The sequence below is a fragment of the Lissotriton vulgaris genome, chromosome 11 (genome assembly GCF_964263255.1).
Source record: "Lissotriton vulgaris chromosome 11, aLisVul1.2, whole genome shotgun sequence".
NCBI lineage: Eukaryota > Metazoa > Chordata > Amphibia > Caudata > Salamandridae > Lissotriton > Lissotriton vulgaris.
This window is the reverse complement of record NC_141699.1, coordinates 571,472,798-571,616,976: the sequence shown is the minus strand read 5'-3', so window position 1 is coordinate 571,616,976 and position 144,179 is coordinate 571,472,798.

Sequence of the window (144,179 nt, the reverse complement as noted above, 5' to 3'; positions counted from 1 at the left end):
TTCCAACAAGTCGTTAACTAGCTGACCATGTTGAATCTTAGTCCCATGGGACGTAATAAAACCCCTTTCTCTCCACAACCGGCCAAAACTATGGGCCACGCCAAATGCGTACTGACTATCTGTAAACACATTCACTCTCTTTCCCTCAGCTAAAACACACGCTCTCGTAAGAGCTATTAACTCTGCAGCTTGGGCAGAATTCTGACTCACTCTTGCAGTTTCCACAATCGTCTTCAAAGTCGTTACCGCGTAGGCAGCAGTCACATCACCATTCTCCAATTTAAAACATGACCCGTCCACATATAGCGTACCATCCGGGTCGGACAGGGGAGTATCTTTTAAATCGATACGTCCTTTTGTCTCTTCCTCCGTTTTGAAATAACAGTCATGTGGCTCAGAATCACTCGACTCTTGATCAGTCGGCAACAATGTTGCTGGATTCAATACATTGCATCTTTTGATCTGAATATGACTCGCTAATAATGTCAGCTCGTAACCAGATAATCTCGCACTAGTAAGGTGTTGTGTCTTCGTTCGGTTCATGAGTGTATCCACTGCATGAGGAACCATGACCACTAGCATATTGTTCATCACCAAACCAGCAGATTGTCGAATGGAAGCTGCAGCTGCCGCTGTAGCCCTCAAACAACTAGGTAACGCTCTGGCTACCGGATCTAATGTTGATGAAAAATACGCACAAGGGCGTTGTTTATCACCAAATTTCTGTGTCAGAACACTCAACGCGCAACCTTCTCTTTCGTGAGCGTAGAGCGTGAATGGCTTACTGTAATCAGGTGTGCCCAATACAGGAGCTGAACACAATGCTTTTCGTAATTCAGTAAAACTCTCTTGGCATTCATCAGACCATGGCACCGGACTTGGAACATTTTTCCCAGTCAAAGCTACCAACGGTTTTGCTAAAAGTGAAAAATTTGGGATCCACTGCCTACAGTAAGAGGTAATACCTAGGAAGGCACGTACTTCTCTCTGTGTGCGTGGAACACTCATCTGCGTAATTGCTTTTATTCTTTCTGGGGTCAACTTCCTTCCCTCCTTTGATAAGAGGTGACCTAGGTAGGTTACTTCTTGGCAGCAGTATTGCATTTTGGAAGGTGACACCTTATGATTCAAATTAGACAAATGATGCAATAGTGAAATTGTAGCTGCTTTGCAAGTTTCCTTGTCATCGGCAGCCACTAAAAGATCGTCTACGTATTGTACTAGGGCAGAACCTGGAGGAAGGACAAAAGAATCTAGCTGACTTTTTAAAGCTTGACTATAAATGGATGGACTTTCACAATAGCCTTGTGGAGCGCGTTTAAATCTGAAACTGCGACCTCCTAGACAGAAGCCGAAAATATCCCTACTTTCTTCAGCTATCGGAATGCTGAAAAATGCATTCTTGAGGTCTATAACTGAAAACCACGTAGCTGTGGCAGGAATCAATGTTAACAAGGCAGTAATGTCTGGCACTACAGGAAACTGTGGAATTACAATCTTATTAACTTCTCTAAGGTCTATGACAAACCTATAAACTGGAGACTTTGTAGGATCAGTTCGTTTCAAAATCGGTAATACAGGACTGTTACAGACATTTCCTCTAGTTTCTTCAACTACACCCTTCTTAATCAAGTCTTGCACAATCAATAAAAGTGCACGCTCACCTTCACTCGATATTTTATACTGGGGAATTCTTGGAAATTTCACATTCGCTTTCAAAGTCACTACATACGGTGGAATTTCTAGGAGACCTACATCATTAGGACCAATCGCCCAAAGAGAATCAGGGAGTGAACGGAGCTCCGGCGGGAGTGCGTCCATTGACAAGTACATCGGAGAGGTGATGTTTTTTCCCAGTGTAAGCTGTACTCCTTCCGGAGAGCAGTACAATGTCGCATATAGTCGCTTTAACAAATCTAAACCAAGCAGATTTTCATTACAACCTGTCGTCAAAATCAGGGGTGCTTTCAATTGGCACGGTCCAACAGAAATAGACAAAGGACCAGATATCGGATTGTACACAGGGGCGCCTGAAAAACCTACGGAAACATTTGTTGAGCCAGACAAAGGTGCGCCAGGGAGTTTCGCATGAATTATAGAACTTTTTGCGGCACCAGTATCCAACAGAAACGGTTCGACTACACCTGATGTTGCTACTGCGACATAAGGCCCACTCTGATCCACTGGAACTGATACTACTCCCTCTCTCTGTCCATGGCTGTCCTAGTACCCATTTTGTTGAAAACCCTCTTCTACTTCACAATAATCTTCAACAAGATATTGCTGAGATCTATTTTGCTGAACAGATTGTCCATTTCGTTGATCAAAGTGATTGGATGGACGATCATTAGTTTGTGGAGGCATAGCACCTCGTCCTCGTCCTCTAGAATTCTGCACAAAACCACCACGACCTCTCTGAGCTGCTGCTGCATTATTTTGCGCCAAGATCGGACATTCATTTTTATAGTGACCCTCTTTCTTGCAGTACGCACATTGATTCCATTGATATTGAGGTCTTGATGTACTATAATCTGTCCTTTGGTATGAGTTCTGCTGCGTATTAGTCTGGTTCGCGCGAGGCGGATACGCCTGCTGCAAAAGAACTTTAGTTTTTAAATCTTTCGTTTTCTTTTCTGATTTTTCCTTTTCCTCTTTATCTCTATTTTCGTAGTACTGCGCAGTCGCAAGTATTTGCGCTGTCGTAGATACAGCCCACGCACTTTCTGAGTCTTTTAATTTATTGCATAATTCAGGTAACAAATTATGCACAAATTTATCGACAAACAATCTTTGCCCTCCTTCTGTACTCATGTCCTGGCCACTATGATCCACAAAAGTCTCTTCGAACCTCGTGAAGAAGTCCGAGACACTTTCGTCTTTCTTTTGCCTACATGCTGACAACTTGTCCCAATTAACACGCAATGCTGGCATCAGAGTCTTCATTAGATCAATTATTCTGCCAGGAAGATTAGCGATCAAAGGTTCGGGTTTCGCACCACCTATTTGTTGACCATCTGCTGCAGTGATAGCTGCCCAATCACCACCTAAAGCAGCCTGATGATCCTCTCTACGAATTTTAGCCCACACTGGTTGCGGAACTACGTTACCAAATAACATATCAATGTCGGCTAAGTTCATTATACAAGCCTCAACTGTCTGTGTTAATTCCTTGTAATATCCGGCTGGATTCTTACGCGGATCTGGCAAGGCCTGCTTCACTGCTAACACTTCTGCTCGCTTCCATGGAATATGTATCCATACTCTTTGGAACTGTGCTGGAGCACCTGCAATACCAGCATTATCATCACGTGGCACTGCTTCGCGCCAAATTGGAGGAACCTCCCTCATAGGATATTGGCGACTTAGCTTCATTTTACCTTTCTCTAAATGTCTCGGTGAACGAAGAGATGGATCATTCCTAAAACTCAAAATGAGTTCCATCGCTTCTTTTATATTATCACCCACTATCATTCCTGCAGCAAACTCTTTCTGCACTTTAATTAAATCTTCCAAATCTGATTCAACATCGTCTTCTTCTATCTCTTCACGTAACAACGAGCACATCTCATCAAAAACGTATCGTTGCGTTGGTTCTTTCCACTGCATAAATGTCTCTAACACATCTCTCGTACTATATCTTCTACCCTTCGAAATCCATCTGAGAGCCGTGGAGTCTAAAACTCCCCGTTCTTCAGTACTTGGAAGCTGACTCCGTCTCTGAACAGAGTCAGGAGTAGGAGTCTTAATCAAGGTTTTATATATAGGAGACAGCATATTAGTAACAGAATCAGTGATTCTTCGACGAACAGAAAGTGGAGTTAGTACACTCGCAGACATAGAGAATGCAGTCGAGGTAGGAATAGATGACGAAACAGTAGGAGTATCGGAAAAAATAGTTTGAGGATCAGTAGGTACAGTGGTAGGTATAGGAGCGGGCAGTGCGGGAAGAGGAGGAGCTGTAGGAACATTTACATTCACCACAGGAGGTACAGGAACTTGATTCTGAGGAACAAGAACACCAGGTTGTCCAGCAACCGGCAATTGAACATTCGGTACAAGTTGAGTCGCAGCACCTTGTGCGTACGGTGGAGGTGAACGTAACAGATAGGACAACAGAGGATCGTTTTCGGGATCCTCCAGTATCTTAGCTGTTTTCGATGGCAAGGCAGGGTAGCACTTGTCAATCGCTAAGTTATGCTCTCTAATTGCTACATCTATAGCCTTTTCGCACTCATTATTTTGCAGTTGTTTAGTTGCTTGCTCTAGAGTTAACTCCTCTTGCTCTTTTTGTTCTTTCTTCAACCTTTTTATTTCTCTCTGTTTGGATTCTTTTCGCCAATAACGGAAAGAATCAAACATTGCCGGCCGGGCTTTCTTCCTAAACAATTTCGCTTCTAAATTATCAAGGATCTCGGGTTCAAAACTACCATGTAGTGGCCAACTAAGGACACCATCCTTCTTACAATAACGGACCCATATTTCATTATAAGTTATAGGACCCACACCATACTTACAGTATAAATCATAAAGGGGAGTCCCAATCGGAGGAACCAGACAAGAATCCTCTAATTGTGAGTCACTGTTGCAACTAAAACAAGACAACATTTTCCGACTTACCATTTTCAGTCTGGAACACAAAACAAACAAAACACGAAAACAGATATGTGCACTTGAACCAAGAACTTAGGCCTACCAAAACCAAACTAATGTATCGATACCCAAACTGAACCAAATAGATTATCGTAACCAGAACAACTAGTGATAATCTTACAAAACTAAACCAAACCAAGAACCGATCAAGGATTTAACAATCCTCACAAAGTAACCAGCTAGCTATCACTAAATACTTAACTGAGGCACTGAAGACGTCACCAAGGAGAAACCCGTCACGTTTCGCTGTACTAAGACTGCACCTCGGGTCCAAGACAGGGCGACGGTCAAGGCAACGGCCCACTGCAGCCGTCCTGAACGGGAACCCTCGTGGAAGAGAACTTCAGGGCCACTTTTGCGATATGCCGGGATCGATGAAGTGGGGCGCCTCCCTCAGGAATCTTCACACGAAGCTTCTCGAACTCTTCGGGCTTTTGGACCGGTACCGAATGACGTCGCCCCACGTTGGGCGCCAATTGGAGTTCTGGACTTTTTGGTTCCGTCCAGAGGTGTCAGGGAACAACACCCAAAGACCCCGGAGTTCCACCTGCCTTGGTGCGCAAATGAACAGAAACACGGGCTTCTCGATGGTGGCGTCAAAGACCAAAGGTTTATTACTGCAGGGACACAGAAGTCATAGATACTACACACGGTCAGTACCCAGGAGCCTGTTCCATTTGTACAAAGTGGGTTGCTCCTTATATACTAAAAATTGTGCTCTAGGCAAATATTTCACATGTCGGTACATTCCCAAACCTTTGTGTCTCTAAACAATAAATATTTGACGTTACACAGGAACCGCCGATAAAATCTGATACCAAACATCTACGAAGAGGGGTTCCCACTAGTTCATCACAATCCCCTGTCAATATTGCATTCAGGACCCGGACCGCCTCATCGTAAAGTTCGTTACCTCCCCCTAATAAAGATTCAGAAAGAAAGAAACAGAGCCAGGTGTGGAAGATAGAAAAGTGGGATAAGGGATGTTTGTAGGTCGTAAATGGGCAAGGCTACCGGCTTCGGCCGCCTAATCATGATCAGGTACAATGGACACGAAGACCAGTTTGGCAAGACTGGCCTTGGGCAGAGGAGGCAGCCTTTGTCGAGTCATGCAGCTACAGCGTGATCTGGTTTAAGGTGCACGTGTCATGTAAGAGGTGAATCTCCGGCTAAGGCTACGTGTCCTTAATCAAAGTGGAGTAAATGAAATGATCAGAGGCTATTGCATATGTGAGGGCAAGGAAACACAAAATGGCGGCCATAATCTAAGATGGATGCCGTGTGTATATCAGAAATGTGTCAGTGGAAGGAGTGCTCTTGCTCGTAGCGTAGCGAAAACACTAGGATATACTAGATGGATCATTTGCGGTACGCTGATACTAATTTTATGTATTTCCGACAAACTTGAAAACACGGGTTCAAGTCGTCACGGAACCTCACAACCATTGATGACTCTGAGGGACATAGCTTCTTCATCATTGTAGTCACCGAGCTTATAGTGTTCGATCCACATATAGCGCCAGCGCTATCAGCAGAGGGTTCTCACTAACGTGAATTGGGGTGTGGCCACATACAAATGATGAAATCCCTTTGCCTCTGCTCCCACCCCTTATTATAAATGCGGGCACGGGGGCAAAGAAGGTGTCAGGAGACTCACTGACAGTGAACCGTCTAAAAGGTGGTGCACAGTCAGTGCTCCCCCTGATGGCAGACCTCTGGAGGGTGAAATGGGGTCTTATGGACTTCCAGACATCCCCTTGCAGGTAGGTGCAAGCACTCACTGCACCTGCCTGCAGAGGATCTCTCTCTCTCTCCTCATGAAATTGCAGGCGGGTTACTGCATGCAAAGTGAAACACAGACCTGCAGCTTCAAAGAAGTTCAATTTTTCACTTGAATGCACTGGTCCCAGCGGCGTGCTAGTTTGAGGCTGCACTGGGGGAGCGCATTCCATGTAAGAGGGCGCACGTTCCCTGTTTGTGCCTGGTGCACCGGTTTTTAGGTGCACCGTGGCGCAAACAGGAAAGTGTGCCCTATTAATAGTACAGCCCCTGGTCGTCACTGCCCTCAATTTTTGCTTCATATGGAGGATAGTTTTGTGTTATGGCAAGGCACAGTCTCTCTTCTTTCAGCCTTACCAGTGGGTTCTGGTGGTCTTTTCGAATGTACTCCTCTACAGGGCCTTTAACTTCTTTGATGGCTGTAAATGGGAGTTAGTAGGGCTTTCACTCCACATATGCCACCCGCAAGCTGCTTTGCATTGATTCAGGGTGCACATGGCACGCACAAGCAGTTTTCAGTCTTGTTGCAAACTCTCAGGAAGAGCAGCCTTGTTTCTTCAGGGCACATATCCCTTACTCTTCGCCAGTTGTAGCGTCTACCCCAGCCCAGGAGCATGCAAAAGAATACACCACATATGGAGCTCTGTAACAGACATCTTTATTCTTCAACATATGATCACACTCTGCAAGCATTGCGTCATAACTTTTATAAACACACCTTAACACCTCCGAGCAGATTACATAATTTCAGTTCACAGTCCACCCAGAACTGCACGGGTTCTAGCACTCATAGTATCAAGACCAATATCCTTCACCTCAACTATCACTCTCTACTTCTTCCTTTTTGATCTTTCTATCTCATTATCTCTGCTTCTTTCCCCATCGCACAACTCTGTCTTCCGCTGCATCAACCTCACCTCTCTCTCTATTTCACATCTCTTTACTTCCTCTTTCTTTAAGGCACCACATTTCTCTCTCTACACTTTAACCCTCTATCTATCTTTTTCTTGTCCCCGTGCTCTCTTTCCATGACCCTGTTTGTGATGCCTCTTCTAATTTTGCTCTATCTACCTTGCTTCTCTTTATTTCCCCTAGTCTCTATCTGTATGCCCCTACTTCTCACTGCCTTTATTTCGCTCACATTTGCCTCTTTTTCTAGATTCACTCTGTCAACCTCACCCCTTTTCTCTGCTCTTTTTACATTTCCTTCTTTCTATCACTATTTCTCTCTTATTGACATTAAACTCTTACCTATTTCTCTACTTCTCTTCCTCTACTTCTATCATCCTCTCTCTTTATCTTTTCTTCTTTCTACCTCACCTTTCGCTATATATTTTATGTCTCTCCCTACCTCATATATCGTTCTATATCATGCATATTTCTCTCCCCATTCAGCATCTACTTCATGTCACTCATTATACTCTTCTATTTATGTCTCTGTCCTTCCCTTGTATCTTTCCCTGCCCAATGTCTCTTTATTAGACCTGGCACCATTGGCGTGTGTCTCCATTCCATTATTTGCTTTTGCCTCATGTGTTTTTGCTGTGTGTTGGACTTCTTTTTGCTGGTCTAGATGATTTGGGCACTTTGCCCCGGCTGTCCAGTGCCAAAGTGCAAGCGCTCCCTTTGTAAATTGTTTTTATGGATTAGTAGTTCCATGATTGACATATTTGATTTACTTGTCAGACCCTAGTACAGTGCACTATGTGTGTCCAGGGCATGTAAATCAAATGCTGCTAGTGGGATTCAGCACTGATTGTACCACTCACAGAAGCAGCCTGTAAAATGTACCTCTGGCCTCCTGCCATTGCAGAGCCTGTGTGCAGCCTGGGCCCCCACTCTCTACTTGGCAAGTACACACACTTGCCAGTCCCTAAAACTTCCCTTTTGTACATATTAGTCACATCTAAAGCAGGGCCAAGGTACCCCTGTGGGAAGGGTGCATTGTTTGTGAAAGGTAGGACATACCTTGGTGCGTGTGGCATGCCCTCATAGTGAATTACTGCCAATTTCGTATTTGACTATTGCAAGGCTACCTGTTCCCATAGGACAGAATGGGGAGTTTGTTTATAACATCTTGCAAACATAATTGGCCCAAGGAACAAGGTCGAAAAATAAAGTTTAGCATGAATGTTAAAATGCATCTTTTGGTGAGGGTAATTTTTACATTCTGTGTTTGAAAATACCACTTTTAGAAAGAAGGTATTTTCTTGCCTAACCATCCAATATGCCTCTGCTAGGTTTGTGTATTGGATATCTGGCTTTTGGATGACAGGGGCTGGAGGGGGGCTGTGGCTCCAGACGTCTGATGAGCCAGGACTGGGCTGAATGGACCTGGGTTGCATTTAGAGTAGGGGGAGGAGATTTCCTTTTCACCTGAATGAGCCTGGTCTGCCTTCAACAATGCTGTCTCCACCATCTGCCAGGAAGCTGCACCAGTGAGGACAGAACTGGTTTTGGCCAGGTACAGACACTCTCTGCCATTAGAGAACAAAGGATTTTGGTGGACAAAAAGAGGGTCCCGGACCCCAGACTTTTAGATCACTTCTGGGAAATCAAGAGAAACATTTGCCAAGGAGAAGAGCGGGAGAAGCTAAGGAGGAATATTGCCCCTGTGCTGTTTGCTGTCTGGGGTTGGCGGCAGTAGCTGCTTGCTGCCACGGAAAGGAGAAAAGGACTTTGCTGTTTGCTTTGTCATCTTGAGGAAGTTCTCCAAGCTCTTGAACCTGAACGTGCCTCTTGTTCTGAAGTCTCAGGGACACAAAGACTTCACCCCTTGTGTCTTTCTGCATCTGGAACTGTTGTTTCAGCTGCCACAGAAGGAAATTGTAACACCTATGCAGGCGAGCAGCGTCGTAAGCTGCACAGAAGCAATGGGCACCACTCGTGAAGAGCGCGATGCACCGCCCGACTTGCACCGTAGGCATAATGTGTGCTGATGCTGTGTCGCATCGACTCCGAAGCTGACATCGAGGCTACACCGGAACCGATGAAGACTCTCATGACGTCCCAACCCACACCGATGCACGACCTCACAGACACCGGTGCTTCATCAATGCAGAGCCGATCCTCGACGTGGTTGACTTCCGGAACCATCAACATTGCACCGTCGTAAGGAACAGACACCTCGCCGCCTTCGTAATGACACAGTAAGGAACAGACACCCCACCTCCCTTGTGACGCAGTAAGGAACAGAGGCTTCACCTCCCCTCTGGTCATAAGGAACCGATGCCGCTTGGGGCAAACAAAACATCACCTCCCCGACGCCGTGCTCCGTCTTTGCTTTCATCGTTTCCAAGGTACTGTTCTTTGTGATCCCGAAGCCGCCCACTTCGGGGTCTGCACCGTATTTTGGGATTTTCATCTGTCACGACAACGTTAGAACTCCAGGTGCAGTTATTTGTTGCTACAAGCTTTATTTGAGTGAATTACCTATTTTTAAGGATATCTTGATAACTGTATTGTGGATTTTTGTCATTTGGTCTTGTTTTGATTTAAATAAAGGTTACTTATTTTTCTAAGCGAAACAAAAGAGGATGATGGACGGAGCGTTTGAGGAAATCAAACACTCACCCCCAGTCAACTGATCTGGGTTTAATCCATCACCATTCTTTAGCTCACTCAGCCACCCCAGTTCAGACATGGCCATATGCAAATCAGTCTGACCCTGTGCCTCATGGGAACAGTCCAGCCCGAACTGGCCATGTCTGAACTGGGGTGCCTGAGTGAGCTAAAGAATGGTGATGGATCAAACCCATATCAGTTGACTGGGGGTGAGTATTTGATTTGCTCAAACTCTCCGTCCATCATCCCCTTTTGTTTCGCTTTGTTCGCCCTAAGTTGGCAGGGTATTCTCAGACGTGAGTCCCTTGCTCACTTGGCCACTGGATTCAAGATAGCCTGGCTGATGAGGATTATGAATCCGAAACCGGTCCCAGGATGCTTGTGTCCGGTCCAGGGAAGACATGGCTTGGCAGTTCGGGCTGGACTGTTCCCATGAGGCACAGGGTCAGACTGATTTGCATATGGCCATGTCTGAACTGGGGTGGCTGAGTGAGCTAAAGAATGGTGATGGATTAAACCCAGATCAGTTGACTGGGGGTGAGGGATTGATTTGCTCAACCACTCTGTCCATCATCCCCTTTTGTTTCGCTTTGTTCGCCCTAAGTTGGCAGGGTATGCTCAGACCTGAGTCCCTTGCTCACTTGGCCACTAGATTCAAGATAGCCTGGCTGATGAGTATTATGAATCCGAAACCGGTCCCAGGCAGCTTGTTTCCGGTCCAGGGAAGACATGGCTTGGCAGTTCGGGCTGGACTGTTCCCATGAGGCACAGGATCAGACTGATTTGCATATGGCCATGTCTGAACTGGGGTGGCTGAGTGAGCTAAAGAATGGTGATGGATTAAAACCAGATCAGTTGACTGGTGTTGAGTGTTTGATTTGCTCAAACACTCCGTCCATCATCCCCTTTTGTTTCGCTTTGTTCGCCGTAAGTTGGCAGGGTATGCTCAGACGTGATTCCCTTGCTTACTTGGCCACTGGACTTAAGATAGCCTGGCTGATGAGGATTATGAATCCGAAACCGGTCCCAGGATGCTTGTTTCCGGTCCAGGGAAGACATGGCTTGGCAGTTCGGGCTGGACTGTTCCCATGAGGCACAGGGTCAGACTGATTTGCATATGGCCATGTCTGAACTGGGGTGGCTGAGTGAGCTAAAATATGGTGATGGATTAAACCTAGATCAGTTGACTGGGGGTGAGTGTTTGATTTGCTCAAACACTCCGTCCATCATCCCCTTTTGTTTCGCTTTGTTCGCCCTAAGTTGGCAGGGTATGCTCAGACGTGAGTCCCTTGCTCACTTGGCCACTGGATTCAAGATAGCCTGGCTGATGAGGATTATGAATCCAAAACCGGTCCCAGGATGCTTGTTTGCGGTCCAGGGAAGACATGGCTTGGCAGTTCGGGCTGGACTGTTCCCATGAGGCACAGGGTCAGACTGATTTGCATATGGCCATGTCTGAACTGGGGTGGCTGAGTGAGCTAAAGAATGGTGATGGATTAAACCCAGATCAGTTGACTGGGGGTGAGTGTTTGATTTGCTCAAACACTCCGTCCATCATCCCCTTTTGTTTCGCTTTGTTCGTCCTAAATTGGCAGGGTATGCTCAGATGTGAGTCCCTTGCTCACTTGGCCACTGGATTCAAGATAGCCTGGCTGATGAGGATTATGAATCCGAAACCGGTCCTCTCCCAGGATGCTTGTTTGCGGTCCAGGGAAGACATGGCTTGGCAGTTCGGGCTGGACTGTTCCCATGAGGCACAGGGTCAGACTGATTTGCATATGGCCATGTCTGAACTGGGGTGGCTGAGTGAGCTAAAGAATGGTGATGGATTAAACCCAGATCAGTTGACTGGGGATGAGTGTTTGATTTGCTCAAACACTCCGTCCATCATCCCCTTTTGTTTCTTTGTTCGCCCTAAGTTGGCAGGGTATGCTCAAACGTAAGTCCCTTGCTCACTTAGCCACTGGATTCAAGATAGCTTGGCTGATGAGGATTATGAATCCGAAACCGGTCCCAGGATGCTTGTTTGCGGTCCAGGGAAGACATGGCTTGGCAGTTCGGGCTGGACTGTTCCCATGAGGCACAGGATCAGACTGATTTGCATATGGCCATGTCTGAACTGGGGTGGCTGAGTGAGCTAAAGAATGGTGATGGATTAAACCCAGATCAGTTGACTGGGGGTGAGTGTTTGATTTGCTCAAACACTCCGTCCATCATCCCCTTTTGTTTCGCTTTGTTCGCCCTAAGTTGGCAGGGTATGCTCAGAGGTGAGTCCCTTGCTCACTTGGCCACTGGATTTAAGATAGCCTGGCTGATGAGGATTATGAATCCGAAACCGGTCCCAGGATGCTTGTTTCCGGTCCAGGGAAGACATGGCTTGGCAGTTCGGGCTGGACTGTTCCCATGAGGCACAGGATCAGACTGATTTGCATATGGCCATGTCTGAACTGGGGTGGCTGAGTGAGCTAAAGAATGGTGATGGATTAAACCCAGATCAGTTGACTGGGGGTGAGTGTTTGATTTGCTCAAACACTCCGTCCATCATCCCCTTTTGTTTCGCTTTGTTCGCCCTAAGTTGGCAGGGTATGCTCAGACGTGAGTCCCTTGCTCACTTGGCCACTGGATTTAAGATAGCCTGGCTGATGAGGATTATGAATCTGAAACCGGTCCCAGGATGCTTGTTTCCGGTCCAGGGAAGACATGGCTTGGCAGTTCGGGCTGGACTGTTCCCATGAGGCACAGGGTCAGGCTGATTTGCATATGGCCATTTCTGAACTGAGGTGGCTGAGTGAGCTAAAGAATGGTGATGGATTAAACCCAGATCAGTTGACTGGGGGTGAGTGTTTGATTTGCTCAAACACTCCGTCCATCATCCCCTTTTGTTTCGCTTTGTTCGCCCTAAGTTGGCAGGGTATGCTCAGACGTGAGTCCCTTGCTCACTTGGCCACTGGATTTAAGATAGCCTGGCTGATGAGGATTATGAATCCGAAACCGGTCCCAGGATGCTTGTTTGCGGTCCAGGGAAGACATGGCTTGGCAGTTCGGGCTGGACTGTTCCCATGAGGCACAGGGTCAGACTGATTTGCATATGGCCATGTCTGAACTGGGGTGGCTGAGTTAGCTAAAGAATGGTGATGGGTTAAACCCAGATCAGTTGACTGGGGGTGAGTGTTTGATTTGCTCAACCACTCCATCCATCATCCCCTTTTGTTTCGCTTTGTTCGCCCTAAGTTGGCAGGGTATGCTCAGACGTGAGTCCCTTGCTCACTTGGCCACTAGATCAAGATAGCGTGGCTGATGAGTATTATGAATCCGAAACCGGTCCCAGGATGCTTGTTTCCGGTCCAGGGAAGACATGGCTTGGCAGTTCGGGCTGGACTGTTCCCATGAGGCACAGGATCAGACTGATTTGCATATGGCCATGTCTGAACTGGGGTGTCTGAGTGAGCTAAAGAATGGTGATGGATTAAACCCAGATCAGTTGACTGGGGGTGAGTGTTTGATTTGCTCAAACACTCCGTCCATCATCCCCTTTTGTTTCGCTTTGTTCGCCCTAAGTTGGCAGGGTATGCTCAGACGTGAGTCCCTTGCTCACTTGGCCACTGGATTCAAGATAGCCTGGCTGATGAGGATTATGAATCCAAAACCGGTCCCAGGATGCTTGTTTGCGGTCCAGGGAAGACATGGCTTGGCAGTTCGGGCTGGACTGTTCCCATGAGGCACAGGGTCAGACTGATTTGCATATGGCCATGTCTGAACTGGGGTGGCTGAGTGAGCTAAAGAATGGTGATGGATTAAACCCAGATCAGTTGACTGGGGGTGAGTGTTTGATTTGCTCAACCACTCCGTCCATCATCCCCTTTTGTTTCGCTTTGTTCGCCCTAAGTTGGCAGGGTATGCTCAGACGTGAGTCCCTTGCTCACTTGGCCACTAGATTCAAGATAGCCTGGCTGATGAGTATTATGAATCCGAAACCGGTCCGATGATGCTTGTTTCCGGTCCAGGGAAGACATGGCTTGGCAGGTCGGGCTGGACTGTTCCCATGAGGCACAGGATCAGACTGATTTGCATATGGCCATGTCTGAACTGGGGTGGCTGAGTGAGCTAACGAATGGTGATGGATTAAACCCAAATCAGTTGACTGGGGGTGAGTGTTTGATTTGCTCAAACACTCAGTCCATCATCCCCTTTGGTTTTGCTTTGTTAGCCCTAAGTTGGCAGGGTATGCTCAGACGTGAGTCCCTTGCTCACTTGGCCACTGGACTTAAGATAGCCTGGCTGATGAGGATTATGAATCCGAAACTGGTCCCAGGATGCTTGTTTCCGGTCCAGGGAAGACATGGCTTGGCAGTTCGGGCTGGACTGTTCCCATGAGGCACAGGGTCAGACTGATTTGCATATGGCCATGTCTGAACTGGGGTGGCTGAGTGAGCTAAAGAATGGTGATGGATTAAACCCAGATCAGTTGACTGGGGGTGAGTGTTTGATTTGCTCAAACACTCCGTCCATCATCCCCTTTTGTTTCGCTTTGTTCGTCCTAAGTTGGCAGGGTATGCTCAGACGTGAGTCCCTTGCTCACTTGGCCACTGGATTCAAGATAGCCTGGCTGATGAGGATTATGAATCCGAAACCGGTCCTCTCCCAGGATGCTTGTTTGCGGTCCAGGGAAGACATGACTTGGCAGTTCGGGCTGGACTGTTCCCATGAGGCACAGGGTCAGACTGATTTGCATATGGCCATGTCTGAACTGGGGTGGCTGAGTGAGCTAAAGAATGGTGATGGATTAAACCCAGATCAGTTGACTGGGGATGAGTGTTTGATTTGCTCAAACACTCCGTCCATCATCCCCTTTTGTTTCGCTTTGTTCGCCCTAAGTTGGCAGGGTATGCTCAAACGTAAGTCCCTTGCTCACTTAGCCACTGGATTCAAGATAGCTTGGCTGATGAGGATTATGAATCCGAAACCGGTCCCAGGATGCTTGTTTGCGGTCCAGGGAAGACATGGCTTGGCAGTTCGGGCTGGACTGTTCCCATGAGGCACAGGATCAGACTGATTTGCATATGGCCATGTCTGAACTGGGGTGGCTGAGTGAGCTAAAGAATGGTGATGGATTAAACCCAGATCAGTTGACTGGGGGTGAGTGTTTGATTTGCTCAAACACTCCGTCCATCATCCCCTTTTGTTTCGCTTTGTTCGTCCTAAATTGGCAGGGTATGCTCAGATGTGAGTCCCTTGCTCACTTGGCCACTGGATTCAAGATAGCCTGGCTGATGAGGATTATGAATCCAAAACCGGTCCCAGGATGCTTGTTTGCGGTCCAGGGAAGACATGGCTTGGCAGTTCGGGCTGGACTGTTCCCATGAGGCACAGGGTCAGACTGATTTGCATATGGCCATGTCTGAACTGGGGTGGCTGAGTGAGCTAAAGAATGGTGATGGATTAAACCCAGATCAGTTGACTGGGGGTGAGTGTTTGATTTGCTCAAACACTCCGTCCATCATCCCCTTTTGTTTCGCTTTGTTCGTCCTAAATTGGCAGGGTATGCTCAGATGTGAGTCCCTTGCTCACTTGGCCACTGGATTCAAGATAGCCTGGCTGATGAGGATTATGAATCCAAAACCGGTCCCAGGATGCTTGTTTGCGGTCCAGGGAAGACATGGCTTGGCAGTTCGGGCTGGACTGTTCCCATGAGGCACAGGGTCAGACTGATTTGCATATGGCCATGTCTGAACTGGGGTGGCTGAGTGAGCTAAAGAATGGTGATGGATTAAACCCAGATCAGTTGACTGGGGGTGAGTGTTTGATTTGCTCAAACACTCCGTCCATCATCCCCTTTTGTTTCGCTTTGTTCGTCCTAAATTGGCAGGGTATGCTCAGATGTGAGTCCCTTGCTCACTTGGCCACTGGATTCAAGATAGCCTGGCTGATGAGGATTATGAATCCGAAACCGGTCCTCTCCCAGGATGCTTGTTTGCGGTCCAGGGAAGACATGGCTTGGCAGTTCGGGCTGGACTGTTCCCATGAGGCACAGGGTCAGACTGATTTGCATATGGCCATGTCTGAACTGGGGTGGCTGAGTGAGCTAAAGAATGGTGATGGATTAAACCCAGATCAGTTGACTGGGGATGAGTGTTTGATTTGCTCAAACACTCCGTCCATCATCCCCTTTTGTTTCTTTGTTCGCCCTAAGTTGGCAGGGTATGCTCAAACGTAAGTCCCTTGCTCACTTAGCCACTGGATTCAAGATAGCTTGGCTGATGAGGATTATGAATCCGAAACCGGTCCCAGGATGCTTGTTTGCGGTCCAGGGAAGACATGGCTTGGCAGTTCGGGCTGGACTGTTCCCATGAGGCACAGGATCAGACTGATTTGCATATGGCCATGTCTGAACTGGGGTGGCTGAGTGAGCTAAAGAATGGTGATGGATTAAACCCAGATCAGTTGACTGGGGGTGAGTGTTTGATTTGCTCAAACACTCCGTCCATCATCCCCTTTTGTTTCGCTTTGTTCGCCCTAAGTTGGCAGGGTATGCTCAGAGGTGAGTCCCTTGCTCACTTGGCCACTGGATTTAAGATAGCCTGGCTGATGAGGATTATGAATCCGAAACCGGTCCCAGGATGCTTGTTTCCGGTCCAGGGAAGACATGGCTTGGCAGTTCGGGCTGGACTGTTCCCATGAGGCACAGGATCAGACTGATTTGCATATGGCCATGTCTGAACTGGGGTGGCTGAGTGAGCTAAAGAATGGTGATGGATTAAACCCAGATCAGTTGACTGGGGGTGAGTGTTTGATTTGCTCAAACACTCCGTCCATCATCCCCTTTTGTTTCGCTTTGTTCGCCCTAAGTTGGCAGGGTATGCTCAGACGTGAGTCCCTTGCTCACTTGGCCACTGGATTTAAGATAGCCTGGCTGATGAGGATTATGAATCTGAAACCGGTCCCAGGATGCTTGTTTCCGGTCCAGGGAAGACATGGCTTGGCAGTTCGGGCTGGACTGTTCCCATGAGGCACAGGGTCAGGCTGATTTGCATATGGCCATTTCTGAACTGAGGTGGCTGAGTGAGCTAAAGAATGGTGATGGATTAAACCCAGATCAGTTGACTGGGGGTGAGTGTTTGATTTGCTCAAACACTCCGTCCATCATCCCCTTTTGTTTCGCTTTGTTCGCCCTAAGTTGGCAGGGTATGCTCAGACGTGAGTCCCTTGCTCACTTGGCCACTGGATTTAAGATAGCCTGGCTGATGAGGATTATGAATCCGAAACCGGTCCCAGGATGCTTGTTTGCGGTCCAGGGAAGACATGGCTTGGCAGTTCGGGCTGGACTGTTCCCATGAGGCACAGGGTCAGACTGATTTGCATATGGCCATGTCTGAACTGGGGTGGCTGAGTTAGCTAAAGAATGGTGATGGGTTAAACCCAGATCAGTTGACTGGGGGTGAGTGTTTGATTTGCTCAACCACTCCATCCATCATCCCCTTTTGTTTCGCTTTGTTCGGCCTAAGTTGGCAGGGTATGCTCAGACGTGAGTCCCTTGCTCACTTGGCCACTAGATCAAGATAGCGTGGCTGATGAGTATTATGAATCCGAAACCGGTCCCAGGATGCTTGTTTCCGGTCCAGGGAAGACATGGCTTGGCAGTTCGGGCTGGACTGTTCCCATGAGGCACAGGATCAGACTGATTTGCATATGGCCATGTCTGAACTGGGGTGTCTGAGTGAGCTAAAGAATGGTGATGGATTAAACCCAGATCAGTTGACTGGGGGTGAGTGTTTGATTTGCTCAAACACTCCGTCCATCATCCCCTTTTGTTTCGCTTTGTTCGCCCTAAGTTGGCAGGGTATGCTCAGACGTGAGTCCCTTGCTCACTTGGCCACTGGATTCAAGATAGCCTGGCTGATGAGGATTATGAATCCAAAACCGGTCCCAGGATGCTTGTTTGCGGTCCAGGGAAGACATGGCTTGGCAGTTCGGGCTGGACTGTTCCCATGAGGCACAGGGTCAGACTGATTTGCATATGGCCATGTCTGAACTGGGGTGGCTGAGTGAGCTAAAGAATGGTGATGGATTAAACCCAGATCAGTTGACTGGGGGTGAGTGTTTGATTTGCTCAACCACTCCGTCCATCATCCCCTTTTGTTTCGCTTTGTTCGCCCTAAGTTGGCAGGGTATGCTCAGACGTGAGTCCCTTGCTCACTTGGCCACTAGATTCAAGATAGCCTGGCTGATGAGTATTATGAATCCGAAACCGGTCCGATGATGCTTGTTTCCGGTCCAGGGAAGACATGGCTTGGCAGGTCGGGCTGGACTGTTCCCATGAGGCACAGGATCAGACTGATTTGCATATGGCCATGTCTGAACTGGGGTGGCTGAGTGAGCTAACGAATGGTGATGGATTAAACCCAAATCAGTTGACTGGGGGTGAGTGTTTGATTTGCTCAAACACTCAGTCCATCATCCCCTTTGGTTTTGCTTTGTTAGCCCTAAGTTGGCAGGGTATGCTCAGACGTGAGTCCCTTGCTCACTTGGCCACTGGACTTAAGATAGCCTGGCTGATGAGGATTATGAATCCGAAACTGGTCCCAGGATGCTTGTTTCCGGTCCAGGGAAGACATGGCTTGGCAGTTCGGGCTGGACTGTTCCCATGAGGCACAGGGTCAGACTGATTTGCATATGGCCATGTCTGAACTGGGGTGGCTGAGTGAGCTAAAGAATGGTGATGGATTAAACCCAGATCAGTTGACTGGGGGTGAGTGTTTGATTTGCTCAAACACTCCGTCCATCATCCCCTTTTGTTTCGCTTTGTTCGTCCTAAGTTGGCAGGGTATGCTCAGACGTGAGTCCCTTGCTCACTTGGCCACTGGATTCAAGATAGCCTGGCTGATGAGGATTATGAATCCGAAACCGGTCCTCTCCCAGGATGCTTGTTTGCGGTCCAGGGAAGACATGACTTGGCAGTTCGGGCTGGACTGTTCCCATGAGGCACAGGGTCAGACTGATTTGCATATGGCCATGTCTGAACTGGGGTGGCTGAGTGAGCTAAAGAATGGTGATGGATTAAACCCAGATCAGTTGACTGGGGATGAGTGTTTGATTTGCTCAAACACTCCGTCCATCATCCCCTTTTGTTTCGCTTTGTTCGCCCTAAGTTGGCAGGGTATGCTCAAACGTAAGTCCCTTGCTCACTTAGCCACTGGATTCAAGATAGCTTGGCTGATGAGGATTATGAATCCGAAACCGGTCCCAGGATGCTTGTTTGCGGTCCAGGGAAGACATGGCTTGGCAGTTCGGGCTGGACTGTTCCCATGAGGCACAGGATCAGACTGATTTGCATATGGCCATGTCTGAACTGGGGTGGCTGAGTGAGCTAAAGAATGGTGATGGATTAAACCCAGATCAGTTGGCTGGGGGTGAGTGTTTGATTTGCTCAAACACTCCGTCCATCATCCCCTTTTGTTTCGCCTTGTTCGTCCTAAGTTGGCAGGGTATGCTCAGACGTGAGTCCCTTGCTCACTTGGCCACTGGATTCAAGATAGCCTGGCTGATGAGGATTATGAATTCGAAACCGGTCCTCTCCCAGGATGCTTGTTTGCGGTCCAGGGAAGACATGGCTTGGCAGTTCAGGCTGGACTGTTCCCATGAGGCACAGGGTAGGGCTGATTTGCATATGGCCATTTCTGAACTGAGGTGGCTGAGTGAGCTAAAGAATGGTGATGGATTAAACCCAGATCAGTTGACTGGGGGTGAGTGTTTGATTTGCTCAAACACTCCGTCCATCATCCCCTTTTGTTTCGCTTTGTTCGCCCTAAGTTGGCAGGGTATGCTCAGACGTGAGTCCCTTGCTCACTTGGCCACTGGATTTAAGATAGCCTGGCTGATGAGGATTATGAATCCGAAACCGGTCCCAGGATGCTTGTTTGCGGTCCAGGGAAGACATGGCTTGGCAGTTCGGGCTGGACTGTTCCCATGAGGCACAGGGTCAGACTGATTTGCATATGGCCATGTCTGAACTGGGGTGGCTGAGTTAGCTAAAGAATGGTGATGGGTTAAACCCAGATCAGTTGACTGGGGGTGAGTGTTTGATTTGCTCAACCACTCCATCCATCATCCCCTTTTGTTTCGCTTTGTTCGCCCTAAGTTGGCAGGGTATGCTCAGACGTGAGTCCCTTGCTCACTTGGCCACTAGATCAAGATAGCGTGGCTGATGAGTATTATGAATCCGAAACCGGTCCCAGGATGCTTGTTTCCGGTCCAGGGAAGACATGGCTTGGCAGTTCGGGCTGGACTGTTCCCATGAGGCACAGGATCAGACTGATTTGCATATGGCCATGTCTGAACTGGGGTGGCTGAGTGAGCTAAAGAATGGTGATGGAATAAACCCAGATCAGTTGACTGGGGGTGAGTGTTTGATTTGCTCAAACACTCCCTCCATCATCCCCTTTTGTTTCGCTTTGTTCGCCCTAAGTTGGCAGGGTATGCTCAGACGTGAATCCCTTGCTCACTTGGCCACTGGATTTAAAATAGCCTGGCTGATGAGGATTATGAATCCGAAACCGGTCCCAGGATGCTTGTTTCCGGTCCAGGGAAGACATGGCTTGGCAGTTCGGCTGGACTGTTCCCATGAGGCACAGGATCAGACTGATTTGCATATGGCCATGTCTGAACTGGGGTGTCTGAGTGAGCTAAAGAATGGTGATGGATTAAACCCAGATCAGTTGACTGGGGGTGAGTGTTTGATTTGCTCAAACACTCCGTCCATCATCCCCTTTTGTTTCGCTTTGTTCGCCCTAAGTTGGCAGGGTATGCTCAGACGTGAGTCCCTTGCTCACTTGGCCACTGGATTTAAGATAGCCTGGCTGATGAGGATTATGAATCCGAAACCGGTCCCAGGATGCTTGTTTGCGGTCCAGGGAAGACATGGCTTGGCAGTTCGGGCTGGACTGTTCCCATGAGGCACAGGGTCAGACTGATTTGCATATGGCCATGTCTGAACTGGGGTGGCTGAGTGAGCTAAAGAATGGTGATGGATTAAACCCAGATCAGTTGACTGGGGGTGAGTGTTTGATTTGCTCAACCACTCCATCCATCATCCCCTTTTGTTTCGCTTTGTTCGCCCTAAGTTGGCAGGGTATGCTCAGACGTGAGTCCCTTGCTCACTTGGCCACTAGATTCAAGATAGCGTGGCTGTTGAGTATTATGAATCCGAAACCGGTCCCAGGATGCTTGTTTCCGGGCCAGGGAAGACATGGCTTGGCAGTTCAGGCTGGACTGTTCCCATGAGGCACAGGATCAGACTGATTTGCATATGGCCATGTCTGAACTGGGGTGGCTGAGTGAGCTAAAGAATGGTGATGGAATAAACCCAGATCAGTTGACTGGGGGTGAGTGTTTGATTTGCTCAAACACTCCGTCCATCATCCCCTTTTGTTTCGCTTTGTTCGCCCTAAGTTGGCAGGGTATGCTCAGACGTGAGTCCCTTGCTCACTTGGCCACTGGATTTAAGATAGCCTGGCTGATGAGGATTATGAATCAGAATCCGGTCCCAGGATGCTTGTTTGCGGTCCAGGGAAGACATGGCTTGGCAGTTCGGGCTGGACTGTTCCCATGAGGCACAGGGTCAGACTGATTTGCATATGGCCATGTCTGAACTGGGGTGGCTGAGTTAGCTAAAGAATGGTGATGGGTTAAACCCAGATCAGTTGACTGGGGTGAGTGTTTGATTTGCTCAACCACTCCAATCATCATCCCCTTTTGTTTCGCTTTGTTCGCCCTAAGTTGGCAGGGTATGCTCAGACGTGAGTCTCTTGCTCACTTGGCCACTAGATCAAGATAGCGTGGCTGATGAGTATTATGAATCCGAAACCGGTCCCAGGATGCTTGTTTCCGGTCCAGGGAAGACATGGCTTGGCAGTTCGGGCTGGACTGTTCCCATGAGGCACAGGATCAGACTGATTTGCATATGGCCATGTCTGAACTGGGGTGGCTGAGTGAGCTAAAGAATGGTGATGGAATAAACCCAGATCAGTTGACTGGGGGTGAGTGTTTGATTTGCTCAAACACTCCGTCCATCATCCCCTTTTGTTTCGCTTTGTTCGCCCTAAGTTGGCAGGGTATGCTCAGACGTGAGTCCCTTGCTCACTTGGCCACTGGATTCAAGATAGCCTGGCTGATGAGGATTATGAATCCAAAACCGGTCCCAGGATGCTTGTTTGCGGTCCAGGGAAGACATGGCTTGGCAGTTCGGGCTGGACTGTTCCCATGAGGCACAGGGTCAGACTGATTTGCATATGGCCATGTCTGAACTGGGGTGGCTGAGTGAGCTAAAGAATGGTGATGGATTAAACCCAGATCAGTTGACTGGGGGTGAGTGTTTGATTTGCTCAACCACTCCGTCCATCATCCCCTTTTGTTTCGCTTTGTTCGCCCTAAGTTGGCAGGGTATGCTCAGACGTGAGTCCCTTGCTCACTTGGCCACTAGATTCAAGATAGCCTGGCTGATGAGTATTATGAATCCGAAACCGGTCCGATGATGCTTGTTTCCGGTCCAGGGAAGACATGGCTTGGCAGGTCGGGCTGGACTGTTCCCATGAGGCACAGGATCAGACTGATTTGCATATGGCCATGTCTGAACTGGGGTGGCTGAGTGAGCTAACGAATGGTGATGGATTAAACCCAAATCAGTTGACTGGGGGTGAGTGTTTGATTTGCTCAAACACTCAGTCCATCATCCCCTTTGGTTTTGCTTTGTTAGCCCTAAGTTGGCAGGGTATGCTCAGACGTGAGTCCCTTGCTCACTTGGCCACTGGACTTAAGATAGCCTGGCTGATGAGGATTATGAATCCGAAACTGGTCCCAGGATGCTTGTTTCCGGTCCAGGGAAGACATGGCTTGGCAGTTCGGGCTGGACTGTTCCCATGAGGCACAGGGTCAGACTGATTTGCATATGGCCATGTCTGAACTGGGGTGGCTGAGTGAGCTAAAGAATGGTGATGGATTAAACCCAGATCAGTTGACTGGGGGTGAGTGTTTGATTTGCTCAAACACTCCGTCCATCATCCCCTTTTGTTTCGCTTTGTTCGTCCTAAGTTGGCAGGGTATGCTCAGACGTGAGTCCCTTGCTCACTTGGCCACTGGATTCAAGATAGCCTGGCTGATGAGGATTATGAATCCGAAACCGGTCCTCTCCCAGGATGCTTGTTTGCGGTCCAGGGAAGACATGACTTGGCAGTTCGGGCTGGACTGTTCCCATGAGGCACAGGGTCAGACTGATTTGCATATGGCCATGTCTGAACTGGGGTGGCTGAGTGAGCTAAAGAATGGTGATGGATTAAACCCAGATCAGTTGACTGGGGATGAGTGTTTGATTTGCTCAAACACTCCGTCCATCATCCCCTTTTGTTTCGCTTTGTTCGCCCTAAGTTGGCAGGGTATGCTCAAACGTAAGTCCCTTGCTCACTTAGCCACTGGATTCAAGATAGCTTGGCTGATGAGGATTATGAATCCGAAACCGGTCCCAGGATGCTTGTTTGCGGTCCAGGGAAGACATGGCTTGGCAGTTCGGGCTGGACTGTTCCCATGAGGCACAGGATCAGACTGATTTGCATATGGCCATGTCTGAACTGGGGTGGCTGAGTGAGCTAAAGAATGGTGATGGATTAAACCCAGATCAGTTGGCTGGGGGTGAGTGTTTGATTTGCTCAAACACTCCGTCCATCATCCCCTTTTGTTTCGCTTTGTTCGTCCTAAGTTGGCAGGGTATGCTCAGACGTGAGTCCCTTGCTCACTTGGCCACTGGATTCAAGATAGCCTGGCTGATGAGGATTATGAATTCGAAACCGGTCCTCTCCCAGGATGCTTGTTTGCGGTCCAGGGAAGACATGGCTTGGCAGTTCAGGCTGGACTGTTCCCATGAGGCACAGGGTAGGGCTGATTTGCATATGGCCATTTCTGAACTGAGGTGGCTGAGTGAGCTAAAGAATGGTGATGGATTAAACCCAGATCAGTTGACTGGGGGTGAGTGTTTGATTTGCTCAAACACTCCGTCCATCATCCCCTTTTGTTTCGCTTTGTTCGCCCTAAGTTGGCAGGGTATGCTCAGACGTGAGTCCCTTGCTCACTTGGCCACTGGATTTAAGATAGCCTGGCTGATGAGGATTATGAATCCGAAACCGGTCCCAGGATGCTTGTTTGCGGTCCAGGGAAGACATGGCTTGGCAGTTCGGGCTGGACTGTTCCCATGAGGCACAGGGTCAGACTGATTTGCATATGGCCATGTCTGAACTGGGGTGGCTGAGTTAGCTAAAGAATGGTGATGGGTTAAACCCAGATCAGTTGACTGGGGGTGAGTGTTTGATTTGCTCAACCACTCCATCCATCATCCCCTTTTGTTTCGCTTTGTTCGCCCTAAGTTGGCAGGGTATGCTCAGACGTGAGTCCCTTGCTCACTTGGCCACTAGATCAAGATAGCGTGGCTGATGAGTATTATGAATCCGAAACCGGTCCCAGGATGCTTGTTTCCGGTCCAGGGAAGACATGGCTTGGCAGTTCGGGCTGGACTGTTCCCATGAGGCACAGGATCAGACTGATTTGCATATGGCCATGTCTGAACTGGGGTGGCTGAGTGAGCTAAAGAATGGTGATGGAATAAACCCAGATCAGTTGACTGGGGGTGAGTGTTTGATTTGCTCAAACACTCCCTCCATCATCCCCTTTTGTTTCGCTTTGTTCGCCCTAAGTTGGCAGGGTATGCTCAGACGTGAATCCCTTGCTCACTTGGCCACTGGATTTAAAATAGCCTGGCTGATGAGGATTATGAATCCGAAACCGGTCCCAGGATGCTTGTTTCCGGTCCAGGGAAGACATGGCTTGGCAGTTCGGCTGGACTGTTCCCATGAGGCACAGGATCAGACTGATTTGCATATGGCCATGTCTGAACTGGGGTGTCTGAGTGAGCTAAAGAATGGTGATGGATTAAACCCAGATCAGTTGACTGGGGGTGAGTGTTTGATTTGCTCAAACACTCCGTCCATCATCCCCTTTTGTTTCGCTTTGTTCGCCCTAAGTTGGCAGGGTATGCTCAGACGTGAGTCCCTTGCTCACTTGGCCACTGGATTTAAGATAGCCTGGCTGATGAGGATTATGAATCCGAAACCGGTCCCAGGATGCTTGTTTGCGGTCCAGGGAAGACATGGCTTGGCAGTTCGGGCTGGACTGTTCCCATGAGGCACAGGGTCAGACTGATTTGCATATGGCCATGTCTGAACTGGGGTGGCTGAGTGAGCTAAAGAATGGTGATGGATTAAACCCAGATCAGTTGACTGGGGGTGAGTGTTTGATTTGCTCAACCACTCCATCCATCATCCCCTTTTGTTTCGCTTTGTTCGCCCTAAGTTGGCAGGGTATGCTCAGACGTGAGTCCCTTGCTCACTTGGCCACTAGATTCAAGATAGCGTGGCTGTTGAGTATTATGAATCCGAAACCGGTCCCAGGATGCTTGTTTCCGGGCCAGGGAAGACATGGCTTGGCAGTTCAGGCTGGACTGTTCCCATGAGGCACAGGATCAGACTGATTTGCATATGGCCATGTCTGAACTGGGGTGGCTGAGTGAGCTAAAGAATGGTGATGGAATAAACCCAGATCAGTTGACTGGGGGTGAGTGTTTGATTTGCTCAAACACTCCGTCCATCATCCCCTTTTGTTTCGCTTTGTTCGCCCTAAGTTGGCAGGGTATGCTCAGACGTGAGTCCCTTGCTCACTTGGCCACTGGATTTAAGATAGCCTGGCTGATGAGGATTATGAATCAGAATCCGGTCCCAGGATGCTTGTTTGCGGTCCAGGGAAGACATGGCTTGGCAGTTCGGGCTGGACTGTTCCCATGAGGCACAGGGTCAGACTGATTTGCATATGGCCATGTCTGAACTGGGGTGGCTGAGTTAGCTAAAGAATGGTGATGGGTTAAACCCAGATCAGTTGACTGGGGTGAGTGTTTGATTTGCTCAACCACTCCAATCATCATCCCCTTTTGTTTCGCTTTGTTCGCCCTAAGTTGGCAGGGTATGCTCAGACGTGAGTCTCTTGCTCACTTGGCCACTAGATCAAGATAGCGTGGCTGATGAGTATTATGAATCCGAAACCGGTCCCAGGATGCTTGTTTCCGGTCCAGGGAAGACATGGCTTGGCAGTTCGGGCTGGACTGTTCCCATGAGGCACAGGATCAGACTGATTTGCATATGGCCATGTCTGAACTGGGGTGGCTGAGTGAGCTAAAGAATGGTGATGGAATAAACCCAGATCAGTTGACTGGGGGTGAGTGTTTGATTTGCTCAAACACTCCGTCCATCATCCCCTTTTGTTTCGCTTTGTTCGCCCTAAGTTGGCAGGGTATGCTCAGACGTGAATCCCTTGCTCACTTGGCCACTGGATTTAAAATAGCCTGGCTGATGAGGATTATGAATCCGAAACCGGTCCCAGGATGCTTGTTTCCGGTCCAGGGAAGACATGGCTTGGCAGTTCGGCTGGACTGTTCCCATGAGGCACAGGATCAGACTGATTTGCATATGGCCATGTCTGAACTGGGGTGTCTGAGTGAGCTAAAGAATGGTGATGGATTAAACCCACATCAGTTGACTGGGGGTGAGTGTTTGATTTGCTCAAACACTCCGTCCATCATCCCCTTTTGTTTCGCTTTGTTCGCCCTAAGTTGGCAGGGTATGCTCAGACGTGAGTCCCTTGCTCACTTGGCCACTGGATTTAAGATAGCCTGGCTGATGAGGATTATGAATCCGAAACCGGTCCCAGGATGCTTGTTTGCGGTCCAGGGAAGACATGGCTTGGCAGTTCGGGCTGGACTGTTCCCATGAGGCACAGGGTCAGACTGATTTGCATATGGCCATGTCTGAACTGGGGTGGCTGAGTGAGCTAAAGAATGGTGATGGATTAAACCCAGATCAGTTGACTGGGGGTGAGTGTTTGATTTGCTCAACCACTCCATCCATCATCCCCTTTTGTTTCGCTTTGTTCGCCCTAAGTTGGCAGGGTATGCTCAGACGTGAGTCCCTTGCTCACTTGGCCACTAGATTCAAGATAGCGTGGCTGGTGAGTATTATGAATCCGAAACCGGTCCCAGGATGCTTGTTTCCGGGCCAGGGAAGACATGGCTTGGCAGTTCAGGCTGGACTGTTCCCATGAGGCACAGGATCAGACTGATTTGCATATGGCCATGTCTGAACTGGGGTGGCTGAGTGAGCTAAAGAATGGTGATGGAATAAACCCAGATCAGTTGACTGGGGGTGAGTGTTTGATTTGCTCAAACACTCCGTCCATCATCCTGTTTTGTTTCGCTTTGTTCGCCCTAAGTTGGCAGGGTATGCTCAGACGTGAGTCCCTTGCTCACTTGGCCACTGGATTCAAGATAGCCTGGCTGATGAGGATTATGAATCCAAAACCGGTCCCAGGATGCTTGTTTGCGGTCCAGGGAAGACATGGCTTGGCAGTTCGGGCTGGACTGTTCCCATGAGGCACAGGGTCAGACTGATTTGCATATGGCCATGTCTGAACTGGGGTGGCTGAGTGAGCTAAAGAATGGTGATGGATTAAACCCAGATTAGTTGTCATGGGGTGAGTGTTTGATTTGCTCAAACACTCCGTCCATCATCCCCTTTTGTTTCACTTTGTTTGCCCTAAGTTGGCAGGGTATGCTCAGATGTGAGTCCCTTGCTCACTTGGCCACTGGATTCAAGATAGCCTGGCTGATGAGGATTATGAATCCGAAACCGGTCCCAGGATGCTTGTTTCCGGTCCAGGGAAGACATGGCTTGGCAGTTCGGGCTGGACTGTTCCCATGAGGCACAGGGTCAGACTGATTTGCATATGGCCATTTCTGAACTGGGGTGGCTGAGTGAGCTAAAGAATGGTGATGGATTAAACCCAGATCAGTTGACTGGGGGTGAGTGTTTGATTTTCTCAAACACTCCGTCCATCATCCCCTTTTGTTTCGCTTTGTTCGCCCTAAATTGGCAGGGTATGCTCAGACGCGAGTCCCTTGCTCACTTGGCCACTGCATTCAAGATAGCCTGGCTGATGAGGATTATGAATCCGAAACCGGTCCCAGGATGCTTGTTTCCGGTCCAGGGAAGACATGGCTTGGCAGTTCGGGCTGGACTGTTCCCATGAGGCACAGGGTCAGACTGATTTGCATATGGCCATGTCTAAACTGGGGTGGCTGAGTGAGCTAAAGAATGGTGATGGATTAAACCCCGATCAGTTGACTGGGGGTGAGTGTTTGATTTGCTCAAACACTCCATAAATCATCCCCTTTTGTTTCACTTTGTTCGCCCTAAGTTGGCAGGGTATGCTTAGACGTGAGTCCCTTGCTCACTTGGCCACTGGATTCAAGATAGCCTGGCTGATGAGGATTATGAATCCGAAACCGGTCCCAGGATGCTTGTTTCCGGTCCAGGGAAAACATGGCTTGGCAGTTCGGGCTGGACTGTTCCCATGAGGCACAGGGTCACACTGATTTGCATATGGCCATGTCTGAACTGGGGTGGCTGAGTGAGCTAAAGAATGGTGATGGATTAAACCCAGATCCAGATCAGTTGACTGGGGGGTGAGTGTTTGATTTGCTCAAACACTCCGTCCATCATCCCCTTTTGTTTCGCTTTGTTCGCCCTTAGTTGGCAGGGTATGCTCAGACGTGAGTCCCTTGCTCACTTGGCCACTGGATTCAAGATAGCCTGGCTGATGAGGATTATGAATCCGAAACCGGTCCCAGGATGCTTGTTTTCGGTCCAGGGAAGACGTCGCTTGGCAGTTCGGGCTGGACTGTTCCCATGAGGCACAGGGTCAGACTGATTTGCATATGGCCATGTCTGAACTGGGGTGGCTGAGTGAGCTAAAGAATGGTGATGGATTAAACCCAGATCAGTTGACTGGGGGTGAGTGTTTGATTTGCTCAAACACTCCGTCCATCATCCCCTTTTGTTTCGCTTTGTTCGCCCTAAGTTGGCAGGGTATGCTCAGACGTGAGTCCCTTGCTCACTTGGCCACTGGATTCAAGATAGCCTGGCTGATGAGGATTATGAATCCGAAACCGGTCCCAGGATACTTGTCTCCGGTCCAGGGAAGACATGGCTTGGCAGTTCGGGCTGGACTGTTCCCATGAGGCACAGGGTCAGACTGATTTGCATATGGCCATGTCTGAACTGGGGTGGCTGAGTGAGCTAAAGAATGGTGATGGAATAATCCCAGATCAGTTGACTGGGGGTGAGTGATTTGCTCAAACACTCCGTCCATCATCCCCTTTTGTTTCGCTTTGTTCGCCCTAAGTTGGCAGGGTATTCTCACACGTGAGTCCCTTGCTCACTTGGCCACCGGATTCAACATAGCCTGGCTGATGAGGATTATGAATCCGAAACCGGTCCCAGGATGCTTGTTTCCGGTCCAGGGAAGACATGGCTTGGCAGTTCGGGCTGGACTGTTCCCATGAGGCACAGGTTCAGACTGATTTGCATATTTCCATGTCTGAACTGGGGTGGCTGAGTGAGCTAAAGAATGGTGATGGATTAAACCCAGATCAGTTGACTGGGGGTGAGTGTTTGATTTGCTCAACCACTCCATCCATCATCCCCTTTTGTTTCGCTTTGTTCGCCCTAAGTTGGCAGGGTATGCTCAGACGTGAGTCCCTTGCTCACTTGGCCACTAGATCAAGATAGCGTGGCTGATGAGTATTATGAATCCGAAACCGGTCCCAGGATGCTTGTTTCCGGTCCAGGGAAGACATGGCTTGGCAGTTCGGGCTGGACTGTTCCCATGAGGCACAGGATCAGACTGATTTGCATATGGCCATGTCTGAACTGGGGTGGCTGAGTGAGCTAAAGAATGGTGATGGAATAAACCCAGATCAGTTGACTGGGGGTGAGTGTTTGATTTGCTCAAACACTCCCTCCATCATCCCCTTTTGTTTCGCTTTGTTCGCCCTAAGTTGGCAGGGTATGCTCAGACGTGAATCCCTTGCTCACTTGGCCACTGGATTTAAAATAGCCTGGCTGATGAGGATTATGAATCCGAAACCGGTCCCAGGATGCTTGTTTCCGGTCCAGGGAAGACATGGCTTGGCAGTTCGGCTGGACTGTTCCCATGAGGCACAGGATCAGACTGATTTGCATATGGCCATGTCTGAACTGGGGTGTCTGAGTGAGCTAAAGAATGGTGATGGATTAAACCCAGATCAGTTGACTGGGGGTGAGTGTTTGATTTGCTCAAACACTCCGTCCATCATCCCCTTTTGTTTCGCTTTGTTCGCCCTAAGTTGGCAGGGTATGCTCAGACATGAGTCCCTTGCTCACTTGGCCACTGGATTTAAGATAGCCTGGCTGATGAGGATTATGAATCCGAAACCGGTCCCAGGATGCTTGTTTGCGGTCCAGGGAAGACATGGCTTGGCAGTTCGGGCTGGACTGTTCCCATGAGGCACAGGGTCAGACTGATTTGCATATGGCCATGTCTGAACTGGGGTGGCTGAGTGAGCTAAAGAATGGTGATGGATTAAACCCAGATCAGTTGACTGGGGGTGAGTGTTTGATTTGCTCAACCACTCCATCCATCATCCCCTTTTGTTTCGCTTTGTTCGCCCTAAGTTGGCAGGGTATGCTCAGACGTGAGTCCCTTGCTCACTTGGCCACTAGATTCAAGATAGCGTGGCTGTTGAGTATTATGAATCCGAAACCGGTCCCAGGATGCTTGTTTCCGGGCCAGGGAAGACATGGCTTGGCAGTTCAGGCTGGACTGTTCCCATGAGGCACAGGATCAGACTGATTTGCATATGGCCATGTCTGAACTGGGGTGGCTGAGTGAGCTAAAGAATGGTGATGGAATAAACCCAGATCAGTTGACTGGGGGTGAGTGTTTGATTTGCTCAAACACTCCGTCCATCATCCCCTTTTGTTTCGCTTTGTTCGCCCTAAGTTGGCAGGGTATGCTCAGACGTGAGTCCCTTGCTCACTTGGCCACTGGATTTAAGATAGCCTGGCTGATGAGGATTATGAATCCGAATCCGGTCCCAGGATGCTTGTTTGCGGTCCAGGGAAGACATGGCTTGGCAGTTCGGGCTGGACTGTTCCCATGAGGCACAGGGTCAGACTGATTTGCATATGGCCATGTCTGAACTGGGGTGGCTGAGTTAGCTAAAGAATGGTGATGGGTTAAACCCAGATCAGTTGACTGGGGTGAGTGTTTGATTTGCTCAACCACTCCAATCATCATCCCCTTTTGTTTCGCTTTGTTCGCCCTAAGTTGGCAGGGTATGCTCAGACGTGAGTCCCTTGCTCACTTGGCCACTAGATCAAGATAGCGTGGCTGATGAGTATTATGAATCCGAAACCGGTCCCAGGATGCTTGTTTCCGGTCCAGGGAAGACATGGCTTGGCAGTTCGGGCTGGACTGTTCCCATGAGGCACAGGATCAGACTGATTTGCATATGGCCATGTCTGAACTGGGGTGGCTGAGTGAGCTAAAGAATGGTGATGGAATAAACCCAGATCAGTTGACTGGGGGTGAGTGTTTGATTTGCTCAAACACTCCGTCCATCATCCCCTTTTGTTTCGCTTTGTTCGCCCTAAGTTGGCAGGGTATGCTCAGACGTGAATCCCTTGCTCACTTGGCCACTGGATTTAAAATAGCCTGGCTGATGAGGATTATGAATCCGAAACCGGTCCCAGGATGCTTGTTTCCGGTCCAGGGAAGACATGGCTTGGCAGTTCGGCTGGACTGTTCCCATGAGGCACAGGATCAGACTGATTTGCATATGGCCATGTCTGAACTGGGGTGTCTGAGTGAGCTAAAGAATGGTGATGGATTAAACCCAGATCAGTTGACTGGGGGTGAGTGTTTGATTTGCTCAAACACTCCGTCCATCATCCCCTTTTGTTTCGCTTTGTTCGCCCTAAGTTGGCAGGGTATGCTCAGACGTGAGTCCCTTGCTCACTTGGCCACTGGATTTAAGATAGCCTGGCTGATGAGGATTATGAATCCGAAACCGGTCCCAGGATGCTTGTTTGCGGTCCAGGGAAGACATGGCTTGGCAGTTCGGGCTGGACTGTTCCCATGAGGCACAGGGTCAGACTGATTTGCATATGGCCATGTCTGAACTGGGGTGGCTGAGTGAGCTAAAGAATGGTGATGGATTAAACCCAGATCAGTTGACTGGGGGTGAGTGTTTGATTTGCTCAACCACTCCATCCATCATCCCCTTTTGTTTCGCTTTGTTCGCCCTAAGTTGGCAGGGTATGCTCAGACGTGAGTCCCTTGCTCACTTGGCCACTAGATTCAAGATAGCGTGGCTGGTGAGTATTATGAATCCGAAACCGGTCCCAGGATGCTTGTTTCCGGGCCAGGGAAGACATGGCTTGGCAGTTCAGGCTGGACTGTTCCCATGAGGCACAGGATCAGACTGATTTGCATATGGCCATGTCTGAACTGGGGTGGCTGAGTGAGCTAAAGAATGGTGATGGAATAAACCCAGATCAGTTGACTGGGGGTGAGTGTTTGATTTGCTCAAACACTCCGTCCATCATCCCCTTTTGTTTCGCTTTGTTCGCCCTAAGTTGGCAGGGTATGCTCAGACGTGAGTCCCTTGCTCACTTGGCCACTGGATTCAAGATAGCCTGGCTGATGAGGATTATGAATCCAAAACCGGTCCCAGGATGCTTGTTTGCGGTCCAGGGAAGACATGGCTTGGCAGTTCGGGCTGGACTGTTCCCATGAGGCACAGGGTCAGACTGATTTGCATATGGCCATGTCTGAACTGGGGTGGCTGAGTGAGCTAAAGAATGGTGATGGATTAAACCCAGATTAGTTGTCATGGGGTGAGTGTTTGATTTGCTCAAACACTCCGTCCATCATCCCCTTTTGTTTCACTTTGTTTGCCCTAAGTTGGCAGGGTATGCTCAGATGTGAGTCCATTGCTCACTTGGCCACTGGATTCAAGATAGCCTGGCTGATGAGGATTATGAATCCGAAACCGGTCCCAGGATGCTTGTTTCCGGTCCAGGGAAGACATGGCTTGGCAGTTCGGGCTGGACTGTTCCCATGAGGCACAGGGTCAGACTGATTTGCATATGGCCATTTCTGAACTGGGGTGGCTGAGTGAGCTAAAGAATGGTGATGGATTAAACCCAGATCAGTTGACTGGGGGTGAGTGTTTGATTTTCTCAAACACTCCGTCCATCATCCCCTTTTGTTTCGCTTTGTTCGCCCTAAATTGGCAGGGTATGCTCAGACGCGAGTCCCTTGCTCACTTGGCCACTGCATTCAAGATAGCCTGGCTGATGAGGATTATGAATCCGAAACCGGTCCCAGGATGCTTGTTTCCGGTCCAGGGAAGACATGGCTTGGCAGTTCGGGCTGGACTGTTCCCATGAGGCACAGGGTCAGACTGATTTGCATATGGCCATGTCTAAACTGGGGTGGCTGAGTGAGCTAAAGAATGGTGATGGATTAAACCCCGATCAGTTGACTGGGGGTGAGTGTTTGATTTGCTCAAACACTCCATCCATCATCCCCTTTTGTTTCACTTTGTTCGCCCTAAGTTGGCAGGGTATGCTCAGACGTGAGTCCCTTGCTCACTTGGCCACTGGATTCAAGATAGCCTGGCTGATGAGGATTATGAATCCGAAACCGGTCCCAGGATGCTTGTTTCCGGTCCAGGGAAAACATGGCTTGGCAGTTCGGGCTGGACTGTTCCCATGAGGCACAGGGTCACACTGATTTGCATATGGCCATGTCTGAACTGGGGTGGCTGAGTGAGCTAAAGAATGGTGATGGAATAAACCCAGATCAGTTGACTGGGGGTGAGTGTTTGATTTGCTCAAACACTCCGTCCATCATCCCCTTTTGTTTCGCTTTGTTCGCCCTAAGTTGGCAGGGTATGCTCAGACGTGAGTCCCTTGCTCACTTGGCCACTGGATTCAAGATAGCCTGGCTGATGAGGATTATGAATCCAAAACCGGTCCCAGGATGCTTGTTTGCGGTCCAGGGAAGACATGGCTTGGCAGTTCGGGCTGGACTGTTCCCATGAGGCACAGGGTCAGACTGATTTGCATATGGCCATGTCTGAACTGGGGTGGCTGAGTGAGCTAAAGAATGGTGATGGATTAAACCCAGATTAGTTGTCATGGGGTGAGTGTTTGATTTGCTCAAACACTCCGTCCATCATCCCCTTTTGTTTCACTTTGTTTGCCCTAAGTTGGCAGGGTATGCTCAGATGTGAGTCCCTTGCTCACTTGGCCACTGGATTCAAGATAGCCTGGCTGATGAGGATTATGAATCCGAAACCGGTCCCAGGATGCTTGTTTCCGGTCCAGGGAAGACATGGCTTGGCAGTTCGGGCTGGACTGTTCCCATGAGGCACAGGGTCAGACTGATTTGCATATGGCCATTTCTGAACTGGGGTGGCTGAGTGAGCTAAAGAATGGTGATGGATTAAACCCAGATCAGTTGACTGGGGGTGAGTGTTTGATTTTCTCAAACACTCCGTCCATCATCCCCTTTTGTTTCGCTTTGTTCGCCCTAAATTGGCAGGGTATGCTCAGACGCGAGTCCCTTGCTCACTTGGCCACTGCATTCAAGATAGCCTGGCTGATGAGGATTATGAATCCGAAACCGGTCCCAGGATGCTTGTTTCCGGTCCAGGGAAGACATGGCTTGGCAGTTCGGGCTGGACTGTTCCCATGAGGCACAGGGTCAGACTGATTTGCATATGGCCATGTCTAAACTGGGGTGGCTGAGTGAGCTAAAGAATGGTGATGGATTAAACCCCGATCAGTTGACTGGGGGTGAGTGTTTGATTTGCTCAAACACTCCATCCATCATCCCCTTTTGTTTCACTTTGTTCGCCCTAAGTTGGCAGGGTATGCTCAGACGTGAGTCCCTTGCTCACTTGGCCACTGGATTCAAGATAGCCTGGCTGATGAGGATTATGAATCCGAAACCGGTCCCAGGATGCTTGTTTCCGGTCCAGGGAAAACATGGCTTGGCAGTTCGGGCTGGACTGTTCCCATGAGGCACAGGGTCACACTGATTTGCATATGGCCATGTCTGAACTGGGGTGGCTGAGTGAGCTAAAGAATGGTGATGGATTAAACCCAGATCCAGATCAGTTGACTGGGGGGTGAGTGTTTGATTTGCTCAAACACTCCGTCCATCATCCCCTTTTGTTTCGCTTTGTTCGCCCTTAGTTGGCAGGGTATGCTCAGACGTGAGTCCCTTGCTCACTTGGCCACTGGATTCAAGATAGCCTGGCTGATGAGGATTATGAATCCGAAACCGGTCCCAGGATGCTTGTTTTCGGTCCAGGGAAGACGTCGCTTGGCAGTTCGGGCTGGACTGTTCCCATGAGGCACAGGGTCAGACTGATTTGCATATGGCCATGTCTGAACTGGGGTGGCTGAGTGAGCTAAAGAATGGTGATGGATTAAACCCAGATCAGTTGACTGGGGGTGAGTGTTTGATTTGCTCAAACACTCCGTCCATCATCCCCTTTTGTTTCGCTTTGTTCGCCCTAAGTTGGCAGGGTATGCTCAGACGTGAGTCCCTTGCTCACTTGGCCACTGGATTCAAGATAGCCTGGCTGATGAGGATTATGAATCCGAAACCGGTCCCAGGATGCTTGTCTCCGGTCCAGGGAAGACATGGCTTGGCAGTTCGGGCTGGACTGTTCCCATGAGGCACAGGGTCAGACTGATTTGCATATGGCCATGTCTGAACTGGGGTGGCTGAGTGAGCTAAAGAATGGTGATGGAATAATCCCAGATCAGTTGACTGGGGGTGAGTGATTTGCTCAAACACTCCGTCCATCATCCCCTTTTGTTTCGCTTTGTTCGCCCTAAGTTGGCAGGGTATTCTCACACGTGAGTCCCTTGCTCACTTGGCCACCGGATTCAACATAGCCTGGCTGATGAGGATTATGAATCCGAAACCGGTCCCAGGATGCTTGTTTCCGGTCCAGGGAAGACATGGCTTGGCAGTTCGGGCTGGACTGTTCCCATGAGGCACAGGGTCAGACTGATTTGCATATGGCCATGTCTGAACTGGGGTGGCTGAGTGAGCTAAAGAATGGTGATGGATTAAACCCAGATCAGTTGACTGGGGGTGAGTGTTTGATTTGCTCAAACACTCCGTCCATAATCCCCTTTTGTTTCGCTTACTTATTTTTCTAAACTGATGTGGTGCCCATTTGTAGTGTTTTCACTGTATTTTTGTATGTGTTCACAAATGCTTTACACACTGCCTCAGAGATAAGCCTGTCTGCTTGTGCCAAGCTACCAAATGGGTAAGCAGGGGTTATTTTAGAAGTGTATCCCCCTTACCCTGACTAGAAGCAACGGTCCCTATTTGGACAAAGGTGTAAACCATTGCCAACTAGAGACCTCCATTTCTAACACTCTTGATCTGCAGGGTCACATGTAAATGTCTAGCCAAAGAAGTACACACGTAAGAAGAGGAAAAGAGGGACAAGACAGGGGAAAGAGATTAGGAGGCAGTTTTCAAATGTTACCCATTGGAATGGGGAAAACCTTCAGAGCAGCACTTTGATGTTCACGGTTGGCAGCAGGAATGCCAGTAATGACATATAAAGCATTTGTGATACAAATATCCAGCAACTAAAGTTACAATTTAATCACTATGTGCATATGTCGTACTTTAATACTATGCACTAGTCCACTAAAAATCTTCCTAGTAACCAGTAGGCTGTTTTTCCTACAATGGGAGTAACACGCTGCTTATATATTGAACTACACATTAAAATGTTGTTGTAAGTAAAATAACTACAAACAAGCTAAAAAAGAAATGGCTTCATCAATGCTTGTTCTAAATTGTTTTGCTATTATTTGGCGGGAAGTCTTTAAGTAGTTTGAACAGTCTGTTGCACTTGTGTACCCCTGTGTTTGAATATTTAGCAAATAGTTCAATATGGTTAAGCATCAAGAGGGCTTGAATGAGCCATAAAGGGAAAATAAATTCACTGGTGTTCCAAACAAGGGCCCCCAAAATATATCTAGCATTGAGCTCCTCTAACCCTTAAGATGTTACTGTTTCTGACAATAATTGAGGTTGGCACTTTCAGAGAGACTAGTAATGCTGCTTTTCTGCCTGAAGCTCCTTGATTATTGGACCATTATGTCCATCGACATAATATCGTCAAACCAACCAGTAACATGACTCTCAATGATGTATTTCTGACATGTCTCAAATCTAGCACATCTTTGTCCATAAACAAACAAAATTATTGTACAGTTGTAGCTCTACAGAAAATCACAGCATCATGGAAATCATTGACGCACCTTTCTGCTCATAATGCTGCAATACAATTTGCCATATTCACAGACTCATAAACATACGGAATGAGAACTAGCGGATGCATGAACCCCTGATACTGACCTAGTCTCCTCTGCTTGACGTTCGCAGTGCAAGCACTCAATAAAAAGAGAATGCCTCATCTTGAGAATGAATATATATGAAACCCACTTGACCCCGGAATCGTTTCACTGTGAACTCTGACTGCTGCACCCCTGGCATGTGATGTATCTCTGTCGATGTTGACAATCCTTTTACTGCTATGCCTCTTGCTCTACAAGCACTTTAATTGGAAAAAAACAATGAAAAGTATTCAAATGAATAATTGAATACCCAGACGACCTTACCATGAGTGATCAAACAAATTTGTCACTTTTTCGTGTGGATTATGTAAATGGTCAATGCTGTCATTATAAATGTGGAAACATCATGGTCAAATAAACCAAATACACACAATTGAATTACTCCTAAGTGCTCACAAATCAGGCTCTTACTGAATATGAGGTAAATTGAGTAAGCAGGGTTTTCTTAGGATCACACATTTATGTCAAGTAAATGAAGGCGTAATTTGAATAAAATTAACTCCAGTTTATTCACTAGACCATATACCTTCCTTCCTCTAATTGTGTGTGAAACTGCCAACCAAAACGTTCAGTAAGTGAAAATGAATACATTTCAATGACCCCCAAGTCATGGGAAAATACTTCCATTTCCTTTTTTTTGTTTCAAAATGAAAATCCCTTTTGGGGATTTTCTGTATACCACTATTATGTACGAATCTAGGACCCTAGTGAAATTTTCCCGATTCATGCCCATATGTAGGTATAAATCACCCGATCCTTATATAGGCATAGAAATCATACCCATGTTTAGACTGAGCCTATGCAGCCCAAATACGGCATGGCTACTTCCACTAAGTTTCGAGAATCCACAACGATTTCTTAGAAAAACCCGCCTTCAGCAGCTAGGGACTTCCCCTTGCCTGAACTAATTTATCTAGGAAATCATGGAGTTTTCAAAGAACCGAGTCTTTGATGACGTTATTATGTCCAATCATACGTCAAACTCAGCACCTTCAAGGTATAAATATGCCACCATTTGCCCAGACAAACACACGGTGGTTTGGAGCAGTTTGACTATCTACTTGCCCGACGCGCCCTGCAGCAGCAAGTGCCAAAGGATGCCGACCCTCCAGCTGACGCACTGAGAGACACTGTCTGTTCTCCTGCCGAGAAATCCAGCTCCAGTGTTTCCAGGCTACCCTTGCGGGTTGCTAAGAAATTGAGTCCTGGGAGAGATATACAAGACCTCCTTCATTCTAAAACCAAGGTACGGAGCTGATTAGACACTTAGAGAATTCTTGGAATAGATTCTTGGCAAAGGAATACTAGACTTAGCTACACCTAACTTACTTCTTCCCTCGTACTAGACCTAGGTTAGGTACACCGGGGTAGGCGTATTTTAGAAGTGCCAGTTGAGTACTTTTAGTCATTATTTATTAATGTATGTATCTTATATTATTTTATATGGCTTAGAAACCATACCATGCATTTACAGTATTATTTTATAATACTATTTATACTGTACGCATTATATTTTATAACCAGTATTACGACTGTGGCAGTACATTTCTTATGTCTGAGAAAGAAGATTGTTCAATAAATACTTTTTATTGAAAACGCCGTCTCTCTATTTTCTCAGCACCTCTGTTGAAACAAAGCATGCACGATTGACTGAGTAAAATAACCCTATCTATTGTTTTCGCGACTCTAGAGATTGATTTCTTATTCTTGGGAAACAAAGTTGTCATGTTTATGCGGTTGTCAGAAACAAATCCCTTCTTGTGAATTTGAGAAAGTTTCTAGTGACCTCTGAGCTAGCTGGCACTCACAATTAAGTCTAATATGTGCGATAGAGACCTAGTTGACCTCAGTCCTATGTCTAAACAATAGTATATGTTATTCCAATGCGCAGAGACTATTGGTAATATAGGAACTACACTACACCACACTTTCATTGCATTGATAGGAACCGCCATGATGGCAGGCCATGCCACTGTAAAAGCTGCCCGCTGAGGCAGCGGACATCTTTACATTTTTAGTGTGGTTACTTCCTTAGGGCAACAGAATAAAATACTCCATCACCCTGAAGGAGAAACCACACTCTAGATCAGGCCCTTAGTTTCCCACACAAGACCCTATGCTATCAATCATTTAAAAGCGGTTTAGAGCTGGCCAAGATGGCGACCTGATCAGACACAGGATCGTGTGGCTCCCCGGCCCTGATCCCCTAAGTGGCCCACAAATTGCATGTAACCCCCTTAAATTGCAAATACCTGCCTACTCCAGCTATCGAGGCGACTGCCAGCTCCCCCTTTACAGCGAAGCAGCGGCTGCGCTGGCCCTGGGGACGTCTACCTCACACGGCGGCAACCCGACGACCGGCAGGAGAAAATGGCTGCCGGGGATGGGTGAAGCTGACCCCGCACAGCAGCCACCAGAACCCCCCAGTGGATTGCCAATAAAGAGCCGGTGGCGGACGAGGAGGCGGTGAGGCACAGCATCGGCGGCAGAGAGCGGAAATGAAGGCGCCGGGGGTGACCCGGCGGGGGTGGAAGATCCCGGAAGCCCGGCGCAATGGTGGTCTGAACCGGGCGGCGAGAGATTCGTGCCGTAGCTGCGGGAGTCCCCCAGAGGCCAGCACACACCAGAGGGAGGTGGCGGCGGTGGCTCCCGGGACCCAAGAGGCGAGACACATACCTGAAGAGAGTGGGGCCGGACGTTGCCGCGAGGAACAGCCTGCGCCTGCCGGGGCCCCCAGACGGCCAGCATGAAAATCGGGGCCCCGGTCATGGGGCCTACCACGAGTCGGAGCGCGGCTCCCCCACGGAGACCCGGAGGGATGAGCAAGCGGTCGGGGCGGCCACCGGAGACATCTGCGGCAGAGCGAACTACCCCGGCTGCCCACGCTCGCCTAGTTAAAATTCAGGGGGAAATTCGAAATGCGGATCGGCAGTGCACCAGGCCTGGGCTCAGGCGACTGAGAAAATCGAGCTCCGTGGTTCGGGGCCTGCGCCGGCCCGCGATCAACAACAGGACATGGGGGCGGCGGTGCCCCCAACGGTCACTGCGGGCACTGAGGTGTTTGGGCTCCCCCCCCCTTGGGCAGAGGCAGACACCATAGGAGACGCGGAGGTCTGGGCCCGGACAGGGCCTCCCCAAGCAGCACACGGCTCCAGCTACACCAAGGCCCATAGAGCTACTACCGGGAGTGTAGGTGCATGCGCCCCCCCTCCTCCCGCACACCCGACAACGAGCGACCGCCCCGGAGCACAGACGACACGACGAGAGGCAGCAACGGTGCGGGGCTGCGGATGCAGCTTACGGGGGCCAGGAGCTTACGGCAGAGGTGACGCAGTACTTGATTTGGGCCTTGATTGAACCTGGTGCATGAGGTGAGGGGCAGCGCAGCCGACCATTACCGGGGAGATAGACGCTCTAACACCGCACAACCCAGCCCCGGGTGTTAGGGCCGGGATGGCCTACTTATTAGCATGTGTGGCCTAGGTGCAGAGAAGAGGCACAGAGCAGGACAGTGCTGAGTCCGGTGGTCCGCCCGCAGCCTAGGGGCACAGCAAGCAACTAGCAGAGAAAAGGTTGGCGACGACTGCCGGTCACAGGCGGAGATCTGCTCTCGGGAGGTGGCACTGCCGAGAGTCTCAACGCCTGGATGGTGACAGGTCCAGTAGACCAAGAGTCTTGAGGTCCAACCCACATCGCCGAACGAGGGGAAGATGAGAGGTGGGCCTGCGCAACCCACACCTCTCCCCGGCAGTTATAGAGCGGCACATCCTCAAACGCTGGCCACCGGGTCGTTGCCTACTACCAAGGGAGCGTGGTCCCCGGCCGGCGTTGTCGGCGCAACAGCCAGACGGCTGCAAGACAGGAGATCCTTAGCTAACACGGGCCTGGCTGAACTGGGTATTGAGTAAGCGATGGCAAACACGAACTGTAGAGGCAGACGCACCATCACAGAAATGTTGGCCAAAGGTGCCTCCAAGGGAGAGAAGAGCCCGACGCCCCCGCCAGCAACAAAAGAACCCTCGGGCGGGATGATGGAGAGTCCCCCATTACCAAAACCTTTCTGGAGTCCCTATTTAACTCCCTGAGAGAGGACTTTCAGACGCTTAAGGAAGACATGGCCGGGGAACACAGGGAACTACGGCGAGAGGTGGACGGCCTGGGTGAGCGAGTAGCGGCAGTAGAGGAAGCGGACCAAACCAGGAGCGAGGAAGTAGAACAGTTGCAGCAAGAAGTGGTCCGGCTCCGCAAACAGCAGGTCGACCTACAGGCACACGCGGATGACCTCGAAAACCGCTCTCGTCGAAATAACATAAGTGTTCAGGGAGTCCCATCCAAAATGGAAGGTAACAACGTGACAGTCTTCCTACAGAGGCTGTTCCGTGAAGTTTTAGGGGAATCCAAGGAATTCGAGATCCGCATTGACAGAGCGCACCGGGTGGGCCTCACACGCCGGGCGCCAGCTCTCCTACCTGACTTTCCTTTGAAAGAAAGAATCCTGCGGGAGGCCCGCCAGAAACAACCCCAGCAGTTCAAGGCCACTCGGTGGCCCTATATCAAGACCTCTCTGCCATTACCCTGCAGAAGAGAAAGGCATTTCCCTACTCATGGGGCCATCCGTTCAGATTCATCTTTAAATGGAAGGGATCTCTGCATCAGCTCCGCTCCCTGAGGGACACCTGCACTCTGCTGGGCATAGACCCTGGGGAGGACCTGCATGAGACAGGGGCGTCGTCACAGCTGCTGTGGGGCAGCTCCCCCCGCACCGACCGCCAGGGATGGCAATGAGTGGGGTGCCAGCATTCGCCCAAAGCCGACCACCGACCAGACCCGGAGACAATGGCGCAGGAACAGGCGGCGGCAGTCCAGGAAGTGTCTAAAGACACAGCACCCTTAAGCTGATATACAACTGTCAGATGGGGGTCCCCTTTTTTGCATTGACATTTAGCAGGACGCCCGGGGGGACGGGCGGGGGGGCCACGGGGTCGCCATTGCCACGCACTCCTCTACTTATCTTTACCAGGGGTCTGAACAGTTTGTGACTGACCTGGGACAATGGTCTACAGTTGGGGGTCACCCGTTGGGGTCGGGGAAGGGGGTGGCAAAGAGGGGGGTGAAGGCTGGGAATCAGGAGGGAGGAGGGTGGGAGATAGGGGGCGGAGGGGTGGGAGCAGTAAAGGGGGTCGGAGGTGCGGGAACCGGGAGTTGTTGGGTTTTGTTGGGGTGGTTGTTTTGGGGGGAGGGTCTCTCCTTTGTCCACACTCTTTTTTGTCTTTACTTTTGGCACACTCCTCAGAGGTCCAGAGCTACCATGCTCACCAATGACTCATTCCAAACTCAAGGTACTTACCCTTAATGTAAGGGGGCTCAACAACCCTATAAAGCGCCGAGCTGTCCTATCTCTCTTAGAGCACATCTCAGCCGATATCTGTCTCCTCCAGGAGACCCACCTGCTACCCAAAGACCAGCACCGCCTCAAGACACGTTCCTTTTTCCTACGCAGCTTTTCTCCGCCTCCCCCCAGAAAAAGTCAGGAGTAGCAATATTGGCATCCAAATCCTTTCAGGGCAAGGTTCTCCAACGGGTGGCGGAGATAAGAGGGCGACTCTTGGTCTATTGCTTCCTGGTGGTGGGACTCACTGTACTAGTGGGCGGGGTATACGCACCCAATGATGGTAAATAAACCTTTCTCCAGACAGCGTTAGCGGCAGCTATGGCCTATACGGAACGACATCTGGTCCTGGGGGGGCGACCTTAACCAGGTTTTCCACAACGTAGAGGATCGCTCTTGCCAGAGAACGGGCCAGGTGGGGGCTCTTTCCAGGGCGGGACACACACATCTCCGTGACCTTGGCCTCACTGACCTGTGGAGACACCTCCACCCACGTAGTACGGCTTACACCTACCACTCTGGGGCTCATAAATCCTATGCTAGGCAAAACTATTTCCTTTGCACTTCCTCACTGGTACAACGCACGCACAAGGTAGAGATTTTGCCAGCCTCACTGTCGGATCACTCACAGGTGGTGGCCGTGTTTCTTCTGCCTGCCACCCCGAACCCACAACGACACTGGCGCCTTAGAGACACCCTTCTCCACACCCCCCTCGAGGGTAGAACGGATCAAAGCCAAAATTACACAATTCTTGACCTACAACAACAAGGGATTTGCAGTGTTGTACGGGTTACCAAATTTACAACTAAAACAATCTATTGGACCCACAAGTACAATAGAGACCTTATGCACACGGACAAAAGTTTATGTAAAATGTCATTATTTTATTTTATAAATGTTAAAAACTCATAGTAACATAGGGCATGTTATATGAAACAACAAGAAATACACTTACAATTTTTGCAAAAATATACGCTCAAATGCTTAAAAACAGTAATGAAGATTAAAAAATGCTATTATAGCACTGTATACATCAATATGTTAAAAAATCACATTTGTTAGTCAAACAATCATAAAGGAACAAACTGTCGACGCGGCGTTTCGGTGACCTTTGTTTTATTCTTGCACCTTCTTCAGGACTCGTTCCCTGTATTGTCACATCTACAAAGATCACAGTACATTTCATTAGGTCCCATTCCATTGTAACATCAATTGCACTTAGATTGATACATCTGTTTAATTTTGCCCTAAGATTCGGTAACCCTCACACATTGCAATCCAAAGTTCATTTATATTGTTCTAAATGCATTTCTAGTTTCCTGCATATTTACTCAAGGATTTATATCAAAGACATATATCAGGGTTTTATGCTCTAGATACATGTTGGATGTTGGTTTAATTAACATCTAGGACTGTTTACCTTATTGGCTCTACAGTCCCCTCCACATATTGCTGCATATTTACTCAAGGATTTATATCAAGGACATATATCATGGTCTTGTGCTCTAGATACATGTTAGATGTTTGTTTAATTAGCATCAAGAATCAGCATCAGTTTACCTTATTCGTTCTGCAGTCCCCTCCACATAATAACTTACCCAGGTGAATTATTATCCTGGATCTGGTGTCTATGAGCCTGTTTCTATCCGCTCTTTACACTGTTTCTTTATTTGTGCTAGAAGAGAAACTTTTCCGTTCAATTATTGGTTCTATCTTATATAGTCACTTACAAGACCTATGGTCCTGGTTGTTTACCTTATATGTTGATTTTTTCTCGGGTTTTCACTCTGTTTATGTGGATGGGACCAACTTCAATCCTAATTGGGAAGAGATATATTTTTGTAATACTACTCTTTTCCTGTATCAGTAAGACATATTGATATTATTAGTTCTTACCGGTCCTCTTTCCATATCCCTTTGCGTGGTGGGAAGGACGCCTCTGGGAGCTACCTTTTCTTTTCCTTCTGTCTTTCTGGCTGCTTTATATAAGAGATAATTCCTGTTTTTAATCTAAGTCATTCTAGTATCCCTGATGCACTATCTTGTATTTATAGTGATAATCTTACCTTTCTGGTTAGACGAGGAGTTACTTTCTGATTAGTTCACTCTCTCATTTGTCCAATTCTTTAAATTCTGCAGTGTCTGAGTTGGAGCTTTTTTTTAAATTTAGCTGACAACTCTAGGAACACAAATAGATAAAAATAGTGACAATTATATTGTGCCTGTTCTCTTTCTAAGTAGAGCCCCCTCTCTCTGTTTTACTCACTTGATAGTGGTAGCTGAACTGCGTGGCGCCTTCCTCTTCTCCGTATTTTTTGGAACTAGTTAACCTTCATGCTGTCTCTAGGTTATATACCTTTGTTGATTGGTTAATTCTTTCCACCTGGTTTCTGTTTGTTGTTAGCTAGTTAGTTTATTCTAGATTCTATAGCCGCCATCTTGTAATGTGTCCACTTGTTTGTGTTTGTGGTGCCAGCCAACCTATTTGATTTATATTGTATGTTTTCTACCCAAGGTTTACTGTTTTAATGATTTATAATGTTCTGTTTCTGTTTATAGAGACTGGGTATCTGGTCGTTTGTCATCTCGTACATTTTATTTTTGGTTTGAGTGGGATTTATCTAAATTGAATTCTCCCTTCGCTATAGTCTTTTTGCTTCTTAATTTGTGCATTGCTACTTCAAGGTTGCTCTTACCTTGCTGTTCGAGGCGTTTTGGTGAGCCCGGTTTCATAACACGGACTTCGTTCGAGGTCGCCATTTTGAATTGGGCGATCGATCTTACTTAAATGCAGCGATTCTTACGTTCTGTGTTGATCAGAATTGTTTTGATTGTTTATATTTATGTATCTCATTATTTAATCGGTATGTTTGGCCATCAAAATTACACCCAGGTGTCCCGCCATAGGCAGCGCTCGTTCTATTTACATGTAAGGCGCGCCATTTTAGTTTGGGAAAGCCCGGTTTCACAAAAACGGACTTCGTTCGCCGTCGCCATTTTGAATTGGGCGGTCGATCTTACTTGAATGCGGCAATTCTTTTGCTCTGTATTGATAAGAATTATTTTGAGTGTTTATATTTCTGTATCTCGTCATTTAATCGGTATTTTTGGCCATCAAGATTATACCCGGGTGTCCCGCAATAGGCAGCGCTCGTTCTATTTACATGTAGGGCGCGCCATTTTGGTTTGGGAAAGGTGAAACGATGGTTCCCTATTCTATATTGTTCGTTGATTTATCCTCAGTTCTCGTGTTATCCTGAGATAATAAACAATTATAATTCTTTATTTGGATCTCTTATTAATTCTAAGATCGTTATTTCTTGACTGTCAATTTGATGATTTTATTATTTTAATTAATCAGTGGCTCATGGCTGCCGGTATTAGTTCGGGCAATCGGCCTTACTTAAATCACGGCGATTGTTTAACTCTATCTAAGCACCTAACAATTTGAGGATTTTAGGAGTTGTCTTTACCAATCTTGTTGTTCATCAGGAATATTTTTGTATTAAAACTAGTTCCCCGGTTACCCTAGTGGCATGTTCATTAAGGCAATTCAGTTCTCGCAACGTTAATAGTAATGTGGATATGGACTGAATCCTAATGTATGTTCAGATTTAATTCAAAATAAATTTGAATCCCTACAGGCTCATTTTAAAGGATTCTTTCCCAATCTTCTTTATTATTTAATCCTGTTTTATAGGTACTGAATTTGGACATATAGTATTGTTCCCTTTGTTTTCGTTTTCTGGTTGAGTCACCTCCTCTTTTGTTTAGGTTTACAGTTTCTAAGATGCACCATCGCAGGTCCTCCACTTTGTGATTCATCTCCATCCAATGTGTCACCAGGGGGGCTGTTACCTTTTTAGTGCGAATGGCTGACTTAAGCTCATTTATTCTCACTCTTATTCCCCTTTGAGTTTCGCCTATGTATGCTTTTCCAAACGGGCAATTAATCATGTTGATAACATTTTGAGTACGGCAATTAAACAGGGCCTTATGTGTATGTGTTATTTTGCCGTAAGTTATAGTAGGACCTGGTATTATCAAAGGGCAGTTCTTGCAATGTCCACAAGCAAAATTGCCTGTTGGTGTTGAACCATCTATAGTTCTAATCAAATTTCTTCTGTTTCTATCTGGGTAAGTATGAACCAGACAATTTCTAATTGTCCGATTCCGTCTGAAGGCGAAAATTGGTTTTGGAATAGGTACTTCGCCAGGGTCATTTATCAGCTTCCAATTTCTGTTGATACAATTTTTAAGTTTATTTGATATACATGAGAAGTTTGTCACAAAGACCATAGGTTTAGTTTCCTTCTCTTGCCTGGTTTTTGGTACAAAAAGACTCTCTCTGTTGTAGTACTTAGCACGTTTGTAAGCCTTTTTTACCATCTTTTTCGGGTACCCTCTCTCTACAAATTTGTTAGTCAAAACCTTTGCATGTTGATCGTATTCCTTTGTGGTAGTACAGTTTTGCCGTACCCTTAGAAATTGTCCGAAGGGTATATTGTTTTTTTGTGTGGCTGGGTGATGACTTTTAAAATGGAGCATGGTGTTCCGATCCGATGGTTTCGTGAACATAAGGCAATGAGGAAGGTCTGTTAGATTTTATCTCATGGCTTAACCTTGGGGATGAGAACCTGAAATGTACCTCCTCATATAGCAATGAAGAGTGTAATTTTTTGGACATTAAAATAAAACATGTGGATGGCCATTTGGAGGTGGAATTGTTCACGAAACCATCGGATCGGAACACCATGCTCCATTTTAAAAGTCATCACCCAGCCACACAAAAAAACAATATACCCTTCGGACAATTTCTAAGGGTATGGCGAAACTGTACTACCACAAAGGAATACGATCAACATGCAAAGGTTTTGACTAACAAATTTCTAGAGAGAGGGTGCCCGAAAATGATGGTAAAAAAGGCTTACAAACGGGCTAAGTACTACAACAGAGAGAGTCTTTTTGTACCAAAAACCAGACAAGAGAAGGAAACTAAACCTATGGTCTTTGTGACAAACTTCTCATGTATATCAAATAAACTTAAAAATTGTATCAACAGAAATTGGAAGCTGATAAATGACCCTGGCGAAGTACCTATTCCAAAACCAATTTTCGCCTTCAGACGGAATCGGACAATTAGAAATTGTCTGGTTCATACTTACCCAGATAGAAACAGAAGAAATTTGATTAGAACTATAGATGGTTCAACACCAACAGGCAATTTTGCTTGTGGACATTGCAAGAACTGCCCTTTGATAATACCAGGCCTACTATAACTTACGGCAAAATAACACATACACATAAGACCCTGTTTAATTGCCGTACTCAAAATGTCATCTACATGATTAATTGCCCGTGTGGAAAAGCATACATAGGCGAAACTCAAAGGGAAATAGGAGTCAGAATAAATGAGCATAAGTCAGCCATTCGCACTAAAAAGGTAACAGCCCCCCTGGTGACACATTGGATGGAGATGAATCACAAAGTGGAGGACCTGCGATGGTGCATCTTAGAAACTGTAAACCTAAACAAAAGAGGAGGTGACTCAACCAGAAAACGAAAACAAAGGGAACAATACTATATGTCCAAATTCAGTACCTATAAAACAGGATTAAATAATAAAGAAGATTGGGAAAGAATCCTTTAAAATGAGCCTGTAGGGATTCAAATTTATTTTGAATTAAATCTGAACATACATTAAGATTCAGTCCATATCCACATTACTATTAACGTTGCGAGAACTGAATTGCCTTAATGAACATGCCACTAGGGTAACCTGGGAACTAGTTTTAATACAAAAATATTCCTGATGAACAACAAGATTGGTAAAGACAACTCCTAAAATCCTCAAATTGTTAGGTGCTTAGATAGAGTTAAACAATCGCCGTGATTTAAGTAAGGCCGATTGCCCGAACTAATACCGGCAGCCATGAGCCACTGATTAATTAAAATAATAAAATCATCAAATTGACAGTCAAGAAATAACGATCTTAGAATTAATAAGAGATCCAAATAAAGAATTATAATTGTTTATTATCTCAGGATAACACGAGAACTGAGGATAAATCAACGAACAATATAGAATAGGGAACCATCGTTTCACCTTTCCCAAACCAAAATGGCGCGCCCTACATGTAAATAGAACGAGCGCTGCCTATTGCGGGACACCCGGGTATAATCTTGATGGCCAAAAATACCGATTAAATGACGAGATACAGAAATATAAACACTCAAAATAATTCTTATCAATACAGAGCAAAAGAATTGCCGCATTCAAGTAAGATCGACCGCCCAATTCAAAATGGCGACGGCGAACGAAGTCCGTTTTTGTGAAACCGGGCTTTCCCAAACTAAAATGGCGCGCCTTACATGTAAATAGAACGAGCGCTGCCTATGGCGGGACACCTGGGTGTAATTTTGATGGCCAAACATACCGATTAAATAATGAGATACATAAATATAAACAATCAAAACAATTCTGATCAACACAGAACGTAAGAATCGCCGCATTTAAGTAAGATCGATCGCCCAATTCAAAATGGCGACCTCGAACGAAGTCCGTGTTATGAAACCGGGCTCACCAAAACGCCTCGAACAGCAAGGTAAGAGCAACCTTGAAGTAGCAATGCACAAATTAAGAAGCAAAAAGACTATAGCGAAGGGAGTATTCAATTTAGATAAATCCCACTCGAACCAAAAATAAAATGTACGAGATGACAAACGACCAGATACCCAGTCTCTATAAACAGAAACAGAACATTATAAATCATTAAAACAGTAAACCTTGGGTAGAAAACATACAATATAAATCAAATAGGTTGGCTGGCACCACAAACACAAACAAGTGGACACATTACAAGATGGCGGCTATAGAATCTAGAATAAACTAACTAGCTAACAACAAACAGAAACCAGGTGGAAAGAATTAACCAATCAACAAAGGTATATAACCTAGAGACAGCATGAAGGTTAACTAGTTCCAAAAAATCCGGAGAAGAGGAAGGCGCCACGCAGTTCAGCTACCACTATCAAGTGAGTAAAACAGAGAGAGGGGGCTCTACTTAGAAAGAGAACAGGCACAATATAATTGTCACTATTTTTATCTATTTGTGTTCCTAGAGTTGTCAGCTAAATTTTAAAAAAAGCTCCAACTAAGACACTGCAGAATTTAAAGAATTGGACAAATGAGAGAGTGAACTAATCAGAAAGTAACTCCTCGTCTAACCAGAAAGGTAAGATTATCACTATAAATACAAGATAGTGCATCAGGGATACTAGAATGACTTAGATTAAAAACAGGAATTATCTCTTATCTAAAGCAGCCAGAAAGACAGAAGGAAAAGAAAAGGTAGCTCCCATAGGCGTCCTTCCCACCACGCAAAGGGATATGGAAAGAGGACCGGTAAGAACTAATAATATCAATATGTCTTACTGATACAGGAAAAGAGTAGTATTACAAAAATATATCTCTTCCCAATTAGGATTGAAGTTGGTCCCATCCACATAAACAGAGTGAAAACCCGAGAAAAAATCAACATATAAGGTAAACAACCAGGACCATAGGTCTTGTAAGTGACTATATAAGATAGAACCAATAATTGAACGGAAAAGTTTCTCTTCTAGCACAAATAAAGAAACAGTGTAAAGAGCGGATAGAAACAGGCTCATAGACACCAGATCCAGGATAATAATTCACCTGGGTAAGTTATTATGTGGAGGGGACTGCAGAACGAATAAGGTAAACTGATGCTGATTCTTGATGCTAATTAAACAAACATCTAACATGTATCTAGAGCACAAGACCATGATATATGTCCTTGATATAAATCCTTGAGTAAATATGCAGCAATATGTGGAGGGGACTGTAGAGCCAATAAGGTAAACAGTCCTAGATGTTAATTAAACCAACATCCAACATGTATCTAGAGCATAAAACCCTGATATATGTCTTTGATATAAATCCTTGAGTAAATATGCAGGAAACTAGAAATGCATTTAGAACAATATAAATGAACTTTGGATTGCAATGTGTGAGGGTTACCGAATCTTAGGGCAAAATTAAACAGATGTATCAATCTAAGTGCAATTGATGTTACAATGGAATGGGACCTAATGAAATGTACTGTGATCTTTGTAGGTGTGACAATACAGGGAACGAGTCCTGAAGAAGGTGCAAGAATAAAACAAAGGGCACCGAAACGCCGCGTCGACAGTTTGTTCCTTTATGATTGTTTGACTAACAAATGTGATTTTTTAACATATTGATGTATACAGTGCTATAATAGCATTTTTTAATCTTCATTACTGTTTTTAAGCATTTGAGCGTATATTTTTGCAAAACTTGTAAGTGTATTTCTTGTTGTTTCATATAACATGCCCTATGTTACTATGAGTTTTTAACCTGTATAAAATAAAATAATGACATTTTACATAAACTTTTGTCCGTGTGCATAAGGTCTCTATTGTACTTGTGGGTCCAATAGATTGTTTTAGTTGTAAATTTGGTAACCCGTACAACACTGCAAATCCCTTGTTTCTCAATGAGTACGTCCCCCCAGGGATGTATTTTATTCACGATTGACTATATTCAGGAGAAGGAGCTCTGTATTGTGTATGATTGTGACCCAATCCTTTTCCTGTCAGAAAGGGTAGCTCCCTACTCAAAACTTTCTTGACCTACAACAACAACACCAACACCACACGGGCCACTCAGTGGGCTGCCCGTAAGGCTGTCCTGCGAGGGGAATTCATATCGATCGCCACAGCCAACAATAGAGAGCGGGCGCAGAAGAGAGCCGAAATAACGCAACGCGTAGCAGAACTAGAACAAATGCAACAACGCACGGGTGCGGCTCGGGAATGGCGTCAGCTCTGCACCGAGAGAAAGATGTTAGCCACCTTAGATCAAGATATTGCAGAATATGCAGCACTTCGCCTACTATACAGGAGGAGATCGGTGCGGACGGCTACTAGCGACCAAACTGCGGGAACAGTGACAGCGACAGGGTGTACAGGCCATAAGAACAGACGGAGGCGATCTAGTCTCGGACGATGCTGTTAGAACAGAAACCTTTGGGGAATTTTATCAGTCGCTCTACGCAGGCGACACTCTGGACCTACAGGCAGCCCAGACCTACCTACAAGGTGCACGTCTTCCATCTCTAACCCCGGCCCAGGCAGACTTTCTGGACAGGCCCATAGGTCTGGAGGAGGTAGTGTCTGCGATCTCGCGCCTAAAACTCGGGAAGTCGCCCGGCCCTAATGGGTACCCCGCAATCTTTTACAAAACATTCTGTCACCAAGTGGCCCCTATCCTTCGGGACCTTTTTAACTCCTTTGCTGAGTGGCGGGATCCCCGCAGAACTCCTGGAAACCGCAATTTTGGTCATACCGAAACCTGGCAGAAACACGACCCGCTGTGGTTCGTATCGGCCGATTTCACTTCTGAACATTGACTTCCAACTTTATTCAGGAATCATAGCGAGTCGCTTGGCGCCTTACATGCAACAGCTAGTGGAGCCGGACCAGGTGGGTTTTATACCTCAGCGGCAGACCAGTGACAACACCAAAAGAGTCCTCCATCTCATTGAAGCCGGGTCCCGTACAAGGCCGGGCTGCATGCTCCTCACCATCGACGCCGAAAAGCCCTTCGACAGGGTGCATTGGCCCTACTTAGAGCAGGTCCTGCACCTTTTTGGTTTTGGAGAGACACTTTGTACTCGCATACTAAACTGCTATAAGCAGCCCAACGCCACGGTGCGAGTCAATGGACACACCTCCTCCCTCTTCTCGATCGGCAGAGGGACCAGACAGGGCTGCCCACTCTCCCCTATCCTGTTCGCCCTTTATATGAAACCACTGGCACAGAGAACCCGGCAACACTCCCTCATCAAAGGCATTCCGTTCGGAGGGGATACCCACAAAATTAGCCTCTATGCTGATGACACCTTACTCTCTCTCACCGACCCAATCCAATCCCTACCCACGTTATTTATTGAGCTGCACAGCTTTGCACTTGCATCCGGGTTCAAGTTCAACTCTGACAAATCGACAGCCCTTAATGTGTCTCTAGCAGCAGAGATGCCAGCTGAGGTCCAGGAGGAACACGACATCCAGTGGTCAGATACCACAGTCCCCTACCTGGGAATCCTCCTGGGCCCTACACTCCCAGCTACCACTGAGGCAAACTATGCCAGGCTGCGCACACAACTCCGAGGGGAACTTCGGAGATGGAAACGCCACTCCTTCTCCTGATTGGGGAGGATAGCCGCCACCAAAATGACCCTTTTGCCGCAGATTCTATATCTGTTTCAGACCTTTCCCCTACGGCCACCGAAGAACTGAATACAACAAACGCAGTCTGAACTGGCGCGCTTTATTTGGCAGGGCCGTCAACCACGCTTCAAAGATGATATCACGGTCCTTCCACCGGGCTACGGCGGAGTGGAGATACCGGATCTCCAACTTTATTTTTACGTGGTGCAACTTAGGAGCCTGGTGAAATGGCATCAATTAGAATCGGGCAAACATTGGCTCTTCCAAGACCAAGCTGTGGCGGGTATGCCGCTACAGGGGGTGCCCTTTCTCCCTAGACGACACCGACCGCCGAACCTATATGCATCTCAGATTACGGGCACGGTCATGGAGGTGTAGGATCGGGTCACCACCAAATACGATTTTACTTCCTTCCCCTCTCCCATGACACCGATACTCGCCAACCCTGACTTTCCTCCGGGTCTCAACCCGAAAGCGTTCACTGCCTGGCGACACTCCCCTTGCAAATCCCTAGGTCATCTTATTAATATAAATGGTGTGCTCTCCTTTCAACAAGTAAAGGACGACTATGGCCTCACAGAGGAAGACCGGTTAACATACCTACAGGTTCGTCACTGGGCGCTTCACCCTGAAGTCAGGCCCGGGGCACAACGACACCTCTCCCCCTATGAGAAATGGTTGGTCACCCGCACATCCGAGAAGAAACTAATCTCCGACTTATACCAACACCTCCTCCTCACGAACATTTACTCACATAACGCTGGCAGGTGCAGATGGGAGCGGGAAGTAGGAAGATCTCTCACACACAAAAAATGGAGTGGCATCTACCATAGAGCATTCTGCATACCACGCTGGACTGACCGAAACTCTGACGAAAGTGGCCACCTACTGGTATCACACACCTGAACGCCTCCACCAATTTGACCCACACATTAGCGACCGATGCTGGAGGGTGTGTGGGGAGCTGGGCACATTGGAACATCTGCTGTGGAGCTGTGACCGTCTACAGGGGTACTGGGGCATGATAATAGATGATATAGATGACCACCTGGATACACAACTCCGCCGGTTCCCTGCTTACATCTTGCTGGGACTGCCCAATACCCTAAAGTACCCTCTGAAGTCCTGGAGAGGTCATCTCATTGCTATAGCGCTAGGGGCAGCCACACAAAATATTTTAGCACATTGGAGGACACCACAGGCCCCCCGCATACAGGTTGGTTACATAGGTTATGGATGGTGCTCGGCATGGAGAAGCTGTTGCTGGTGCAGGCAGGGCGGGGTGACGAATTCCCAGAGTTGTGGTGCCCTGTCTTGACATTACTCACTAAAGAATTTCGTGAATTGAGCTGCCCTAGGTATTTGTGCCTGCTCCGATTCGCAGGCACACCAATACCGGGGTGCACAGACATAATATTGACTCCAAAATATCGTTTGGACAGAATATCGAGTTTTAAATATCGTTTGGACAAAATATCGACTAGACAGAATATCGACAGCCAAAATATCGTTATTAAGGTAAGTGAAGTAATACCGACTGTAAATAATATAGACAGTGAAAATATCCAAGTATATAATCTAGATAGTAAAAAATATAGTTTTTAAAATATTTAATTATTTATACTGTTTTTATGTTATAATATGTGTGAAAAGTGTCATTTTATTTTATAATTATTTTTAATTAATGATTTTTTTAATTATTGTGTAATTTTATTCTGTAGCGGGTTGTGGGTTTATAGGGGAATAGGGTGGGAAGTAATTTAATTATAATTAATTAAATATGTAAATTTATTAATTGGTAGTAATAATTAATTAATTGGTAATTAAATAATATCCCTCCAACTATCCAAACTAGCACAGGACATTTGGAGATGGGCCATTCCTCAAAAGATCTATCTGTTAGCAGAACACCTACCAGGAGTTCAAAATCAGATAGCAGACATCCTAAGCAGACAGTCAGAGCAAGTACACGAATGGGAGCTGCACGACCAAATACTGCAGCCATTCTTCCAAAAATGGGGGCAACCAGAGATAGATCTGTTTGCCAATCATCAGAACGCAAAATGCAAAAACTTCGCATCCAGGTACCCACACCAACGGTCCCAGGGCAACGCACTATGGATAAATTGGTCCAACAAATTTGCTTACGCGTTCCCTCCTCTACCACTAATTCCGTTACTGGTTCGGAAGCTGCAACAACACTCAATGACAATGATACTAGTGGCACCTACGTGGGCAAGACAGCCGTGGTTCACCACACTGCTACAACTCTCACAAGTACCACATCAAAAGCTAAGATTACTACCCATGCATCTCACACAGAACCATGGAGAAATAATGCACCCAGATCCCAAACAACTGAACCTAGCGATCTGGCTCCTGAGGTCATAGAGTTTGGATATTTAGATCTACCACCAGAATGTATGGAAATCATTAAACAAGCAAGACGTCCTACCACCAGAGCATGCTACGCATCAAAATGGAAAAGGTTTGCTATACACTGTAACAGTAAGCAAATCAACCCTCTGGACGCATCCACTAAACAAATCATTTGCTATTTACTACACTTACAGCGATGTAACTTAGCATATACCTCTATAAGAGTTCATCTCGCAGCTATAGCGGCATACCTACAAAACAGGCAACATCTTTCCCTGTTCAAAGTACCAGCAATTAAAGCTTTCATGGAAGGACTCAAAAGAGTCATTCCACCAAGAAGACCACCTTCCCCAGTCTGGAATCTCAACATAGTACTTACCAGACTAATGGGGCCACCCTTTGAACCTATGCATAGGTGTGAAATACAATTCCTCACATGGAAGGTGGCCTTCCTCATAGCTATCACGTCACTTAGAAGAGTAAGTGAACTGCAGGCTTTTACAATTCAAGAACCATTTATGCAGTTACACCAAAATAAGGTGGTTCTTAGAACAAACCCAAAATTCTTACCAAAAGTAATTTCAGCATTCCACATCAATCAGTCAGTGGAATTACCGGTTTTCTTTCCAAAACCACAAACAGTAGCAGAAAGAGCCCTACATACATTAGATGTTAGAAGGGCCATATTGTACTATATAGAAAGAACACAAACTTTCAGAAAGACAAAACAGCTATTTGTTGCGTTTTCTCCAACACACAAAGGCAATCCCATCTCTAAGGCGGGCATTGCCAGATGGATTGTAAAATGCATTCAAATATGCTACTTAAAAGCAAAGAGAACATTAACTGTTCCTCCTAAAGCTCACTCTACACGTAAACTAGGAGCATCCATGGCATTTTTGGGTAACATCCCACTAGATGACATATGCAAAGCAGCTACCTGGGTTACACCACACACCTTCACAAAACACTATTGTGTAGATGTGCACACAACACAACAAGCTAGAGTGGGACAAGCAGTATTAAAAACTTTATTTCAGACAGTTGCAACAGACACTGGCGACCACCGCTAGGGAGAGAACTGCTGTATAGTCTATTCATAATGTACCATCTGCAGCCCATATGCCTCGAACGGAATATGCTACTTACCAGTATGCATCTGTTCTTGGCATAGAGGGCTGCAGAGTGGTACATGCCCTCCCAGCCTCCCCGGAAACCAGTGTCTGTTCCAACATAATTCTTATTTAGATACACTTTCATGGGCATTCTTATCTGTATTCTACTACACTACTCCATCTAACCCTACTATGGCAAAACAATCTAAGGATGGAGCCGATGCCCATGTGCACTACCAACTAAGGGAGGAGTCACCAAGATACAAAAGACTCTCCAAGAGAAAAACAAAGTGCAATCATCCGAGCCCAACACCAGATGGCGATCTATTCATAATGTACCACTCTGCAGCCCTCTATGCCAAGAACAGATGCATACTGGTAAGTAGCATATTCCTAATTGGTAGTAATAATTAATTAATTGGTAATTAAATAATATATGTTATTTAATTAAAATGTAATTGGTAATTAATTTATTGTAATTGATTAATTGCTAATTATGTTAAATTAAAGGGGTATTTTTAGGGTTCATGGTCAGTTTTAAGTTTTTGGGTGAAGGGGTATTTTTAGGGTTCAGGGTCAGTTTTTAGTTTTTGGGTAAAGGGGTATTTTTAGGGTTCAGGGTCAGTTTTCAGTTTTTGGGTAAAGGGGTATTTTTAGGGTTCAGGGTCAGTTTTTAGTTTTTGGGTGAAGGGGTATTTTTAGGGTTCAGGGTCAGTTTTTAGTTTTTGGGTAAAGGGGTATTTTTAGGGTTCAGGGTCAGTTTTCAGTTTTTGGGTAAAGGGGTATTTTTAGGGTTCAGGGTCAGTTTTTAGTTTTTGGGTAAAGGGGTATTTTTAGGGTTCAGGGTCATTTTTGGGTTTTTGGGGTACATATACAATATTGCCTATTATTTAATTAAATTTTGTTACTATATATATATGTTTTAAGAACTATGATTAAAAAAATATTATTTTTTTACTTTCATTAATTATTTAATTATTAAAAGTTATTTTAAGTATTGTTAATTATATTTTAGTAATTAATTTTTTATATTAATGTAATTAAACATTGTTTTTAGTAAAGTCGATATTTTTTACAACGATATTTTTGTAAACGATATTTTGTACTCGATATTTTTGTACTTACCTGTTTGTACATACAAACTCGATATTTTGGTTGTAGATATTTTTTCCTCGATATTTTGGGTAGTCGATATTTTGGTAGTCGATATTATTTCAGTGATCCCAATACCGGACCAGAAGGCGCCCAAGCGCAAACTGGAACCCAAGCACTGAGGACTACCTCACATGCTTTTTCTTTTCGCCATACGGAGGATGCCTTTTTGTTTAGTGGACAAAGGGGAGAGGGAGGGGGGAAGGCGGGGTTGTTGTGTTTCCGGGGGTTACATGAGACCACATCACTGATTGGCTCCACTCTGCATTAGAAATATACGCCGGTGTCGCACTAGAGCCTGCCTTGCATTGCTTGAATGTTCATTCGAGGTCCCTGTATCTTGTTTTCTTGGAAATCTCAATAAAAGATTTACACCATAAAAGTGGTTTAGATATATGTTATCAGCACTACGCACGTAGCACGCCTAAACCTTTCATGTATGTTCCGAAATGTACCAAGTTTTCAATTTCAACATAATACTTTTTAGGACAAAGACTTGGATCAAATGTAAGGATCAAGTCTGATGTATTCATTTTTGGTGTGCCCACAGATGCATAAGCTCCAGGCAAGCCACTGTAAAATTAGGTAAAAATAATACATCTCCTTGCCAGATATAATAGGCATACCCTTTTGGGGCCAAGATCATGAAGTATCCCTGTTCGCAGAACACCGAATACACTCTATTACTACCCCGGCGAGTTCTATTCCAGCACTAACTTCGCTTCTCCACTCTTATGAATTAGTCTCAGGCTTCAAGATTAACGTGACCAAGTCTCACACTCTGAATCTTACCATCCCTGCTTGGGACCTACAGCGGCTCAATCTCTTACCCCCTTACATTGGTCTGGACACTCAATCCGCTACCTAGGCCTTAACCTGACCCCGTCTCTCTCTTCTTGGACCCAGGCCAATTAGCCAAAAGAGAACTCCAAGAAGAACTGCGCTGCTTCAAAAAGCTTCCCATCTCCTGGTTGGGGCGCCTCAATGTGGTAAGAATGGCACTTCTACCTAAATTACTTTACCTCTCTCAAACCCTGCTTACACCTATCCCACAGGTAGACATCTGAAGCCTTCAACGTGACATAACCTCCTTCATTTTGGGAAAGGGTCGACCGCGCTTTTCGAAAAAAGTGTTTATGTTGCCTCAGGATCGCAGCGGCCTCCCCTGCCCTAATCTTCTGGAATATTATTGGGCATCCCATCTTCGATACATATCTGAATGGGTGGTTGGCAAGAGTAAAAAACACTGGTTCCACATGGACTGGGCAGTCGCTTGCAGGCGCTTGTGGGATCTAGCCTGGCTTTCCTGAAGGGCGTGACCCCTCAGTGCATACATAGCTACCCCCATGAAAACAGTTCTCAAGATATGGGACAGGATCGTGATCTATAGAGGCCTGACAACCTTCCACTCACCTAATACACCTATCACTCGCAATACCATGTTCCCTCTGGCATTACACCCACATGCATTCCCATCCTGGAGTCAGGGGGAGTGGCAAGTTATCCAGGACCTCTTCAAGGGTGATACGTTTAAAACCTTTGACCAGTGCAACCAATCTTTCCATATTACTGAAGCCAACAGAATTCAATACTACCAACTTTGCCACTGGTTGCTTACTTCTAAATATTCTCTGGAAGCCACTAGACCGCACACCCCTTTTTGAGTCCCTGGTCCGAATCTTTGAGGGCACCCTCGGCCTAATATCTGGTACATATCAGCTGCTACAACATTCACAACACAACCACCCCCATACATACCAAAAGCAATGGATAGCTGACACAGGAGTAGAGCTCTCCCCACAAAGCTGGGAACAACTATGGTGTGATATCCCTAAAATTTATAGGAGCAACACCCAATGTGAGTCAGCATATAAGCTAATGAGTCGCTTGTACTACAACCCTTCGTGCCTACAGAAAATGCTTCCTACTCTCTCCCCCTAAGGCCGATTTCAATCAGCAATAGGGGACTTCATTCACATCTGTTGGACATGTCCGCTCTTGGCGGTTTTCTGGAAAGAGGTCCTAAGCCACTTCAAGGACCCAGTGGGGTTCCCCATACCAAACTACCCCTTGGTAACCTTATTGCGTATGAGGTCACCCCAACTCAAAGCCATGACAAACTCCGATTGGCGCCTTATTGTGCAGATGCTGGGAGCTGCGAAACAATCTATAGCTCTCCAATGGAAGTCAACGCCCCCACCCCCAATCTCTGCATGGTTCTTGCGCCTATGGCATGTCATGGCAATGGAACTGCTGACAGCCCACATCACCCATTCAGATACTAAGTTCAAACATACTTAGCAATCTCTTATATACCATTTCTCCCAAACTGAACGTGCCTGCTACATCCCTCCTAGACTGCGTGCTCTCCAACTTTTTGAGGACTCTCTCCTATCATACTGAAGAGATACCACCCGAGCGCCCCCCACCCCGACTTGGGAAACTCATTGGGGCAGATTTATGTCGGACTTGCGGCACTTTTGCGCCGCCATTGCAGCACTTCTGTGACGCAGCGGCGGCGTAAACCCTGCACCACGTTGCGGCATACTTGCATCGTGACGCATCTATGGAGATGCGTCACGATGTAAGGCCCTGCGCCACATGAAACTTGCGTCAGGTTTCATGTGGGCGTTTCCACGCAGCGGGGGGGCCTTTCATCGCAGGAACGCCCCTGAAAAGTGACTCAGTGAAATCTACAAGATTTTTCTGAGTCACTTTCCCAACCCTGATGCGTCAAAACCCTGTGCCTGCTTGAAGCAGGCTAAAGGCTTGATGCACCATGTTAGAGATAGGGCAAGTTGGAATAGGGCTGGAGTTGCGTGCCGCACGCAACACAACTTCAGCACTGTGCCAACTTCATGCCCTAGATGCGACACGCATCTGTTTATTCCTGCGCCATGGTGCCCCGCATTGTAAATGCGGCGCATCATGGGAGGCGCAAGGATAAACTTGCGTGCGGTATCTTTCCTGGCACATTTCTACTAATTCGAAGAGATGCATCAGGCAACATAAATCTGCCCCTTAGTGGTCCCCCTTCTCCATAAAAACTATGCATACGTGAGTATAATTGCTCTAGGGCCCACCCCTCTCCTTTCAAAATTGGTTCTATCCTCCCCCTCCAGGCCCTATATACTCCTGGTTCTTCCTTGTTTTTCTTCATTCTTCCTAAATGTTTCTATATTTAATCCTCAAATGGTGTACATCTATCAGAGGCTGCAGAAGCCACCATGTCCTTTGTGGGGCTATGACGGGCTCTTCATTCTCGAAGGCCTTACACTGCATAATAAACATGCATTGTTTTAATCACACTTGGACTCTCTATAAGATATTTTTCGACCCTTTAATTCACATTAACTTTTTATAGTTGGACATTTGCTCAACTGTTTTCAAAGTTTCCAATCCCGTATACCTTTGTGTTCATTCCAACAAACTAGACTGTATTTGAAGAAACATATTTTTTTCATCAAATGCAAGCCGTATTTCTCTTAATGAGACACTCTACTATCAGGTGGGCACTATTTGATGTCTGATACCTAAATGTTGCAAGAACTTCATATACCGTTTGATGCCCTGAATACATACGCTGCCTTCCTACTGGTTTATACTGTATATGATGATGTATGTACGATTTCTATTTAAAAAAAATAAAATCCTTTCAATAAACAGAGTAGCAACAAAAATAATACATTTCCGATCAACTGAGTTATCCAATTCCAAAAGCAGTGAATCATTTTGCAACTGAATGTTATTGATGTTGAGATAAGTTTCACAACTTAGCGCCAATGCAGGCACCCTTGCACCAGAGTACAAGGGTGTCTGTAAGCACGGATGGTGGTTTATGTAGAGGAAGGTGTCCCTTCCTGCACATAAACAAATCTAAAATGACAGTTTGTAACTTACATGTGTGCTGCTTCATGCAGCACACATGTAAGTTACAAAACGGCATTTCTAAAAAAAGGTTTGTTTATTTACAGGAAGGTACACCTTCCTGTACATAAACAAACCATGGCATTTTGCATTTTCCATATGTGCTGCACAAGGCAGCACACATGGAAAATGCAAAAACTAGGAGAAATAAAGCATTTCTCCTCATATCGCCAACTTAAGACCAGGGTTTTCATGGTCTCAAGTTTGGCGTTAGCTCCTATTTACTCTGCCCTTGTAAATAGGGGGCAGTGTGAATATCAATGGGTGCTGTGGTGGAATGCCCACCACAACACCCACTGCACAGACATTTCACGCTAAACACAGTGTAAAAGGGGGCCTATTCACAAGGCAGCGTTAAGCCACTTTAAGTGGCTTAACGCTGCCTTGTGAATAAGGCGAGGACCCTATCATCACCACAACGTCACTGAAGCGTAAATTGGAGCGCTAAAATAAAGACCAGGATAATCCTGGTCTTAAACAGGCGAAATGAGACGAAATGCATTATTTCTCTCCGTTTTTGCTTTTTCCATGTGTGCTGCCTTGTGCAGCACACATTGAAAAAGCAAATTGCCATGGTTTGTGTATGTACAGGAAGGTTTCCCTTCCTGTGCATAAACAAACCTTTATTTTAAAAAAAACATTTTGTCACTTTCATGTGTGCTGCATAAGGCAGCACACATGAAAGTGAGAGAAGTGCATTTAGGATTGTTTATGTGCAGGAGGGCACAGCTTCCTACACATAAACAAACCTCCCCTGCACACAGACACCCTTGCACTCTGGTGCAAGGGTGCCTGAGTGGGCGCTAAGGGGCATATTTACAAGGAGCTATTGCCGAATTAACAGCACTTTAGTGCAGCCAAAGTCATGATAAATTTACCTCCCCATTCACAAGCCGGTGAAAACAGCCCACAGCATTACATTTCCTGCATTATCATCTGCAACAAACATCGCCATGGATGACTCCTGCAACTATTGCTAATGAAATGCAAAGAAGGTGTTCCCAAGCAAAAAGCAGTGACAACATCACTTCGCAACATTCTCAACGACCAGCCAGATCGGTGATAAGAACACAAAACACGGGAAAAGGCACGTTAGCAGCAGGAAATTAACACCTGCTCTGACCTGGTGTAAAGTCGGATCACAGCCTGCACCACAAAAGGGAGCACAGTCCAGAGCAACACCTGAAAACAAACAGATGCCATGGAGAAACTGAAAATGCAGCATGGACACCCAAGAGGGCCACAACACCCACTGACAACACACGCAGGACCACCACTCCCTGGCATCCCACCCGACTAAAGACATGCCACATCAGCTACACCTAAACACATACAAAATACTCCGCCTGATGTCACACAATCACAACTGGTGACATGCATGTGTCATCACAGAAATGAGCATCACACATTCACTTTCGAAGCAACCAATGAAACTTTATTGAAATGAACACTGAAATGAAATGAAGACACATGGTGGCTCCCTTCGGGACAATCCGTAGGTCACAGCCTGCAAGACAAAAAACATGATGAGAAGGTGTGTCCTGCACACATCAAAGGACAGAGAGAAGAAGAGAGGGGGAGAGAGAGAGAGAGAAAAGAAGAGAGAGGGAGAAAGAGAGTGCCGCCCCTGCGCACCCAGGCCACACTGCTCACCTTCTGTAACTGGTGTATCTCCAACCACGTGCCGGAATGTAGAGCAGTACACCAGGTCACACATCAGAGTCAGAGCCGTCCTCTGAAACAGAGTCCAGATACATGACTGGCACAGTACACATACCTGCACAAGACAACATCGCCCGCCTGCCCATGCAGACCCAGGCAGAGGCACCCCAGCCCCTACCACTGCCCATTGGAGCAGGCCCACCCATGAACACCCGGGCCTCACTGCTCACCTTCCGCCACCGGCGTGTAGACAGGAGGTCCAACCACGTGCTGCTGCAATCCACAAGCTCCGGCCGACAGACATGGCACCCTCCACACAATGCAGCCAGGCTGCACAGGCCAACAGGTCTCACGTCTGGTGCTGGGTCTTGATTACTCCTTGGCATAAGACATACCAGTGCACCCGACACCATCGCGGCTGCACATCCGCTCAGACCAATGGGTGCCACTAACTCTGTGATCCCGGAAGTGAGGCCATGTGGCGGTAGGCTGCGCTGCCCGCTGGCTCTGGCCTACACTGCGGTCCAGCAGGGCACACAAAAAGTGAGCTGTTCAGACCGCCGGGACGGGGCATCATCGCAGGCTGCACACCCGCTCAGCAGCTTAAGGTGCCACTGACTCAGTGCACCCAAAGTCACCGTCCCGTGTCATTGTACTTGTGCCAGCCGCAATGCTCTGGGTGCCACTAACCCAGTTCCACCCTAGTCAGTGGCCCGTGGTGGGGTGCCTATGTCGGCCGCAATGCTCTGGGTGCCACTAACCTTGTGCAACCCCAGTCAGCGCCACATGGTGGTATGCCCGTGCTGGCCGAAAGGCTTTGGGTGCCACGAACCCTGTGCAACCCCAGACAGTGCCTTGTGGTGGTAGGCACATGCCGACCGCAAGGTCTCGGGTGCCACAAACCCTGTGTGCAACAACTCATGGGCCCTTTATGATTGAGAACCGTGGAGCATCCGTCATCCAGTCACCACCGGCAGAGGGGAATGTGACGTCGTCTGCCCCTTATTTTGGCGGAGTCACATGGCCTGTGATGCCTGTCCCGGATGGGTGTGGTGTGCGTGCAAACCTGCCCTCAGGGAGTAGCTGTGACCTGCTGACAACTATACCAGTGACCTGCACACCACCAGCTAGTACGCCTGCGACAGGTAGCAATGAGGCCCCTCCCTCGGAGCGTTAGCAGAGTGGTTTGGCCTGCTGTATGCCGGACCAGCGCAGGGCTTGCAACAATTACTCGTGGGCTCTGGTTGTTGTTCAGTCCATGTCCGGACATGGAAGTGGCTGATGCATGTGTTCCTGTTGTGGTATCCACGGGATTCGTTACACAAAAAGCTATGTAGCACCTTCTGACTGGCATCCCACAGGATGAGCAACATTGATGCAAGGGAAATCCCTACATTCATCCACACATACAAACATGAATGATGTAAGACATGACACAGCAGTGCATCACTGGATATTTATTACACATCCAGTGCAGTTCTGCAGCTGGAGCGGTATAGGGCAATACTAAGCACACTACACAATATCGGCCCGTGGAGGGAAAGCCAGTGTCCATCCGGGAATGACAAGTACTGCGGAAGAGCACAAGTACAGTTCGCAGTCTGGTCGCTGTGTCATTGGTCATCAAACGGGATGTGGCAGTCCATGTCGCTGTCCAAGGTGAGTGCATCTGGGTGAATCAGGGGTCAGTGGAAGGTCATGAGTCCATGTGCGGGACCAGGCAGAAACAGGCCATGTGGCGGAAATGAATGCTACTGAGTCCTTCTGATCACAGGCCCATCCACGTCCTCGACCCCGGATGAGTGCTCTGCCCCACCTGTGGGTGTTGCTGTACCGGTTGAGGCGATTCAGAAAAGGGGGGTGGTGATGAACAGAGTGTCTGAATTAAGCAGACCACTCTTACCCAGTCCAAAGATCAGGGCTTGATCCATCACCGTTATTTATCTCACTGCACCATCCCAGCTCAGAACCTGGCTGTATGCAAATCAGTCTGTCCCTGGCCCAGTGCATCATGGGAACAGGGCAGACTAAACTACCAAGCCAATTCTTCACCAGAAAGGAGACAAGCTACCGGGGACCGGTTTCTGGCATTTCAGCCTTCTTCGGCCCGGCTTGCTTGAATCCTGATGGTGCAGTGAGAAAGGGACTCATGTCTGAGTATACCCTGCCACACCTATAGTGGCCAAAAACGATTCAGAAAAGGGGGTGGTGATGAACAGAGTGTCTGAATTAAGCAGACCACTCTTACCCAGTCCAAAGATCAGGGCTTGATCCATCACCGTTATTTATCTCACTGCACCATCCCAGCTCAGAACCTGGCTATATGCAAATCAGTCTGTCCCTGGCCCAGTGCATCATGGGAACAGGGCAGACTAAACTACCAAGCCAATTCTTCACCAGAAAGGAGACAAGCTACCGGGGACCGGTTTCTGGCATTTCAGCCTTCTTCGGCCCGGCTTGCTTGAATCCTGATGGTGCAGTGAGAAAGGGACTCATGTCTGAGTATACCCTGCCACACCTATAGTGGCCAAAAACGATTCAGAAAAGGGGGTTGAGGCACTGTGTGCCACTGACACATTAGGGGCTGGAGGAGGATTGTTGGCCACACTGTGTCCCACTGACACATCAGGTGCCAGAGTGGTTAGGCCTGCCGCACTGGGAGGCACTGACACACCAGGAGGCAGAGATCTGGATGGTGTGGGGGCAGCAGCATTCATCATCACCACGCCTTGTGGCAGCAATGCCATGATGAGGATCTGCAGAGCATGGTAGATCCCAGCTTCATTGCGCTAATGTGCAGCGGTGACTGCCATCCTTTCCACCTCCATCGGCACTATGTCCTCCATGAGCCTCCGCATGTGTGCCAGCACAAGGCATTGGAAGGCCATGTGTTGTTCCTAGGGGTCTTGGGAAAGTGCGGCTGCTGTGGGCGCCTCCTGCCGGGTGGTTTGGGCAGTGGGTGGGTCTCCTTGATGCAGCTGGCCTGCCCTGATACTGGAGGCGATTGGCGGAAGAGGTCAATTATGTCTTGGATGGTTTGAGTGTCGATGCTGGTGTTGTCCTCCTCATCATCAGTGAAGAGTGTCTGGGACTGCTCTGCAGGAGGTGTTGACGGTGCCCCTGTGATGTGATGGGGAGATGGTGTATTACAATGTGTCCACATATATGTAGCCGCATGGTAAATGTTGGCATTCAGACAGCATGGCATTGTACATTGTGACAGTCTGTAGATCTGGGCGAGGACCCACAGTCATTGTGGGTGTGCACTGTGCTCTGCTTGATTGTGCATTTGTTGCATTGTGGCCAACTCCACCCGTCCCCCCAGTACTTGCTGGTCACTCATCCTGTTGTGGTTGTGTTGTGTCCTGTCGAGCAGTGTCCGATCCCCCGACTCTGGCCACAGTCTCTACACTGATGACTGTCGACACCAGCTCCTCCATGTCACCCAGCACGAGCTGTGGCGCTGGGCCCCCACCTCCAGTCTGTGTTGCTGCCTTCTGGTTGGCGGAGATTTTCTCCTTGGTCTTCCGCTTCATGTCATTCCATCGCCTCTTGACTTCGTCCATTGTCCTCTTGTGCTCTCTGACGGCATTCACCTTGTCCATGATCTCCCGCCATATTCCATTTTTGGTGCCCAAAGACACGTTGGAGGTGACGAACAGTTGTTGATGGTGTTCCATCACCTCCATGACTATAATCCTGTTCACCTGCAGACTGAACTTCGTCTTCCTCTTCTTCTTGTCCTTGCCCTTCCCTGAGGTCCCGGGTTGGTCTTCCAGGGGTTTCTGGGGTTGCACTCGTCCTCTGCGCCTGCTCCGGCTGCCTTCATGGTGCTTGGGTGTTGGTAAATTTCTGTTCGGGTGATTTTTCCACTTTTATGGAGCTTTTTCCCACCTGCCCTTGTGTGTTGCAGTCCTGGCGCTGATTTCTTCATCGCGCTTTGGCCCATCGCAGGTTTTTTGGTGTTGTGGATTGTGTTTTTGTCTCGATCGAGGTGGTTATATCAGGGACATTGTCCGCTGATTCCGCAGACTATCACATGTTAGCGCCTTGTTGTGAATTCCACATTGTCACAGGTTTTTTTTTACCACGATAGGCTGCGATGTTGAAAGTTGTGTTACGCTACTCTTGCAGTAGTTATCACATGTTCTTGTGAATATAACCCTAAGTTGTTAAACTTAGAGCCATCGCAGGGGGAAACGCATGGCTGCACCATATCCTTGTGAATATGGTGCAGCCTTGCATTTCAGAAGTGGCGGAGAGAGCCGTTAAGCCAAGAAGGCTGACGCCTCTGCCACTTCATTGTGAATATCTCCCTTAGAGGCACATTTGAAGCCTGAGAAGCAGGCCGCTAGGTCAGCGAAGGCTGTGGAGTTTTACCCCGTGGTAAAGGATACATCTCATATGTAGAGATAGGCAAGATTTGTGCCTCCAGTAGAGCTGTTGGGGCAGTGACTCAATTGAATGAATTAAAATTTACTGAGCAGGTGCCATGTTTGATGTTTCTACCCAGAATTTTTTTTGCTTTCTGAAATTACATTTCCAAAGTGGGAGTTTGTTTTCAGAAACTCAATAGCTATTACCCTGATGTTGAGGGCTGGGGTATCTTTCTGTGCATGGTGGCAACTGTGCATTTCTCCAGCCGAGACTGCCATGCATTGCGTGGTGGTTAAGGGTAGATTCAATTTGTTATTATTACCTTACCCTATATAGGGTTGGTGACCATGACCAGTAGCGGATGAGCCTACAGGTCAGAGGTGTATGCTGCCAGTCAGCTATGCTCCACCACTGTAATCACAGTACCTCCCCTTACTTTAAATAGAGAGGGGCTGAACGGGATTGGAGGGGTGGGAGCACCGCCATGGTGCGGTGGTGCTCCAGATACACAAATCGTTAAACTATCCCCTTAATTTCTATGTTTAAACCATGATCTTTCCCGACTTAAGAAACAACTTATTTGATATGCCGCCCTACATTTTCATAAAGGCAATGAATTAGATTATTTAAAAAAGCTGACATTAGTCTCATCAATAGAAACATCAGGTTACACGTTTTCAATGAGGTTAATTTCACAACTTCAGCTCGGCTGCAGACCCTAGATGTATTTGCCCATTCTCCCTTGCATGTTATCATAACACAATACAGTACAATACAATAAAACTCATGAAATACAGTAATGAATTTGTGGTGAGACATTTTGTTTTCTTGCAGATTACTGCATATTGCATTAGGTTTAGATAAGGGTTTGTATATCTATGATTAATTTACAAGCTGATCAGTATTCTACTGTTGTTTATGCCAGTGTTGTTATTCTTTCTCAAAATAAGCACATTTTAGCATCATTGTTTACAATTATAAGGCCAGTGGCACTTAATGCAAGTTTCTCGTGGTATATGGAATAACTTTTCCCCTACTGTATATTATTAGGAAATGAAAAATCACCAACTTCTATAATGCTGATTAGTATAGCGCACTAATACCCAAGAGGATATTCTGGCACTTGGGCAGGTGTGTAAGTGTGTTGTTCCAAAGGTGCTTATACGAAGAGCTGTGTTCTGGACTGTCTGGAATCTGTCAAGGAGTTGGTTGAAGATTCCGCCATAGATAGCATCGCCATAGTCCAGCCTGCTGGTGATGGGTGCTGTCGTTATGGTCCATCTGGTGCTCTAAGGCAACCAATTTAAGATCTTTTTCAGCATGTATATGATGTGGAAGCAAGAGGTGCACCCTGTGTTAACTTGAGCCATCATGTCTATCTTGTCATCTAGGATACCTTGATTTCTTGCGTGGTCTATTGGTGTGGAAGATGGTCCTAGCTCCGATGGGACACCAGGTGTAGTTCCTTGGGGAGGTCTTGTTGCTGAAGGCCAGTACTTCAATCTTCTCAGAGTTCAGCTTCAGGCAAGGGATCACCATCCAGTCTGCTACCATGGTCATGCAGTTGGTGAAGTTGGTTCCGGTGCTAGTTGTCTTCTCCATCAGGGAGAGGATGATTTGTGTGTCATCGGCGTGGGAGAGGGCTGTGATGTCTTGTGATTGGATGAAGTTTGAGAGCAGTGTCATGAATATGTTGAAAAGTGTGAGGCTGAGGAGGGGTACCTGTGGGACTCCAGGTATCAGTCCCTTGGTCTCTGATGTGATGGATAACAGCCTGACCCTTTGGGTTTTTCCCAGAAGAAAGGAACAGATCCACTTGAAAGTGGATCCCTGTATGCCAAACTTGTGGAGCCTTCTGATGATAATTTTGTGGGATACAGTGACAAAGTGCTGTTTCAGTGCTGATGTTCTTTCTGAATCCTAATTGTGTGTTGTCTAGAAGATGGTGAAGTTTGAGGTGGGTTGTAAGCTACATGTTGATTGCTTTCTTAGTCTCTTTGGCTAAATAGGGCAGCAGAAAGATGGTTCCAAAGTTGCTCAATTGATTATGAACTGCTGGAGCCTTCTGCAGGAGGGCGATGATTTTTGACAGTTTCTATTCATCCAGTGTTGGACATGATGGAATGCTGATTATGTGGGTCATGGTGGTGCTGATTGGTGATATTCTTAGGATGTAGATATGGTGGGAGCATGGGTCAGTTGGGGCTCCTGAGTGGATATTCCTCATGATTGGTGTTGTGTCTTTTCGGGTGAGAGTAGTCCATTTAGTCAGAGGGCTTTCTTGGCTTGTGGTGAGTAGGTTAGTGATGAGTTCTCTGGGGTTGGGTTGGTATGTGAAGTTACTCCAGGTGTTTGCGATTTTGCTGTCAAAGAAGTTGGAAAGGTTATTGCAGAATTGTTAGGAGGCAGAGATGATAGTGACTCAGGGTGAGGTGAAATCCTTGACAGTCGAAAATATCTCCTAGCAGCTGTTGGAACTTCCTTTCATGTTTCGGCTAATGTTTTTTTCTTGGTGTCTTTTATTTGCTACTGAGTGCAGCCTTATAGGTAGTCCTGTCAGTGGTGTTGTGGCTGTCTCTCCATTTTCTTTCTAACTTTTTGTTTTGTTTGGTAACTCAGCGGTCTTCTGTGAAGCAGCTGGCCTGCCTGTATGATATACTATGCTTGTTGGGTTAGTTGGATGTGAGCAAGTCTGCACAGTTCTTGATCCAGTTGCTGAATTTAATGATAGTCTGGTCGAGCTTGTCTGTGGGCCTAGGTTGATCCATGCTAAGGGTTATGAGTCAGCCTGCTTCAGTTATTTTGTCCCTTCTATGGCTTAGAATGCTGAACCTGTTGGGGGTGTTTACTTGAGGTGTGTTGAATTGGAAGTGGGTGATGGAGTGGTTGGTCCATGAGAGTGGCGCGATGAGTTTGTATTTGATGTCATTGTTTATGGTGATGATGAGGTCTAGCGTGGGTCCTGTAGTGTGTCTTGGTTTGGAGATGAACTGGGTAATTCTTATATTGCACAACCTTTTGAGGAGTGCAGTGGAGCTGGGGTCATTTCGGTCTTGCAGGTGAAAGATGAGGTTAGTAAGGAGCATGTGGTCTCTGGTGTCGAAGGTGACCAGTGCTATGAGGTTGGTAAAGGTGGTTCGTGGTCCAGGTGGTTGGTAGGTAAGGGTTTCATTCAGGAGTAACATTTCAGAGATTTGTAGCTTGAAGTGCAGGTGTTTCATGAATGGGGTGACGTTCTCTGTGGAGTTTGTGCAGTTGATGGATTCCTTGTTGAGGATAGTCAGCCCACCTCCTGGCTTGTAAAGACAGTCCTGTGGAGTGATGCTGTGGTGTCATTTCCTGTGCTGATGGGTGATGGGAAATTAAATCCTGTTGCTTGGTTTCTTCTTTTGAAGAAGTTTTTGGTGTAAAAACCAGTCATTTCCTATCCCGATGGATGATGAGAAATTTAGTGATGTCACTTCCTGTGCAAGTGGATGATGGGAGATCCAGTGATGTCAGTTCCTGTTGCCAATGAGTGGTAGGAAAATATTGATTAATAGTGGGTGTTGTCTTGGTTCCCCCCTGAAATGCTGGGATCACCAGTGTTGACTGTCTGTAGTTCTTTCCACAATACTCAGTAACTGCTATGTGTTTGGCTAGTACCCAGTTTGGCTTAGTTTGGATGTGGGTAAGGGAGCAAACTTTGCAGCTATAACAATTGTTTTGACATTGTCAGGTCAGTTCTCCTGGACACTCAGGGGCAACAAGGCAATCCTTTGAACAGTTCTGTTAGTTTCCTCTGAACTCCACAAAATAGAGACTCACTACAGGCTCAATTAATTACCAAACTCATTTAATTACCAAGCTTAATTATTTACCACGGTGTTGACTTTCAGGGGTAGTTAGGGTGAACTGCTGTGGTTTTCACTTGTAGGCTGATGTGGGTTTAGCAACACAGACAACGGCAACAAATGAACAGGGGGCAAACAAGGAATGTGCAGTCAGTATTAACATTTGAAATGAATTATGTCTTTAATTCATGTTAGGTTATATACCTCAATACCAATGCAATAATGCTGGAGAAAATTAATTTCTACCCAATGCAAGAAAACCTGAATTCACTTAAATTGCAGTATACAAAAGGGTTTTGGACTGACAATGCCCTATATCTAATCTAGTCCTAGGCCCTGTGTATGTAAACTCTCCTCACAAAGTTCTACTTTCTCTTTTTTCTGGGCCAGTCTTTCTTTCAGTGAAGTCCTTGGCCACATTGAAGAACTTCAGTGGGCACTCTGATGGTGGATAAATCATTCTGGTGACTTAAGGTTGGGACAAGCTTGGGACAAGATTTGGGGGTGCGTGCTAATGCTTGGTGGCTCATAACAGCCTCAAGAAAATCAAAGCCACAATTTGAGTTGAAATGCAGACATGTCAGTTGGCTTGGCAAGGAAGAAGGTAGAAAAAGTCTTGAGTGATAAGCTAATGAGGTCTCAACAGCTGCAGAGACAATGTTGCCACCGCTTCAGGTAAAAAGACCGTAAGATCTGCACATTGCAATCATGAGTACCACAGCAAGCACAGGTGCCACTTCAGCTCTTCCTTAATGCACAAGGGGGATTGGGCGTTGATTCTTATGATTCTTGACAAAGATACTATGAAGTGGAGGAAAGAGACAAACTATATCTCAATGCAATTATCTTTTGATCTATCATGGCAGTAACACTCGGGTGTCTGGCAGACTCTTGGACACAGGTATCAGTCCACTTGACAGGACTGAAAACAAGTGGGCCTTCATCTTTCTTAACCTGCATTAAGAAATATTCTCAGCATGCAGTCCATTTTATCTCCTTCTCCTTTCATTTCAGAGCAACAGCAGATAATCATTTGTCCTTTACTCTTTCGGGGCAGCTAGTGGGTCTTGCCCTTTGTCCACTACTTTCCTCTGTGATGAGGCTTAAAGATTTCACTTGATGTGAAAATGTGCCCGATATTCTAACTTAAAAGGCATGCCCACATTTTAGGGGAAATGCAGGTGGTGCAAGGCCACCCAGGCATTCAGCAGCTCTGCGGAACCCACAAAGTTGTAATACGGTAAATAAATTAATGCCTTAACCGCAATGGCAATTCCGCCGTGGTGCGGGCGTTCTAAAGGGTGGGCGGGGCTGCGACGGCCAATGGTCATTCGCAGCACCAGGGAGGGAGTGCCCCGTCGGCCGTTTGGTGACGGGAGCACGGAAGGGGTTAAAGTGGGGGGTTTTTTGCCACTGAGTTCAGCCCCCTGGTTGTCGGAAATCCATTAACCTGCACTGAATGGTACATGAATATTGTGGCCTTAATATCGTCTGACAATAATATAGTGCACTCAATGTAGTTTACTATATTATTAGCATTATAGTATAATAATACAAATCTATACCTTATGCAACTATATTTTTGGAAACAATATTTAGGTCTCAATATTTATGACAACCAATGCTTAATTTGAGCTAGAGTTTTCCGGTGCTTGGCACTGGCACATAATTGTCAACACCGTCACTTATGATAGTGTTCCACATGGTGGCACTGTTTGTCCAATTTAGAGAAGAGCCCAATAACAATTGCTTATTACTTCAATATGCATTAAAACAACATATACCTACTGCCCAAGTCATTCTTAAAGGGTTGGGGACCTGGAACAGTTTGAATTGTCACTCGTGTAGGAATGTGAGGATTTCTTCTTGTGTTGATTCCGTTGTTGGCAGCTCTGGCAGAAGCAATGGGTGGTGCAAGTTGTAGTGGTTTCCTAATGAGGGCCCTGGCACTTATTCTTTTACAAATAAAGAACTGATTGCAATTTCCTGGCATACATTATTTGCTCATTGTCTCAGAATCCATCCTGGTATTCACCATTTCACCATACTTGCATGTTAGAAATGGAGTCTCTAGTTGGCAGTGGTTGTACCCTATCCAAATAGGGACCATCACTCTAGTCAGGGTAAGGGAGCCACACAGCTAAGATAACCCCTGCTCACCCCATTGGTAGCTTGGCACAAGTAGTCAGGCTTATCTCAGATGCAATGTGTAAAGTACTTGCACACACACACGCACACGCACACACACACACACACACACACACACAGTGAAAACACTACAAAAAAAGTCTACACCAGTTTAGAACAGTAGCCAATATTTAACAGAAAAAATAAGACCAAAATGACAAAAATCCAACATACACAAGTCAAAAACATAACTTTAAAAAAATTAAGCAAGTTTAGTCCATAGAAATCAATAGATGAGTTTGTTTTTATCACAAAGTACCTTAGATGCATCAAGAATTGAGACAAGGCCAGATGCAAGGAGGTGAGGTGCTGGAAAACAAAGTGATGTGTTGTTTCCTTAGTACGTAGAGGTGGTGATGCATTGGTTCCTTACTGGCAGGTGAGGTGATGCGTCAGTTCCTTACTGATAAGCAGGTGATGTGTCGGTTTCCAGACACGCGTCCTTCCTTCCTCACTGCGGTGCAGTGTTGATGAAGAATCGTCACCCAGGAACGATGCATAGAAAATCCAGATGCGTTACATCAATGTGACAGTGCCGAAGCAGGCTCTGCGTCTATTCCACAGCTGCCAAGCAGCTGCTGCATTAGAGTCAGAGCTAGTGTCACTGACTTTGGTGTCACTGTGATCGAAACTCATGCTGCAGCGATTTTTCTGACATGCTGTGATGGCAAGCTGGGGCCAGCAATAAAGGCCATGGTCAATGCCTTGAGTCAGAACCAAGCTTCGGGGCAGGACCTGGAGATGCGTTGATCTTGTGCAGCGATGCACCAATAAAATAGGAGCTCAGAGTCGATTCATTTATTTTCTCCTTAAGATCACTAGGTTGCACTTCCAAGGACCCAGGTACTGAATTTGGCACCACTTGGCAAGTGCATAAGTGCCCAGGCACTGGCAGGAGAAGTCTTAGATGACCTTGAGACTTCTTAACAGGAGGCAAGCTCCACTCAAGCCCTTGGAGAACTTTGGAAGCAGGATACAGAAAGCAAAGTCCAGTTCTTTAATTTCCAGGACAGAAGCAGCAAACACCAGGCCTGCACAACAGAGCAACAGGCAAAGTGGCAGTCCCTCCTACAGCATCCAGCTCTTCTTCCTGGCAGAATGTCCTCAGTCCAGAAGTGTTCTGATTTTGGGGTGTCACAGGTCCAAAACCTATACCCCTTTCTGCTTTTGAATTAGGCAAACATCAAAGGAAAGTCTTTGTAGTATACAAGACCCTGCGTTTCCCTGTCCTGGCTCCAGACACACTACAGGATAGTGGAGACGACATTATGTGAGGACAGACACAGCCCTATTCAGATGTCAGTGACAACTCCTCCCACCACTCTAGCTCAGCCTGGTGATGGGCTATCAGGATATGCAGGGCACACCTCAGCATTCTTTGTGTGACTGTCTGGAGTGAATGCAGAAGAGCCCAACTGTCAGACAACTCAGACATGTATTCTACAGACAGGCAAAGGAACAGAATGGTTAAGCAACAAAATGCCCACTTGCTAAAAGTGTTATTTTCAAACTTACAACTCAAAAAAACAACTTCGCCAAAAGATGTGTTTTTAACTTTTGAGTCCAGAGATGGCAAACTCCAATTTTCTATCAGCTCCCAATTGGAAGATACACTTGTAAGATATTAAAAGGCAGCTCCAATTTTAACCTATGGAAGAGATAGGACTTGCTGTAGCGAACAACACAATTAGCAGTATTTCACTACCAGGACTAGTAAAATACAGTAGTACAGGTCCTACCTTTTAAATAGAGCCTACCCTGCCTTGCATGCTGTAAAATGGAAGGTTTTGCGCCTGGTAAGTGGGTAAAATGGCAGTTTAAAACTGCACGCGCATACAGGGCAGTGGCAGGACTGAGACATGTTTGCAGGGCTTCTAATGTAGGTGGCACAATTAGTGCTGCAGACCCACTAGTAGCATTTGACATACAGGCCTGGGGCACACCTGGTTCATTGTACTACTGACTTACTAGTAAATCAAATCTGTCAATCATGGAGAAACCAAATACCGTTACATGTTAAGGAGAGAGCATATTCCCTTTAGCCAGTGGCGGTGCGTCCATTGGGGGCGTTGGGGCGTTGCCCCACTAGCCATGGACGACCGCGCACTGCCAACATGAATTAAAAAAGTATTTTTAAATAAATCTGAGCGCGCACTGACAGGCACCCGCACTGCGCGTTATCGGCCCCAGGACAAGCCCGACAGAATCGGGCACCGCATAAGGATGTGGGCCGTGGGGGGCGGGGCTGCAGCAGAGAGTGACAGGCAGTTTACAGGCAGCTAGAGCAGAATAGCGAGGGTGACAGTGCGCAGGCAAAATCCAGGAGTAGTCAATATTTTGACTGGCCCGCGCATGCGTACTGTAGACCTCCCCCCTCCTCCCCTATAGTACTTAGAGACACAGGCAGGGACCCGGGGCCCCGGTCTCATTATGGGCAGATAGTGTCCTGCTCGTGAGCCAATCCTGGCGCAGTGGCGCTGTCAACGCTGCGCCAGGATTGGCTGCTGCAGCAGGATGGTGCCGCGCGTGGGTGTTGTATGGCTGTCTGCTCTTCTGCTGAGGGCCGCACTATGTGGCCAATCACCTATGGCTATATCCAGCCATGTCGAGGTGATTGGCCATTTCCCCTACGCTGTCGGGACGTCACCGCGGCACCATGAGAGTCGGGACGGGACCCATCCAGAAGCTGGCGCAGGGCGGTAAGTTTTATTTGATTTTTTTTTTCAATAAACCCCTCCCGCGACGAGCCGATTACCCCATTTCCACCCCCACCCACCCGAGACAGAGAGAACACGACCCCGATTCTGCAAGGGCAAAACTACATAGCACGAGCTTAGGTAGCGGCAGAGGACGAAAATATCTTTTTGTGCCAGGATAATGGGTGCTGCTGAGTGTGACGCATGAAGGTGGGCATGAAAGAGCACCAGCGGCTTGGAAGGAGTCTAATCCTGCTTGCTTCACTGGGTGTGCTGCTGTTATTTTCTATGGGTTTGGGGAGCATACTAAGAATGTGCGGTTCTGGTTCACATACATATGCTTTAAAGAGCTTCTAGGAGCTGTATTCGATACCGAGGGAATTTGATGCTGGCAGACACGTATGAACGTGTGACGGCATTACTTGGAGAGGAACAATCAACACAAAAGGGGAATAAAGCAGGCAGTCCTGCTAGGCTCACCGCCGGTGCTCACCTCTCAGCCTCCATCCTTTCTCAAACTACCTGGTGTTTTCCATTTCACTTGTAGTGAATTAACAATCTTTGTCTACTTTTGCATGAGTTGGTTGGGCCAAGAGAAAAATGCAGCAAAGTTTAGAACCAGGCTGGGGCTGGGCATTCTTGAGGATAGCATGTATGCATTGTTTCTATTCGTCAACGTTGATATTATTTAACTTGCTTCCCGTGCTATTGACAGTCACATTCTTTAGATCAATAAGATGGTTTATATGAGAAAAACAAGGCTTTATGTTGGAATATTTTCTGTGTACATTTTGAGTGGTTTACTTTTTTCTACTATGTGCCACTGCTTACATAGTATTACTACCTGGGGAGCTGATATAGTTTATTGTGACGAGTGGTCATTATGAACACAGGGCTGTCATAAGAGATAGACTGTGAAGTGGGTCATCCTACGTGTGGCTGCCTGAGCATGGACTTCTGTTTCTTTTCCCCTCAGTATAGCTCCAGTTGGTAAAATGTATTTCTAGAATATACTTTATAATTAAACAAAGAAAGCACTGCTGTGTGAGATCTCAGGATTTCCAGATCCATGTGTAAATCACGCAGTTCAGTGTTTTCCTTGCGTTCTGATTGTATGTAAAGCATTGACGGGAATACAAGTCCCAGAATGCAACAAAAAGAAAACAGGCACTGCTCTGTCCACCTAACATGATAATTTAGGTTTCCCTATAGAGTTAAAAAAAATACAGTACCTCCCACATCACTGGAACACAGCTTTTCCTGTCCTGGAATTTTATTTTGCAAATCATTGTTTCAGGTGTGTCTAGCATGTAATCGAACTGAAAGTAAAGTACAACTCCCAGAATGCACTGATTTGTTCAATGAAATCGTGGGAGTGGAAACAAAGCATTCATCTGATGCAGAGAATTCTGGTAATTTTACTCCTTAAAATGATTACCCTAGATAGCTGACCACACAGTCCCAGCCTTGTTCGCAATATCAGTGCACTGTAATGAAAGATGCCTGCTCGCAAAGAGAGGTTTGATTTTGCACCAGTGCGAGCACTACCTGCATACAGTAGCAAGCAGTATCTGTGCATCAAAGATGTGTGGGTGCATTTTTGACAATACAGTGAGCAGTCTGTGAAGTGGACGACATCCGTTGTTTAATCATAATTGGTTGTTGCTCCCTGTACATTAAATGAAGCAACCTGGGGGAGCTTGCTGGGTCTGAAGGAGTACTAAGGCGGCAGAATTCACACTGCCGTTAATCCCCCCCCCCCCGTTTTGCTCCACACTGCAATATTTTAGCTTTATTTAAATCATTTCATGTGAGCTGTTGAGAAAGTTAAGTTATTACATGAGCCTTTCCAATAAGAATTGCGATGATGTCAATTTATTACAGAATTTGGGATGGATAATGTACCAGTTTTATTAACGCACCAAAATCCATTAATTAACATTTGTTAATTTGTCTTACGCCCCACTACTTTCAAATTCCACCAACCGCCACTGCCTTTAGCACTGGTAAAATGCCCAGAGTCCTAAAGTCAACAAACAAAATCACAAAAACAGGAGGAAGAAGGCAAAAGGTTTGGGGATAACCATGCAAAAAGAGCTAGGTCCAATATTGCAAATGAACAATATCCACACCAGACAGAGCACAGCCAATGACAGGATTTTGCTAAGTTGACAAAAGAAAAATAGGCCAAGAGAACATCTGGTAGTCCAAAAGAAGGCCAGATGATCGTGACTCTGCCTTTTTTTAAGATGTTGCATTTTGTAAATGACAAGCAACTCTTCTTTAATTTGCTCAAATCCTTTTTGGGAACACAAAAAGAACCTTTCTGCTCCATAGAAGAGTATGTTGATCCAACCTAGATGCACAACATTCTGGCAAAAATGGCATTTCAAGGACGTGTAGAGGAGGAGAAGAAATAGATAGTTACAAGATTTACCATGCCATGGATAGCAGTTCATAATCACGGGCTGCAAACACACGGGGATCCAATGGCCAATAAACCACAATTCCTCTTAGAATGTCAATATCACACAACTTATAAATATCTTAAGTTTGGGGAAAGGCGGGGTCCCGATCATGACAGATAAGGCTGATGAAGGATGGTGAGTCTGTAGGCATCCTCCCCATATTGGGTAGCAGTTAGAAGGACATGCTACCCTTCACCGTTGATCTGCGGTCCCACTGTAGCCAAATGTGATGAAAATTCAATCATATTTGGTGAACAGCAATCTCCTGCAGAGTCTAGTACTCTGCCGAGGAACACATTGATCAACATAATAGTGGCGTATCTCTTGAGCAGACCTGTAGCATGAGTGCATTCTTCAAGAAAACTATTTGGGAAGGTCATAAATGGTGAATGAAGGAGCAGGGACAGTCACAGAAAATGTTTCTCGTGTCGCTGCTTACAAAGATACCCCTCTCCTTGCTGACATCCAGACAGTCACTTTTGTCATTACATTTGTGGTAAATCCCTTCACTAACGCTCTAGAGCATTATCCTGAGCTCATTGCTAGATTGACACACACCACCACCACCACGCCACACATATACAGCATTCTACTAAACACTGAGCACAAATCCAACCCAGCTCAGACAAATTATAAAGTTTAGGATCGCACACTCACAACAGCACTATCCACCAGGACACACAATGCAGTGTAATACAAAGAACACACTAAGACAGAATTTGTCAAATATATCTCAGACAGCCAACATTAATTGATCTATAGCACCCAATTGTACTTGCTGCCACCAATTGTTTTACTTATTTTCTGCCAGGCAAGAGGCACTTATGGCATCTTCGGAGATGCGCGGGCTGTTGGCTGCAAACCTCCAATCTTATCCATCAAATACCAAGCACATTCACCCATAAATCATTAAAGTGACACACACGCACTTAACACCCATTCACACTACTAAATCCTATCTTCACGACCTGCATCAGAATTCCGTCTGACTTGGAATCCTCATATCCGTCTCAAAAGTCACGCTTGGACTTCCAAAACATAATGCTGCCTACCCATGTCAGATTGTACAGTATAGAAATGTAAATACAATTATTTCACCTCGCTGATTACAGTGCAGCAGTACTGTACAGCATTGTGCCTTCCTGGTTTCCAGGTGCTCTTTTTGATTTTTCGCTTTTCCAGTTGTTTTTTTTGTTCACTATGTTAATTTCACTTATGTATCTAGTGGACTTTTAACCCGTTTAGAGCATCGAACGTTCAGCGCCCAGTGCTTAACGTTCGAATAACGGGTTGGGCCGCGTCGGCCAACGGACGTGCGCAGCACTACCAAGGTAGTGCACGCGACAACCGTTGGCCGACGGCAGTGCTTAAGGGGTTAAGTGCATTTTCCGGTTTGTACAGTCTGTCAGGGCTAACTCTCTGGTAAGGAGTAAGGGGGCTTATTTATGACTGGCGTGACTCGGTCTTGCGCCATGCAAAGTGGTGAATGCACGGCTCCAGCCCAAAATACGGGTTATGAAGACACGCAAGACCTCCTTGCGTGGCCCTGAGTGCCTTCATAAATTCAGAATAACACAGTGCAAACCACTGGGTTGCATTACTCCTCTGCGCTGGGAAGGTGATCCATGGGCTTTACATGGATGTTCCCACGCAGCTCCCATGGATTGTGGTGCTTTCCAAAACTTACCAAAAGTGGTGGACCTATGAATGTGGAGAAAAAATACACCTTCTCAGATGAGGCACAATGAGGAGAAACATCTTTTTTTCTCCTTTTTACTTCCTCTTTCTATGTGTACTCCATTCTGCAACACACATAGAAAGAGGAATATGCCTCTCAGTAATGGTTTTATGCAGGAAGGTGATCCTTCCTGCACAAAAACAATCCTACATGCAACACAGGCCTTGGCACTAGGCAGCCAAAATGGCACCAGTGTAGGAACAAAGGCAGGAATGTGCCGTATTCTTTTAAATATGGCGTGTTCCTGCCCTATGCCTGTCACATGGCACAGCAAGGTGACTTACTGCACTGCATGCCTTCCTTATAAATACACCCCTATGTTATTTTTCTAGACTTCGTAAACGTTTGAGAAGTTTGTTTCCACATCTTCTCACTTATCCTGCCTAGCTTTTTCTGCTGCTTATTTATGTATTGGATCCTTCATTTATCCAGAAAGAGTTTGGGGAAAGGGCTTCTCAGACTTTGTGGAGTAGACTTCTGACTTTGTCAATCTCTTCCATTATTTTGAGCACCTTAATTCTGCAAACTTAAAAACTACTCATTTTGCCATTGGGCTGAAACTGCACCTCACTCAAAGGCCCAAAAGACAGAAACCAGTTTGCAATTACTAGTGTTCCTGAGAAGAGGGAACCTAGGCTGGCAGTTCAGCTTGGGATGTTCCAGTGAAGTAGGTCCTAGACTGATATGGTTATGCCAAGTATCTCTCTATTTTGGCAGAGCTGTCAAAAAAACAACAGATTTTTTTATTTTTAAATTGAACCTCCAGCAGAAAAAAACAAAACTATAGAGCGTTTCATTTTAACTAGGGCCAGGCAAGCCTTTTATTCCACGGGGCATTTTCCTGGTGAGCTGGAGCGTTTGGAGTCTGGTTTTTGACAGTCCAGGGCCCCTCCTGGTGCCTCTGTCACTTTCCACAGCTCCATGAGGTTAATTGCAGCAGGCTCAGGGAACTTCAAGAGAGAGACAGAAAGAGTGAGAGAAAGCAATCAGAGGGAGAGAGAGGGGAGAAGGAGAGATTGGATGGATGGAAAAAGAGACCTTGGGCTAGTAGAAGTAGGGAACGGGGGCTGGCTTTGAGGGCCTCATTTAGGAGACTCTTTGTGCCTCTGGAACGTCAATTTTTGTGACGGTCCGTGGTGCAGAAACCTGCTTGATATTGATCAGGCAGCACTAAGCCACTTTTTTTGGCTTAGTGCTGCCTGATAAATACCAGTCCCTTTAAAGCAGTGTTCTGCGTTAAAGGGGCATTCAATGGGTGTTGCTGGGGGTGTTCCCAGCAACATCCATGTCCTGTTGACACTGCCCCAGATTTACGAGAAATCGTAAATCTGAGGCAGCACCAAAAGCTTATGCCTCCCCAGGGGAGGCGTAAGGGAGACAAAACGAGGAGAAATATCTTTATTTCTCCTCGTTTTTCCTTTTTCTATGTGTACGGCATTCTGCAGCACACATAGAAAGAGGAAAAAGCCTCTTGTGATAATTTTTGTACAGAAAGGTTTCCCTTCATATATAAAAATAATCATCCCCGCAACGCAGGCTCCCTTGCACCATGGTGCGAAGGTGCCTGCGTTGGCGTTGTGGTTCCATTTAAAACACAGAAAAAAATAAATGCTCCCACCCCAGCTGTTTGACGATTGAAGGAAAATTAATCAGCGTTTTCTTCATCTTAATATTTGTGCACAGGCCGGCTGCGATAGAGTGGAACAGACTAATTTGTACTTTATCACCCATCTCTGCTGGTTAAATGTCTCTTTATTTTATTAACCGTCCATTCGGTGGCGAGGGAGCTCTGTGGCCTCCGCCTCCATTAATAGAATTTCCGCCCACCATTTTGGCAAGCCAAATAGGTTGAAAGCAATTCTCCACTCCGATTATGAGAAAGGCTTTTATTCTCTCAAGCCTTAACAAAGGAAGTGATGACGAAGGACGTCAGGGCTGTGATTAAACGTACCCGAGTGAGACCTTCTCCACGTCTGTATTCTGAAGGCGCTCTCTCACCAGTGACGCAGGTTCAACCTCACTGAGCCTGGACCGTTTTGGGCAGGTTTACAAGCCCCCTGTGCCACCAGTACATCAGTTTTTGAGACATACTGGTGGCGCATGTTACTGCTTCATATTTACAAGGGCAGAAGGAGCCACCCTGTGTGGCTTTTCCTGTCCTTGTAAATATGGCCCCTTTACACGCAGCCCTTTGTGTGAAAGGGGCGTTCCATGGGTGTTCCCACGTAACACCCATGGGACAAGACACATTTCCAGATTTACGAGGAGTCCCAAATCTGGAAATGCGTCAGTATGGTAAGCCACCCTAGGGGGGATGAATGACAGTACAACGTGTGCTTTTACAACGCGTACCGTTACGGCGCAGGTTTTACAACGCAAGTCGTTACAACGACTTGCATTGGGGGGCGCAGGATAGTGAATAGTTTAATTTACTATTCCAAGTCCAGTCCCCGTGGATAGTAGGGAAGGTGTTGGATAGTAAATTAAACTATTACCTATCCTAGAGCGCCCTCCAGCGAAAGTAGTTGTAATGACTTTCGTTGTTAAACCTGCGTCGTAACGGTACTTCGTTGCAAAAGTTCCGTTGTAAAGGACGTCCTACACTAGGGGTGGCATAGCGAGGCGCAACGAGGAGAAATGTTTTCATTTCTCCTCGTTATTTCCTCTTTCAATGCGGGCTGCATTCTACAGCACGCATTGAAAGAGGAAAATGTCTGTAGTGATTGTTTTCGTGCAAGAAGGTGCCCCTTCCTGCACGAAAACAGTCTCCCCATGACGCAGGCCTCCTTGCACCATGATGCAAGGGTGCCTTTGCCGGCACATATCAGCTGTTTGTGTGCCAGGACAGGGGAGAGCACAGGAATGCACCATATTGTTCTAAATATGTTGCATTCTTGTACTTTGGAAGTGCCGCAGCATGGTGCAGCCAAAGGACTTGCGTTTCCGCGCTGCGGCACTTCCTCGTAAATCTGCCCCTTTGTTTCTGACATTCACCAACCACAGAGCTTGTTGTTTTGTTTGTATGGATGTTTGTGGTATTTGTATAGCGGCAAGCATAACCTCAACAAGTGGTGTAAGAGGTAGGTGTATTTTGGGAGAAGAAGCAGACTGTTAATATATTTCGTTTTCTTTACAGAGTTCCATGTTCAACTTTCGCCTAAATGTGAGCTACCTTGGCGCAGTCCTGATGGGCACATGAATGTTGTTCCACTTCCTGGGTGCATGGATCTAAAAGTCCAGCTGCCTTGTGTTTTTGTTTATTACGCTTCTAAGTCTCCATTTCAATGGTGGCCTGGCTTGGGGCTGCAGGTTCACCAGATTGAGTGAGCTTATCTGCAAGGTAAATGGGGGTGCTGATTGTGATGGCTTTTAAATAATGCAGCTAGTTTTGAAAATTATGCTATATGGGGCAATAAGGTAGCGTGTGAGGGCTTGTCAGCCAGGTCCAGTGGCGGCTGGAAGGCAAAGGTGGCGGGGGCGGGGGGAGGTGGCTTCGAAAATAAAAAAAGAATAGAAAAAGAGAAAACTTACCTCCTCCTAGCGTCGCCAGACGCTGCCTCTCCTCCATCGCAGAAGGAAGCACCCGGCTCCCAGCCAATCACAACTCTGCATGCAGCGTTGTGATTGATTCCCCATTGCAGTCTTGTGATTGGTCTGAGCACTGTGGTTCGGCGCTTGAACGGGGACAGGGAGCCTGGGCATTTTCCCTACCGGGCTGTGCAATGCAGCATGGTGGGGAAGATGTAAAGTGTGCAGGACTGTTTGGCAGGGCGAGGACGGCTGTTTGAACAGTAATGCTCACTAAAAGAGTGCTCACCACTTCACCCCCCTGGTCCCTACTCTGGACAGCCCTGCCCTCCCCCACCTAGGAACAGGAAAATTATAATGAAAATAATATCCCATTATTATCATTTTATTTTCCCTCTGCACTGCTCTGAAAGCAGTGTGGTGACACTCCAGCAGCCCCTGGACAGGTCAGAAAGTGGGCTGTTTATTTTGGTTGTTTGTGGGCCTGCTTTATGGTCTGGTCGGCCAGCGTTTACTGTTGATTCCCTTGAAATGACCACAAATGTTGCCAGAAGCATGCACAAGTGTATACATCCTCTAATACCTTTTAAAAACACCCATGAGTTCCAAACTGCTCTGATTTGCAAATGTGGGTCACTTTTTTAGCTATATGGGAGCACTTTTATTTTGGTGTCTGTGCCTATTTTGTGTCCCAGTCAGATGCTGGCAGCCATTAAGGGGAGGCAAGGGACTTCTACCAGGGTATAATTATATTTAATCAGGTCCTGGATCAGACGTGCTGCGGTGCCCATTGCAATTCTGTTTCAGAACATGAAGACCTAAACTTTCCATGTCACTTTGGATAGGAGGAGCTAATCAGATGATTACAGAAGGTGCATAGCTGTCAAATTTATTATAGATAAATCTCACTTGTATATCGAGAGAGACAAGTGAAATCATAGATATTAAAAGGGACTGGCCAGTGTTAAGAGGGGTTGAGATATGTAAACAGTGTCTGCTTCAACCGCTACCCCTAGATCCATTTTTAATGTAAAAAATAATTAATGTCAAATAAAGTCACAGTGTTGAAGCTTCCTTAAAGAGGTGATTAGTGAACACAAGAAAGCAAAGCTAACTAAAGCACTGATCCAAATCTGGCAATATTACACGAAGGGACAGCACTTATATGGTGCCAATGATCACAAAGAGTTAAAACAGTAAGGCATCTGTGGACTTAACAATTTTGAATTCTAACAGAGAACAAAATTCTATTAGTCTCAGTTGCAGTCATAGGATGACATGTGCTTTCCTGTGAGTGTGCCTAGTAGAGGAAATGCTGAACAATACCCTTGCAAAGAGGAGGGAAACAGCGTTTACTAAGTTGTCAGAACAACGCAGTGCCTTTACAACGTGGTCAGTACAATAACCGTGTTGTTACCAGGTGTTCCATTAGAACGCAAGTCATTACAATGATTTGCTTTAAGGAACTTTAGGCGTTGGATTTTAAATCCAACACCTTCCCTACTGTTGCACAGACTGGAGTTGGAAAAGTAAAATATTCTATTCCAAACTCCAGTGCTTCCCTAAAGCAAGTCGTTGTAATGACTTGCGTTTTAATGGAACGCGTGGTAACAACGTGGTCATTGTATTGTCCGCGTTATAAAGGCACGCAATGTACTACCAAAGAGGACCTTGGAGTAGATAGGCCCCACAACTACTGAAAACCAACACTCCTAGGACCTCAAAAACAGTGGGATCCTTTCTGGAGATCCATGGTGAAATGCTCAAAGCGAAGATGTAACTAAGGTTTTCCAAAATTCCTGTGGGAAACACAAGCCTGGCCCCATTATGTTCTAAATCCTCAATAGAATGCAAAATATATGTTGGGAATGTTTGGATGGAAGGTTTGGTGACTCTCCATTACTCTTGTAACACAGAGTTCTGGCTAATCACCGTGAGATGGATTTTTTTCTCACGATGCTCCAGAAATGCAAGCCTGAGTGAGATTTGGTGTCCCCTTGTGCTGTTTTTTAACACGGGCGGTCAGGAGCAGTCTCGGTGAGAGGGCTGCTTCTCAAGCAGATTTGCTGACACTCAAGTAGATTTTCTTCTCAAGACGTTGCAAAATCAACTCGAATGGCTGCACACTCTAGCACACTGCATGGTGCTGTTAGCACTGATTTTTAAGTGCTGGTCACGCTACTAGTGCTAAATTGTAGCACAATCAGTGCGACGCATATTTTTGCCCATTAGACACCTCAAAGGATCATGTGAGGGACAGACTAAAATTGGTGAAGAAAACACACAAAATAGTTGTTTTAAGAATCCTCACTCACCAGCCTAGTGGTGACGTGCTTCATCATCGGGTTCCCACTGGAAGGACCTAGCGTCCTTCCAGTGTGCTACAACGCCTGATTACAGCAGCGCTGGTTCTTGTGTGTGTTGAAGTGGTAAAAATAACCCAATTGTGCTAAGTGAGTGCAAAAACAGGGGGGGGGTTAAAAAATGCATAGTTGTGACTGTCAACTATTTTATTAATAGTCCAACCAGCACTAGTTAAAAACAGGTGATGAGTGGACTCATAGGATTGGTCTCATTAATTAGAGACCCCTAGTCCTCAATAAATGTAATCAAATTTGGTCGACATGTTTTTGCTTAGAGAGCCCGAGTCGCTCAGCATTCTTCAGTACCAGTAGTGTGATCCTCCGGCGGTATGCACGTGCTAAGGTGCACCCGACCGTGAGGATATTAGTGTGAAAAAGTAACATTATTACATATACTCACGGCTATCGCCGTTTAGGCACACTCAGCTATTTGCTGGGGCCAGTTACCTGTAAAGAGAAAATGTATCAGACAGAGGCAAAGGATTAATCATTTCTATGATAATGATTACACCCTTGGGGATCCATTTGTCAAAACAATATCATATTACTCCATAAACCAAGTTACACCAGTACCAGTGATCTAAATTAAGGAACAGGTGTGTGTAGTGCTATGCATGCCAAGCACATTCTGCTTCTATTTGTAAGCAACGTGTAGCAATATCTGTCTCATAAGCCTGCTGGTATGTAGCAGGCGCAATTATCACGTTCCACCAGAGTGGTTATCTGGTGAATAGGATGAGGTTCGGTTTATTTTATTTAATCCAAACTATTACCCGACTGGAAGACTGGGAGAAGAAAAAATATTGAGTATTAAAGCCAATTGCACTAATAAAAAACGGAACCTCCATTGGACTCCGTTAAGTATTTAAAAACATGGAAGATAAAACAGGCTTCTCAACTAACTCACAAGAGGCGTTTGTCACCGCGCTACATGGGCGGACACGGCAGAGGGTTGTCTTCACGCCGCGTTATCTGCAGTTGTTGGAAAATAAGGACAAAGTCAATATCTTTTTCACGAATGCCCAAACGTGAAAAATCTTTGGTTTCTCGGTCTGTTAACCCACCAAAATACTGCTAGATTAGGTTTCCACTTACTGATACAATGACGGCTCCCCGCAGGCTACCTTGCCTGTCACCACCGCGGCCCGAATGAACGCTGAACCTGGGCACGGTAGTGGGAGAGACCGTCACATCAAAGTCATGGGACATGGACACATGACTCCGTGTTGGATGTTTCTTCCGCTTATTGTTAAAGGGGCCGTGTACTCTTGCTATCAAAACAAATGCGCCCAACTTTATCAGGAATACTAAGGACAATCTCTATCCCCTCATATGTTTAATGTGTTTAACCCTAGTTATTCTAGCATTCATGTTTAAGTCAGCGCTGACATTTTTACATTTCAGGTAGAAATTAAAACATCTGGGAAAAAACCTCAGCTGGAAAAACGCGGTCAGTGCACAGCCTTATTCAGCGCTGATATTGTGCACTCCATGTTGAACATATAATATGCCTACAAATACCTCAGCTTGGTTTGACATTGGAATCCAGACTCAACTGGGACTTCGATCAGTGTACAGTCTTATTTTATGTACAGCAGTCTCTTACCCGCATGGACCAAAAATGATCACTTGTAAAAATTACTAGACAGGATTTTTCACTTTGTGACTTTTCTGCTGTACTCTAACAGAAACTAAGCTTACTAGAAGGAATTGGAGTTTGTCAGGCTAATGGTGTGCTTATGGGTAGATTGTTAGAAAACACTGTTCACGGGTTGGCATAATGTCAGTACATTGGTAGACAAACAATTGGCTGATTGGAAGAAAACACTACTCTGTGTTCCGTAAGTAAGGAGTAAGTAGGAAAGTATATACAGACTGGTGTTGTGAAGGACCGAATTTTCTTCCAGCCGAATATAGCTTGGATGTGTTAGCGTCTCAGTACAGAACCCCAAGGGATCTCATCGTTCAGCCCTATGCGATGACTAGACAAGCGATGAATCCATTGCTGTTCTTTCTCAAAGAGGATTCTTTCATCACCCATAACATGTTCAAGGATTGTTTAAAGCATGTCATTAGGTGTGTGGTTTTTCTCAATTAAATGGTTGGTTAGTTTAGTTGCATTTCGTTTACATCGGATGCTGCTCCGATGTTCACAAATCCTGAGTTTTACACGTCTGGTGGTCATACCCACGTAGTTCAAAGCACATGTACAGATTATTAAATATACAACATTACTAGTGTTGCAATTGGTGTGGCTGCGTTGTTCCCACTGTTTGCCAGGTTCGATATTTAGGAATTTTGTATGGGCAGTTAAATGGCAAACACTGCAGTCCTCGCATAGGAAATAGCCCGTCACTGCTGGGAGCCCCCAAGCATTCAGCACTGTTGGTTCTTGACTTTTCTGTTTTTTGGACGGATGGGTATGGACTAGTGAGTCTTTTAGACTTGTTGCTCTCTTATAGGAAAAAATAGGTTTTTCCCATTCGAAACGATTGCTCGTCACGATTTTCCAATTCTTTTGTGTACTGCGGCTCACCACATTGGACAGAGGATTGAATGTGGTTACACATGTTAGTGGAACCTTCCGTGATGTATCCTTAGGATATGACTCCAAAAGGGCATCTCCGTTTTGGTTGATGGCTCTCTTCCGACTCTTGTGGAGGATCCTCTTAGGGAAGCCACGTTTCTCAAGCTTGTCCGTCAATTCATCAGCTTGTCTTTTAAAATCGACCATTTCACTGCAGTTCCGCCTAATGCGGAGGTACTGCCCATGAGGGAGATTCTCCCTTAGGGGGCGAGGATGAAAGCTGGAAAAAAGCAACAAATTGTTTTTAGATGTTGGTTTATAGTATGTTTTTGTTTGGATCAGATGGTCCTGTTTGTTGATCGTTACGTCGAGGAAGGTGATACTCTCTCTGGCGTATTCGTGGGTAAACCTTAAATGAGGATCACAGGTGTTGATCCAGGTGAAAAAAGGGAGTAGTGTGGCCTCTTCACCTTTCCATATCATCAAAACATCGTCTATGTAACGTTGCCATAGAACGATGTTGGTGGAGAACAGATTATCAGGGACCAGAATGTGTTTCTTCTCAAAATTATAGACGTACAATCCCGCCACCGAAGGGGCAAAAGTACTGCCCATAGAAGTCCCTGTTGTTTGGAGGAAGATCTGGTTTTCATATTCAAAATAATTCCTCTTAAGTGCCAAAGTGGCACAGTCCACCACGAAGACTCGAGGTACTGTAAAGCTCCAGGTGTTTTGATCTAAAGCCTCTGCTACCACTTTGATGGTCTCGTCTTGTGGTATGCAGGTATAAAGGCTTTCGATGTCAAGAGTGACCAGAAAGCTTGGTTCCTCCGGTATCTCAATAGTGCGTTGCATGGCAAGGAGGCTCTTCGTATCTTTGTACGTTTCTGTGGATTGTATTATAGGTTTCAAAAAGAAGTCACAATATTGGGAAAGAGGTTCTAATAACGACCCAATACCCAAAACTATTGGGCGTCCTGGTGGTGGCAAGATGTTCTTGTGCGTTTTCGGCAGAGTATAGAAGTATGGAACTTTACCACTTACGGATGTAAGGAAATCAGATTCACGTTTCGATATCCAACCTTCTCCTTCTGCCGTAGAGACAAGTTCTAAAATCTCATCGCGAAGGCTTTCAGTGGGGTCCTCTCTCAAAGGGGCATAGTTATTGTTATTATTCAATAATCTTTTGTATTCAAGGTCATATGCTTGCTTATCCTGAATCACTATACCCCCGCCTTTGTCTGCACTTTTAATCACAATTGTAGAGTTTTTCTTCAGTGACTGAATTGCCTGGTATTCTACTGCTTTTAAGTTTTTATATACAGTGGGGCAGGTTAAGGATTCTACCTCATGTAATACAGCCTGCTCAAACTAAAGAATCTCTGGAGGTATGAGATGCGTTGGAGGCGTGAAATTGGATTTCAGTTTGAAAGGTGTGTCACTCTGAGTCATATCGGTTGGTTCGTTGTCCTTATTTTCAAAAAAGCTCTTCAGTCTTAATTTTCTGAAGAACTCATTAAGCTCACAAAGCAATTTGAACTTATCAAAATGGGGAGTGGGTATAAAGCCCAAGCCCTTTTCCAAAACGGCCCTCTCAGATTCATTGAGTGTGTAGGAGGACAAATTTGTCAACAGGCTCATTTGTTGCTTGGGCCTGCCCTCTGTTCCCCCGTCTCGCTTCGGGTATTGTCCCCCACTGTTTCTGGTTGCTCCCAGTGGACCTAGTTGGCTCCCTTGCGTTTCTCCCTGGTTCTTCGGCCCTGATCTAAAAAAGGCTGGTGATATGCATTCTGCTGAAAATGGGGGTGTGGGGCAAAATGTGGGTTCCACCCCATCATAGGTGAAACAGGTGGTTGGAAGGGGTTATTCTGATAAGGTGTTAGTCCTGGGTGTTGGAAATACGGTGGCCACCCTTGGAAATCAGAAAAATTCTGGTTCCCACAACCTCGTCCTAATACTAATATTAGGGGTAAGAGAGTGAACATGTATACCCTTACTCTCCTGTTGTTTGATTGTATTTTTGCCCATAGGCAGAACTCCACGGAATCTCGCTGTGTTTTTATGTAACTCTGTGGATTTCCGTGGAGTAAAACTCAGTGAGTTCCACCCACCCCTAGTTAAAAAGGCATATGTAGGTTGACAAAGTGAATAGGAAACAACTCTAAAATTAGGAGATAGTGAAGAGACAGTGGCACAGCATTTTATCTTATCTAGGCAGAGGAGGAGACACAACAAGGGTGGCAGATATTTGACTCCCAGAGCAACAGACTTTTTTAATGTATCTGGGAGTATTTCAATGTTTGTGGTAGACCAATAAAGGGTGCAAAGGCACTTTAACGGGCAGGGCTGGCTCATTACTAGTGTGAATGACAATAATATCTGCCACCAACAAGGAGGACCAATGCCGTGCCCACCCATGTCCAGGTAAGCATGGGCGGAAAATCCGTTACGCTCGCGGATTTTGCGGATTTTCGGGAAATCCGCAATCCGCGAGATTTGCGGATTTCCCGCAAAATCCGCAAATTCGCACGCAGCGGATTTTTTGGGCGGCGCGCGGCGTTGGTGATACAAATTTTGCGGCGCGCGGCGTTTATCATCGTTTGCCGAGTTGTTTTTTTCGATAGTTTGCGAGTGCTGAGCCATTTTGGATCTTGCTGTGTGATCCCGCGGGAATTGGCGAGCGCGATTACGTCATCGCGGCTTGCCAGCGATAGTTTGTCAACGCGAGTACGGCGAGATCTCGTCTCGCGGTACTTCGCAATTGCGAGATTTGAGATGCGGCGAGCGAAAATATAAATTTGCAATTCTGCACAAGAAATCCACCAGCAAGCAGCATAAACCTTCTAGAAATGATGGGAGTCCATTTTGGGGAGGGGGGCAGGGGGGTGGGAGGAAGGAAGTGCCCCTTAGTCTTCAACTTCCTGTTCCTGTTCAGCAGGCTCCTCCCAGTGCTTTGTCCATCTCCTGGTCACTTTTCATTTGGATGTGCAGCTGGAAGGATTACTTTTTGTGGATGCTGCTGGATCTTTGGATTTGAGGCCTTTTTGACTTTCTTTGGATCACTGTTGGATTAGAAATGTTACAAGTAAGTTTGTTTGGGGCAATACAGTTGCTGCAATTAAAATTTTGGAATTTTCGACTTTTGGGCTGTTTTGGGGCCTTTAGCCCAGGGGTACTCAGTGGTGGGTGGACTGAGTCTTTCTGTGGGGTGTCTTGAATTTAAACATCATGGAGGGGCTGGATGGCTTGGGATTGTGCTTATTTTTCAGTGATTTTCGTTTTCTTGGGCTGTACTTGTGGCCTTTTCACCAGGGGTAGTGAGTGTTGCATGGGCCTAGTCTTTCTGTGGGGTGTCTTGAATTTAAACATCATGGAGGGCATGGATGGAATGGGATTGTGCTGATTTTTCTGTGTTTTTCGATTTTTGACCTGTTGTTGGGGCCTTGACCAGGGGTAGTGAGTGGTGCATGGGCCTAGTCTTTCTGTGGGCTGTCTTGAATTTAAACATCATGTAGGCCATGGATGGAATGGGATTGTGCTGATTTTGCAGTGTTTTTCGATTTTTGGGGGTGTTCATGGGGAGGGACATGCCATGTGGCTGGTGGCCATTTTGAGTGCAGCTACAGGCACTGGCCATGTGCTGGCAGGCAAGTGGCCATTTTGAATGCAGGCTTTGTTGTTAGGCCTCCAACCATTTTGCCTACTTTTCAACCTTTATTTATGCCCAGGGGTAGTGAGTCTTGCATGGGCCTAGTCTTTCTGTGGGTTGTCTTGAATTTAAACATCATGGAGGCCATGGATGGAATGGGATTGTGCAGATTTTTCAGTGATTTTCGTTTTTTGGGCCTGTACTTGTGGCCTTTTCACCAGGGGTATTTGAGTCTAGCATGGGCCTAGTCTTTCTGTGGGCTGTCTTCAACTTAAACATCATGGAGGGCATGGATTGAATGGGATTGTGCTGATTTTTCTGTGTTTTTCGATTTTTGACCTGTTGTTGGGGCCTTGACCAGGGGTAGTGAGTGGTGCATGGGCCTAGTCTTTCTGTGGGGTGTCTTGAATTTAAACATCATGTAGGCCATGGATGGAATGGGATTGTGCTGATTTTGCAGTGTTTTTCGATTTTTGGGGGTGTTCATGGGGAGGGACATGCCATGTGGCTGGTGGCCATTTTGAGTGCAGCTACAGGCACTGGCCATGTGCTGGCAGGCAAGTGGCCATTTTGAATGCAGGCTTTGTTGTTAGGCCTCCAACCATTTTGCCTACTTTTCAACCTTTATTTATGCCCAGGGTAGTGAGTCTTGCATGGGCCTAGTCTTTCTGTGGGTTGTCTTGAATTTAAACATCATGGAGGCCATGGATGGAATGGGATTGTGCTGATTTTGCAGTGTTTTTCGATTTTTGGGGGTGTTCATGGGGAGGGACATGCCATGTGGCTGGTGGCCATTTTGAGTGCAGCTACAGGCACTGGCCATATGCTGGCAGGCAAGTGGCCATTTTGAATGCAGGCTTTGTTGTTAGGCCTCCAACCATTTTGCCTACTTTTCAACCTTTATTTATGCCCAGGGGTAGTGAGTCTTGCATGGGCCTAGTCTTTCTGTGGGTTGTCTTGAATTTAAACACCATGGAGGCCATGGATGTAATGGGATTGTGCTGATTTTTCTGTGTTTTTCGATTTTTGACCTGTTGTTGGGGCCTTGACCAGGGGTAGTGAGTGGTGCATGGGCCTAGTCTTTCTGTGGGGTGTCTTGAATTTAAACATCATATAGGGCATGGATGGAATGGGATTGTGCTGATTTTGCAGTGTTTTTCGATTTTTGGGGGTGTTCATGGGGACAGGCCATGTGGGTGGGGGCCATTTTGAGTGCTGGTACAGGCAGGCCCTGGCCATGTGCTAGGAGGCAAGTGGCCATTTTGAATGCAGGCTTTGTTGTTAGGCCTCCAACCATTTTGCCTACTTTTCAACCTTTATTTATGCCCAGGGGTAGTGAATCTTGCATGGGCCTAGTCTTTCTGTGGGTTGTCTTGAATTTAAACATCATGGAGGCCATGGATGGAATGGGATTGTGCAGATTTTTCAGTGATTTTCGTTTTTTGGGCCTGTACTTTTGGCCTTTTCACCAGGGGTATTTGAGTCTAGCATGGGCCTAGTCTTTCTGTGGGCTGTCTTCAACTTAAACATCATGGAGGGCATGGATTGAATGGGATTGTGCTGATTTTTCTGTGTTTTTCGATTTTTGACCTGTTGTTGGGGCCTTGACCAGGGGTAGTGAGTGGTGCATGGGCCTAGTCTTTCTGTGGGGTGTCTTGAATTTAAACATCATGGAGGGCATGGATGGAATGGGATTGTGCTGATTTTGCAGTGTTTTTCGATTTTTGGGGGTGTTCATGGGGACAGGCCATGTGGGTGGGGGCCATTTTGAGTGCTGGTACAGGCAGGCCCTGGCCATGTGCTAGGAGGTAAGTGGCCATTTTGAATGCAGGCTTTGTTGTTAGGCCTCCAACCATTTTGCCTACTTTTCAACCTTTATTTATGCCCAGGGGTACTAGTGAGTCTTGCATGGGCCTAGTCTTTCTGTGGGTTGTCTTGAATTTAAACATTATGGAGGGCATGGATGGATTGGGATTGTGCTGATTTTGCAGTGTTTTTCGATTTTTTTTGTGCTCTATAACTGAACTGATGTTCCTCTGTCTTCCATTTTTTTTAGGTGCACAAGACTCAAGAGAACCACCAGTGCCAGGAAGAAGTCCTGCAGCGGTGTGTGTGTGCAGCATAACGTCACGCGACGTCACGTCTGGCCTCAGACAACTCTACAATTCGTGCAACTGCGGCCTGCTGTCTGACCTGCTCTGAAGAAGATGGCCCCGCCCCCAAAGAAAGTTCTCCGTAGCTCCTCTAGCAAGAAAGTTGCTAGTAAGGAGCAGAAGAAGCAAGTTACCAAGGAGGCTGGTGTGCCACCCGCCACGTTTTTTGGGAGCAAAAAAAAAAGTACGCCTGCTGCAGCAGGTTCTGCTGGGGACCAAGCTGGGAGCAGCACCCCTGCTCCATTGGGTTCAGTGCCTCCACCACCACGCCAACTTAAGTCAAAGCCCTTGAGTGCTTCAGAGGCAGTCAGTGTACTTCTCCAATCACCATCGACCAGTGATGTTGGCTCATCGCAAGAAAGTAGCAGCAATGTCCCTGAATCAACACAGCCGCAACAACAACACCATGTGCAAGTACACGCCCAAGTACATGTGGAAGGAGAGGCAGCAAAAGGAGATGCGCAAGCAAAGGTGCATGGAGGTTCACAAGTGCCCACAATAGTTGTTCCTCCCGAAGTAGGGGCACATCAGGAAATCGACAATGAAGCCGAGGTATCATTGGAAGCCACTCCTCCTGATGATCATTCATTGTCTTCCACATCCCTAGCAAGGAAAAGATCAAGGGGGGTGTCTACATCTTCTTCAAGCCCACCTCCTTCTGATGCAAGTGATCTGTCTTGGGAACCACAACTGCGGTCTGACAGTGAGGCACACCATGATCTGACACCGGTACCTAAGCGTAAAAGGAAGGTCGTCCAAAAACTCAAACCTATGGAGTGTGATGAGGCTCAACAAGAAGTGACAGATACTGCTGGTGATGAAGCCTCTCACGATGACGACGAGCCAGTCATCACAAAGGTCACTGCAGCCCCACCGGGCATGCAGCAAAGAGACATTTTGACCCTATCCCGAGAAGCTGCTGAGCGTGATGATGATGTCGGCGAGGAGGCAATGGAAATGGAATCATTAGATTTGGAGTTAAGTAGTACACCAAAACCTACCGTTTCCATATTTCTTCGCAAGAAGGTACCCACCTCGTCCTCGACCTCAATTCGTGGTGGTGAAAGTGCAAAACGTACTGAAGTTCGGCAATCCACATCCTCCACTTCATCTGGCATTAGCAGCAGGACCACCACCACCAGTATCGCCGCCTCCTCCGGCCCCCAAAGACATTTCAAGTCTCCAGTTTGGGACTTCTTTAGTGTTTGCCCAAAAAAGGAAAACGTAGCCATTTGTAGCCTTTGTAAGCTTCGAGTTAGTCGTGGTAAGCTTGGTTCTAACTATGGTACCGGAGGCCAGAGAGGTCATCTTGAGAGAAGGCACGCTGTCCAATGGTTTCCGCACCTAGAGGCGGTCAAGAAAGCCGGAATTGCACGTAATGAAAACGTTGATTTTTCATCTGCTGATGACGAGGAGGTAGAAGAAGACGATTCAAACACTTCACTTACACCCAGTTCCCATGTCAGCAGCACACCCCATGGGAGCCACACTAAGAGTGTGGGAGAGAGTGAGACATCAATGCGGAAAAGTTCATCAGCGAGCGTAACTGGGTCGAAGAGATCATCATCATCCCGTAAATCATTGGTCCAGGGCAACATTAAAAAGATGTTGTTTACAGAAGCGCAATATGAACGCAACCACCCAATGACCCGTCTGTATAACACTAAGCTGGCTAAAATGCTAGCTCTGGACCTTCTCCCTTTTTCTTTTGTAGAAGGGGTTGGTTTTCTAGAATTAGTGACAGCGCTCTGCCCTAAATGGAAGGTTCCTAGCCGGTTCTATTTTGCCCGAGTTGCGGTTCCAGCACTACATGAAGATGTTCTGAAGGTGATTGGGGCAGCTTTGCAGAAGAGTGCTGTTCACACTATACATCTGACAACAGACATGTGGACCAGTGGCGCAGGCGCTGATTACATGTGCATCACTGCACACTGGGTCTCTTTTTCAGGGGCTAAAGCAAAGCTAAACTCAGGTGTTGACACTAACATTGTTTTTAAAGGTGCTCGGAAACATGCAACACTAGCCATGTTTGGTTTGGAGAAACGTCACACAGCAGAAAACATTTTGGATGTCTTTAACACAAAGGTCCTTAACTGTCTGTCCCCACTAAAACGCAAGGTTGGTTATGTTTCCACGGACAATGGCGCCAATATAGTTAAGGCCATGAGGGACGGTTACTATTTCAGAGTGCCGTGTTTGGCGCACTGTATAAACCTGGTTGTCCAAAAATTCTTGGGTAATAAACGCAGTGCAGCGTACGGTGTATTGGAGACCTGCCGAAAAATTTGCAAGCATTTCAGGCATTCTTTTAAGGCCCGGAAGCAGCTGAGGAGCATGCTATATCAATGTCAAATGCCAGTGAAAGCACTCATCCAGGAGGTGGTAACACGTTGGAACTCAACCTTCTACATGCTTGAGCGTCTGTATGAGCAGTATACGGAACTCGATCAATATTTCTTGAAAGAGGGTATAGAGGAGCTGAGGATGGGTGGGCCGCAATGGAACATAGTTGAAAGCCTGACACGTATGCTTCGTCCTTTTGAGGTCTTCACGCGTGCAGTCAGCAAGGAGGACTCTAATTTGGGAAAAGCTATCCCATTGTTGTACATGCTGGAGGACCAACTGAAGGAGGTGTGTTCTGTGTTTGGAAAAGATGACAAAAAGCAAGACTCTTTGCTTCTGGCTGAGCAATTATTAGAGCTCCTACAAGGTGATGAACGTCTTAAAAAGATCCACTCAGAACAGCATTACATTTGTGCTACTATTCTGGATCCACGCTACAAAAAGGCGCTGGCAGGCCAAGCATTCTTTCCTTTTAATGATGAACATGTTCCAAAGTACAAACGTTGGCTAGCCTTGTCAGCCAAGAAGTTTGAAACAGAACGGCTAGAAATTGAAGGAAATGGCAGTACATCAGCAGGCCATCCCCAGTCAAAACAATCCACTTCTGCACCTGTGGCTGTGGCACAAGTGACCTCTCAGCCGTTAAAGACACCGGCAACCGGATCATCTGCACGAAAGACAACAGAAACATTGGAGGCTGAAGAGGATTGGCTAGCTCTGCGTGGGTTTGGTTCTCAAAAGGTCAGAGGCACAGCAAGAGCTAAGCAAAGTGGAGGAACCTTGGATGAGGACCTTGAGTCGATGGTGAAGGACTATCTGAATGACTCAACAGAGGTCTATGTTAATTCTGACCCATTGGCGTATTGGCATGGGAAAAAAGAATTGTGGCCACAGCTCACCAACCTGGCTTTAAACTACTTGTCTTGCCCACTCGCAAGTGTGTCTTCTGAACGGGTTTTCAGTGGTGGGATTGTAACTCCCAAACGGAGCCGCCTCTCGCCCAAAAATGTGGAGAGGTTAACAATGATCAAGATGAATCAGCACCTCATACCACCAGATTTCAGAGTACGAGAGAGCGTGCCGGATGAAGAGGAGGTGGCCAGCAACATAGATGAGGGAATTTCTACTCTGTCAGGTGACACTGACCTCACCCTGCCTGAATTCGCAGAGTATGATGACGAAGCCTTATTCTTATTCCTGGACCGTGATTCCGACTTCGAGCCCTGAAAATGAGACAACGAATCAATAACTTTCTTTTTCATCCTTATTCACTTTTATTCCTGTGTGTCTGTCTTTCTTTGTTGTGCACAGTTAATATAATTCAAACTTTAATCAGATAATCACAAAAACAAGCCCATCAGCAGAACTGTCTTCACTTGTTTGCTAATTTATTTGAAGGTGCCGCAGTCTGCATTCCTCAGGTTCACAAGTTCAGAAGAACATGCTCCTCTATCCTCCTCCTCCAGACTCCTATTTCCATCAAAGCAGAGGGCTGGTTTACGCCCAATGAAGAAAGACTCAGCACTTGTGGGGGTGTTGTTCTACCTCTTTGCAGGTGAGTTGACGGGTCTGGGGCCATTGCTGGGAAGCACTAAAAGTGGTTTGGACCAAATCCGAGGCGGAAATTTTTTTGTGTTTTTGATGACTTGCTTGCCTTTGAGGTGCTCTTAGGGGGGGTTCCGTCTGTTTGTGGGTGAGTTTCGTGGTCTGGGAGCATTGCTGGGACACTCTAATCTTGATTGCATTTGCTTTTCAGGAAATCCGTCGTGCCAACCCCGACTTATGGCCTAGCTACGCAGCGCGTTTGGACCGAAGGCCCTGAAATATTGCAAGTATGAGATTTTGCTTTTGGCCTGTTTGGGGGTGTTATGCTTCTTGGCGGGTGGGTTGCCAGGTCTTGGGGCATTCCTGGGAAGGTCTAATACCGGGTAGAAGTGGTTGGGACAAAATCCAGGCCGATTTTTTTTTGGGCTATTTCTGACATTTTGCTCTATGTAGCGTTTTCGGGGGCCTGTTTGGGGGGCTTCCTGGTGTTTGTGGGTGAGTTTTGTGGTCTGGGAGCACTGCTGGGACACTCTAATCTTGATTGCATTTGCTTTTCAGGAAATCCGTCGTGCCAACCCCGACTTATGGCCTAGCTACGCAGCGCGTTTGGACCGAAGGCCCTGAAATATTGCAAGTATGAGATTTTGCTTTTGGCCTGTTTGGGGGTGTTATGCTTCTTGGCGGGTGGGTTGCCGGGTCTTGGGGCATTCCTGGGAAGGTCTAATACCGGGTAGAAGTGGTTGGGACAAAATCCAGGCCGATTTTTTTTTTGGCTATTTCTGACATTTTGCTCTATGTAGCGTTTTCGGGGGCCTGTTTGGGGGGCTTCCTGGTGTTTGTGGGTGAGTTTCGTGGTCTGGGAGCACTGCTGGGACACTCTAATCTTGATTGCATTTGCTTTTCAGGAAATCCGTCGTGCCAACCCTGACTTATGGCCTAGCTACGCAGCGCGTTTGGACCGAAGGCCCTGAAATATTGCAAGTATGAGATTTTGCTTTTGGCCTGTTTGGGGGTGTTATGCTTCTTGGCGGGTGGGTTGCTGGGTCTTGGGGCATTCCTGGGAAGGTCCTATACCGGGTAGAAGTGGTTGGAACAAAATCCAGGCCGATTTTTTTTTGGGCTATTTCTGACATTTTGCTCTATGTAGCGTTTTCGGGGGCCTGTTTGGGGGGCTTCCTGGTGTTTGTGGGTGAGTTTCGTGGTCTGGGAGCACTGCTGCGACACTCTAATCTTGATTGCATTTGCTTTTCAGGAAATCCGTCGTGCCAACCCCGACTTATAGCCTAGCTACGCAGCGCGTTTGGACCGAAGGCCCTGAAATATTGCAAGTATGAGATTTTGCTTTTGGCCTGTTTGGGGGTGTTATGCTTCTTGGCGGGTGGGTTGCCGGGTCTTGGGGCATTCCTGGGAAGGTCTAATACCGGGTAGAAGTGGTTGGGACAAAATCCAGGCCGATTTTTTTTTGGGCTATTTCTGACATTTTGCTCTATGTAGCGTTTTCGGGGGCCTGTTTGGGGGGCTTCCTGGTGTTTGTGGGTGAGTTTCGTGGTCTGGGAGCACTGCTGGGACACTCTAATCTTGATTGCATTTGCTTTTCAGGAAATCCGTCGTGCCAACCCCGACTTATGGCCTAGCTACGCAGCGCGTTTGGACCGAAGGCCCTGAAATATTGCAAGTATGAGATTTTGCTTTTGGCCTGTTTGGGGGTGTTATGCTTCTTGGCGGGTGGGTTGCCGGGTCTTGGGGCATTCCTGGGAAGGTCTAATACCGGGTAGAAGTGGTTGGGACAAAATCCAGGCCGATTTTTTTTTGGGCTATTTCTGACATTTTGCTCTATGTAGCGTTTTCGGGGGCCTGTTTGGGGGGCTTCCTGGTGTTTGTGGGTGAGTTTCGTGGTCTGGGAGCACTGCTGGCTATATATACTTTACTTTGCAAGAGGTTTGAAGCAAATCCATGGTGGCAGAAGGGACTTAGGGCCTAGCTGCAGAGCGCGCGCGGAGTGATTTGGGAAATTTGTGAAAAATTGACTAAGTCCCCATTTTTGTACTTTTGCTCTTTGGCTGTTTGGGGGTCTTCTACTCGTTTTCTCCTGGGTTGACGGCTCTGGGGCCATTGCTGGGAAGCTCTAATACCGGATAAAAGTGTTTTGGACCAAATCCCAGGCGGAATTTTTTTTGTGTTTTTGATGACTTGCTTGCCTTTGAGGTGCTCTTAGGGGGGGTTCCGTCTGTTTGTGGGTGAGTTTCGTGGTCTGGGAGCATTGCTGGGACACTCTAATCTTGATTGCATTTGCTTTTCAGGAAATCCGTCGTGCCAACCCCGACTTATGGCCTAGCTACGCAGCGCGTTTGGACCGAAGGCCCAGAAATATTGCAAGTATGAGATTTTGCTTTTGGCCTGTTTGGGGGTGTTATGCTTCTTGGCGGTGGGTTGCCGGGTCTTGGGGCATTCCTGGGAAGGTCTAATACCGGGTAGAAGTGGTTGGGACAAAATCCAGGCCGATTTTTTTTTTTGGCTATTTCTGACATTTTGCTCTATGTAGCGTTTTCGGGGGCCTGTTTGGGGGGCTTCCTGGTGTTTGTGGGTGAGTTTCGTGGTCTGGGAGCACTGCTGGGACACTCTAATCTTGATTGCATTTGCTTTTCAGGAAATCCGTCGTGCCAACCCCGACTTATGGCCTAGCTACGCAGCGCGTTTGGACCGAAGGCCCAGAAATATTGCAAGTATGAGATTTTGCTTTTGGCCTGTTTGGGGGTGATATGCTTCTTGGCGGGTGGGTTGCCGGGTCTTGGGGCATTCCTGGGAAGGTCTAATACCGGGTAGAAGTGGTTGGGACAAAATCCGCGCGGAAAAGCCTTTAGTTTTGGCACTTTTTGTAACTTAGGGTTCGTTAGGGTTAGCCCTAGCAGCAGGATTGCATGTGTTTCGGGGTGTTCTAGATTTTTCCAACTGAGTTCTGGGGTCTTAGAGCACTCGTGAGAATGTGTAATTTTGGTTGCAAGTCATTTGAAGAAAATCCATGGTGGGAAAGGGGGGATTTGGCATAGTTAAAGAAAGCCTTTGCCACTATTCTTAACTTAGGGTTCGTTAGGGTTAGCAGTATTTCTATTGCATGTGTTTGAGTGGGGGGGATTTCGAGTCTTGGAGCGATGCTGGCTATGGCTACTTTTGCTTGGTTGCTTGCAAGTGGTTTGAATGCAATCCACGGTGGGTAATGGGTAATTAGGAAGGGGGTACTTCGGCCTACTTTTACTTTCAAAGTAAGTTTTGTCACCAGTTTTCTGCTAGGCCTTGTTTTTTTAGATTTGATTGGGGGTCTTCTACATTTTTGCGACTGGCTTTAGTAAGGGTCTGGGTGGGAGCACTGCTAGGAAGATCTAATTTTGTTCTAAAACACAGGTTACAGTACACCTAGCTTGAGGGGCAAGATCCGCTACATTAATTTGCCCATACTTATTTATCCTTCAAAAGGTGACTCAGAGTACGCACTTTCAAAAATATTGTACTGTCTACTAGGAAAATCAAATTGTGACTTTTTGCACTCCACAGCCTACATACCTTATATTTATTTATCAGTGGTGTTGTAATATTATATCACTTCCTGTTTTTCGTTGAATAATTACAGGCCGGGTTTCAGTCTCTGCAATGGGGAAAAAAGGATGGAGTCAGGCTTCACAGTAGCGAGCCACAATTCAGCATCAGGCAGGCAGTGGACAGGGTGTCTTCTGGTGACCAACATCGATGGACGAGGCGTCGGCTGCAATGGAGGAGTGCCGCTAATAGGAGGATTTTTTTTCTGAAGGCAACTTACTTACCACTTCCAACAGGACCACTACAACCACATACATACAGTATCCCTTGCCTTTTTCTCTGACTGTGACTGCATTTCTTGGCTCTCTCTAGGCTTCTAAATTGATCCCTTAACACATCACTTAGTCCACTCCACTATCACATCTGCACCACACATAGTCATTTGTAAGTGCTCCTACGTAATTCGCAAGTCGCAGCACGCCCCAGGCCGTAGAGGACTGGGATGGCCCCAATGATGAAGCATGTCACCAAGGGGCAACCCTGGTGAGTGAGGGGACACCTAGAAAAAAAGCAATTTCTCCTTTTCTATCTACTATACCTTCTGTCAGGTTACGCAGCCCCTAAGCGCCTACCGTACTATGAAACTACATTTCCCATGAGTAGGCGGGAGACTTGCAGGAAGTTTATCTGGGGAACAGACGCGCTTCCTGTTGCGCGTTATTCTGGTTTCTGTTCTGCACCGGCATGAGAGCGGACGCTCTGCATGCTTTTCTATCGTGTCTCCTGTGGACTATCACCTTCCCCCCCCCCCCTGAGGCTCAGTGGGGAGCGCTTCCGTGTTCTGTCCTTGGCGGTAGACGGACTTCACGCGTCTTCAGGTAAAGCCGCTCTAAACTCTTCGGCCGCCCGTGCGGTCAGCTGATTACTGCCTGAATGGATTGTTAAGGGAGGTTCTGTGACTGTTTTCTAACAGAATTCTAGCTTTGATGAATTCCTGTTTGGTTGAATTGTGTGTGGCGGAGCACAGTGGCGGTCTATACCACGTGTTATCGTTCACATCGGGGATCGTTTTTGTACTATTAAAACGGAGCGCGGTAGTAAGGACAACTACGCGTCTCCGTTGTATAACTGTGTATTTCAAAGGACCTCCATAACTGGGCATGTAGTGAGGTAACTACAGGCTACCCCAGTTCTCTTTGTGTAGTGCACCGTGGGGTGTGTTGTTGGCAGAATTCAGTGGTGGTCGCAACAGCAACTACGTTTTTCTGTTTGACCTTCACCAAAGATTCTCTACTGGGTCATTACTTAGAGAGCGCAGTGTTGTAGTTCTTGCTTCCTACACACTACCGTTTCCCTCTTCCTTTTTGTTGGACCATACATCTTTGCTTTGACTATTTGGAACCCTCTTTGTACATTGAGTCCTCTACCATGTTTGTGGTATGTTGTGAGTAGTGGGTTTGATGTCTTAGTATAATGCGAGTGTGTTTGGTGCGACAGGAGTGTGTTCGTTAACTATATGTTTATGTGTTTCTTAGGCCTTCCTCACAGATTGTGGCAGAAGGGCTATAGTATTTCCTATCCAAGGTCATGTTTTCTTGGTGCTCAGGTACTTGTCTACTTCCTTGGTTATTTAGTGAGACTATATGAGAGTACCCTTGTATGTTAGGACAGCACTTCACTGATGCCTGTCTTGTCTTCTGTTACAGGTATCCTTTCCCTGCTGACCCTACCTTTACCCATCCCACATTTTTTATTTTAGTTTGTCATTTTTCTCCCCCGCCTAATGGCACGAACACCCTGTGTTTACACTTCTGGGTGTTGGTGACATTTGGAGGTGGAACCATATTTGCATCGACTGGATCACGGGGAGTAAACCTGACACCTTCCAGACCAACCCCATTGAGTGTTGTTGTGAATGGATTTATAGTGACCAGCAAGGCTCTCGGGTATCTGGCTACAGAGACCTTATGTTGAATATCGTTATCAATAATTCCACACAGGCCCTGTACTGTCGCATTCTTTCTTTCCACAGTTGTCGAATGTACTACTTACTTTTCACTGACATGCATGCAGTAGTGCATGCACTTTCAAAGATTGATGGATAGGTTTGTACCCAAAGATTTGTTTATGTTCACAATAGTTTGTCTATGCTGTGCTATTTTTTCTTGTCTCCCAAAACCTTTCCCAAAAACCCCCGTACCCATCCATTTTTCAAACCCTAACCCTCTTCCCCCGGGCTGTGTGGTTTTGATTGATGTGTGACTAAATTATTATTACAGCAATAAATCCACACACTTGCTGGGTGGGGAGGATAAGGTGATAGCAACAGGCTGGTGAAGAAATCCGAGGATATATTCTTACTCTGCTTGACAAAGAACCATTGCTAATGTGAAAGAACTTCAACCGAATTAGTACTTATACTTTACCATTTGTTAGGCTACAATGTGGCACTGCTCTACTGTACTTCTGTCACCTGCTATATTCTCAGTTGTACCGTTGAATTGCTCAGGAGGACAAACCAGATTTCATTTTCTTTTTTTTCATAGGCATGCAACTGCCACTGTGTCACACCACTAGTACCACCGCTATGAGGAAATTTTATCCGACCAAGATTGCCAACGTTATTCGGTGTTTCCCGTGGAGCCAGCCCTGGGTCTAGCCCTACTTTCAAACACAAATTACAGGTAAGATAAGCGTTTGGTGGTTTGGGGGTATAATGGAGTATTAGTACGAGAGACGAGAGACTGAAGGTAGTACTACTAAAGTCCTAGGACTCTTGGATTCACTTCACTTAGTCTGTGAGAGGCACTTAGTGTTGAAAACATTTGGGCATTTACACTTAAAGGAAGAAAATGGAACTAAACTTTCAGGAAAACAGTCAACGTTAAACCCCCACCCACCAGGCAAGCAGTAAAAAACAGGTATGCTCAGATAAAGTTTGAAAAAGTATATTTATATCCCTAACAAAATAATCTCCCGCAAGACCCTCCCTAACCCCAACGATTGTCCTTCAAAAGTCCCCAAAAACCCAACTCCCAATTCCCACCCCCCAAAAGTCTCTAAAAAAGGGGCAAGGGACACTATGGGTGGATGCTGTTAACTTTTTGGGCCAGGGCATCATGCTCCTCGCGGAGCAAGGCGAGCTCCTGCTGAAGGCGGGACACCATCAGGGTAGTGCGGCGCAGGCGTGCCTTCACTGCCTTGCAGGTGCAATGCCTGTGAGAGGCAGCTGTTGGCCTTGCTGCTCGGCGGTGGCGTTTGCCTTTGGCAGCCCGGCTCAGTCTGGGTGGACCACTGTGCTGGGTGGCAGCCCGTGGGGCCACGGAGGCCGATGCAGACGACGTTGTTGTAGTTGTCGACTGCACACTTTCCACGTCCTCCAGGGCCACCAGCCGCCGATATTCCGCAACAGTGGCCTCGATCCTCCGTTGCCGGGCCGCTCTAGCCAGCTCCTTCCTCCTTGTTCGTTTGGAAGGAGAACCTATATGAAGAAAGAAAGACATAGTCTGTAACCAATGCTCTTTAAGATTAACTCAATCATTCAGCAGAAATTTGTGTTGCAGTACAACTAGCAACTTGCAAGCGCATTACATAACTATTGAGGCCAGTATCTATCTAACCTCACACTTCTTCATCCTTGCTCTAACATTAGTGGGAGTTTAAGGAACAAATTCTACGAGCACTGTGGACTTCCATTGGAGTCGACTATGAAAGTACACCAGTCTTATTCTTCTTCTTATCTCTTGTTTTGGAAAATTGGTACGTTATTTTCTGCAAGCCGGCATAATGCCAGCGCAGTAAACTTGCACCCGAGAAAAAGAGACGCACGCCATGAGGAGTGACCTAGACTTGCGTTGCCGTTGCGTTACTGTACCCGTCCAGTACATGCAGGTGGTGAAGCTCTTACTTTTCTATTACGGGTGGCACTGAGAATACTCTGTTACAACTCAAGGGCTACTGCTTAATTAATTTAACTTTCACCCTACAGTGGAAATGAGTACTAGAAATGGAAAATTGAAGAAGATAAATAATCTGATTATCTATCACTTCACATGGGATGTTTTTGCTTATATATGGGATGACTTTAGGTGCTTTGCTTTTTATTGAGTGACCAGTGATACATCCACACATGAATGACTGAGTACTACTAAACTTATTAAGAGAGGTAGGGAGTGGCCACCATAATAACCGGATCTATGCAGTGCTTGCAATACAAACTACTGCTACTATTTATGGTAGTATTTGGACAAAATTAAAAGTTCTTTTCCTTGCCTTTCCTACACTGGAACGGACGTGCGGGTGCAGTGTTACATGCTCTTCAAAGTTGCACTTAGTTCATCCACTGACCGTCTACTCTCTCTAGATCATGGGTACTCACAAACTTTCTCTCAGGGGCTACATTTACAGTGTAGTTTGGGGCCGAGGGCCGCACTGGTGGGGGCGGAGTCAGAGGGGGCGGGGCTAAAGCAAAACGATAACTTGTGACCATGAGGTTGCACACAGGTCCCTGCAGCAGATGCCCTCATCCACTGAGCCACCAGACCCAGCATTTACATACATCTCTCTCCCTCCTGCTCTCCCTCCTGCCCTCCCTCCATCTCTCTCTCCCTCCTGCCCTCCCTCTCCCTCCCCCTCTGTCATCTCACTGTGTGTGTGTCTATCTGTGTCAGCCTTCAGCCCGGGTTGAGACCGCTTCCTCAACGCGCACACACAGACAACAACACCAAAGTACTTAACAGGTCTTTAAAAGACCATTAACATATTATTGAGGCTTTGTTTGTTTTAGCGCCCCTGCTTCTCCACCCTGACAATGACTGCTTGCCCGGCCCCACAGAGCAGAGGCTTTGTTCTATTTCACCTCTTTGTGGCCTTGCATCTCCACTCTGCTCTGTGGGGGCCGGGGGAGCAGTGATTGTCAGAGTGGAGATGCAGGGGCGCTAACAGGTGAAATACAAAAAAGCCTCTGCTCTGTGGGGGCCGGGGGAGCAGTGATTGTCTGCAAGGTCTGCGCACCGCCAAGGAAGGCTTGCCGGGCCACCACCGGCCCGCGGGCCGTACTAGGAGTACCCCTGCTCTAGATACACATATGCTATCTAAGAGTCAGATAGTAGCATGATCCAGGTATATGGACACATACAGTTTCTGTGTCACCCACCCAGGCTGTTGTCCTTCCACCCATCATTGCTTCATCATTCACCCAGCCATGCATCTCATATTCTTGCCTTCCCAGCTAGTCTTCAATCTCAATAAGTAAGGAATATATAAGAGCTTACCTCTGGCCGCCACCACCACCGTCTCAACTCTCACAGCCGCCGCCTCCTCCCCTGAAGAATCGCCCTCCGCCTCCGTGTCGAGCACCACCACCTCCACACTGGCCCCGCCACCAGATGTTCCACCTACAAAGTACATTTAAGAATGTTAGAATAAAGCACTCACTAGTCACTAGTATTTGGTCTAGGAATGAAGACATGTGAAAACAATGTAATTTGTGACTGTCTACGTTAAAGTTAAAAAAAAAATGTCCCTTTTTCCAGGGAAGGTTGTCTTGCTGCACTTTTTGGCACAACTGATGAAGGCTGTTTTTTTAACACGCACCATTTTTCTCCACACAGACAGAAGATGGACTTCTAACAACAAGATCAAGTTGAACAAGGTGAGAGCTCGGCTCGACCACAAGAAATGTCTTCAATTAATCGTCAGCACTAACCACTTTTCCATTATCAGTTAAACGTTTAGTTTTATTATGACTTGATTTTAATAAATGTGTTTACTTTTAATAAAGCTTTTAAACTTAAATACAATCTGTGTTTTTTGGTCCAGACTAGAGTGACTGAGCGAAAGGTTTTGCAATTTTTGCAAGCATGAGTCCAGATAGAACACTTCAAAAGACATTATGGACAATCCCAGAGGACTGCACTAAGTTGATAGAGCTATTGCTGACTAGAATCATGGGAGTTTCGCCAACCGTGCAATCTTAGTTAGCTACACAGACAGACTAATAAGAATAATCTAGTAATACCACAGGGAGTCATAGTAGAGGCAGGATAAGAATTTAGATACAGTCTACAAGAAGAGCAAAGACAATTTTGAAAAAAGTCAAATGAGGAACGCTAGGAAAAATAGGTACTAGTCTAAAATGAAAACTTACTGGGGCCAGCAGAGGAGCCCTCGCCTGCCCGATCCTGGCCCTGTTGAACAGCATCCGCCGCCTGCTGCTCCTGTGTCCTCCTCTCGCCCCTGGGGGGAGCTGACGTACAACATGAAAGAAAGAACAGAAAACATGGATGATTGTTGCTTGTCAATGTCAACCAAATCAAACATTTCAAAAGAACAATAACAAAATATTTCCGCGAAATTATATTGATTATGGTTACTTTTCATTTATTTGCGGACCTGTGACTTCGAAAGTCACGTAACTCACTAAACAAAGTACTGAAACGTTCACCTAGGACTGGCAGGCAGCAGTCCGCAGGCAAGACGCAAAGTGACAGACAAACTCCATTGTGATTTCAGTCAGATCAGTGACAACACTAACAGTTGCCTGCTACATTACCAGTCATTTAAATAGTCAAACTATCAATCCACCGCCACTATTTTTCTTATTGTCAGGGTTACAAAGGAAGGGGCAGATTTAAGCCCTTGCGGCTCTTTTGCGCCGTTCTTGCGTGACTTTGGATGCAGCAGCTAAACAAAAAAGGGCGCCATGGTGCGGCGTATAATATTATAACAACGTGACGCATTTGGGAGATGCATCCCGTTATAAAGCCCTGCGCCATCAGGGGGCGTTCCGGCGCAAGGGAGGGCATTCCTGCGCTGGAACACATCCTAATAGTGGCTGAGGGAAATCTACAAAATATCAATCAGTCACCTTTAGGACAATGATGCGTCACACAAACCCTGCACCTGCTTGAAGCAGACGTACGGCTTGACCCAGCATTGGGGAGATAGGGTACCCCAGAGCATTGATGGAGCTGCGCCATCGTTGCGACGCAACTCCAGCAGTAAAGCTTCGGTGACGTTTTGGGCCCATGGTGCGCCGCATTGCAAATACGGCGCAACATGTTTGGTGGTGGTAGCGGGCCGCACAATTAATGGCGCATCCCTGCTACTTTGCAGGGATGCAACGGTAATTGCAATTCTGCCCCTTAGGGGCATACTTACTTACGCGTTCTGGCGCATCTCCAGAGATGCGCCAGATCAAATGCGTCACGCAAAACTACCCTTGCGACACGGCAGATGTGCCTCATTTACAATGCGGCGCGCCCTGGCGCAAGGGTAGGCACTTGCGTGACGCATCTCGTCACGTAAGAGCGGCGCATCGCTGGAGTCACGTCGCCAACGCAATGCAACTCCAGTAATGCTCAGGGCCACCCAATACTTAACATGCTGTGTCAGTCCTTTCGCCTGCTTCGAGCAGACATAAGGAATTGAATTGACGTAGCAGCGTCGCAGAAGTGCCTGCGTTAAATCTTGTACATTTCACGCAGGCAATTTTGCGAGGCGCACAGCCGCTGGACCGCCCACCCTGCGTACTAGGAACGCACCCATTGTGGTGCAGGCCCATGGCTTTATAACGTGACGCATCTCCCTAGATGCGTCATGCTGTAAATGACTCGCAGGGATGCGGCACGATTATGCCGCTGTTGCGTCACGCAAGGCAACGTAAACGTGGCGCAAGGGGCTTGTAAATGTAATCTCCCCCCTAGTGTCTAGCATTACGCAGTTCTGTAAAGTACACTCATACATAATAGTTACTCAGGCCAATGAGACCACGAAATAGAAAACAAATAAGCATAGTAGCAACGCCACTGAGAAGGAGAGCAGTGCACCTGAAATGCACAGAAGATTTTGAAATATAATTTAACTACAATGTAATCGTCATCAGCGGCATTATTGGCTTGCTCCATGTAAAAAACAAATATTTGCAATACAACAACACAGAGCAGGAGAAAACATCATAGTAGTGAGTGATTAAATGGCTACTACTACTCACCAAGCCCGGGGATCTCCAAGCCGAGCTGGTCCAGCAGGTCGCGCTCGCGGTCCAGGAGGTCCGTCCAGCGATGGGTGACCTGGCTGTAGGTGCGCTGGACCCCGTAGAGGTGGGATATGGCCCAGCACACCTTCTCCCACCGCTTCCGGCGCTCCCGCATGTTGTAGCCGCGATCCTGCCGCCTCCCGCGATGGTCCTGGGCAGGCGGCGCTGGACGAAGTAGACCAGCGCGCCCACTTCCTCCGGGCTGAATATCTCCCGTCGCGTCACCTGCTCCCCCCTCAATCTCCCGCATGCTGTCCTGCCACTGGGTCCAGCACTACTCCCCGCCGCCGCTGCGGCCCTCAAGTGCCTGGGCAGCTTCACGGCGCCTGGCTTGACCATGGTCTGGGCAGGTAAGGTAGGAAGAAGTAGAAAATTAAGAAAGAATAGGATAGGGAAGAAGAAAAGAAAAGAGTTTAAAAAAGTAGTTTAAAAGTAAAGAAAAATAGCAGAAAAGACAAAAATATACAGCTAGGAAAAGAGAGGGATAGATAAGAAGCAAAATCGTAAAAAAAAAACTGAAAACAAGCAAAGGATGGCAAAGATACCAAGAGGATTAAACACCATGCCCAGACACAGGAAATGAATGAAAAACAAGATGGCCGGCGCCCGTTCACGAGCGCGAAAGAAAGTTTGCGCGAGATTTTCCTCGCGATCTCGTGCGAACCTGTAGATTTCCCGCGCGATCTCGTGCGAACCTCTACTCGCAATGCGCTTACTGCGCGAGATTATACATAGCGGGCGGAAACGGAAATACGTCACGGAAACAAAATGGCCGCGCCCGTACTCGACCTTGGGGTAAATTCGCGTGTTGCGCTGCAAGCGGCTCGCGAATACTGCAAAAAAACTCGCGAAACAACAAGCCGCAAAAAAAATAAAATGCTCATTCGCACGAATTGGCGGCTTCCGCGGTCGGTTTCGCACGACGCCGCGCCCCGCGAATAGCGCGAAAAAAACCGAAAAACGATTTCAGCAAAAGCAATGAGCAGGTGCAAAAGGTCAACCTCATGATTTGTAACGATTCTTTGTAGTGCTTCCTGAGGGGGCCCTCCAGAATTCGGTTGCCTGCTTGCAACTATTTTGTGTGACCCTGCTCTGACCTTAACTGTATGCCACAAAGGTCCTGATTTACAGCTAAAGGAGCAGACAAGCAGGTGCCAGGCTGGAACTTTAAATTCTTTCAGTGACACATTAATTAGCCCCTAATTCATTATTGTCAGTTGGGGCAGGGCAGGTGTTGTAACTAATTTTGCAACAATGAAAGCACTTAGCAAGTGCAAAAGATCACTAATCAGGGCGCACTAAGGAAGCAGGTGCCAGCTAAAAAAATATTCTGTGACACATTAATCAGCCCCAAATTAATTCAGGTCACTTGAGGCAGGGAAGGTGTGCTTTGCCGAAAATAATGTACACTGGACAACCAGAGGGTGTGGTGATGAAACAGAGGGTGGCATGGGTGGGCCAGAGGGTGGCATGAGTAGTCAGAGAGTGGCAGTGGTGACAGAGAGTGGCAGTGATGAAGAAGAGTGTCCCAAACAGGCTGGACATGTAGAAACAACAAGTTCGCAAAACTTGCGACCCGACAGGTAAGTTCGCAAATTGCGAAATTGTAAAAACCCTCGCGAACTGGCAGAAACACGGGCGAACACAAAAAAAAAAAATCCGCAAATTCGCGGGAATTCGTGGATTTTGCGGATTGCGAATCCGCAAATCCGCAAAATTCGCGAACGCGAGATCCGCAAAATTCGCCCATGCTTATGTCCAGGTCCTGTGCTGCCTGCACCTCCTGGCCTCCGGAAGCTTCCAGGGGATAGTAGCAGTTGCAGAGGGATCTCCCAGATCAGAGATCCCTGGCAGCGGTGTGGCAGTCTTGAGGCCACAATATGTTTGCTGGGACTGCCGCGATCCAGCCAAGTATAGTACGAATTTCCTCTCCACCATGGTTTTCATGGAGGTTCCTACTCCATGAAAACCTATGGTGGAGAGGAAACAAATGGGGGCCTGTAGTGCTCCCTTGTGCCTCAGGACCATTGGGTACATGCAGGGCGGCATCTGTTGTGCCTTTCTGTGTCCATGCACCCCAGTGCCTGCACGGCATGGACTGCACCAGTCTCTGCTGTGGAGGTACTGTCTTTGGCATTTCCATTGTGGTGCCTATTTCATAGGCACCGCCATGGGCCCGCCAAAGAAGCAGCCGCCAGTGACAAAAAAAGTCATAATCAGGTGGGCAGTGCGCACAATGGTGTGGTGGTCCACTCTCGCACTGGCAAACTCGTAATCAGGCACTTAATAAAGTGTTTAAAATCAAGGGGACTGACCAAGATACTCATCTGCAGTATCAGTGTGTTACAGTTACTCTTTGCTGCCACTGGATAAAAGGACAAAATAGTAAGCTGAAACTATGTCATTCCCTTTTCTCCAAATATGAGCTTCCAAAAGGAAGTACAAAGAAAAGTGGTGGAAGGGCAATCTGTAGCAATAGGAGAAAAAGAGAGTCTCTTATTCTGTGCTATTAGAAAAAAAAGGGTACAATAGAAAAATTAAATATATTTGATTTGGAAAAGATCCTTAAATTGTTCACTGTGGCCTAGAGATACAGAGTGACTTAACCCTAATCAATAGTAACTTAGAAGAGCCTTTTGGGTCTATATGTCTCTTCAAACATGAACATGCCATTATGAGTAAAAAAGTAACTTGACATGTCTTGATATCACTAATGAGGTAAAATAGGGCAGGAGTCAACTTTGCCAATGGCAGAGAGGTGACCGCACTCTACCTAAACACACACATAAATTTATGGATTGAAAACAGTTCCCGAGCTAGGAATCTAGAAGCATATTCACTAAAATGTCATGTATCACGGGGCAGCAAGGAAATTTGTTGCATGAATGGGAGAGAGCTTAACAGCGCCCAATCTACTAAGATATAATGCTCTTCAGCTCTCTACTTGTGCTGGCGCAATTGAGGCTGCCTAGTGCCAACGCAGGCATCCTTGCGCTATGGTGCAAAGGTGCATGCATGAAGGGCAGGATTATTTTTATGCAGGAAATTCCTCTTTTTATGTATGGTACAGAAAGCATCAGACAGAAAAGCAGGGATTAATAAGGAGAAATAAACATATTTCTACTCGTTATGCCATGGTCAAGGTGGTGTATCATATTGGCACTAACCAGACTTCCTGATTTCAGTAAATTTGAGATTGCTTCAAATTCCATGGGCGGATGCATGGGGAAAACTCATGCTCCACTCATAAAACACCTATCACTGTGCTATACTTTAGTGCAAAATGAATGCAAAAAATACAAGTGGCATGAACAATAGCCACACGGAATTGGTCATTCGCTTTGTTCCAGTTCTCCTGCAATGTGATTTTTCATGACGATTGCGTAATTATGCGACCAGGCATAATATGGCGTAATTTCAAAAACTGCATGTAACAACAATATTGCAAAATGCTGGAAGTTAGTTGAGATTACGCCGGCATAACACAAAATTATCCTGGGCCTAGAAATAACTAGCAGGAACCCTCCTAAAAAGTTGCGGACACTGCTACCAAAGTACAATCTTGGGAACAGACTCTTCTACTTGTATATACTTCAGGTGGGTTCATCTTCAAATTCGAATACAAGTCAAAATACTCTGGAACATAAAGTATTTGTTGAGGCATGTCGATTTAAAAGAATAAAGTCATATTTTACACCCTTAGACTCAGTCAACCTTCCCAAGTCGCTCTAATGAGCATACATAAGTTTTTAACCTAAAGTGGACAAATATTCTCAGTACTGGCCCCTAGTTTTGAAATGTCAAAATACTTCCCAGAGTATTATCCCCTTCCGCGCTGATGACGAGCTCAGCTCGTCATGAGGCTTACCTGCCGTGCGCTGATGATGAGCTGAGCTCGCCATGTAACGGGTATTTTCAAAACCGCCGCACACAGCGGGAAAAGCCGCCTCAGCGATGCGGTTAACTACTTGGAAATCATGAAAAAGCTAAAAAGAACCACCTATTACCGTTTGTTTAAAGACTCCGGGAGCCCGCGCGCAAGTCAAGGAGTCAATTTCACTGCCTAGGGACCTGATACTCCTAGTTTGGCCCGGGGCCCTCCTGACCTTCACATGTGGCTCACTGGTCAACAGCAGCCCTGGGCTGCTGTTTACTCTACTCAACAGAAACATTAAAAATATATTAAATAAACAGGCAAGCATTTATTTATAGGTTTATTGAAGTTAAAAAAAGAAAGTAACTAGGGTGTCCTGCACCTCTTAACTTAAGAAGCACCTTCATATTTAAACACATCTCAGAGCACTAGTACAAACATTGTATAAAGTCCCTTCAAATTTCAAGAAGTGCATTTCATTAACATGCAGAACCATTTTTCTTTAGTACATCAGATTATATCTGTGCATTCAGATGTATTTTTTTTAAATTTATAGCAAGAGTTTTCAAACATTAAATTAAAAACTTGAATTCTTCCTCTTGCCCTGATAATAATCCCAAAGTGTAACTATAAGTTAAGTCAGTTGTTATGCGCATCCTCTGGGTGGCCTGGGTTCCTATAATACGTGAACATCATCATATTTTATTTAACCAAACACAGGAGAGGATTTTGTAAAGTGTAGTGTTTTCGTAAATAAGTTAAACTGAAACGAAGTGTAGTTCTCCAGTGTAGTTTAATCGCCTCATCCACCAACAGCATAAGATCATAACTGACTCAGAATACAGTAACATTCATATTCTAAGAACTGTACAACATTCTTGTTCCATGAAGTGTCCCCGAGCAGGGAAGCAAGAATCTTAAAGGAAAAGGTGCATGTTAAAGAAAGACAACATTACACATCTCCCTTCTTTACAACAACTTATGACACACAAAAATCTGAGTTAGAAGAAAATAAAAAGAATTAACGAATGAAGGAAAACTGAACATTGTCTACACGTAATCTTTCATATACATAGGAGCACTACGTAATCTCTGACTCCTCCCACGATTATTAGGTGAAAAGTTGGAACAGGACGGAGAAGGATTAATAGTACCAAGAAGTTTAGAGTCAGAATCACAGACAGAATGAGCAATGTCTTTTGACTTAACAACCACTACTCGACTTTTGTTCCAAATCCTCCCATCCTGTGTTTTGATTGCATTACCAAAAACTTTAATGACAGGTCTGGCATTAGTGTATTTTGACCAAGACCTTCTCCCTACAGGTGCCTTTATTTTTACAAGGTCACCTACCTTTACGTCATGAAACTTAACACATTTAACCTTGTCAAAGTATGTTTTCCTACAAGTTTGCTTTTCTATCTCTCTCTCTCTCCAAGCACCAACACGATTGTCAACAAACCCCTTTTTCAGATTCATCCATCCTGGACACCACATTGTATTTGGAACTCTACCCTTGAATAGTTCAAATGGGGATTTTCCAGTGGTCAAGTGAGGGGAGCAACGATATGCATCAATTCTTTCCTTTAATGCCCCTTTCCAATTCAAACCGCTAGCTCTAGCTAACTGAATACATTCCTTTAACGTACGGTTGACCCTCTCAACAGCACCATTGGTTTCCGGATGGTATAAAGATGAACGTTTATGTACTATGCCACATTTGCTAAGGTAAGCATCAAACGTGGTAGAACAAAATTGCGGACCATTATCCGATAAAATGCTATTTGGAAAACTCTCCCTCATAAATATATCAGATAAAAATTTGATAATAGAACTTGAGGTTATGTCATTAACAGCACAAACCTCTATCCAACGTGAATATAAATCAATTAAAACAATCAGATAAGGTGTATCAGATACTCCCGTGAGGGGACCCAAAATGTCTATCGCTAATTCATCCCAGTGATGATTGGGTAGATCTCTACAAACCATTGGCATTTGTCTGACTTTTAGAATTTTGTCACTTGCACAACACTCAACGCAATCTCTGACCATACGTTCTATTTCTAAATCCATACCTGGCCACCAAAATTGAGTACGTATCATCTCCTTGGTTTTTACTATGCCCAAATGACCAGAGTGTGCATGTAATAATAACCTTTTCCTCAAAGAAGAAGGAGGCACAAGCCTTAAACCACGAGTTAACATGCCATCAGAAATGGACAACTCCTGGGAGACCAGAGACCATGGTTTGTCAAGACGTTTATTATCCTTTAATAAGGCTAATACTCTAATCAACCCTTCATCTTTTAACAATTCTTCTTTCCACTCATCTTTTCCTACTACTCCCTCTGTAACCTCACAAACATTGGGAAAGTCATCTTCTTCAATGTACTCCTCATCACAACATATATTATCACCTTTCACCAACCTTGAAAAACAATCTGCAGCCTTGTTTGACACACCAGGTAAATATTGTACTTCAAAGTCAAACTCCTGTAAAGATATTATCCACCTTCTAATCCTAGAAGAGATAGAATGTAAACCCTTTTTACAAAAAACTTCTTTTAATGGTTTGTGATCAGATTTGACAATAAATTTAGTCCCCCAAACCAAATTCTTGAATTTCTTAAGTGCCCAAAATATAGCTAAAGATTCCTTTTCAATAACGGAATAGTTTAATTCCGGACCACGAAGACATCTGGATGCACAGGCAATTAGGGAATCATGACCATGTTTGTTTTGAACTAGAACTGCTCCTAATCCCTTATCACTTGCATCAGTGAATCCATATGTAGGTAAGCCAGGGCAAATGCTTGTAAACATGGAGCCTTCTTTAATTCTTCTTTTATTCCCTCAAATTCTTTTTTACACTCATCCGACCAGTCAAACGTAACACTTTTAGCAGTGAGTCTTCTCATATTTTTTGTCTTATCAGCAAAATGTACAAAGAACTTTCCATAAAATTCTACCATTCCGAGAAAAGATAACAATTCATCCCTACTAACTGGTTCAGCCATGTTATCGATAGAAGCAACTAAGTCTGATTTTGGAAAAACCCCTTCACTCTTAATGCAGTGACCAAGATAATTCACCTCCTCCAAACCAAATTTACATTTCTCCTTTTTGAGAGACAAACCAGAGTCAGACAACCTTTTGAACACATCACACACACGCTCATTGTCTTCTTTCATGTCGGACCCAAATATCAAAAGATCATCTTGATAACATTTTACTCCTTGGAGTCCTTTAAGTATATGCGTCATGATTCTCTGAAATACAGAGGCCGCTGATATTAATCCAAAAGGCATTCTTTTGAATTTAAAAGTACCCATGGATGTTATAAAAGCAGCTAAATCTTGACAAGAGGTATCTAATTCTTCCTGGTGGTAGGCAGATGCCAGATCTAGGGTAGTAAAGTACCTTGCACCCTCCAACGTACCTACAATCTCGTCTATATTTGGTAATGGAAATCTGTCTACCACCACCTCCTTATTTAAAGCTCTTAAGTCAATACATAAACAAATTTCTCCAGTTGGCTCATTTGCTACTACAATCGGCGCCAACCATTCCGTTGTTTCTACTGGTTCAATTATGTTGTTTGCAATTAACTTTTCAATTTCTTTTTGAACTTTCTCTTGTTCAGCAAGTGGAATTCTTCTTACCTTTGCTACTATTGGAATCGCCTCTTTTTTAAGTTTTATACAATGCTTGTAGCCTTTTAGACAACCTAACTCATCTTTAAATACAGATGGAAATTTTTCTGCAAACATATCAGACAGATTTTCTACCTCTAGTATTTGTACCTGAGGTGAGGCATTCAGATTAAGTGTAACCCCTAGATCACGTTGATCTCTCCAGCTAATTAATGCATCCCCAAAATTGGTAACATAAATCTTTCCTGGAATGATTCTGCATCCCAGTTCCATAGTGGCCATGAAATATCCCAAAATCTTTATCGGTTTGCTGCCATAACCTAATGGTAAAATATCACTTTTGAATAACTTTACATCTTTACCAAAAGTTTTATGCAGTAAATCTTCATCAATCATAGTGATTTGAGAACATGAATCAAATTTGAACTCAATCATAGCATCATCCACTTTAACTTAATGTGTGGGATGCTCTAATGGACCACTACTAATCTGGAAAGTCACTGTTTTCACTTGTGGTTGAGACCATCTCTTAACAGTATTATCTCTTTTGTTACCCTTTGTTCTACAACATTTTGAAAAATGACCCCTTCTCCCACAGTCATTGCTAATAGATTTCAAAGCAGGACAATTTGGAGCATTAGCCAAATGACCAGTGTTACCACATCTGAAACAAGAAAATTTGTTAGATATATTAAAATTTGAATTAAATCTATTCGTCCCATTGTCATTTTTTCCACTGTCCACCTTATCTTCTTTTTTGACCTGACAAACAACTTCCTCAACCTTTGATTCAGTTTTCTTCTCTGGCTCAACCAACTTCTCTTTTTCTCCTTTTAATTCATCCACGCATTTCGTCATGTGCTCTACTTGCTTTGCTATTACCAGTACTTCTTCCAAAGGTGGTTCATCTTTCAGCCATAGTTCCTTACGAATACTGTCATGAGCACATTTCAATACGAACTGATCTCTTATTCTTTCCTCCAACGTTTGACCAAACTTACATGAAGAAGCTAATTTTCTTAGAGCAGATACATAGTCTTCAACAGACTCATCCCTTTTTTGACCTCTTAGTCCAAAATGGTATCTTTCCATTATTGTGCTCAACCTTGGGAGGTAATGACGATCTAACTGTTCTATGGCTATTTCATACTCATTTAAGTTCCTCTGTTCCGCTGCCGTGAGTTCTGGTAGATGCTCTAGTACATCCTGACCTTCTCCTCCTAAGCAGTGCAATAATAATGAGTGTTTTGTTTCTGCACTTAAGTTTGTGCCACATACTCTTGCGTAATTTGCAAAAAATTTCTTCCATTTCTGCCATTTTACGTTTGGTTCACCAGGACTTATAAAAAAAACGCAGGTTTGGTTACATTTTGCATTTTTTTCTCTCTTTTTTTTTTATGAAAGAAGAAAAAAAATAAACTAATATTTTGAATTATAATGCAGACTGTGTTCTTCTTCTTTTTAAATGTTTAAATTTCTAAATCGGCTCTCCTTCAAACATTCTTCTTTAACATGTAATTTTACTTGAATCAAATACTAGTCTTTTAATAGATATTGTCATGTACCAATAACTTCTTCACCTCACTTCTGCTTTATTTTCTCTTTTTCTTTTACAATAGGAATAAAGACTTAGTAAAACAGAGACATTGTTCTTTTTTTTGTGGGTTTCTATGAACAATGTTCTTTTCTTAGAATTGTAAAAGAGAACGTTTAAATAATGTTTGTTCTTTTCTTAGAATTGTAGTAGAGAACGTTTAAATAATGCTTTTCTCTGTTTCCTTAAGTAAAGCTTTATTCCTTTCTTTGAATTGTTGAAGAGAACGTTTAGACAATACACGTTCCTTTCCCAACTAAGCCTGTCAGTGAAACGCAGAGGACGCGGTTGAGTCAGAGCGTCCTACGTCACTGAAGCGCACATGTGCGCAATGCGTCACTGACCCGCAGGGAGGCTTTTGCTGAAACGCGCTTCGTATCCGATCACGCACCTTCACGCGAGCAGCGCGAGCAAGTTTAAACTGTAGGGTTAACGCGGAGTGCGTTATTTTTCCTTTTATTTTTAAAGTCCCCTTATGACTAAATATCCTCCCGCTGTACTCCTCACCGAACCATACAGTCGATAAACGTCTTCTTGAATCACGTAGTCTGCCGCTGGGAAGACAACGCTTCCTTCTCAAGTAAATCAGCCGCTGGGGAGGAAAATCGAATCGGCGAAGGCTGTGTGTTGAGGTATTGAGGTAGGATCGTCGCCAATATTAATGTAGTGTTTTCGTAAATAAGTTAAACTGAAACGAAGTATAGTTCTCCAGTGTAGTTTAATCGCCTCATCCACCAACAGCCTAAGATCATAACTGACTCAGAATACAGTAACATTCATATTCTAAGAACTGTACAACATTCTTGTTCCATGAAGTGTCCCCGAGCAGGGAAGCAAGAATCTTAAAGGAAAAGGTGCATGTTAAAGAAAAACAACATTACATAAAGCACACTTCCTGTAGTCATATATTTCAAGGTCTTCATACGTGGGATACTGAAGAAAAAGGAGGGTACAGCGGGAACAATTTTCTAGGATCATACAATTTGGTAAAGTGGGGAAGCCGTGATTAATCCTAAATTTTATGGTTTCACATTGTGCAGATAGGCACTAGATATATATATACTTCACTTCCCCTCTACCCACCATACCACAATCACCGCTATGCCAACTGTCCTGCCCCGACCGCAACCTTGCTGGCATCAATGCAGCTCTCAGTCACATCACAGACCAAACATTTCGGCCATTTCGAAAATGCTTTCTAGTACCCATGGCCTAAGGCAAAGTAATTTGCAGTGTTGTGCCATGTAAAACCTCCAAAACAATGAAGAAATCACCATCTGCAGCTCCTTTGGATTCTTCAAACGCTCCCTCTGTGATTGATATGACCAGCTAAAAAATTGATTATAGATCTCGAGTCTCTGTTTTCCCGGCAGGTATGAAAGAATCCACTAAGGCTGCTGAATGGCAGTGTTCTTCAGCCTTGTGCACGTGCTCTACAGTCAGCTAATTTTCACGCAACACCTTCACCTGATCCAGGATGTTTCTCTTTGGCTACAAATCTATCAGCACCTGCTCATTAATTCTGAGAAGTAAAGCTGTGAAGACTGCCATCAAAACTGTGAAGTGACGCAAACGTCACCTTTTGTTAATAAGCCGAAGATAGACATCGTCAAATGGTGTTTTTATTATAAGTGTGAAGCAATAGATACACATGTTGTTTTTTCTATTAGGATATTGTTATAGTGCCCGCGGGTCTTCTAAGGCTGCATGCTTCAAATAAGCAAGGGATCACACATAATTTTTTTGCTTTATTCTTAACCAGAAGGACCTATTTTCTCTACAACAGGATGTGCAGGTGCGCACTGGGAAGTCAAGATGAAAGTATGCGAGTCACAACACTTTCTATGCACCTTAGATGAACTTGTTAAAAACAAAAACTCCCTAGGACATATGAGTTTTGTGGCGCAGGGCAGTCAGCAAGTCGCCTTGCTATGCTGGCCAGCAGCACAGGGAAGGGACAGGAATGAGCTGTATTTATCCAATACAGCGCATGCGTGCCCCTTTCTTTTGAGGTGCCATCGTTTTGGCAGCCTAGTGCCAACGCAGGCACCCTTGCATCTTGGTGCAAGGGTGCCTGTGTTGTAGGAAGGATTGGTTTTGTGCTGAAAGGGGCATCTTCCCGCACAAAAACAATACTTATAGGCTTATCCCTCTTTCTGTGTGTGCTGCAGAATGCAGCACATAGAGAAAGGGGATACAGTGAGGAGAAATAAAGATATTTCTCCTCGTTACGCCTCTCCTGGGAGGCATATCTTTTTGGTGCATTCACAGGTTTACAAGGCCTTGTAAATCTGGGAATGCGTCAAAAACCTTAGAGTTTTGACCTTTGACCCTTGACTCTGTATAACCCTCTGATAACCGTCTTTGTTACATTACGCTATGAACCTGTAAAGCGCTCTGATACCCTCACGGGTCAAGTTCGCGCTCTATAAAACACTAAAATAAATAATAGGTGTTGCGTAGGAACACCCATACAAAACCTATGGAATGTCGTCCTATGGCAGAGTAACACAATGCAGCAAATTCCACTTAATTGCGTTACTCCATATTTTTGGAGCCAAGCAAAGTGGCTTTGCGTTGCTTCGAAAATATGACATGGTTTGCATAGATCTTGAACCACATTGCGTGGTGCAAAAACGATGCAAACTGGTCATAAATATGTGTTTATTTCTAGGCCAGGTGAAATTTCAGTTACTCCTGCATATTCTTGTGAAATTTCAATAATTGTGTGCTAAATTTTTTATGGGAACTGCATAAAATGATTCAACTCCTCTAAGTCGCATACAATCAGCATGCAAGCGGCTATTTTTGTGTCACTTGTGTTTCTGTGCTCTTTCATTTTAGTGCGAAATGAATGCTCACATTGATAATGGAAAGATGGTCACAAGGAAGAATTTAACACTAAATTATAGCACGAAATGACGAATTTCTAGTTCACTTAGTTATATGTTGTTTTGCTGAATTTAAAAAAAAATGGAGTAATTGCACTTATGTACATTACCACATTTCACACACCCCTCGTTATTTCATAGCAATAAAGAAATGAGTGGAGAATTGTAAAGTTAGAAATAATATTGCACTCCTTTAATTTCTATATGGTCGAGAGTTCACATTTGAAATAACATAGGAGATAAAACCTTTACAAGCAATGTCGTTTTGTAATACATTGAACTAAAGATACACAGACCAGTAGGATGAAAGTTTTTCTTAGGGGTCCTTCACAGGTATTGTGGAAGGTGCAGAGGCAGAATATCGATGTAAAAAAATATCGACTCGCACAAATATCGAGGTAAAAATATTGTGGGTCAGAAATATAGTCAGAAAAAATATTGTGGTCAAGAATATTGATTTTAGGTAAGTAATATTGATGTTTAAAATATCGAAGTCTTTAATATTGTTTGCAAAAATATAGTTATAAAAAAATCAACTTTTTTATGTTATGTATTTTAGTATATATTTTATACGTATGTGATGTATGGTTTTTGTATAAGAATTGTTTGTATTTTTATTATATATGTTAAAACTTTAGTTGTTACAAATTTCTTTTTTATTTGAATTATGCATTTTTGGTACCGTAGTAGGTTGAGGGATTATATGGAAATAGGGTGAGAAGTAATTTAATTATATTAAATGTATTGATTGTTTTTGGTAGTTATTAATATTTTTTATTTGAATTTTGAGTTTTTAGTACCGTAGCAGGTTGTGGGTTTATAGGGGAATATGGTGGGAATTAATTTAATTATAATAAATGTATTGAATATTTTTTAATTTCTTAATATTTGTTAATTGAGATGTTATAGTGTTAAATGTGGAAAGTATATTTTTATGAACTATTTAATAATTTACTGTTAATAATTTATAACAAATTAATTGGCAATTAATTATGATACTTTTGTAAATAGTTTAGGTGTGTGTTCTGGTATGTATAGGTGTAAATGGTGGGAAGGGTAGGAAGTAATTTATTTTTTAATTGATGATTCAATCATAAGATTTTAATTAATTTAAATTAATTATTTAGTAATTAATTATGGTAATTGTGTAATTAGGTTTAGGTGTGTGTTGTGCTGTTTATAGGTGTAAATGGTGGGAAGTAATTTATTTTCAATTGATGAATTAATACATAGCTGTTAATGTATGTATGTATGTATGTATCGCATATTTTTATAGCGCAGTCTGTCACCCAGAGGGTATCCTTGCGCTTTGACTCTACCTAACTTTTGTGCAATCACAGAAATTACACCTCCCTGGGAAAGAAGTAGGACTTCAGCCCTTTTTTAAAGGAGGAAAGTTCATTCAGACTCCTCAAGGATAGAGGAAGGGAGTTCCAAAGCTTTTTAGCAGCAAAACCAAAGGAACGGCTGCCCATCCGTACCCTCTGGATTTTAGGAACTGCCTCTAAACATGCGGAGGAAGATCGCAGAAGTCTAGCCGCTGAGTACCAGGAGAAGAGCTCCTGCAACAGGACCGGCCCCTGCCCATGGAGGGCCCTGAACACTATACAAGACGCCTTAAAACAAATACGCTGATGGACCGGTAGCCAATGGAGTTCTTTTAGCGCTAAAGAAGAAGAGGCGGAGCGCATCCGAGAAAGGGAAAGCTTAGCTGCCATATTCTGTATGCGCTGCAGTTTCCTGATCAAAGTGCTTGGGGTGCCCAGCAGTAGCGCGTTGCAGTAATCAAGCCTGCTAAGAAAGATACCGCGCACTACCTCCGGTCTAACTGGGGACGGAAGCAAGGGAAGAATCTTACGCAATGTACGAAGCAGCATCATACATGAGGCAATGGTCTTATTTACAAAGGCATCAAGCTGGAGATTTGGGCCAAACATAACGCCCAGATTACGAGCAGCATCTGCTGCCGCAACTGTGCCCAGGGATGATGCTGGCCAGAAGCCCGCCGGTAGGGGGCGAGGGGCTCGATCAGTAGAGCAATGCAGCACCTCTGTTTTAGATCTATTGAACTGGAGTGAGTTATGTCTCAACCAGTCCGCCGTGGCTGTCATGCAGCGATGGAAAGTATCCTTAGACACGGCATCTCTGCCTTCAAAGGAAAAAATGAGCTGCATATCGTCGGCATAATTGATCACCGAAATGCCGAAGGTTTGAATCAGCCTGATCAAAGGACAGAGGTATAAATTAAATAGAATCAGGCTGATTGCTGACCCCTGAGGAGCACCTTGTCCCACCTTTCTGATACCAGATCTGAAAGGCGGCAGGGTCACCACCTGCTGCCTATTATGAAGGTAGGAGACTAGCCAGTCTCGGGCCAAACCGGCTACCCCGATCGCCTCCAATCTGCTAATTAATGTGGCATAGTTGACCGTGTCGAACGCGGCGACATGGCGAGCAGCATTAAAAAGGCTGCCCGACCAGTGTCGACCCGTGAACGAAGATCGTCCAGGACAACCACCAGCACGGACTCCGTGCCATGAGCTGGCAGGAAGCCAAATTGGGCCACATCCAGAGAGGTATTAGTTTCTAAAAAGCTGGACAAAGAATTGGTGACAAATTTCTCCATGATCTTGACAGAGAAAGGGAGCAGCGAAATGGGCCTATAATTCGCAGGACAGGTAGGGTCCAGCGTGGCCTTCTTCAAAAGAGGGGAGACCACTGCAAGTTGCCAGCTTTCAGGAACCGTGGCGGTGCTAAATGACTGGCAGCAGATGGAGTAAAGAGGAGGGAAAAGCTCCTCATGGAACAATTTCCAGAACTTATGGGGTAACGGGTCCATCGGAGAGCCGGAAGACACACTGTTGGCCAGAGTGCAAAAATCCTCATATGAGGGAAAGGTGAAACTATCCAACAGTAAGGGCTCTGTAATTTCCCCAGAAGCGCTAGAAATGGATCGAGGCACTGACTCTAACAAAGGCTGGGGGCAAGAAATGCACGGGTCGGAGAGACCACTCAGAATGTTAGCAATCTTGTCTTCAAAAGCAGAAGCCAGAGAATCACACAAGGTCTGGGAGGCCGGGATATTGTTGATGGCACATGACGGATGGGAGAGATCATATTTATTTATGTATTTATTTATTTATTTATTTATTTATTAAGTTTGTAATGCGCTACAGCTACCCATACGGGTTTCCCGGCGCTAATTGTTACAAGTAACCTGACACAGTGAAGAGAAATCTACTGATTAAAGAGCCAAGTTTTAACAGCTCTTTGAAAACAAGCATAGTTGACCTCCGCGTGAGCAGCCAGCGGGAGGGGGTTCCAAAGTCTGGGTCCCAGGTTGGCAAATGCACTGCCCCCCATTCTGGACAACTTATACTTGGGAACACAGAATAAGTATTGAGAGGAGGAACGGAGCAAGTGGGAAGGAGAATAGGGCTTGACAAGCGACTGAAGATAAAGGGGAGCCACGCCCATTTTAATCTTGTGCATATAGCATAGCGCCTTGAACTTTATACGGCTTTCTATGCGGAGCCAATGAAGTTCCCTCAAGCGTTCTGTAATGTGGTCTGATTTACGACAACCACAAAGAAGTCGAGCGGCGGCATTTTGGACCAATTGGAGACGGCGGTTGACCGCCTTGGTGGACCCCAGATAGAGTACGTTACCATAGTCCAATCTGGAGGTCACCAAGGCATCAACCACAGATCTCTGGGCATTCGAAGGGAGCATCCAGAAGATTTTTCCAAGCCAGCGCAAAATGGTGAAGCAGGTGGCTGACACTCTGTTAGCTTGGTCACTCATAGATAACTCCCTATCGATAATCACACCAAGGTTACGCACATACGCAGACAGAACCAGCAGTGCACCCATAGCTGAAGGCCAGTGACTCGGACTCCAGAGATCAGGTTTGTTGCCCAAAACCAAAACCTCTGTCTTCCCACCATTTAATTTAAGCAAGTTGCTGTTCATCCAGTTGGCTATATCACTAAGTCCGATTTCCAAAGAAGATGGCAAGGTGGGGTCAGCTTGGGATAAGGAAAAAACAATTTGTGAATCATCAGCGTAGGTAAATAAATTAAGGCCGGACCTTTGAGCAATGTAAGCCAGAGGAGTGACATAAAGATTAAACAAAAGGGGACTCAGGATAGAACCCTGGGGTACACCGTGTGGGGACAAGTAAACTTTGGAAGTGGAAAGATGTTAAAAGATTTGAAAGGTCCAGTCCTTCAAGAAAGACGAAAGCCAATACAAAGCCTTACCACCAATACCGATGTGTGCGAGGGATCTGATAAGTATACTGTGAGATATGGTGTCAAATGCTGCACTGAGATCGAGCAATAGCAGTGCAGCAGTTTCCCCTCGATCCAAATGTAGGCGTAGATTTTCTGTCACACCTAAAAGAGTGGTCTCTGTAGGGAATCCCGGGTGAAAGCCAGACTGGGAAGGATTTAGGAAATTATTAAGCGCCACATAGTGAGATAGATGAATATGGATATATCTCTCCAAAACTTTGGAAAAGATAGGCAGTAGGGAAATGGGACGATAGTTGGAAGAAACACTGGGGTCCATAGTGGGCTTTTTCAAGAGTGGAGTGACCATTGCTTGCTTCCAGCGACTTGGGACAGTTGCAGTATTCAAGGAGTGATTAAGCAAAGTGCAAATGATAGAAAGCAGGGGAGGCTCCAAAGATCGCAAGATGGTGACGAGTACAGGGTCCAACAGCGAGCCTGACTTAACGTTACCCAAAATCTCTAGGAGAGTAGAAGGGAGAAGGTCAGGCCAGGACGGAAGTGAGGCTAAAGTCTGAGTATGAGAAGTTACCTCAGCAGCTTCAGGGGGCAGGTTAACAGAAATGTTATTGATGTTGCTAGCTCCGTGCGCAGAAATATCCAAGTGAATATTCTCCATCTTAGAAATGAAGTACTGTGCAAGCTCGTCGCATTTATCGTTGGATAGAGGAGGAAGTGTGGCCATAGTTCTAGAGCCAGCAAGTTCCTTTACCACGCTAAACAATATTTTAGATTTGTTAGCCGCCTCAGAAATCATCTTATTCCCCATTTGTCATTGTTCTCTTTGTGGCACTAGTCTCTGAGCCCAGTCCAAACCAGTTCTGTCCTCTCTGGTGCAGCATGACCACAGGAGGTGGAAACAGCTTTGTGCACAAGCGACAATGCCTATTCAGGTTTAAGTGAAACCCCTCCCACCACTTTAAATGCAGCCAAGGTCTATTCACCTCATCTTTGAGTCACCCAGGAAAAGGCAGGGCCATCTCAACCCCCCCCCCCCCCGGGGGTTGTCTACAGTGAATGCACAATCCCTGCCCCTGTCAAAATCTAAACTCCATTTCTTCATCTTGTCACAATGGAAAATTATACTAGTAAGATGTCACAAAGTAACTCCCATGGTAGCCTATGGGACAGACAGCCTTTCAATCATGAGAACAAAAATTGGCAGTATTGCACTATCAAGACATGTAAAATGCACCAGCACTTGTCCACTGCCTATGGGGGTACCTTGGACCTACCTGAGGGGTGCCTTACATGAAAGAAATGGGAAGGTTAGTGTCTGGCACATGGGTCCACTTGCCATGTCAACATGGCAGTTTAAAACTGCACACACACACTGCAGTGGCAGGTCTTAGATATATTTCCAGAGCTACTCATGTGGGTGCCACAATCAATGGGGCAGGCCCACTAGTAGCAGTGATTTACAGGCCCTGGCACACTCAGTGAACTTTACTAGGGACTTACCAGCAAATCAAATATGCCAAGTATGGACAACCAATTATAATAATGATTTACACAGAGAGCATTTGCACTTTAGCACTGATTAACAATGGTAAAGTGGCCTGAGTACTAAAGCCAACAAAAACAGGTCAGGAAGCTCCAAGTGATACCTATGTTTCATCCTCTGGCATTAAATCTATTGGAAATGGCCATTTTTGCAGAGTCTTCCCTAAACTTTTTGCTGCTTCTTCCGAGAAACTTTTTGCTTCTTCTTCGAGGTCCACCGCTCTAACAGTAAGGATGCATACTTATGTTAGCACCCAACAATCATTGGGGCGCCCTATATCAGCAACTCTATTAGAAGAAGCAAAAAGTTTAGGGATGACCCTGCAAAAATGGCCATTTCCAACAGATGTAATGCCAGAGGATGAAAAATAGGTATCACTAAGAGCTTCTATTCTAAGTATACACTAAAGCAGGAGTGGGTACTTGAGTTCTTTGGGTTCAGTACTACCTGCTGATCCAGCCTGTGCATCCAGTTCAGTTCCTAAACAGTGTATGAAAGGCCTTTAGACCTCCTGATGGGACAAATATAGAATATGTGACACTGGATCAGAATCAATGCATGGTAAAGTGATTTGTCCTTTCTCTGAGTCTGGACAAAGTTGCATAGAAAGGTTAACAGAGACTACTTTATCTGTCTTTGCTCCGCTGTGGGAGCTCTGGTTGAAAAGTCTAGGATGTGGTCCATTTGTGGGACTCAGATAAAACATATGACAAAGCATTGATCCCACTTACTTAATACATCATTAAATTAACCGCAGTGTGGGGTGATGTACCTCAACTAATATTGTTTTCTATGCAACCTGTGGCTTGTAGTCCTGTGCTAGTAAAGCATTTAAGAAAAACTGGAAGACCCAGAAAGAAAATAATAAAGTCAGGATTGTAATAGCTTCTCGCACAGTTGTGAAACGCACAGCCTTTACCAGCATATAAGCAAGGACATAGCTTCAAGAAGGGGTGTATGGGGTGAGATAGCCTCCTAATAAATCCACAATTGGGTCTTGGTCTGGCAGTGATAGCCAGATCAGCCGGCTGCAGCAAAAGTGATACTAAGTCACTGTTGCTGCAGATGGATAGAGGGGGGTAGGCAGCATATTAGCAGGAAGAACTGAGCCATGGGTCTGCCTTGGATCTAAACGTTCATGAACACAAATATTTGGCATGCAAATCATGCAGAAACATCATGTACAATTATGATAGAATCACTTCAAAACCAAATAAAAGTGTATTTTCTTTAGTATGGGGAAGTGTCTCATTAATAATTGTTCATATTATTATATCTTTGCATTGAGAGGCACTTATTAAAAGTGATAGTTCCAAAATCTCAACCTAGAAAAACCCATGGCTTCCCATGTCTTGATGACAATGATACCAACAAAATCAGAGGCAAGTCAATTTGCACTTCTACCCTATATGTGACTTGGAACCCTATTATAGATCGAGCAAAATTATGATCTGTTAAATGAAATCGAAGAGATTTTGTAGAGCGTAATTCCTGACCTCGCTCACTCATATGCGTTAATAGAGTTAAAAAAATGCTTGATATAATAAAATATTTGCCTAGGATCAGACAATTTGTTCAAGTGAGGAAGGTGGAATTGATCACTGATATTTTGGTTGCATGTTGTGCATTGCATCTACTAGATGATCTCTTTCGTTTGCCTGTTTCACATCAAAGATTACTGCTTAGTTGTTAATTCTTAATGCATGAGGTTAGAACCTGTGGGTAGGGCAGAAGCCATTTGAAAGTTCAGTTCATCTTGGGCTGGGGGTCCAAGAGGTCCTTGAGAGGAGCCAGAGCTAGGCATTTGCCTCGTCCATTCTGTGGCCTGCCTACTTCTATGACTGCACATGGGATGGCAGAGAGATTGACCTATGAAGATGTGTGCGATGCTCAGGCAAAGCCATGGGCATGGATCTGGTTGGTGGGGGCGAGGAGATTAAGTGGGCTGGGTCCTGCCAGGTCTCTAATGTGGCAGCAATTAAACACTGTCTTCGAAATGGGTTCCTTTGGGGTCCAAATTCAATTCATTTTACAGGCAAAAACAATGCTTGAATAGCCAACAGCAAATTCGAAAGCCTTAAGGTAATCCATAACAGCGATGCAGTTCTGTTTAGATTTCATTTTCACTTCATCTTGCAATCCCTAAACGTATTAATTTTTTTCCATATGTTGTGTTTCTGTAGTTTTTTTATTCAACGTATCACTTTTTAATGAGCCCAGTTCTCTCTACAAGTCTGGGTGAGTCCCTGTTGTATTTGAGTGTTTATGATGGAGCACGAGTGGGAACACTGGAGATGAGTCTAAAGGTTGTGTGAACTTCTCACAATGCGTGTCAGTGTGTCATAAAGGTTCAGTCATTATGCACATGCGCTCCTTGACCTCTTTGCAGAACGCACAGAGGAATGCGTATATATGTGCCAACAGCAGTTGTGATTTTATGGCTAATTGTGTGGAGGAGATTCACAGCTGTCAACATTTTGACAGCTCCAAAAGGAAAGAAAATGCAATTTTTAAAGCTGAATTGGTAGATGTGTGTGTCAGGAGAGGATGTATTGAGATTATCAGTACTACATGCAGAAGAAGAGAGTGGCAAGATGGTGTGAGGAGGAAAATGATGTGTTAGATAGGCAGGTGGAGGATTTCAGAAACATGTTTGGAGAAAAAGGATCTTGTAATTTGTAATTTATTTAATTATTTGCATACGTTAATTAAAACCATTGTAAATGTATTGCGATTTATATAGCGCACGTATCACCCGAAGGCATCAAGGCGCTTGCCTTGGGAACCTGTCCTGGTATTCCCCTGTGAGATAACCCCAGCAGGGTATCCACAAGGTGAAAGCCAGGCATCCCGCCGCGAGGGGCCGTAGTGGAGATTAAGCAAGCTATTGCCCAGAGTCGCAGAGTGTGAACCCGTGAGTCGAGTAGGCACCGGAACTAGAATTATCGAGTCCGTGGAATTTTTGAGCCCAAGACCCGCCGAGGTGGGGAATTGAACCCTGGTCCAGGACCGATCTCAGCTTCCGGGTCTGCCGCCTCTAACCCCTGAGCCACACTTCTCCACTCATTGCATTACAATAAAAGCATAAAAAGAGACATTGCATTCATAAAGGTTAAAAGTTCTGGCACGGTGCAATAGTTAAGGCCACTGTTTGACACAGGGCATCTTATCATGTTTGCAGTTGGCCATTGCTCTTTGGCCGTCCCGTAGGAGAATATAACCCTACTGGCTCCTCAAATCACCAGGAGTACTTTTGTTACCATTCTTCTCGCTGGTACTCTTTCTCCTGCATTGTACTTGTGCTTTGCGACTGCATAGGAGAGTGTTCTGTCTAGGTCCTGTGTTTAAAATAATCCAGTATTACCATTTGGACATTATGAGGGCTAGGTCGGGAGGCGGTGCCTGGGTGCATAGCGCCCCTGATTGATTGTACAAATCTTCCACAGCGGGCCAGGATGTATGGTTCCTTTTGTATGAAACATACTGCAAAGGTCTCACAGCAGGTGGTTACTTTTTTTCTCAAGTCATAGTTCTCTAAGAAGAATCCTCCTTACAGTTGCTACGGTCGGGCAACAGCACAAGAGGTGAATCCATGATTCTTGTTTGTATTCACACAGTCAACATGCCCCTCCTGTGTTTTGGTTTGGCCAGGCCCAGTTGAAATCAGTAATTGGAAGTGCCAGCAATTGCATGTACATAATCTCTCTTCTGGCTTTAGGGTTAAGTGGGGCGGTGAAGTTTATTTACTAAATATGAGTCATTCAGCGGGTTCAGGAAGGATACGTTTTTTAATTTTGCCTGGTCTTGCTGGAACTAAACTAGTTGGATTCGTTTATTGATACGCGTTTTCCAGGTGGCGTATGAAATGCAAGGCAGAGCGAGTGCTGGTTTGTTTATTTCAGTGTAAACCCTGGCTCTCATAAGCTGTTTATTCCATGGCGAGACAAATTTTCAAATGTGTCTCTGAGGCAGCTCTCCAAGGTTTCTCTCAGAGATTTGGGGATTTGAATATAATATTTTAGAATGTCAATCTCAAGGGTTAGTGATTGTTTGACCAACTCAAGCTCCAACCTAAGTCTCACCCTGGAGAGGAGTTTTGGGAGTTGAAAGATTGTTTTATAAACCACACATTGAGCCCGCTCTTGGATTTCTGAAAAAGCGCCTGGATTCGCTTGATGCCAATTCGAGAGTGCTGGGAGAAGGAAAGCTGGAGTGACGTTTCTGATGCCCCCTGCTGACTGACTCTTTAACTTGTTGTTCAATTTTATTAAACATACGTTATAGCCGTTGATTTCTTAGTCTGATCTTTTTTGTGGGTAGTGGGTCCTGCTGTTTCTGTGAACCAAACTCCTAAGTACTTTCTACACTGAATTAATTGTCCTGGAGCCTATGGTGCATGTAATATTATTTTGTGGTTTTGCCAGCCTATTACTGTGATATTTGTCTTATCTGAGTTGATGATAAGGTGATTGGATGTGCTGTATTCATGTAAACTGGCCAGAGCTCATTGGAGTCCCACTTTAGTGTGATCCATGAGGACCAGGTAATCTGCGAGCCAAAGAATGTGTAGAGATCAGTTACCTAGTCTGGAGGGGCCAGGCAACTGTTGACGAGAGCTTTTCTTAGGTCCACTGTATACAGATTAAAGAGGAGAGGAGCCCTTGTTTCAAACCACCGGTAATACAGATTTTAGCTGAAAGAGATGTGGAACCTGTTTTCACCTGTACCCAGATGTCCGAGTAGAGGGACATTATAGCTGTTAGGAGTGAAGAAGGAATGCCACAATTTGCTAGTTTCTTCCACAGCGATTGTCTGTCAACCTTGTCAAAGGCTATGTTTAGATCGACAAAGCAGCAAAAAAGTGAAGGTTGGTGCAGCTGGGTGGCATGGTGACAGAGGGTAGATAGGGCGATTATGTTGTCGGTTGTAGCGTCTCCACCTCGGAAGCCTGTTTGAAAGAAAGGGAGCAACTCATTTAATTCAGTCCAAATTTCCACTTTTTCCAGAAGGATATGTGCATTTGCTTTAGCTTTCCGGTCTAACAGGGCTATAAGGAGATAATTGCTAGGATTTGAGCGCTGTCCTTTTTTGTGAATCAGGCATAGTATTGAAACCCAACAAGCTTCAGGTGTTTTAACAAGGGTATATGCAATGTTCAATAGTGAAGTAAGTAGTGCTGCCCAGCCATCTGTAGCAGATTGGAAAATCCCTGCATGGACCCATTTACGCCCGGCACCCTGCTGGACTTCATGGATTTTTTCAGTCTTGCAATTTCCCTTGGTTGAATCAGGGTTTGGTGTTCGTCTCCAGTTGATGAGACTGTGGTTGTGATGGCTGTGAGATTGTGTTCCAGGGACTGGGTTCTCACATGGTCCTCCCACACAGTTGCTGGGACCGCATTTGACCTCGGGGGTCAGAGGGATTTTAGAGTGTTCACATTCTGCCAGAATCAAGCTAAGGATCCCTCTTTGAGCATTTGGAAGATCTTTTTTCATTCCTTCTCTTGCTGAGCACGTTTCAGGGCCCAGATGGTCTTTTTGTGGGCAAGGGAGAACAAGGATCTAAGTAAAACTACATTTTCTAATTCTATATAGTGAATAATATTGATGTCCAATGAGTCCAGCATCTTAAATTACGATTTCTTAGGATTCGCTATTTAAGAAAACCTGACCTCACATACCAAGAATGACTTTGGTCAAAGAGGTCCCAATGTGCCACTGACTTTTGCCAAATGCATTTGTATTTTGTGTACTGACCTATGTACTACTAGGTCAGTTCACAAATCAGAGAGTCGTAGTGGGTCGCAATTTGACCTACTTTAATAACATAAATAATATAGGACGCAAATTTTGACCATCTCTGATAGGCTACAATCACAGAGATGGTGTCCTGATGGGGTCTGTGATTTTTTTGGGGAAAAAGTAATATTTTATTTAATTCAGCTCATTTTCTTAAAAAGAAACCTATGTGCATTAAAAAATTAAAATGTTTTACAAACATTTTTTATTAGTAAGTGGTCCGTGGATCACTGCCTACCGCTAAAAATATTTTTTCAACATTGCTTGGGGACCTCTTCCTGTTTGCGAAAGGATTACCACCTCGTTTGAGTCGATGGTAATGCCATAAGTAATCAATATTTGTAGGAGACACCCTTAACATAACCCATGGAATTAGCAATTCCTATTGGTTTCCTAAGTCCATTTAATGATTAGGAAAACCAATACCAGATTGGTAATTGGGTTTAGTACATTTCTGTTGTGCTCTCACCTTATGTTGCCTCAGGAGTGCCACAGAAGTGAAGACAGGTCTGCAACTTCCCCCAAACACCACCATATGCCAGAAGGGGAACTGGAATACAAACAGTGGTATTCAAGGGGAAGGAGGGAAAACAAAACAAGGTAAGTAGGGAAGAGAGGATCTTCGTAATGAGCCTGCAGGACTGCAATACAAGGACTTCTTGATAAACCGTCAGGAAGGCCATCTAAGATCAGGGAGATATTATCTTTTCAGCAGACATCAATGTTCTTGAAGAGAAATTAACATAACAGTAAATATCATATCCTATGTATAGAAAACAAAAGGTGTGCTTTATATATATATTATATACCTTTGTCTTAGGTTCCTTAATGCTTGGTATAAACAACAGGAGGCACTAGGATATCTCGAACTTGTCTGGGTAATATTAACACAATGATCAAGATATAAAGAATATACAGAAAAAGAAAACATATACACTAGTACTTTGATGTGTCTCTTCTCACCTTTTTGCTTTGTCTGATGCACATAAAAATCCCCAAAAAGAAAGTGCACAACTGTGCAGTACCCCAACAACAACAATTTAGCTCTCTTCAATGCATAACCTAACCGAATCTAAATGCCCATTTAGAAAATACTATATAGGGCCAGTATCCTCACAATGCTAACAAAGGAATGCAAAAGACGAAATATCCAATTCAACTACCGGGCATATATTAGTCATGAGAAATAATAATACCAACAAACGCCAGAATCTCGGTGTATAATCAAAGTCTATTATTCACTCACGCTACCTCAGGAGACGAAGATATCCTGAAGCTTGCGATATAGCTTAAACAAAGGGAAAGCTCCGAATTCCCGAAACGCCGAACTCCCGAAACGCCACCACCGATCACCGTGACCCAGAAGCACTCTAAACAGGAAACAAACGCGAAGCATAGAGGAGACCGAGAGGAGGGCTTAAGAGCCACCTCCTTCTTTAATGCGCATGCGTCAGTCTTCGAGCATGCGTTCAAAGGCTCGGCGGCCATCTTGCCAACCAGCCTGTCATCTTGGTTTTGCCAACCGTGACGACAGGCATGACAATTTCAAAATGTGTTTAAGGGGTCGAAAAAACCTTGTGTTTTCGGAATCTAAGGGCTTGCTTCCAATAAAACACTTTGTACATGGAGGACTTAGGGGATGATTATGATGGCGATCCGCCCGTCATCTCAACATGATTTACCACTGCCATATTATTATGGTGGGGGTATCGCAGTGGCCGCAAAGTGCGTCTGCCTTTTTTGCGCCAGTCGTCAATTGTTCCGTTTGCCAGCCGGGCGGAGCTGGGGCACAATTTGGTAGTGGTGCCTACAAGGCACCGCCATCCATATTAGGATGCATGTTCTCAAAGGCCTTTCCATGGCGGCGATGTGCTTTGGGGGCCCGTTGCGGGCCCCCAGGGGGTGTGGGGGGTGCACTTTGGAGGTACCCATGGTACCCCTCTCCATTCACATGCACAAGATGGCAGGCACCGTGCGGTGCCTGGCATGTTGTGCATGGGAATGCTCAACATGTTTATTTGGCATTGCAAGCAGCACCCGCCTCAATGTCAAATATGCGGAATGTGACCGCCAGGGTGGCGGTCACATCCTAATTGGCATGCTGGACCGCTGCTCATCTGGCGGCCGGTCCCAGCACCGCGAGGACTTTAGACGACCCGCCATCCTAATGGGCCCTTAAGTGTCTAACTGACATACAGCTGAAAAATCAGTGTGACGAGGAACACTCTGAAGACCACCTACCCTTTCACAGACATTAGCAATGATTACTTCAGTTTCAGATTGAAACATTTTTAAATCTAAGTATTCACAAAATAATCCTCATTGTTACTCATTAAGTTGATGCTCCTAACAAGCATTGGCAACTTCAATAGGACTGGCATGTTTTTTAGACAAATGTCTGATGTTGTGTTAGATGTCTGGGTGCAAAAATACACTACTCACAAAGGGGCGCCCAAATACTGACCAGGGGGCACACTTTGTAAAGAACAGGATTTTTCTTTCCATGTTTTAAGCTGAACCCTTACTTACACAGGCCTAGTCTCCTGGAAAGGATTCCTAGTTACACCTTTTATCGATCCCACACTTTTTTCATCCCATGTAAAGCAGTAGCCCGCCTAGGCTGATTACCACAGTGTTTCAATCAATACACTACGCTATATATTCACACCCCTCTCAGGCCTTATGTATGTTGCTTGGTAATTTGGGACACAGCGGTTCAGCAATAGAAGCTAGCTCTTAGATGATGTGTTGTCCACAGCAGCATCAGTTTTCCTCTATAAGATTCCACTTGTGTATATGAGAAGTATCAGACACAGGATCTGCATGCTTGTAATTTTATCTTTTGCTGGCAGGTTCTAAAAAATTCTAGCTTTGTTCACTTCCACTAGGTTCAAGTAGGTCTGCAAATTCTCTAGCACTCCACCACCTACTTCCCTGAAGCTTTGTCTGAATTGTCACACATCTGTTTCAGCCGCGTGACAGTGGGTCACAGGATGAATGTTTGATGTGGCTAAATATTTACTCTGAGAATAGCAGCACAAATAGGAAACACTCTACAGTTGGCTCATTAGCATCCTGTTGATAAGTTCTCATAGCGCTTTGATATTGTGTCATTCTGAATCACTGTAAATAAATATTGTTTGATAAATCAGAACACATGGTTGACACAATTATGGTAGTCGCAACTGCATGTGTGAACTTAGAAGTGGAACGTGCATGCTAACTGCATGTAATACAATATTCAGAAATTACTCTGCTATTTTTCAAGTCACAGGGCCCGATTCACAGAACTAACTTAAGACAAAATCCTAAACTTACTACTTTTGGTTTTCACAGATGTTAGGATTTTGTCTTAAGACAGACTTAAGACATACTTAAGACAGACTTAAGACAAAATCCTAACTTAAGTCTGTCTTGAGTCTGTCTTAAGTCAAACTTAAGACAAAATCCTAACTTCTGTGAATACCAAAAGTAGTAAGTTTAGGATTTTGTCTTAAGTTAGTTCTGTGAATCGGGCCGAAAGTGTCCTATCAAAGACATCATTTTTGTTCGCATGGAAACTTCTATTACTGTGGGATGAAACCTAAGTGCACGTAAGACAACCCCGCGTCACTATGCATGATCACGATTCCTAATGGGATTCAGTAACAGTGCTTCCCCACCACATAGATTTATCATGTTTTGTTGCCCAACAGGTAGATGTGCATGCTCTTCAAAATCCCTAGACCTTTTTTTCACCTCAGCATGAGTACCAGGGGAGCAGTTCTAAATAAAGCAGTGTCAAGGTCATTGACACACACCCATCAATCCACTTGGGCAGACATGTACATACACACACAAAACCTATTCCCATGTACAAACATCCATACAAATACCACATAAATACACAAACACCACATACACAAAGCAACCTTTAATCGATTCATACACACAAACTAAATGTCAGCCATCCTTCCACAAATGTCCATCAATGTAGACATTCTCCTTTATCATGCATTCCTGATTCATCTACTCATCCATCTGTCCCCACATATCAAGCCTGCATTAAAACAAATTCATGAGCCACCCAGCCTCCCGCTCACCCAATTGTCAATCAACTGACACCACCATCCACTTCTCAGTTCAATTACTCATCTATCAATCTAGCCATTGTACCTTCCGACATAACGTAACATAACATGACATATGTAGTTATAAGCACACATTTACCCCATGGGACATATTGGTGCTGAAATAACAGATGTTTATACTCAACCATCGACGCTTCACTGTTTTACTTGCTCAACTATCCATGCATTTACCTATCCACACAATCATATTGAAACATATGTATCAAATAGCAAGAGTGTTTGCACAGCTCCTGCAGGCTGTACTGTTATTTGAGAGAGGAGGCAGCACTGATACTTCCCTTGTTTTACCTGTTGGGTGACAGGAAGGAGCGTGCACTGCTGTTCAAGTGTCATTGACCAACCTGTACTGAGCGGTCAGGATTTTATTTTCAGTTTTTTTCTTTTTTGGAAATTTGTGATATATTTACTTTTTTGTATCAAAGGAAAAGACAGTTTGTCAAACAATAAAGAATACATTCAAAAGACAAATGTGCGCAATATATACATGTGTTCAAATATATACATCATCAATACTCAATTTCCAAAAACACCAGAAACACATTACAAGAAATAAATGAATTACATTAATAAAATGCCTAACATTCAACATTTAGTATAGGCACCAGTCCTTCAAATAATAGAACACAAGACGGGCGGACAACACAGTTCGTTAAGAGTGCCTGCTAGTCTTGCTAAGCCAGAGATTGGATGTTTGTAAGGTTGCACTGCTAGGGACAGAGAGCATGGTATTGTTTATGTCCCAGGTGGCACCCTTCCTCTTTATCCCTGGCTCGGGGTCAACGCGTTTCGAACCACACGGCGATTCAGGGTTCTCCTCAGGACTTGGACTGGGTGGGGCCGTAGCTGAGTGTAGACTTCATGGTCGCTGTGAGTGGGGGCAGCAGCCTCGAAAGGGCACACGTTGTCTGACTTTATATGGCGATCATGGCGTGTTTTTCGGGGAGAAGGCAGCCTCGCACGAAGCGTGATTTCTTTTCTTCAGACTGCGGCCACCCGCCTGAAGAAAAAAAATCACGCTAAACCTAGTACCACTAGCAACGGTGTGAAAGACATAAGAACACTACCTCAAAATTTAACAACCACTCGAATCAGAGCAATGGACTATTGTAGACCAAAGTAGAAAAAAACGAATTGCAATGTTCTTCAGCATACACATCATCACACATAATCTTCATACCTTTGAATTTGTAATACCTTTTCTACATTTTCAATTAAAAGGGAGAAGGAAACAGTGATCACTGGCTCTTTTCGAGGTAGATCCCCACAGCGTACAAAGGGTTTATGGTCCAGATAGCTTCAAACTTTCCTTTCCCGCAGTTTTAGCTGCATCAGACCATTACACACTGTTGATATCCTGTAAACATTGCACCCAATGGTATCCATGTTTTCTGTATTATTACTTTGCCCAATCACTTATCAAAAGATGCTAAACTCATCTTACCAGAAGGGCTGATTATTGCAACACAGGTGAAAAGAGAAGTTTGAGCCCAAATAACAACTTTTGAGGTTATCCTGCACCTTTTGCCATAGATATTTTGCTTGGAAATGTTGGTGGATTTAGTGTAGGGAAAATTCTACACAATCAGAATGTTAAAACTTGAGACGGGAGGCAATTCAATCAATTCAATTATATTCAACTCAATCAATCAAGCATTTGTAGAGCGCACTACATACCTGAAGGGTCTCAAGGCGCTTGGGGAGGGGGCCGCTACTGATCGAACAGCCCAGTCTTGAGTAGCCTCCTGAAGTTCACCAGCTCTTGGATCTGTCGTAGGCTCAGTGGGAGGGTGTTCCAAGTCTAGGCGGCGAGGTTGGAGAAGGCTCTCCTGCTGGTGGTTGTTCTTCAGATGCGTGGGATGGTGGTCAGCGTGAGGTCGGCGGGGGGGAGCGGAGCTGGCGGTTGGGGATGTAGAAGAAAAGTTGTTTGTTGAGGTAGGCTGTGCCGGTCTTGTGCATTGCCTTGTGTGCGTGGATGAGGAGCTTGGAGGATATCCTCTTGTTGACAGGCAGCCAGTGCAGGTTTCTCAGGTGGGGGGTGATGCGGCATGGTACATCGAGTATTAGTCGTGCCGAGGAGTTTTGAATGCATTGCAGTCGTTTGATGAGCTTGGTCTGGGCTCCCGCATAGAGGGCGTTTCCGTAGTCAAGTCTGCTGCTGATGAGGGCCTGGGTGACTGTTCTTCTTGTATCTGTCAGGATCCACCTGTAGATCCTGTGGAGCATGCAGAGAGTATTGAAGCAGGAGGAGGAGACAGCGTTGACTTGCTTAGTCATGGAGAGCGTTGAGTCGAGGATGATACCCAGGTTGCGCGCATGGTTGGTGGGTGTTGGGGCTGTCCCCAGTGCCGTCGGCCACCAGGAGTCATCCCAGGCTCAGGGGTTGGAGCCGAGGATGAGGACCTCTGTTTTGTCCGTGTTCAGCTTCAGTCGGCTGGTCATCATCCACTCGGCAACGGCCTTCATTCTTTCATGGAGGTAGGCTTTGGCGATGATGGAGTCCTTTGTGAGGGAGAGGATCAGTTGAGTGTCTTCAGCATAGGAGACTATGTTGAGGTCATGCTGTCGGGCGACCTGTGCGAGCAGGGCCATATAGATGTTGAACAGTGTTGGGCTGAGGGAGTAACCTTGGGGTACGCCGCAGATGATCTCGGAGGCTTCGGATCGGAATGAGGGGAGGCAGACGCTCTGAGTTCTGCCGGAGAGGAAGGAGGTGGTCCATTCCAGGACTTTGCCTCGGATCCCTACCGCATGGAGGCGTGTGCGGTGGCAGATGGTGTCGAAGGCGGCGGAGAGGTCCAGGAGAATGAGGGCTGCGGTCTCAACATTGTCCAGCAGTGTCCTAATGTCGTCGGTGGCGGCAATGAGGGCGGTCTCGGTGCTGGGGTTGCTGCGGAACCCTGACTGGGAAGGGTCCAGGATTCTGTTTTCTTCGAGGTATCGGGTTAGCTGTCTGTTGACGATGTTCTCGATGACCTTGGACGGGAATGGGAGCAGCGAGATGGGCCAGAAGTTCTTGAGGTGTCTACGGTCTGCCTGGGGTTTTTTGGGTAGGGCGTTTATCTCGGCGTGTTTCCAGCTCTCTGGGAAGGTCACGGTCTCGAGGGAGAGATTGATGACATTGTGTAGGTGGGGTGAGATGGAGCTGCTGGCTTTGGTGAAGATGTGGTGCAGGAATGGTTCTGACGGGGAGCCGGAGTGGATTGTGCTCATGGTCTTGATGGTGTCATCTATGTTCATGATGGTCCAGGCTAGCAAGGGGTCGTGGTCAATGGTGTGCGGGGAGTCTGTTTTGTTGCTGTCTGTTGGGGCTGTTTGGGTGTTGAAACTGTCATGGATGTCTGCTGTCTTGCAGTGGAAGAAAGTTGTGAGGGAGTCGCACAGGGCTTGCGACTGCGGAATGTCGTTGGTGTTGGAGCTGGGGTTGGACAGTTCTTTCACGATGTTGAAGACCTCTTTGCTGTTGTGCACATTGTTTTCGAGGCGGACTTTGAAGGAGGTTCTCTTGGCAGTCCTGATTAGGTGATGGTGGTTGCGGGTGGCATCCTTGTGGGCTGCGTGGCCATCCGGAGTCTGTTCGCTGTGCCATTTCTTCTCTAGTTTCCGGCAGGCTCGCTTGGAGGCTAGGAGTTCAGGGGTGAACCAGCTGGCCTTCTTGCTGGTGTCTCTTTGGGGGGTTTTCTTCAGCGGGGCGAGGGTGTTGGCGCAGTTGTTGATCCAGGGTCTGAGGTTGTGGGCAACTTCATTGGTGTTGAAGGGTTTGGTGGGTGGGCTGAGAGCATGTGTTGCGTGTAGTCGGTCTTCAGTGATTTTTCTCTAGCAGCGGCGAGGGATCTGTTGGTTGCTGTGGTGTGTAGTGTGTTTCTGGAAGAAGTAGATGCAGCGGTGGTCGGTCCAGAGGAGTTCGGTGGTGTGGCTTAAGGCGACCTGGGGGCTTGCGGAGAAGATGGGCTCCCACGTGTGACCTGCGTAGTGGGTAGGCATTGCGACGAGTTGCCTCAGTCTGAGGTTGGCGAGGTTATCGATTAGGGTTGTTGAGTTGCTGTTCTCCAGGTGAAAGTTCAGATCTCCGAGGAGGATGAAGTCGGTGGAGGTCAGGGCGTGAGTGCTGATGAAGTTGGCGATGGAGTCGCTGAACTGGGGTCTTGGTCCAGGGGGTCTGTAGACGAGTGTACCTCTGAGGGTGGAGTTGGGATCTGTGTGGATCCAGAAATCATGTGTTTGGCGGTGCTCAGCGCGTCGTCGGTGCTGGTCGAGACCCTGATGCTGTTCTTGTGGACAACGGCGATTCCTCCTCCGACTCTGTTGGTGCGGTCTCTGCGGGTGATCTTGTAGCCATCTGGGATGGCCATGGCGATGTTGGGTGCGGAGGAGTCATTCATCCAGGTCTCTAACAGGAAGGCAATGACTGAGGATGATGTGTTGAGCAGGTTCCAGAGCTCAATGGCGTGTTTGCATGCAGATTGGATGTTGAGTAGGATGCATTGGAGGTGGTTGAGGTCCTTTTTGGCAGGTTGTTTGGCGGCTCTGAGGCTGGTGTAGCTGCAGTTCCGGCAGGTGAAGGGGGCCGTGTGTCCGTTTTGGGCGGCCTTGAAGCAGGTGTGGGTCCATCCGGAGATGAGAGCGTTGAGTTTGCTGGCATCGTAGTGGTGTTGCTCGTCGTGGCGGGTGAGGGGATCAGGGGTTCTGGCACTATGCGTGGTCCAGGCGCAGACAGGCTTGCCTTAGGCACACCTTTGGCATGCCAGCGATGTGCCTGCTGCACGCGTCCGCTGCGCGGCCCTGCAGCGGCCGCCATATATGGGGATGTGGGTGGGAGGCAGGGGACAGCAAATGGGCAGTGAGGGGGCGGGGCCGCACGGGACGCAGCGGTGGGAACATGAGCAGTGAGGTCACAATCAGCGGCAAAAAACGGGCACAAATCAGGTACAGCGAGGGAGAAACAGAAGGCAAAAATGGGCACAGATCAGGGAAGCAGAAGGCAACAGAAGGAGACAGAAAACAAAAAAACGGGCACAGATCAGGGGCAGCGAGGGGGAAGCAGAAGGCAATCAACACGGGCACAGACAAAAGCAGGCAATACCGGGAACAGACAGTGACAGAGATTCAAAGAGATGCAACAGAAGGAAACAGAAGGCACAAAGACGGGTACAGATCAAGGGCAGCAGGGGGAAACAGAAGGCAAGCAACACGGGCACAGACAAAAGCAGGCAATACAGGGAACAGAAGTGACAGAGATACAAATCTAAGGTCTACCACTGGCCACCAGTGATGAGGCACAGGTGGTAGCTTGCGGGTGGAGGAGGGCCTCGACTTCTACAGCAGCAGCAGCATCAGGGCACACAGGGCGGAGCTGTGTTGTGGGGGAGCGACCTACCAGCAAGGTCAAGGGTCGCAGCATGCAGCATTACTGTGTTATCCCCCATTATGAGGTGTGGAACTTGGCATGAAAACAGCAGTGTTGTAACATTCTGCCCGAGTCTCTGTGGTGCATGGTTAGGCTCTGTGTTGCTGGTCCTGGGTATCCGCTCAACCACCGGTCAACTTCACTATGGAAACCTGTCTGGGACAATGCGGGCCATGCATCTCCAGTTCAACTGGGATTGGCACCCTCAGGTTTAGTTAATCCTCTGAGTGATACCGCACAACCAGGAGCACAATGCCCCTAAGGCTCAAAAGCCACCCACACCCCCTCCCCCGTCGTGTGTGTCAACCCGGTCTGAAACAGCTTCCCGGGCACACACACAGTTTTTAAGCTGCTGTGGTCTGGCTGGTCTGGAGCATGTCTTATTGCAGCCTCACCCGAGTATTTCACAGATCTTTATTAGAACATTTGCTTGTTAACGAGGCTTTGTTGTTGTTCACCTTTTCTTAGAGCCCTGCATCTCCACTCTGCCTATTGCTGGAAGAATTAGTCCCCCCACCCCCTGAAAATGTTGTTAGGCTCTAGTTGCTCCTCTGGTAAATACAATACCTGGTGGTTTATGTATTTACTGGGTGCTGTGTTATCTGGCCAAATAACTGGTAACTCCGAATGAGGATCTATTTATTGCACAGGCTAGCCTCCGAAGGTGCCATATTTCACTACTCTTTGTGTGATCCCTGCTCGCTACTACAGGTTTTGTTTTGGAAACTACTCA